This window comes from Balaenoptera musculus, chromosome 2 (assembly GCF_009873245.2).
Source record: "Balaenoptera musculus isolate JJ_BM4_2016_0621 chromosome 2, mBalMus1.pri.v3, whole genome shotgun sequence".
NCBI lineage: Eukaryota > Metazoa > Chordata > Mammalia > Artiodactyla > Balaenopteridae > Balaenoptera > Balaenoptera musculus.
The window spans coordinates 101,196,841-101,305,777 of NC_045786.1; the positions used below are offsets into that span (position 1 = coordinate 101,196,841).

The 108,937-nt window shown below is 47.0% G+C and overlaps 4 protein-coding genes, 1 non-coding gene and 1 pseudogene across 9 annotated transcripts; 5 read left to right on the forward strand and 1 right to left on the reverse strand.

Annotated features, from left to right (window-relative positions):
• Window positions 1-7,614: 7,614 nt before the first annotated feature.
• TRNAA-CGC lies at window positions 7,615-7,687 on the forward strand. The gene has a single exon. It is a non-coding gene; the product is annotated as a tRNA-Ala (tRNA).
• Window positions 7,688-20,342: 12,655 nt separating this feature from the next.
• LOC118889738 lies at window positions 20,343-21,993 on the forward strand (annotated as a pseudogene).
• Window positions 21,994-25,236: 3,243 nt separating this feature from the next.
• On the forward strand, window positions 25,237-42,027 carry OXA1L (OXA1L mitochondrial inner membrane protein). The gene is made up of 10 exons (XM_036841827.1): window positions 25,237-25,353; window positions 25,796-25,957; window positions 37,334-37,547; window positions 39,776-39,919; window positions 40,174-40,259; window positions 40,448-40,612; window positions 40,805-40,909; window positions 41,000-41,162; window positions 41,250-41,330; window positions 41,417-42,027. The coding sequence occupies exons 1-10, from the start codon at window positions 25,291-25,293 to the stop codon at window positions 41,542-41,544; spliced, it is 1,311 nt and encodes a 436-aa protein (XP_036697722.1). The 5' UTR covers window positions 25,237-25,290; the 3' UTR covers window positions 41,545-42,027.
• A 251-nt stretch (window positions 42,028-42,278) lies between these two features.
• Window positions 42,279-76,684, reverse strand: SLC7A7 (solute carrier family 7 member 7). Of its 4 annotated transcripts, XM_036841825.1 has the most exons (11): window positions 75,943-76,023; window positions 75,757-75,830; window positions 70,932-71,477; window positions 47,937-48,062; window positions 46,917-47,061; window positions 45,279-45,402; window positions 44,922-45,025; window positions 44,531-44,627; window positions 43,417-43,566; window positions 43,023-43,206; window positions 42,279-42,797 (listed from the first exon to the last, which is right to left on the reverse strand). In XM_036841825.1, the coding sequence occupies exons 3-11, from the start codon at window positions 71,428-71,430 to the stop codon at window positions 42,694-42,696; spliced, it is 1,533 nt and encodes a 510-aa protein (XP_036697720.1). In that variant the 5' UTR covers window positions 71,431-71,477; window positions 75,757-75,830; window positions 75,943-76,023; the 3' UTR covers window positions 42,279-42,693. The 4 variants fall into 4 exon arrangements, with proteins under 4 accessions (XP_036697720.1, XP_036697718.1, XP_036697719.1 ...); XM_036841823.1 differs by lacking the exon at window positions 75,757-75,830 and having other exon boundaries at window positions 75,943-76,684; XM_036841824.1 differs by lacking the exons at window positions 75,757-75,830; window positions 75,943-76,023 and adding an exon at window positions 72,549-72,684.
• Window positions 76,685-82,637: 5,953 nt separating this feature from the next.
• MRPL52 (mitochondrial ribosomal protein L52) lies at window positions 82,638-85,960 on the forward strand. Of its 2 annotated transcripts, none has more exons than XM_036839733.1 (5): window positions 82,638-82,797; window positions 82,902-82,962; window positions 83,039-83,106; window positions 85,351-85,415; window positions 85,786-85,960. In XM_036839733.1, the coding sequence occupies exons 1-5, from the start codon at window positions 82,659-82,661 to the stop codon at window positions 85,936-85,938; spliced, it is 486 nt and encodes a 161-aa protein (XP_036695628.1). In that variant the 5' UTR covers window positions 82,638-82,658; the 3' UTR covers window positions 85,939-85,960. The 2 variants fall into 2 exon arrangements, with proteins under 2 accessions (XP_036695628.1, XP_036695638.1); XM_036839743.1 differs by having other exon boundaries at window positions 82,905-82,962.
• A 1,946-nt stretch (window positions 85,961-87,906) lies between these two features.
• On the forward strand, window positions 87,907-97,975 carry MMP14 (matrix metallopeptidase 14). The gene is made up of 10 exons (XM_036843332.1): window positions 87,907-88,285; window positions 92,232-92,380; window positions 92,636-92,758; window positions 93,111-93,418; window positions 93,966-94,127; window positions 94,432-94,592; window positions 94,757-94,895; window positions 95,026-95,176; window positions 95,656-95,771; window positions 96,144-97,975. The coding sequence occupies exons 1-10, from the start codon at window positions 88,181-88,183 to the stop codon at window positions 96,476-96,478; spliced, it is 1,749 nt and encodes a 582-aa protein (XP_036699227.1). The 5' UTR covers window positions 87,907-88,180; the 3' UTR covers window positions 96,479-97,975.
• Window positions 97,976-108,937: the final 10,962 nt, after the last annotated feature.

The following is a 108,937-nucleotide window of genomic DNA, read 5'->3' on the forward strand; positions in this document are numbered from 1 at the left end:
CTTTGTTTTCCAGAAAACCTTTCCTCTTACAGTATGACATACAACAAGTTGATAAAGTTTACCTTTGTAAACAAAGATGAAACACGTGTCTTTTTCTCTCTACCTGATCTTTCCAGAATTTGGCCTCTCTAGCTGACACCCTTGTGTACTTGATGACTTCTTGTTATCAGATTACAACTAGTTATACTAATCATGTTTTAATTTGTTCTCTCTTGTTTTCAAATTATACCTTGTGCCTCTCTGTGCACTATGACTATTAATGTTACTAGCTGTATTACTTATACCCTGTCTGTTTTATAAGATTATTGTCTCTTGCATTAACTAATGTATAACCAGGCCTTCAACAAAATTAATGATGGCTAAACGTCTTGAGGCAGTTGGTCATATATAACTCTACATAGAACAGTTATAATAGTGCAACTCTAGATATGGGAAGAGGCAGCAAGGGAAAACATTCCTTGGATCATAATATATTACCAGAGAATTTTAGATCATCAACAGGGCCTAATCAAAAAATTAGCACATCAAGTGGCCTATCAACAGAATCTTCCCCTGATCTAGGAATGAAACTTCCTAGTGTCACGGGACAAAATTAGTCATGAAATGCCTCCCAAACATTGGTCAAATCTATGACCAAGAGGAGGCCCTGTGGACAAAGAATGTTGCCTGCCATTTCAGTAAACAAAGGACGTTGCAGCCATCAGCTACTGCGGCCAGCCCTGATGGTGCACCCTAAGGGAACTCAGGATGGAGATAAACAGGATACTGGCCCTAGATAAGGTGTGTATCAAAGGAATAATTTCAATGAGCCTAGGCTCTTGAATCTTCCCATACACAGAAAAGCCCTAAATTCATAACTTGAGGTCTGGTTTTCTTTGACAGTAATCTTTTGATGTTCCAATTACCTGGGTTGTTTTTTGTTTCTGTTTTGTTTTGTTTTTGCAAAAATTCTTACATATCCTGACTTCTCCTTACTCTTTGGAATAGTTCCTCAGAGCTATCTGAGAGTCTGCCTCCTGGGCTTAAGTCCTCAGTAAGTCAATAAAACATAATTCTCAACTTTCAGATTGTGCATTTTTTTCATTCAACACACTTCTGGGCAGTTATCCTAAGAACATAATTAAAGATATGTGCAGAGACTTAACTGCAAGGACATTCATCTCAATATTGTTGACAAAAGTAAAAAACTGGAGTCAACTAAATGCTAGCAGTAAATGACTGACTAGTTTATACTATAATTTACTTAACCAGACAATGGGATATTATGCAGCCATTAACAATTATGCACAGGGGAATATTTAATGACGTGAAAATATGTTCACAATGCCCTAAGTAAAAAAAAAAGCAAGCGTAAAAACAATTTAAAGGGGGATTTCCCTGGTGGCACAGTGGTTAAGAATCCGGCTGCCAATGCAGGGGACACAGGTTCAAGCCCTGGTCCGGGAAGATCCAACATACCGCGGAGCAACTAAGCCCCTGTGCCACAACTACTGAGCCCGCATGCCACAACTACTGAAGCCCACACGCATAGAGCCCGTGCTCTGCAACAAGAGAAGCCACGGCAATGAGAAGCCTACGCACCGCAACAAAGAGTAGCCCTCACTCACCACAACTAGAGAAAAGCAAGTGCACAGCAAAGAAGACCCAACACAGCCAAAAATAAAATAAATAAATAAATTTATTTTTTTTTAAAGTTAAAGTATATAACATCCCATTTTAAAATTTAGAGATAAATAGGCATCGAAAAGCTCTGAGAGGCCAGCATCAAGATGTTAACAATGGTGGCTTTAAGAGTGATTTCTATTTTTTTCCTTTGGGATCTATATATTTAAATTTTCCACAATAAGCACATTGCTTTTCCAAGCAAACTTATTTGTATTAATAGTATATACTTTGCTCACAGGTTGCAATGAGGATAAAATAGGATAATGCACCTGAAAAACACTTTCAGTAGTGTAAAGCACTATACTAATATTACTGATGCCGAAAGCTCAGCTTCTCTGTACACCAGTGCCAAATTGAATCTCGGAGGCAAGAGTTCTGGGTGAAGCAGAAAAGAATAGCTTTGGGACTTCCCTGGTGACACAGTGGTTAAGAGTCCACCTGCCAATGCAGGGCACACAGGTTCGATCCCTGATCTGGGAGGATCCCACACGCCATGGAGCAACTAAGCCCGCGCGCCACAACTACTGAGCCTATGCTCTAGAGCCTGCAAACCACAGCTACTGAGCCTGTGCGCCACAACTACTGAAGCCTGCGTGCCTAGAGCCCGCTCACCGCAACAAAGACTAGCCCCCACTCACCACAGCTAGAGAAAGCCTGAGCAGCCACAGGACCAAACACAGCCCAAAAAAATTAATTAATTAAAAAATAAAATTTAAACAGACAAATTCTATTTAAAAAAAAAAAAAGAAAGAAAAGAATAGCATTATTGCTTTGCCAGGCAAAGGGGGCCAGAGCAGGCTAATGCCCTCAAAGCTGTGTGTCCCAACTTGGAGAAGTTTTATAGTAATGGTTCAAAGAGGACATGATCAGCTCATAGACGTTCTTCTGATGGGTTAGTGATGAGGTAAGTAGGAGTCAGCATCATCAGCCTTCAGGTTCCAACTGGTCTGGGGTCTACATGCTTGTGGGCAGCATACCATCTTTAATCCTTAACTTCTCTCATCTGGAGGGGGTTTCAGTATCTGCAAAATAGCTGAAAGATATTGTGGTGTGTATCCCTTGATGGGTAACCAGGACCCTGCCCCAAGGCTGCACTATTCTTTCTCTTGACTGTTTGTTTCTCACTTGTCTTGCATCCCCCCCTTTCCCTAATTAACAACTGCTTGAATCTGCCCGTTGGAACTCAGGGAAGGTCATGGAGGCTGAATGAAGGTAATCAAAGAAATGGGGGGATACAGAAAGGCTTTGTGCCCAGGATCCCCACAGGGCCCTGCTTGGTATCACTATGATCTACTCTACCTAAACCTGAGTGTCCTTCCCCATCATTCCTGTATAGAATCTGTCTTCCTATTTGAGATCTCCTTTGTTACATTCTTCTATAGGTCATCTCCACACCAGTTGACCACCAGACAATTCCTTCTTCCTACCCTCAAACTGTAGCAGACCCGTTTCTTCACCCATCTTATCTTTTTTTTTTTTTAAAAACATTACTTTTTAAATTTTATTTAATTAATTAATTTAGTTAGTTAGTTAGTTAGTTATGGCTGTGTTGGATCTTCTTTTCTGTGCGAGGGCTTCCTCTAGTTGTGGCAAGCGGGGGCCACTCTTCATCGCGGTGCACGGGCCTCTCACTATCGCGGCCTCTCACTATCGCGGCCTCTCTTGTTGCGGAGCACAGGCTCCAGACGCGCAGGCTCAGTAATTGTGGCTCACGGGCCCAGTTGCTCCGCGGCATGTGGGATCTTCCCAGACCAGGGCTCAAACCTGTGTCCCCTGCATTGGCAGGCAGATTCTCAACCACTGCGCCACCAGGGAAGCCCACCCATCTTATCTTTATACTTTAACAAATGTTCACATAGTTAGCAAACCATGGGGCTTGTCTTTTTTTCATAAATAGTAGATTATTAAAAACCCAGTGATATTATGCCAGTGAAGAGCCACATTTCCATTTATTCTTTTCCCATTTGCAGCCCCTTCAATTGTTACTCTGCTTTGTCTCTTCATATCCTACCCTCTCCACTGTGTTCACTACCCCCATCCCATTTAGATCTGCCTAAGCCTGTAAACTCTCTTCTTTCTTTCATTCCTTCATCTATTCATCCAAAAAATATTGTTTGGTTGCGTGATATGCAACAGTCACTGACTAGTTGCTGGGCCATAAGGATGAATAAAATACAAAGGAAGTGGAAGGAAGGACAACATAGGTGACAGGGGACAGATGAGTAAAGACTCAGAGGTAAAAAAGAGCATGGCATTACAGAAGACCTAGTTTTATTAGAGAGTGAGTATTGAATGAGACACTGCTGCTTTCAAGCAGTCAGGAGCCTGCTAGAAGCTACTGCTCACACAGACCTCACAGCCCTGAATCAGCTGGGAAGCACCAGGGCCACTGTGAAAACTCACATACAGGAAGCTCATACATCCACTTACCAACACTGCCAGAAGAGAATGGGGCAAATGCCTTGGGCTTCTCTTCTGCTTTCCACACTTGCCAAGAGCGCCTCATTGGCAGAACATAAACTACAGCAAGAATGCTGAAAGCAAAGGAGTCTGGGGAATCCTGTTCCCAGGTTTCCAGACTTTGTGATACAAAGGAGAGCACACAATGGGCGGAAGAGGCACTGACTGCCCAGGGCACCCTTCCTCCAGGCCCTTATTACAGTTTAGTTCTTTCCTCCAGCATACAATGGGATGGATGCTGGATTCTGCATTTTTTCATTGTCTCCTATCACAGCTGCTTTGCTATTCCAACCAGGTTGTAACACTCTGAGAAGAAAGTCCACTTGTTTGAATCCTTTCTTTGAATCCCCTCAATGCCTGGCAAGCATATTGCTTCACACGTAGAAGATACACAATAGATATGTGCAAATAGCTGCAGTGTTGAAACTTGAATTCTGGCCTTCTGGCTCCCAATTCAGAGTTCCACCCAACATCACTCAGTCTTTCTTCATTAACAGGATGTCTTTTTTTTTTAATGGAAGTTAAGTATGTGTTTGAAATTGCTCAGTTCGGTTTTGCTTAGCAGAGAAATTCCTCTAGAGTAAAAAGAACTGAATAGACTACAATGATCGAAAAGTTGTCAACAGACACTGGGTCAGATTAGTGGAACACTGGTATCTATGAAGAGTAGTTTCAACTTCCCAGTGAGGTAATGATGAAAAAATAAATGGGACTGAAGAAAACTGCAGCTGGACCCAACCAGCTATTTTTGCAGAATAGGTCAACTCAATCTCATCTGTTTCAAACTAATGGAGAAGCAAATGGAGATGGTCTCTCTACAGTTTTAGTAGTAAATAATAAGCTCACGATGTCGATAGGAGAACCAAGACAAGAAAGTTGATTAGATTTGTTATGGAATTTTTTTGGTAAGGATGAATCTGCAGCTTAAGATGATAATAACAATCACACAAGTGCAAACTGATGTTTTTTGGTTTTTGCTTTTTTTACTTTTGGCTGTGTTGGGTCTTCGTTGCTGCGCGCTGGCTTTCTCTAGTTGCAGCCAGGGAGGGCTACTCTTCGTTGTGGTGCGCAGGCTTCTCATTGCCATGGCTTCTCTTGTTGCGGAGCACAGGCTCTAGGCACGCGAGCTTCAGTAGTTGTGGCACGTGGGCTCAGTAGTTGTGGCTCCTGGGTTGTGGCACATGGGCTTAGTTGCTCCGCGGCATGTGGGATCTTCCCAGACCAAGGCTCGAACCCATGTCCCCTGCATTGGCAGGCGGATTCTTAACCACTGTGTCACCAGGGAAGCCCCCAAACTGATGTTTATTGGGTGCTTCTCATGTGCCAGGCACCACTCTAAAAATTGTGTATGATCTCACTTAAACCTCATGAGAGCCCCATGTGGTACTTTTACAGATGAGAGAACTACAGCACAGAAAAGGTAACTGACATGCCTAAAGACACACATCTAGGAAGTAGTGTCATCAGGATACAAACCCAGGCAGTCTGAGATGATCCTCGTGCTTAGGCACTGTTCTATACAGCCAGAAATGTGGCATCTGGGCAGTTATCACTCACTGTTAAAAATTCAAACAACTATGTCAGTAGTTGTTTGAGACTGTCAGTAATGACTATATCAAACAAATCATTGTACTTAACATTACTCTGACTCATGAACTCGCTAGTTGCTATTACCTGTTTACATATATGAACCAAAGTGTCTCATATATATAACTTTATAACATTAGATAAATGTCACTTAACTTTTCTGAGTTTTATTCCAGATCATGCAACCCTTATTCTTTCTAGCTTATTAGACGAAATGTGGAAGAGAGTCTGCCAAGGAATTCCAGAAGTTTATTAGCAAATGAACAGGCAACGGAAGTGGTGAGATCAGGATAGAGCTAAGGAGGATCACACGGTGCTCCTCTGCCCTCCAGAGGCCATTTTGACTCCAGCCTGGGTCAGGGGCCTGGGAGTCTGAAGCTGCTTGAGAGGTCTAGCCTGACCACAGGGCATCTGGGAAAGCCAAGTGGATGCCAAAACCATCCTAAAATGTGCATTCCACTTCAGAATAGATCTGGAAACCTATCTTCCATCCCCTCTCCAACCCAACACAGCCTTTCTATGGCAAGCTCACGCTCTGGGGCAGGAGCACTGATGGGAACCATTCTCCCTATAAAACTAAGACTGAAGTTGAGCTCTATCTAAGGCCCAACTGGAGTGGTGATTGTTTATCCTTCCCCACCTGCTCCTGCTGTTTCTCTTTCCCTTATTCTCATTAAATAATGCTTCATCCTGCAAATATTAGTCACTTTTAGTCATTAAATAACCCAGCACCCTGGGATATTTTAAGGGGCCAAACTCTCAGTGGGTATCTCTTCCTGAAGAGAGTTGAATTCTCACTAAGGAGCCAGATCAATAAAACGCTGGCCTAAGAGTCAAAATAGCAGGATGGCTCTTCCTCTCCCCTCTTCCCTGCCCTTCCTTGCCCAATCTTTGAAGGTGGCAGTGTGGCTGCCAAAAAGGCAGCCACAGGGAGAGAACAAACTAAGGCAGATGCTGGCCAAGGAAATGGCATCAGGGCTGAGACTGAGAAGTTGGCAGGACCAAGAAGAAGGCCAGCCAAGTAGGCAGTCTTTGTGGTTGGGAGATTGGTTACATACAGGAAGATTGAGAAATAAGTAAATATATGACAATGAGAGCCAGGTTTATCAGGGCCTGAGGAGGAATTTACACAAATGGAATGGAGGAAGACTAGAGAAAAAATGGAGGTATTGGATTGGAATTAGAGATGTTGGTGTGAACTCATACTTGATGAAATAAATAGATGATAGATAGATAGATAGATAGATAGGATAGATCATCAGTGGATGTCTGTGATACATAGTTATTATAAGCATACTAAACACCCAGATCTTGGTTTCTAAATACCATTCTCCACTAAAAGGAATCGGGGGGGAGGGATAAATTAGGAGATTGGGATTGACATATACATGCTACTAGATATAAAATAAATAACTAATAAGAACCTACTGTGTACTCAATACTCTGTAATGACCTATATGGGAATAGAATCTAAAAAAGAGTGGATATATGTATATGTATAACTGGTTCACTTAGCTGTACAGCTGAAACTAATACAACATTGTAAGTCAACTATACACCAATAAAAATTAATTTTGAAATAAAAATAAACAAATAAAAGGAACCAGGGCTCCTTGAAGAAATGACTGATTCCAGGACTGGGGCATCAAATGAGCTTGGAACATCCTGTTGTAGCAGAAAATAAGGAAGTGCTCAAAGAACACTTTGATATGTCCAAAGGACAGGGGACTCAGCTTGAGAGTGTTCTCACTAGCCAAAACTGGAACAATCTGATCATCATAATAATGTTATAATAATGATAGTACCAGATCTTAATCCACTGACTAACATAGGAATCCATGAGTCTATACTGATGTGAATAAATGAATGAAAGAATGACTGAATAAGAAAGAAGAGGGGATTTCCCTGGTGGTCCAGTGGTTAAGACTCTGTGCTCGCAATGCAGGGGGCCCGGGTTCAATCACTGGTCAGGGAACTGGGATCCCAAATACCAAAGAAAAAGAAAAAAAAAAAGAAGGGAAAGTGCTTTCTGACAATTGAATGTCATCTAGTAATGTAGAAGGAATGATTGACGTTAAAAATCACCATGTGGCAGCCATCATATTGGTGGCTGATTTAGGCAGGAGTCATCAATGGATACTAAGATTGGTGAGTAAAGTTTGATGAGGAACAGGATATTGGGATAGTCTTGGACTATCTCCCTACAAAACACTATTAAATTACAAATGGGAAAATGATAACATCACAGTGGAGAAACTTGGCAGTATCAGCTTAGCCAGGTGATCTTGGTTAACGTCATCAGCAATGGGACAGGTTGATATTGGATATCTCCCAATGTGATTCTCTAAGAAGAGCACATCATCAGTTTGTTTGTTTGTTTGTTTGTTTTGGGGGGGTTGGGTGGTACTCCTGCCAAGAATGTATGGCCTGAGTCTGGATGTGAGGAAGCATCAGACAAACCCCAATCAACGGTACTAACAGAATGAAACGTGTATACTCTTTAAAACTGTCAACGGTCATGAAAGACATTAACATTAAGGAATATTAAGGAACTATTCTAGGTTACAGGAGATTAAAGAGACATGACAACTAAATGCAACATGATACTGGATTGGATTCTAGACCACAGAAAAGAGGAAGAGAATGGAATAGTTGTCAAAATTTTAACAGGGTCTATGGATTGAATAATAGTGTTGTATCAATGTTGATTTTCTGATTCTGGATGGTTGCAGTATGATTATATATCAAAGTGCTCTTATTTGGGGGAAATGCACTGTGGTATTTAAGGGGTGGGTCATTATGTTTGCAACTTGTTCTCAGAGAAAGAATCATCATATACATTAGAGGGAAAGAGAAATATGGTAAAATGTTAAAAATTAGGGAATCTAGGTAAAGAGAATATGGAAGTTTTGTGTACTGTTCTTGCAACTTTTCTCTCAGTTTGAAATTATCTCAAGATAAAATATTTTTAAATGATATGCCATACTGACTAAAATTAAAAAGACGGATAATGCCTAGTGCTACCAAGGGTATGGAAGAATAGGAACTCTGATACATTGTTGTGGGGTTATAAACCGGTACAACTACTTTGGAAAACTGTAAGGCTGTCATAAATGTACCCTATGACTCAGTAATTCTTCTCCCAGGTATACACCCCAAGAGAGATGCTCTCATATGCGCACTACACATATAAGAAGGTTTGGCCAGCACTATTTGTAATGGTCAAAAACTAGAAAAAAAAATCTCTATCAGTTATCAATTACTGCAAAACAAATTATGCCAAAAGTTAGCAGCTGATAACATAGACATTAACATCGCACAGATTCTGTGAGTCAGGAATCCAGTGTGGCTTAGCTCTTAGTCTCTCATGATGTTGCTGTCAAATTGTCAGCCATTGGGCTGCAGTCATTTCAAGGTTTGCCTGGAGCTGGAGAATCTGCTTCCAAGCTCATTCATCTCTCACCACTTGGACCTCTCCAGAGGGTTGACTCATGACATGACATTGATTTCCCCCAGGTAAGCAAACTAAGAGAGAGAACCCACAACGGAAGCCACAGTCTTTTCGCAACCTAATCGCAGAAGTGAAAATCCATCACTTTTGCCGTATTCTATTCATTAGAGACTAGTCACTGGGTCCAGCTCATACTCAGGGAGAGAGGATTACACAATGTGATGAATAACAGGAGACAAGGATCACTAGGGGCTATCTTAGAGACTGCCGACTACACAACCCAAGTGTCCAACAACGTTAGAACAGGTAAATAAATTACGGTCTATTTAAATACAGCGCAAGATTAAAGAATAAAAAAGAAACAAATGAATTACAGCTACTTGCATCAAGAAATGACTCTCACAGACAAAATGTTGGGAAAAAATAAACACAAAAAATAATCATATGGTATGATTCTATTTACACAACATTCAAAAAGAGGCAAAACTAAACCATGATAATAGAAGTCATATAAAGGTTGCCTTTGCAGTGGAAGGATGGAGTAATGACTAGGAAGGATGCTTCCAGAATGTCGGTAATAATTTAGATCCTAACCTGGATCACGATTACATGGGGGGGTTCATTTCATAAAAATGTATCGAGCTGTACACTTTTGGTGTCTGTGCTCTTCTGTATGCTTAGTATACTTCAATTAAAGATTTTACTTAAAAAAATTAATCCCCCAAAATTCAGAATTGGGTTTATTTGGTAACTTTTTATTTTGATATAATTTCAAGTTTATAGAAAAGTTGCAAGAATCATACAAGGCACTCCAATATACTCTTTCCCCAGATTCACCAAGTGTTTACATTTTGCCCCATTTGCTTTATTATTCTTTCTGTGTATGTGTATTCATTTTTTTCTGAACCATTTGAAATTAAGTTGCAAACGTCGTACCTATTTGCCCCTAAATATTTCAATGGGCATTTCCTATGAACAAGGACATTCTCTTATATAATCACAATACAATTATCAAATCAGGAAATTTAACTTTGATACAATACCATTGTCTAATCTACAGTCCCAAGTAAAATTTCATCAATTGTTCCACAATGTCCTTCCTTTGTTTTTTTTTTTTTTTTTTTTTTTTAAATAATTATTTATTTATTTATTATTATTTTGGCTGTGTTGGGTCTTCGTTTCTGTGCGAGGGCTTCCTCCAGTTGCGGCGAGCAGGGGCCACTCTTCATCGCGGTGCGCGGGCCTCTCACTATTGCGGCCTCTCTTGTTGCGGAGCACAGGCTCCAGATGCGCAGGCTCAGCTGTTGTGGCTCACGGGCCCAGTTGCTCCGCGGCATGCGGGATCTTCCCAGACCAGGGATCGAACCCGTGTCCCCTGCATTAGCAGGCAGATTCTCAACCACTGCGCCACCAGGGAAGCCCCTTCCTTTGTTTTTAAGTGCAGTCTCCAATTCCAGGATTATATGTTACATTTAGCTGTCATGTGTCTTTAGTCTCCTTTAATCTGGAACAGTTAATCAGTTTTTCATGTCCTTGACTTTTTTGAAGACTACAGGCCAGTTATTTGTAGACAATCCCTCAGTTTGGATTAGTCTGATGTCTCTTCATGATTAGATTCAGATTATGCATTTTTGGCAGGAATGCCAACTTGTCAATGCATCACATCAGAGGTACATGATGCTACTTGGTCTCCTTATTGGTAATATTAATTTTGATTATTTGATTAAGTGTCTACCAGATTGTGCCACCGTAAAATTACTATTTTTCCCTGTGTAATCACTAGATAATCTTGAGACTATGTAAGTGTCATATTCCTTAGCAAACTCCCCCACAAATTTTAGCTTCCTTTGATGATTCTTGCCTGAAGCAATTATTAATATGGTGGTTGCCAAATGGTGATTTTCTAATTCCATCTTTCCTTCCACATTTATCACATTTATTAGTTGGCGTTCTGCTGGAAGGAGATTTTCCCTTCTTTACCTTTTATATATTTATTCATTCATTTGTGTACATCAGTATGGATTCATGGATTATTTTAGTTAGTGGATTACTATGTTATTATTAATTCTGAGGTTCTAACTGTTCTCAATTTGGCTAATAGGAGATCTAGGATAAATTCTTGACCTGACTTACTTATTACTAGCCAAGTGACCTTATACTCTGAAATTCCCTCATACTGAAATAAAAATAGAATGTGAATTTGGACTTCACAATGTACCCAAGTACAACAAATGTATAGGGGAAAGGCAGTACAACATAAGAGAAGAGGGAAAATTAGAGAAAGGCTATGAACCTTAAGTTGAGAAATCTCCCTAGATTTTATCTTTAAGTTTCAGTAATAAATGGTTAACTCAAAGTAAATGACAACAGCAGGGATGAATGTTGTCTCTATTAAAACCTGCCATGTTTGAAATCAGGAAGAAACAGTAGTTAAAGTTCACAGAGAAATAACTTCAGACTTCGTTTTTCTTTGCCGTAAAGACTCCATTTTCGGGCTTCCCTGGTGGCGCAGTGGTTGAGAGTCTGCCTGCCAATGCAAGGGACACGGGTTTGAGCCCTGGTCTGGGAAGATCCCACATGCCACGGAGCAATGATGTCCGTGAGCCACAATTACTGAGCCTGCGCGTCTGGAGCCTGTGCTCTGCAACAAGAAAGGCCGCGATAGTGAGAGGCCCGCGCATCGCGATGAAGAGCGGTCCCCACTTGCCGTAACTAGAGAAAGCCCACGCACAGAAACGAAGACCCAACACAGCCATAAATAAATAAATAAATAAATAGATCATCACGTTAAAAAAAAAAAAAAAAAAAAAGACTCCATTTTCCATCAACTCACCACGCACGGTTCCCTTTTCATTTGGCTGAAGGCTCCGTGTTAAAGTATCAACTAACAACAGTAAGAACTAGAAGTTCACCTATAACTTAGCACAATACAAAAAGAAATTGTTTATAAGACCAGGTTATTTTTTCTTATTCTTATCCAGTCTCAATAGGATGATGACTTTTTAAGTAATCACTTTTTATTTATGGAGAGAAAATTCTTCTCAGACAAAAAAGAACTCTATTTTCTACATCTTGAGTAACAAACATAAAATCTCCATGAGGCATTCTACTTTTCAAAATCTAGATTATGTTAAATAACTCCTACATTTAAGAAGAGAGAAAAGCCTGTCAAACAAAGCGGGGCTTTTTTCTTACATAGAACACTGAGTTGACAGCAAACACCTCCAGAACTCTGAAAACCTGACAAGTAAAATCAACACATATCATTAGGAAATAAAAAGTAAAAATCTGAAGAGAGAGCTTGACCATTGCTCAACAATGGAATTAATATATCTGAGATATTAGAAACTGAAAGATTGAAATTTAGAGGAATAAAGAGAATTGGAAAGGCAAGCTCTGCTCAGGGAAGACACTACATAGGGAGCATTAGTCTCTTATAAGATTGGTTACTTTAACCAGCCTTGGACACAATCAAATATCTAGACCTTCCAAGTGAGGAAGCTTTTAACATCATTGGACAACATCCTACAAAGCCTATCTGAGCAGCAATCAGCTTTTGGTAACGCCCACTATTCCTTCCTGACCCCTTCAAACGGCAACAGATATGTTGGAAGTTAGGCTCAGTACATTTAGTCATCCAAACTGTTTTGAAAATGTTAGAGCAAAAAGATGAGAAGAAAATCATACGTTGTGCTATGAAAATCAAGAGAAGAGAGTGTTAGAAAAAAGGGGGATCAACAGTGTCAAATACCACAGAGAAGCTAAGACAGGGAGGGCTGAGAAAAACCTACTGTGCCTCGTGACTAGGAAGCCAGGACTGCCTTTCAGTGACCAGTTTGAATGACAGGGACAGAGGCTGAAGGAGCAGCAGGAGTCAAGAGAGCAGAACTAGGAGTGACTGTGCATTGAGAATGGAGTTTCATTCTTAAACCTGTTAGCACAAGTTCCTGTGCCTGACGCACAGTGAGGCCAAACAAACAGAAACATCAAAGCTTGGAGCAGAGAAAGGTTTATTGTAAGGCCATGCAAGGAGAAGGGTGGCTCATGCCCAAAAAAACCCCCAAGCTCCCAGAAGGGTTTCGGCAAAGCATTTTTAAAAGCCAGGTGAGGGAGGGCAGTTGCAGGGTGCAATTTCAGGGTATGTGATCAGCTCACGCACAACTCTCTGATTGGCTGACGGTGAGGGAACAGGGCAGTGTCACAGGGGTTAACATTATTAGTCCTTAGGCTCCAGGATGCCTGGGGCTATGTGCTAAAGGTCATCAAGTAGTTAACATCTTCCATTTGGTGGGGGGGTGGGTTTCACATCTGTAAAACAACTCAGGAAATGTGCATCAAATACTGTTATCTAGGTACTTCAGAGACAAGCTAAACACTGGATATGAGGGAAGGGCCTGTCTGGCGAAGGTCCCATAGGCTCCTGCTCCATTATAAACCTGCAACAATAAAAGGGTTAGAAAAATAGGCTAAGAGTTACATCAAGGTCAAACAATGGTTTTTGGTGTGTGTGTGTGTGTGTGTGTGTGTGTGTGTGTGTGTGTGTGTTCCAGCACAGAGAAAAAAGATTATGTCTACAGGCCAAGGAGAGAAGAGGAAATTAAAGGTGCTTAAGCTAGACAAAAAGAAGATATTTAAGGGAGAAATCTTTGATTCTAGCTGTTATAGCACCCACAAAGACAAAGAGGGAGAAAACAAAGAGGATTGAGAACACAAGGATAGTTCAAACTTAAAAAGAGGAAGTTCAGTTCTTCTAAGATGGGGAGAAAGAAAGAGTTATTTTGGAATGGATTAAAAGGCTCACCTCACATGGTTCTTTTCTTTGTTAGGAAAGTAGAAGGTAAGGGCCCCTGTCAAAAGAGAAGAAGGTATAGGTACTGAGGGGCAACCAGAGGGAACCAAAGGAGAGAAAAGGCTTAGAACAACTGTGAGCAGTAAACTACACACATAACAGACACCTGACACAAAGTAGGCACACAGTGGATGTTTGAATGAGTTGTCAGGAACAAGACAAGGATGTCCACTCTCGCCACTCTTATTCAACATAGTTTTGGAAGTCCTAGCCACAGCAATCAGAGAAGAAAAAGAAATAAAAGGAATACAAATTGGAAAAGAAGAAGTAAAAAGGTCACGGTTTGCCAATGACACGATACTATACGTATAAAATCCTAAAGATGCCACCAGAAAACTACTAGAACTAATCAATGAATTTGGTAAGGTTGCAGGATACAAAATTAAGGCACAGAAATCTCTGGCATTCCTACACACCAACAACGAAAAATCAGAAAGAGAAATTAAGGAAACACTCCCATTTACCATTGCAACAAAAAGAATAAAATACCTAGGAATAAACCACCGAAGGAGCCAAAAGACTTGTACTTAGGAAACTATAAAACACTGATGAAAGAAATCAAAGATGACATAAACAGATGGACAAATATACCATGTTCTTGGATTGGAAGAATCAATATTGTAAAAATGACTATACTACCTAAAGCAATCTACAGATTCATTGCAATACCTATCAAACTACCAATGGCATTCTTCACAGAATTAAAACAAAAAATCTTACAATTCGTATGGAAACAGAAAAGACCCCAAATATCCAAAGCAATCTTGAGAAAGAATAACAGAGTTGGAGGAATCAGGCTCCCTCACTTCAAACTATACTACAAAGCTACAGTAATCAAGACAGTATGGGGGCTTCCCTGGTGGCGCAGTGGTTGAGAATCTGCCTGCCAATGCAGGGGACACGGGTTCGAGCCCTGGTCTGGGAAGATCCCACATGCCGCAGAGCAACTAGGCCCGTGAGCCACAATTACTGAGCCTGCGTGTCTGGAGCCTGTGCTCCGCAACAAGAGAGGCCGTGATAGTGAGAGGCCCGCGCACCGCGATGAAGAGTGGCCCCCGCTCGCCGCAACTGGAGAAAGTCCTCGCACAGAAACGAAGACCCAACACAGACATAAATAAATAAATAAATAAATTTAAAAAAAAAAAAAAAAAAAAAAAAAAAAGACAGTATGGTACTGGCACAAAAACAGAACTATAGATCAATGGTACAGGATAGAATGCCCAGAGATAAACCCACACACATATGGACACTTAATTTACGACAAAGGAGGCAAGAACATACAACGGAGAAAAGACAGCCCCTCCAATAAGTGGTGTTGGGAAAACTGGACAGCTACATGTAAAAGAATGAAATTAGAACACTACCTAACACCATACACAAAAATAAACTCCAAATGGGGACTTCCCTGGTGGCGCAGTGGTTAAGAATCCGCCTGCCAATGCAGGGGACACGGGTTCGATCCCTGGTCCAGGAAGATCCCACATGCTGTGGAGCAACTAAGCCTGTGGGCCACAAATACTGAGCCTGTGCTCTAGAGCCCATGAACCACAACTACTGAGCCTACGTGCTGCAACTACTGAAGCCCGCGCGCCTAGAGCCCATGCTCCACAACAAGAGAAGCCACAGCAATAAGAAGCCCACGCACCACAACGAAGTGTAGCCCCCGCTCACCACAACTAGAGAAAGCCCGCACACAGCAACGAAGACCCAATGCAGCCAAAAATAAATAAATTAATTAATTAAAAAATAATAATAATTAAAAAAATAAACTCCAAATGGATTAAAGACTTAAATGTAAGACCAGACACTATAAAACTTTTAGAGGAAAACATAGGAAAAACCCTCTTTGACATAAACCACAGCAAGATCTTTTTTGACCCACCTCCTAGAGTAACAGAAATAAAAACAAAAATAAACAAATGGGACTTAATTAAATGCTTTTGCACAGCAAAGGACACCAAAAACAAGACAAAAAGACAACCCTCAGGGCTTCCCTGGTGGCGCAGTGGTTGAGAATCTGCCTGCTAATGCAGGGGACACGGGCTCGAGCCCTGGTCTGGGAAGATCCCACATGCCACAGAGCAACTGGGCCCGTGAGCCACAATTACCGAGCCTGTGCGTCTGGAGCCTGTTCTCCGCAACAAGAGAGGCCGCGATAGTGTAAGGCCCGCGCACCATGATGAAGAGTGGCCCCCGCTTGCTGCAACTAGAAAAAGCCCTCGCACAGAAACGAAGACCCAACACAGCCATAAATAAATAAATAAATAAATAACTGATTGAAGGACTTTATTTAAAAAAAAAAAAAAAGGACAACCCTCAGAATGGGAGAAAATATTTGCAAATGAAACAACAGACAAAGGATTAATCTCCAAAATATACAAACAGCTCATGGAGCTCAATATCAAAAAAACAAACAATCCAGTTAAAAAATGGGCGGAAGACCTAAATAGACATTTCACCAAGGAAGACATATAGATGGACAAGAGGTACATGAAAAGATGCTCAACATCACTATTAGAGAAATGCAAATCAAAACTACAATGAGGTATCACCTCATGCTGGTCAGAATGGCCATTATCAAAAAAGCTAAAAACAGGGCTTCCCTGGTGGCGCAGTGGTTGAGAGTCTGCCTGCCAGTGCAGGGGACACGGGTTCGAGCCCTGGTCTGGGAAGATCCCACATGCCGCGGAGCAACTGAGCCCGTGAGCCACAACTACTGAGCCTGCGCGTCTGGAGCCTGTGCTCCTCAGCAAGAGAGGCCGCGACAGTGAGAGGCCCGCGCACCGCGATGAAGAGTGGCCCCCACTCGCCGCAACTGGAGAAAGCCCTCGCACAGAAACGAAGACCCAACACAGCCCCCCAAAAATAAATAAATAAATAAAAATTAAAAAAAAAAAAAGCTAAAAACAATAAATGCTGGAAAGGGTGTGGTGAAAAGGGAACCCTCCTACACTGTTGGTGGGAATGTAAATTGATACAACCACTATGGAAAACAGTATGGAGGTTCCTTAAAAAACTAAAAATAGAACTACCATATGACCCAGCAATCCCACTACTGGGCATATACCCTGAGAAAACCATAATTCAAAAATAGACATGCACCACAGTGTTCATTGCAGCTCTATTTACAATAGCCAGGACATGGAACCAACCTAAATGTCCATCGACAGATGAATGGATAATGAAGATATGGCACATATATACAATGGAATATTACTCAGCCATAAAAAGAAACAAAATTGAGTTATTTGTAGTGAGGTGGATGGACCCAGAGTCTGTCATACAGAGTGAAGTAAGTCAGAAAGAGAAAAACAAATACCGTATGCTAATACATATATATGGAATCGAAAAAAAATTGTACTGATGAACCCAGTTGCAGGGCAGGAATACAGAGGTAGACATAGAGAATGGACTTGATGACATGGGGTGGGAGGTCAAAGCTGCAGTGAAGTGAGAGTAGCATGGACATATATACACTACCAAATGTAAAATAGTTGGCTGGTGGGAAGCAGCAGCATGGGATAGGGAGGATGGTAGGGAGGCTGAAAAGGGAGGGGATATAGGGACATGTGTATGCATATGGCTGATTCGATTTGTTGTGCAACAGAAACTAACACGGTATTGTGAAGCAATTATACTCCACTAAAGACCTATTACCAAAAAAAATTTCTCATAATTTTTATTATGTTCTGCAGTACCACTATAGTATTTTTAGCAGACTGGCAAAACCAAAAGATAAAAGAGGAAAGGTAAGTCACTGCCTTCAATGTGACCTGTGGGCTTTCCCCAAAGGTCCTGGGAAAAAAAGTAAGAGCTCCAGGGTTCCTAGGCTTTGATTTGTCACAATAGCCCCAATATTGGGATAGACTTGGAAACACAGGTTGGGTAAGAAGTTAACTGTACCAAAAAAAAAAAAAAAAAAATCTTGGTATGAGCTTCATTTATCAATGCTTTATCATAAAATCATCATTATATGTTCAAGTTTGTGATTTTTTTTAAAAATTTTGCTACTTTTTCTTTGTGAGTATATGTGAGACCATGGTCAACCATCCGCTCTTGGCTCCCCACACCGCTCACCCAGAGAATTCAAGTAGTCTTACAGTTTCCATCATCACATCAGTGCTGACAATGACAAATGTTTTCAGTTTCCCATCTCTCCCACAAACTCCAGCGTCATTTTTCCATCTAGGTACAAGATATTTCTACATGAATATCCCACTGTCATTGCAAATTCAGATATCCAAAACTAAACCCAACACCTTCCCCAAATCCAGTTCCACTACTGTAAAAATCAGAGTCTAGTCAAGAGACAGAAACTACACCAGTTATTTGAACAGAGAGAACTGAATATAAAAAATTAAGTTAGGTCTTAATTCAAAACAGAAACAGACTCACAAACGTAGAAAACAAACTTATGATTACCAAAGGGGAAAGGAGGGAGAGGGATAAATTAGGAGTTTGAGATTAACACATATGCACAACTATATACAAAATAGATAACCAACAAGGACCTACTGTATAGCACAGGGAACTATATTCAATATCTTGTAATAACTTATAATAGAATGAATCTGAAAAAGAATATATATATATATACACATACATATATATAACTGAATTACTTTGCAGTCTACCTGAAACTAACACAACACTGTAAATCAACTATATTTCAATTTAAAAAAAGAAAATAATAATTTAGGTATCATTGTTATTTCACCTGTTCTCCCGCCATTAGCCACCATATATCTTTCTATTCTACTCACACTTGCCCCATTTTTTGTTTCTCATATTTTCAATAATATACCAATCACATTTTTAAATAGTGCTATAGGTGAATCGTGTCTCCCCAAAATGTATATGTTGAAATTCTAACCCCCAGTATTTCAGAATGTAACTGTATTTGGAGACAAGGTCTTCAAAGAGGCAATTAAGTAAAAATGAGGTCTTTAGGATGGGCCTTAATCCAAAGTGACCATTGTCTTTATAAGTAGAGGAAATTTGGACCCAAAGGGAGACACCAGAAACATGTGCAGACAAAAGGACAACCATGTAAAGACAGAGGGAAGGTTGCCATCTGCAAGCCAAGGAGAAAGGCCTCAGAAGAAACCAAATCTGCTGATACCTTGATCTTGGACTTCTAGCCTCTCAAATTATGAGAAAATTAATTTCTGTTGTTTAAGTGCCTAGTATATTGTTACGGCAGCCCCAGTAAGCTAATACAGATAGTATCTAGGAATATAAACAAAATATATAATCATTGCTAGAAGTGTTAAAACTATAGAAAAATGTAAAGATGGAAATAAAAATCACCCATAATTACATCACCTTGAGATTATCCTCATATAAAATGTTTGGTGTATTTTCTTTCAGGCTTTTTTCCTAAGACATGCATTTTTTTTTTCACAAAATTAACAGCATAATGTACTTATAGTTTTGCATTCTGCTTCTTTTACATAATTATATACATATTTTACTAAATCATAAACATTTTGCCAACTTGTTATCATTAAAAATATGCTTTGAAATGAACACATATTCTATTGAATGAATGTAGCCTGAGCCATTTGTATTTCCCTATTGGTTAAAATGTAGATTGTTTCCAATTTTTGTCATTTTAAATAACACTGTAATGATCATCTTTGAATATTGGTATTTTCTATTATTTTCTTAGGAGAAACTCTTAAACAAAATAGAGATTGTTTCCAGTTTTTACCAACTTATATAGCACTGTAATGAACATCTATGAATATAACTCTGGTTAAGTTCTTAGGATAAAGTCTTTGTAAAGGAATTACAGGGTTAACTCCATTGCAGACCAGTCTTCATACTATCCTCCACAGGCCTGTTGTTTTACTCCCTCTGCCTGGAAGCACCAGCCAAAATCTCATCCACTCTCCTCTTTCATGAATTTTCCGTGACTGTTGTGGCCCCTATTAATTTTGCACTCACAGTTAATATGTATTTTGTTACCTAACACTTCATTATATACTCTCTTTAAAACACTTTAAACGGGAACTTCCCTGGTGGTGCAGTGGTTAAGAATCCACCTGCCAATGCAGGGGACACAGGTTCAAGCCCTGGTCTGGGAAGATCCCACATGCCACAGAGCAACGAAGCCCATGTGCCACAGCTACCGAGCCCACATCCCACAACTACTGAAGCCCGCGCGCCTAGAGCCTGTGCTCTGCAACAAGAGAAGCCACCACAATGAGAAGCCCTTGCACCGCAATGAGGAGTAGCCCCCACTCGCCGCAACTAGAGAAAGCCTGAGTGCAGCAATGAAGACCCAACACAGACAAAAATAATAAATTTTAAAAAACATTGTTGCCATTGGACACGTAGATTCAGGCAAGTCTACCACTACTGGCCATCTCATCTACAAATGTGGTGGAATCGACAAAAGAACCATCAAAAATTTTGAGAGAGAGGCTGCTGAGATGGAAAAGGGCTCCTTCAAGTATGTCCGGGTCTTGGATAAACTGAAAGCTGAACGTGAGCGTAGTATCACCATTGATATCTCCCTGGGGAAATTCAAGACCAACAGTACTATGTGACCATCACTGATGCCCCAGGACACAAAGACTTCATCAAAAACATGATTGCAGACACATCTCAGTCTGACTGTGCTGTCCTGGTCGATGCTGCTGGTATTGGTGAATTTGAAGCAGGCATCTCCAAGCATGGGCAGATCTGTGAGCATGCCCTTCTGGCCTACCTTCTGGGTGTGAAATAACTAATTGTTGGTGTGAACAAAATGGATTCTATGGAACCACCCTACAGCCAGAGGAGATACAAGGAAATCGTTAAGAAAGCCAGCGCCTACGTTAAGAAAATTGGCTACAACCCCGACACAGTAGCATTTGTGCCAATTTCTAGTTGGAATGATGACAACATGCTGGAGCCAAATGCTAACATGCCTTGGTTCAAGGGATGGAAACTCACCTGTAAAGATGGCAACGACAGAGGAACCATGCTGCTTGAAGCTCTGGATTGCATCCTGCTACCAACTCGTCCAACTGACAAGCCCTGCGTCTGCCCCTCCAAGACATCTATATAAAATTGGTGGTATTGGTACTGTCCCTGTAGGTCGAATGAAGACTGGTGTTCTCAAACCTGCCATGGTGGTCACCTTTGCTCCAGTCAATGTTACAACTGAAGTAAAGTCTGTTGAAGTGCATCATGAAGCTTTGAGTGAATCCCTTCCTGGAGACAATGTGAGTTTCAATGTCAAGAACATGTCTGTCAAAGATGTTCATCATGGCAATGCGGCTGGGGACAGCAAAAATGACCCACCAATGGAAGCAGCTGGCTTCACAGCTCAGGTGATTATCTTGAACCAACCAGGCCAAATTAGTGCTGGATACGCACCTGTGCTGGATTGTCACACCATTCACATTGTTTGCAAGTTTGCTGAGCTAAAGGAGAAGACTGATGGTCATTCTGGGAAAGAGCTGGAAGTTGGCCCCAAATTCTTGAAATCAGGTGACGCTGCCATCATTTATATGGTTCCTGGTAAGCCCATGTGTGTTGAGAACTTCTCTGACTATCCTCCTCTGGGCGATTTTGCTGTTCATGACGTGAGACAGACGGTTACTGTGGGTGTCATCAAAGCAGTGGACAAGAAGGCAGCTAGAGCTGGCGAGGTCACCAAGTCTTCCCAGAAAGCTCAGAGGCTAAATGAATATTATCCCCAATACCTGCCACTCCAGTCTTAATCAGTGGTGGAAGAACAGTCTCAGAACTGTTTGTCTCAATTGGCCATTTAAGATTTTTTTTTTTCATTTAAGTTTAATAGTAAAAGACTTGTTAATGGTACAGCAGAAATTAACACAACATTGTAAAGCAATTATACTCCAATAAAAAAAAAAAGACTGCTTAATGAAAACATGCATCATAAAACCTTCAGAAGAAAAGGAGAATGTTTTGTGGACCGTTTGTTTTGTGTAGGGCAGTTTTAAGTTATTAGGTTTTAAAATCAGTACTTTTTTTCCCCTTTTGAACAATTTAAAAAATTTTTTATTTTATTTTAATATTTATTTATTTATTTAGGCTGTGCTGGGATGCGGGATCTTCGTTGCGGCATGTTTAGTTGAAGCATGTGGGATGTTTAGTTGCGGCATGCTAAATTTTTATTTTATATTGGAGTATAGTTGATTAACAATGTTTTGTTAGTTTCAGGTGTACAGCAAAGTGATTCAGTTATACATATACACGTATCTATTCTTTTTCAAATTCTTTTCCCACTTAGGTTATTACAGAACACTGAGCAGTGTTTCCTGTGCTATACAGTAGGTCCTTGTTGGTTATCTATTTTAAATATAGCAGTGTGTATGAAAATCAGTACTTTTTTTTTTTTTTTTTTAATCAGTACTTTTTAATGGAAACAACTTGACCAAAAATCTGTCACAGAATTTTGAGTTCCATTAAAACAAAGCTTATGGGGCTTCCCTAGTGGCACAGTGGTTAAGAATCCACCTGCCAACGCAGGGGACACGGGTTCAAGCCCTGGCCCGGGAAGATCCCACATGCCACGGAGCAACTAAGCCCGTGCACCACAACTACTGAGCCTGCACTCTAGAGCCCGTGTGCCACAACTACTGAGCCCACGTGCCACAACTACTGAAGCCCACGTGCCTAGAGCCCGTGCTCTGCAACAAGAGAAGCCACCGCAATGAGAAGCCCGCCCACCGCAATGAAGAGTAGCCCCCGCGCACAGCAATGAAGACCCAACACAGCCAAAAATAAAAATAAATAATAAAATTTAAAAAAAAAAGCTTAATGAGGGGGAAAAAGTGCAAAAGATAGGAGGCTTGTTCCCTGCCTCTAGAATTGTACAATCTAAAAGGGAAAATAGGACCAATTCCCATGAAAAGGCAATAAAAACATACAGAAATATCAGAAATAAGTGCAAACTAATATAAGCAGACATCGGTTAGCTTTAGTGGTAAGGAGATGCGCTTTTCCCAGGCACAAAAACCTATTCACATAACATTAAAATTTATTTCAGTTATCTACTGCCAGACAACAAAGTACTCCAAAATTCAGTGGCTTAAAACCACAATCATTTTACTTGCTTGTATTTTGCAACTTGGGCAGAGCTGAGCAGAGAAAACAGCCTATCTCTGCTCCACATAGAGTCACCCAAAGTAACTACAGTAGAGGCTGAAGAAACCACTTCCACGATGGCCTTCTTCACATGGCTGGAGAGCTGGTGGTGACTGTTGGCTGGGAGCTCAACAGAAGCTGTTAGCCAAGGCCTCAGTGCTCCTCCGTGTGGTTAGGTTGGGCTTTTCACAGCATGGAAGTCTGAGAAGTCAAACTTCCAACACAGTGGCATCTCCCTGAATGCAAAAGTAGAAGCTATTGTCTTCTTAAGGCATAGGCCTAAAATGAATTCTACGGATTAAAGCAAGTCATAGGCCAGCCCAGATTCAAGAGGAGGTAACTATCAGGGGTGCAAAACTGAGAGGAATGATTCATTTGGGGCCACCAAAGTAACAGTCTACCATATGATAGGTTGTTTGGTTTTTGGTTTTTGGTTTTTTTGCCAAGTGTTCTGTAGCTGTATATTTGTCATTACTTCTAACTGTACTGATTTTTCAAAGTAATCTTTAAAAAGCTTGTTTACAATGGTGTCCAACATATGTGATTAATAGGTCATACCCCTAATTACTACTAAATCTGTATTATATTTCTTTGCCTTCTGTTTTTATCATTCCTGTCAGGTACATGTATAACCAGCCCAAACTAGCAGTGACTGAAATCATTTCAGGCTATTGTATCTTTCCCAAACTATATTTTGCTATTTCAAAAGCATTCTGTAGTTTGAGAGTCTTCGTAGGGGTTCAAATATACTCAACTCCCACCTTTCTTACTTTTTTTCTTTGGAGGAGGGGAACTTCACCTCATGTATCTCTAGAAATGCTATCAGTTTCAAGAACCCAAGCAACAGAGACCTACGAGTCTAGACAAAAAAGACCTTCAATTATCTTACACAACAAAATCTGGAGATAGGTGTTTCCAAGCCTGCTGCAGCAGCTCAGTGACATCATCAAGTATTCAGGGGTTTTCTATCTTTCCATACAACCATCTTCAGCATGTTAGCTTTTTTTTTTTTTTAATTTTTATTTTATATTGGAGTATAGTTGATTAACAATATTGTTAGTTTCAGGTGTACAGCAAAGTGATTCAATTATACATATACATTATACATGTATCTATTCTTTTTCAAATTCTTTTCCTATTTAGGCTGTTACATAATACTGAGAATTCCCTGTGCTATACAAGTAGGTCTTTGTTGGTTATCCTTTTTTTTTTTTTTTTTTTAATTAATTTATTTATTTATTTATTTTTGGGTGTGTTGGGTCTTCGTTTCTGTGCGAGGGCTTTCTCTAGTTGCGGTGAGAAGGGGCCACTCTTCATCGCGGTGCGCGGGCCTCTCACTATCGCGACCTGTCTTGTTGCGGAGCACAGGCTCCAGACGCGCAGGCTCAGTAGTTGTGGCTCACGGGCCTAGTTGCTCCGCGGCATGTGGGACCTTCCCAGACCAGGGCTCGAACCCATGTCCCCTGCACTGGCAGGCAGATTCTGAACCACTGCGCCACCAGGGAAGCCCTGGTTATCCATTTTAAATATAGCAGTGCGTACATGTCAATCTCAAACTCCCTAACGATCCCCCTTTCATCTTTAAAGATTTATCCCCTCAATGTCACAAGATGCTCCTCAACCAATCCCTAAGGAAAGGGAAGGGGAAAGATGGAGCCTCCTCTTGAAGCTTTGTCTTTTTATCTGGAAGGAAAATATTTCCTAGAAGCTACCTTCCCTCAATTTCTGTCAAACTCCAGACCACTCTCAAATTTCACTGGTTCTGCGATTACAGTATCATCTAGCAACAAGAATCGAACATCACTTGCCAGGACAACCCCACACCAAGGACAGCCAAGATCGTCTAGAGGGTACCTTTTAGTTTAACAAATCGCAGGAGAATCGCGGATTTTAAGGACAAAGAAAACTTCCCAGGTTTATGCAGCCACTAACGAAAGCCGGTGGTGATTTGGCTCTGAACTTCAATCTCCCGAAAACACTCTCTGCGCGATCTTGTTAACGTGGCCCTTTGCAGCTTCTTACCCACTTCAAATATGGCCGTCAAGCTCCAGTCTCCTTTACCTCCTGAGCGTGGCGACAGCTCTGGCTTCATGCCCATTTCCAAAAGGGCCTCCTCCCGCGAGGCTGTGGTTCTGAGTGCGCAGACGCGAACGTAAGTCCTCTTCCTGGCAAGATGGCGCTGGGGTTGATGTGCGGACGCCGGGAGTTTCTTCGCCTGCTACGGCCCCAGCGTCAGGTAAGGATGCCCCAGAGCCGAGCGCCAGGATGCCACCCTACCCCTGTGACCCGAGCCAGGAATGACTCGTGCTGTGGGCATGAGCAGACGCTGATCTGCTCACCGGGACCTGCGTCTCGTGACCTCGGGTCACATGAGGACGCGGGAGGGTTCCGTTCCCGACTCCGCGGGTTCAGCAGCCTAGTATCGTGGTCTGTTCCTGGGAACAAGCGTCACCCCTTCTAAGGAAACCTCAGCCTCAACCTCTGGGCCCCGGGGTGGGTCTGCGGTAGCTGAGATGCAGGACTCACAGCTTGCAAGCCTTCAGGCTCGCAGTCTGAGCGCGTGGAGTAGAATGTGCTCACCTGTGGTAGCTGGCGGCTTGTCTGGCGGGGGGCGGGCCGTGAGCATAATGAGCGAGTTCACCCGGTAAAAGGATTCCATCCTCCTTTTACCCACTCAGTTCCACAGCGTCGCAGGGCCCTGCCAATGGCCCCGGAAAGCGCTGACAGCGAGGCTCCGGTTCCCAGCCGGCCGCTGCTGCGGGCACCCGCACTGTGTCCTCCTCGCGGCCCCAGGCCCCCGGGGCCTCAGTACCACTGCCATCTCTTTTGCAGAAGCCCAGGTAAGAGACGTTTCGCCCCTGCAGTGTTAGGAGTGGTGCTTCTTTCTGATTTGTTTTTATTTTGCTTTGACTTGGGGGAGGGGAATGTGGAGCAGAGTTCTTGTTCACACTCCACCCAACTCGCCAAAAGATAGCATCTCTGCTTGGGAGAGATTTTCAAATCAGTGGGGAAATTATTGAGAGCACAGGAGGAAAGATTTACATTATGTACTAGGCGTTGTTTGCCAGAATGGTGGCAAGCCACTGATGGTGATATGAGATGTGATTCTGTGTGTGTATTAGAAAAATTATAACTTGCATATCAAGTGTGGACAAAGAATGTCACCTGCTATATCAGTAAACAAAGGATGTTGCGGCCTTCAGCCACTGCAGCCACCCCCAACCGTGCACCCTGAGGGAATTCAGGATGGAGAAACAAAACTGGCCCTAGATAGTTAAGGTACATATCAAAGGAATGATTTCAATAACCCCAAGTCTTGTGTCTTTCCATACTTAGAAAAGCACTAAATTCATTAACTTGAGACATCTGGTTTTTATTTAATTAGCAGTAATTTTTTGGTGTTTGACTACCTGGTTTTTTTCTTTTGTTTTGTTTGCAAAAACTCCTGTACATCCTGGCTCCTCCCTTACCTCTTTGGAACATCCCTCAGAGCTGAGAGGTTGTATCCTGGGCTTACGTCCTCAGTAATGCCCCAAATAACACACAGTTCTCAACGTTTAGGTCGTGCATTTTTTTTCAGTCATAGCCTGGGCTACCAACGAAGGGACCCAGAGCAGAGTTTTCCCCTTCACCTGAAATCTGAGGAACTGGAGCCTTGGTACCGGCAGAGGCCTCTTGTACCCATCTGCCTCCTCAGAGAGTCCAGACAAATTTTGGTGAGTCTCTCCTGGTTCTTGGATCTCCCACTTATTGCTTGATGATCCTGAGTTATATTTGGCAGTGTCTAATAGGCACCTGGCTGCACAATTGAAAGATACTGGGAGTTACTCAGTTGAGACACTCTGAGTGGTCTGGACTGGGTGATTAGCTGAGAAGCTGGCCTAATGTTTTTTCAGAAAGCCAGCCTCCAATTAACACCCTGCCAGGTTTTTGTACTTACATTTACAAGTATGTACTTAATTGGGAATTAAAGGAAACCTTGCCCTGAAAATGGCCAATAGGGGCTCTTTTTATTTCATACGCAGTTAAGTTAGAGAAAGCCAGCTTGATAAAACATCTTTTCTTTGTTTCTTACAAAGAAACAAAAGCCCTTCTAGGGAACTTGCGTTTTTCTCTGTCTTTGAAATGTAAACGTTCTACCTGATCTTCTTGCGCGTGCGTGTGTGTGTGTGTGCGCGTGTGTGTGAAGTTGGTTCTCTGCCATCCGGAAAGTACATATATGGTGTACGTTTGGCAGCCAGTTGAATAGACTGAGATTCTGAGCAGTCTTTTGTCTGAGTGCGCCAACTCTGAGGGACTTAAGTCATCTTAATCTTCGTTGCGTCAGCCTATAACAAAGACCTTTAATTTCTTAGACTGTTTTTTAGGAGTAAACTTTCTAGATCTTGTGAAGGCTACATCCTTTGCACTCTCTTGTGGGGATGCTTCTTGCATCTTATTGGTTTGAGTTGTAATTAAAATACCACCTATCAATAGCCATTGGATCCTGTAAATTGGAAAATCTTCTAAATTGGTAAATTTTTAGAGAGCTGTCATAAGCAGCTGTTTTATTGGTACCTATAAAAAAACAAATTAGAAAGTGGATACACACACACAAAATAGTTAACCTAAGAACTCCCTTTAGTTTAAAAAAAAAAACGGGTTTGGGAAACCTTATTTGTGGTCTCTGCTTCCCCTCAGAGGGTCTTACAAATGCTAATAAAAACATTGAAGATAATGTTAATGAGGCTGATTAACAGGGAGGTTAAAAAAAAAATGAAGGGAAAGTCTAGAGTCTTCTTCCCAACGAGGGGGAAATTTTAAAGGAACTCATCCCAAGTGGATAAAGAAATCTTTAGATGGCTATTAAGAAATGAGATAAATAAAACGGATGTTAATAGGGTTAAAACAAAAGGTTTTGGTACAACACTACCTGAGGTTGGATGGACCAATGTTATTGGTCCCCAACATTAAAGGGCCCCAAACAAGTCCACTCCATTTACCCCAGTGTAATGTGCGTGTGTGTGTGTGTGTGTGTGTGTGTATACTTTTTCACCCCTTCTAAAGGCTATAAGAAACTTACACTGCGATACCTGACCAGCGATTGCTTGAGGCCACAGGCCAATTGGTCAAGTTAAAAGATTGACAAAAGAGCCTGAGTCCCTTGGCTCAACCTCTTACTAGGGACCCCAGAGCCTTTTATACAAAAATAGATTAAATGATTGGGATAAAAAGGAAGTTTCTGGACTCCTTTTAAGACCAAGGCTTGTTCATGGGATCCTAATGGAAACTAAAGTTAAAGGTATAGAAGTTGATAGACTTGAGATAAAAATTTATCAAAATTGGTATATTTAAATGGACTTTATGTAAGATGGTTACATCTCTTTTGCCTAATTATACTGTAGGATAGATATTATGTCTCACTGGGGAATGCTTCCCCTGCCTGGTATTTATTATAAGACAGGGCATATAAATCTGCTCCTCAGACAATATTAATTAAGCATACTAAAGGAAGCCAGTAGGGTTACCAGAGCCTGAACAATACAAAGTAAAAACTGAGAGCTAATATTCCGGGGTTAATGAAAATAGTAATAGAGATTTGCTCTGGGTCTAACTGGTACACTCAGAAAGAGGGCCTTTGTTGAATGCCTTGTCCAAACTTTTTGTTTTGTTTTGTTTTAATGTCTTGCATTTCTTTTTTTTTTTCTTTTTTAAAAAAAATTATTTATTTATTTATTTATGGCTGTGTTGGGTCTTCGTTTCTGTGCGAGGGCTTTCTCTAGTTGCGGCGAGGGGGGGCCACTCTTCATCGCGGTGCGCGGGCCTCTCACTATCGCGGCCTCTCTTGTTGCGGAGCACAGACTCCAGACGCGCAGGCTCAGTAATTGTGGCTCACGGGCCTAGTTGCTCCGCGGCATGTGGGATCTTCCCAGACCAGGGCTCGAACCCGTGTCCCGTGCATTGGTAGGCAGATTCTCAACCACTGCGCCACCAGGGAAGCCCCAAACTTTTGAAGACATGATAAATTGAACCCTAAGAACTCTTGGTTTTCAGTTTAGTCGGAAATCTCAGTGATATTAAAAAAACAAAGAAAATATAGTTGGGCAAATCAATCTTTTAGTATCATTTAGGCAACTAACCAGTTCTTTGGGGAATTAAAAGCAACTGTCTTTGTCTTGAAAATCTCTACAGATCAGAAATGTAAATTCAGCCCACAAAGACCTGAGCCTGAGCCTAATTAGCTCAATCAGGTAAAACCTGAAACCAAAGAGGAAAGGCCTTTTAAAATTCAAACCAGTGGAAAGGCTCCCTCACCCAAAATCTAGTTCGTACCCTCCTTAGGGTTTATCAAGGAGAAATACAAATCTTAAAAGTCTTTTCCACAAGTAGCAAAGCCTTAGTCGTCTGAGCGAATGAATTTAATTTATTCCAACTGTTATTTATAAACTAGTAAGTTTATATTGTAATACCTGATTCATAGCTAAGTTTTTTAAGTGAAACTATGAGATCTCTAGTTTTGTCTGTTTACGTGTGTGTAGACATTATACATATGAGATGTCACTACCTCTGGATATACTCTCTAAATTTATAAAAGACCTCTATTTAATTGACTTAAAAGTAAGCGCTTACGAATTAAATCTTTCTAAATATAAAGGAAACTGGCCGGAATGAATTTCAGGTTCGTGTGATCTAGGAAATGTTCAATATTAAATTAATATCTGGTGTTAAAGCTAGTTTAAGCTTGCTGGTTTAATCAATATAGACATTTCTTTTATTGTACCTAGGTTTACTGAAGGTCAGTAAGTTCATGTTATTTCTGTTGCAGAGTTGTCAGCAAGAAAAAAAATTAACTTGGTGATATTTTCATAAGTTATAAAATCCACAAGCCACAGGGTGCAGCAAAAAAAAAAGGTAAATGAGGTACGAGTTGTCAACTGAAGAAAACTACACAACTTAAGAGTTGAGAATTGTGTTTTATTTGGGGCATTACTGAGGACTTAACTAGGATACAGCCTCTCAGCTCTGAGGGACTGTTCCAGAGAGGTAAGGGAGGAGCCAGGATATATAGGAGTTTTGCCAAAAAAAAACAAAACAGAAGAAGTAGTCGGAACATCAAAAGATTACTCTTAATTAAAGAAAAACCAGATGTCTCAAGTTAATGAGTTTAGTACTTTTCTATGCAACAAAAGATGCAAGAGTCTGGGCTTTTTTTGGCGGGGGGGGGGGGGGGGGGGGGGGGGGGCGGGGGGGGAGTGCTTATTGAAATCCTTCCTTTGATATGCACCTTAACTATCTAGGGCCAGTATTCTGTTTTTCTCCATCCTGAATCCCCTCAGGGTGCACCCTTGCAGGTGGCTGCAGTGGCTGATGGCCCCAACATCCTTTGTTTACTGATATGAGGGCAACATTCTTTGTCCTCAGTGCCTCCTCTTGGTCATAAATTAGATCAATGTTTTTGGGAGGCATTCCATGACCAATTTTGTCCCACATTGCTAGGAAGACACATTCCTAGATGAGGGAAAGATTCTGTTTATAGGCCAATGTGTTGATTTTTGAACTAGGCCCTGTTCATAATCTAAAATTCTCTGGATCACCTGTCTTACTCGTCTATTAGGATCCAGGAAATGTTTTCCCTTGTTGCTTCTTCCCATATCTAGAGTTGCACTATTACAATTACTCTATGTAGAGTTACATATATGGTCAACTGTCTCAAGACTTTTAGCCATGGTTACACATTGTGTAATACAAGAGACAATCTTATAAAATAGACAGGAGGACTTCCCTGGTAGTCCAGTGGTTAAGACTCCGTGCTTCCAGTGCAGGGGACACGGGTTTGATCCTTGGTCGGGGAACTAAGATCCTGCATGCCACACAACGCGGCCAAAAATAAAAATAAAATAGACAGGATACGTACTATAGCTAGTAACGTTAATCAGATCATAGTACAGCAAAGAGAAACACAAGGCATAAACAATTTGGAAACAAAGAGAACAAATTAAAAAAATGATTAGTATAAATAGTTGTAATCTGGTCACACAATAAACCATCAAGTCAGGACTTCCCTGGTGGCCCAGTGGTTAAGAATCCGCCTGTCAATGCAGGGGACATGGGTGCGAGCCCTGGTCTGGGAAGATCCCACGTGCCGCGGAGCAACTAAGCCCGTGCACCGCAACTACTGAGCCTGCACACTAGAGCCTGTGAGCTACAACTGCTGAGCCCACGTGCCACAACTACTGAAGCCCACGCACCTAGAGCCTCCTCAATGAGAAGCCCACGCACCACAACAAAGAGTAGCCCCCGCTCGCCGCACCTAGAGAAAGCCCATGCACAGCAATAAAGACCCAATGCAGCCAAAAATAAATAAATTTATTTTAAAAAAAAAAACAAACCATCAAGTCCACAGGAGAGCCAGCTGGAGAAGTCAAATTCTGGATGGATCAGGTAGAAAGATAAATGTTTCATCTTTGTTTACAAATGTATACTTTATCAACTTGCTTTAGATCATAGCCTAAGAAGAAAGGTTTCCTGCAAAACAAAGATTAAAAGCCAGTATATTTCAGAAAATTATAAATCATATTTATCAGTTCGTTCAGTCCCATGTAATTAATTGCTGTTGATCTGGATGAAGTCATCAAGTTTTTCATTAGAGTTTTGTAATTTCTTACCCAAGTTAGTGGTATGATCTAAAAGTTATCAGAAACTTACATTTGTCAAAAAGTTCTTTTTATTTATTTATTTATTTTTGGCCACGCCACGTATCATATGGGATCTTAGTTCCCTGACCAGAGATCGAACCTGCGCCCCCTGCAGTGGAAGCACGGAGTCTTAACCACTGGACCGCCGGGGAAGTCCCAGAAAGTTCTTTTTATGAATCTTCTTGAAGATCTTCATTTTATAAAAGCACCAGAGTAAAACAGTGGTTGTCTATATACCACAAAAGACTTAAAATGGCGTGGTTAAAGATCTGGTTACAGTAGATAGCTAGTGGGAAGCAGCCGCCTAGCACAGGGAGATCAGCTCGGTGCTTTGTGACCACCTAGAGGGGTGGGATAGGGAGGGTGGGAGGGAGACGCAAGAGGGAGGAGATATGGGGATATATGTATATGTATAGCTGACTCACTTTGTTATAAAGCAGAAACTAACACACCATTGTAAAGCAATTATACTCCAATAAAGATGTTAAAAAGAAAAAAATCTGATTACAGTGTAATTGACAAGAAACTTGGATATTTCTGTGATGTACAGCATTTTAAGATAATAACTAGAATTATGACTGATAACATTATGCCAGGAATTTTAAGAATTCCATATAAATTTTGGAATAGCTATATTAATGACATTTACCCATACAATATAACCTAAGGTTTGTCTGCAATCAGTTGACAATATTTCTCAAGTAATTTAAACATACCACATAAGCCGCTGTTTAAATTTGTCTCTGAGATGCCTCAGGGTTTCTTTGAAGCATCCCAGAGTTAGCTGGAGGTTAAAATAACAGTTAGAATTTGTTACTTGTAAGCTTGTCAAAAATATCAAAAAGGTTTCAAAACACATGGTCACATAGGATCATAGGTCACTGTGAAACAATACTTATTCACTTAACCAAAGTGACAAAAGATTTCAAAAACAAATACAGATCCTTTAAAGGGTATGAACTAGATTTTGAGTGAGGGAGCCTTTCTAGCAGTTTGACTTTTATAAGGCCTTCTCTTTTTTCCTTGGTTTCAGATTTTACCTGATTGAGCTAATTAGGCTCAGCCTCAAGTCATTGTGAGCTGTGTTTATATTTTTGATTTGTAGAGATTTGCAAGACAAAAACAGTTGCTTTTAATTCTCCAAAGAACTGGTTTGCTGCTTAAATGATATTAAAAGCTTGATTTGCCCAACTGTATTTTCTTTTATTTGCTTTTTTATATCACTGAGAAGATTTCCAACTAAACTGAAATTCATGACTTCTGTGTTCTAGAATTTTAGGGTTTAACTTAACCATGCCTTTAAAAGCTTACATAAGACATTCAACAAAAGTCCTCTTTCTGAGTTCACAAGTTAAATCCAGAGCAAAATCTCTATTATTTTTTTTATTAGCCCTTGAATATTGCTCCCAGTTTTTATTTTATATTGTGCAGGCCCAGGTAACCCTGTTGGTTTCCTTTAGTGTGTTTAATTATATTTCCTGAGGGGCAGATTTATACACCCTGTGTTATATCAGGCAAGGAAGCATTCCCCAGTAAAACATGTCTTTCCCATAATATAATTAGGTAAAAGACATGTAACCATCTTATATAAATCTCATTTAATACCAATGTTTATAAACTTTTGTCTCCATTCTTTCAATTTTTATACCTTTAACTTTAGTTTCTATTAGGACCCCATCAACAAGCCTTGGTCTTATAAGGAGTGCAGAAACGTTTCTTTTTATGCTGACCATATAAAATAGTATTTTTGTATAAAAGGCACTGGGGGACTTCCCTCGTGGTCCAGTGGTTGAGAATCCGCCTTCCAGTGCAGGGGACGCGGGTTCGATCCTTGGTCAGGGAACTAAGATCCTACATGCCATGGGGCAACTAAGCCAGTGTGCCACAACTAGAGAGCCCGCGAGCCACAGCTACTGAGCCAACGCGCCACAGCTAGAGAGAAGCCCGCGCACCGTAACGCAGATTCTGCGTGTTGCAACCAAGACCTGATGCAACCAAATAAATAAATATTTTAAAAAATAGAAGGCACTGGGGTTCCCAGTGAGGGGCTGAGCCAAAGGACTCAGACCCTTTGTAAATTTTTTTTTTTTTTTTTAATATTTATTTATGTTGCCACGCGCGAGATCTTCGTTGCAGCATGTGGGATCTAGTTCCCTGACTAGGGATCAAACCCGGGCCCCCTGCATTGGGAGCGCGGAGTCTTAGCCACTGGACCACCAAGGAAATCCCTGTCAATCTTTTAATTTGATTAATTGGCCTATATGTTGCCCCAAGTAATTGTTGGTCAGATATCTCAATGAAATTTTCTTCCAGCCTTTTAAATATACATTTTTTTTTTAATTGGGATAAATAGAACAGACTTGTTTGGGGCCCCTTAATGTTGAAGATCAATGGGAATCCCTAAAGGGGGCTAAAGCCCATCCAACTTTAGGTAATATTGTACCAAAACCTTTTGTTTTAGTCCCATTAATGTCCATTTTATTTATTCCATTTCTTAAAAACCATCTAGAGACTTTTTATCTTTTGGGACAAGTCCCTTTAAAATTTCCACCTTGTTGGGAAAAAGTCTCTAGACCTTCCCTTCAGTTTTTTCTTATTTCCCTGTTAATGAACCTAATTAACATTTTTATTTTTTTTAGCATCTATAACACCCATTGAGGGGAAGCAGAGACCAGGAATAAGGCTTCCCAAACCAGTTTTTTGTTTGGTTTAAACTAAAGGAGTTCTCAGGTTAACCATTATATATATTTTTCCACCTTCTAATTTGGTTTTTCCATAGGTCCCGATAAAACAGCTGTTTATAATGAGACTCTCTAAAGATTTACCAATTTAGAGTTTTTCCAATTTAAAAGACCTGTCATCTGGCCATTAATGAGATATATCTTAATTGTGATTCAGACCAATGGGACGGACGAAAGAAGCATCCCCACAAGAGAGTGCAAAGGATGCCACCTAACCAAGATACAGAAGGTTTACTCCCAAAAATAGCCTAAGAAAGTAAAGGCCTTTGTTGTACAGGCTGACGCAGCAAAAGTTAAAATGGCAAAAAGCCGCTGAGAGTTCGCACAGTCAGGAAAAAGACTGCTCAGAATCTCAGTCTGTTCAGTTGGCTGCAAAATATATGTACCTTCTGGATGGCAGAGACCAAGTTCTCACAAAACACAACACACATACTCACTCGCACTCGCACACTTAAGAAGATCAAGTAGAACATTTACATCTCAGACACTGGGAGAGACTTGCAAGTTCCCCCAGAAGGGCTTTTATTTCTTTAAGGTCAGAATTCTGAAAAGATGGTTTATCAAGCTGTTTCTCTAACTTAACTGCGTATGCAGTAAAAGAGCCCCAGGGCTTCCCTGGTGGTCCTTCCTCGCTTCTACTGCAGGGGGTGTGGGTTTGATCCCTGGTCGGGAAAGTTCCGCATGCCGTTAGATGCAGCAAAAAAAAAAAGCCCCATATGGGCTATTTTCAGGGCAAGATTTCCTTTAATTCCCAATTAAGTGAGTACTTGTAAGTATAAGTTTTGTATGTACATAGACTTGGCGAGAGTGTTTAACTAGAGGCAAAGATGTTAGGCCAGCCTCTCACCTAATCACCCAGTCCAGACTCCTTATTGTCTCAACTGAGCAACTCCCAGTCTTTCTACCTGGTTTCCCCAGTAGCTTTCAACTGGGCAGTTAGACACTGCCAAATAAAACTCAGGATCATCAGCCAATAATCAGGAGATCCAAGAATCACCCAAATTCGTCTGGACTCTCCAAGGAGGCAGACAGGCCCAAGAGGCCTCTGCTGGTACCAGGCCCTGGATCCTCTTACAGTTCGGGCAAAGGAGAGAGTTCTGCTCTGGGTCCCTTCGTGGTCACCAAAATTGTTGACTGAAAAAAAATGCATAACCTAAAAGTTGAGAATTATGTTTTATTCAGTGGTCTTGCTGAGGACTTAAGCCAGAAGACATCCTCTGAGATAGCTCCGAGGGACTACTCCGAAGAGGTAAGGGAGGAGCCAGGATATGTAGGAATTTTGCAAAAATAAAACCAGGTAGTCAGAACATCGAAAGATTAGTGTTAAAAGCCAGACATCTCAAGTTAATGAGTTTAGCACTTTTCTATGTGTGGAATGATTTAAGAGTCTAGGCTTGTTGAAATCATTCCTTTGATATGCACCTTAACTGTGTAGCACCAGTATTGTTTTTCTCCATCCTGAATCCCCTCAGGGTATATAGTTGAGGGTGGCTGATGGCTTGATGGTTTGCAGCATCCTTTATTTACTGATACGGCAGGCAACATTCTTCATCCACATAAGACAGGCGATCCAGAGAATTTTAGATTATCAACAGGGCCTGATCCAAAAATTAGCAAATTGAGTAGCCTATCAGCAGAATCTTTGCCTGATCTAGAATCAGCCTTCCTAGTGCCATGGGACAAAATTGGTCATGAAATGCCTCCCAATTGTTGGTCCAGTTTATGACCTAGAAGGAGGTGCCGGTTGTCCCCCGCCATATCGCCATATCTCTAAACAAAGTATGTTGGGGCCATCAGCCACTGTAGCCACTCCCAGCACTGCACCCTGAGGGAATTCAGGATGGAGAAACAGAATACTGGCCCTAGATAGTTAAGGTACAAATCAAAGGAATGATTTCGATAAACCCAAATTCTGGTGTCTTTCCATACATAGAAGAGCACTAAATTCATTAACCTGAGACATCTGGGTTTTATTTAATTAGCAGTAATTTTTTGGTGTTTGACTACCTGGCTTTTGGGGTTGCTTTTTTTGTTTGTTTGCAAAAAACTCCTATACATCCTGGCTCCTCCCTTACCTCTTCGGAACAGTCCCTCAGAGCTGAGAGGCTGTGTCCTGCACTTAAGTCCTCAGTAATGCCCCAAATAACACACAGTTCTCAACTTTTAGGTCGTGCATTTTTTTTTCAGTTGACACAATTTATAATTGTATATCTTTGATTATAACTTGTATATCCCTGATTTCATGGACATTAATATTTCTCAGGATGAGACCAAGTAGATATTTTTGATCTTAAAAACTGAGTTGTTTAAAGAAAAATTATAATAGTTTCAGTGTATGCAGAATTGTGCCAGTGATACTCAAATGACTGAAGTTTGGAAAATGCACAGATAACTTCCCAACACGAAGCAGAGTCATGAAGTCTTATTTTGAGTAACTTATCTTTCTGCCTAGAGGGAAAAATAAAATATCCTTTTTTAAAAAATATGAGTGGGAATATTTACTTAGAATAAGAAATCTTTACAAAGTAATGGTTTTTAAAAGCTGACAAATACCACAAGCATTACAAAATCCAGGAAAATAATGTATTTTTTAATTGACTTCCTGGCATAAAATGTTCTTTTTAAGCTTTGAATTCTATGACAGTGTAGGCTACCCTGGGAGAACGAGAAACAGGGAGTCAAGAGAGTACCCCAGTATCGGTTATCATAAGAGGGACCTCGATTTCTGTGTGTGTGTCCCCCCGCTCCCCGAATATAATGCCTGGCTTTTTTTTTTTTTCCCCCTCCTTTTTCCCCACAGGTTCAGACCCCTCCGGTCATTCCTGCAACTCCCCCACCTACAGCAGTACCTGAGGTGGCTTCTGGAGACACTACAGATACCATCCTGGCTGCTGCAGAACAGAGCTTCACTGAGCTTGGGCTGGGGTCATACACCCCAGTGGGACTGATCCAGAACTTACTGGAATTTATGCATGTTAACCTAGGCCTACCTTGGTGGGGGGCCATTGCTGCATGTAAGGGGGATATATCTTTTTTTTTTTTTTTTAATTATTATTTATTTATTTATTTATTTATTTTTGGCTGTGTTGGGTCTTCGTTTCTGTGCGAGGGATTTCTCCAGTTGCGGCAAGCGGGGGCCACTCTTCATCGCGGTGCGCGGGCCTCTCACTATCGTGGCCTCTCTTGTTGCGGAGCACAGGCTCCAGACGCGCAGGCTCAGTAGTTGTGGCTCACGGGCCTAGTTGCTCGGCGGCATGTGGGATTTTCCCAGACCAGGGCTCGAACCCGTGTCCCCTGCATCAGCAGGCAGATTCTCAACCACTGCGCCACCAGGGAAGCCCAGGGGGATATATCTTGTACAACAGTAGAGGAAATGGGGGCTTAGGGTTAGAACTTTATTTATTTATTTATTTTTGGCTGCATTGGGTCTTCGTTGCTGTGCGCGGGCTTTTCTCTAGTTGCGGCGAGCAGGGGCTACTCTTCGTTGAGGTGCGCGGTCTTCTCATTGCAGTGGCTTCTCTTGTTGCAGAGCACGGGCTCTAGGCACACAGGCTTCAGTAGTTGTGGCATGCAGGCTCAGTAGTCGTGGCTCATGGGCTTTGGAGTGCAAGCTCAGTAGTTGGGGCGCACGGGCTTAGTTGCTCCGCGGCATGTGGGATCTTCCCAGACCAGGGCTCGAACCCATGTCCCCTGCATTGGCATGCGGATTCTTTTTTTTTTTTTTTTTTTTTAATATTTATTTATTTATGTATTTATGGCTATGTTGGGTCTTCCTTGCTGCGCGCAGGCTTTAGTTGCAGTGAGTGGGGGGCTACCCTTCCTTGTGGTGCGTGGGCTTCTCATTGCGGTGGCTTCTTGCGAAGCACGGGCTCTAGGCGCGCAGGCTTCAGTAGTTGCGGCACACAGGCTCAGTAGTTGTGGCACGCGGGCTCTAGAGCGCAGGCTCAGTAGTTGTGGCGCACGGGCTTAGTTGCTCCGTGGCATGTGGGATCTTCCCGGACCGGGGCTCGAGCCCATGTCCCCTGCATTGGCAGGTGGATTCTTAACCACTGTGCCACCAGGGAAGCCCTGTCCCTTGGCTTTTTTTTTTTTTTTTTTTAATTTTATTTATTTATTTATTTATTTATTTATTTATTTTTGGCTGTGTTGGGTCTTCGTTTCTGTGCGAGGGCTTCCTCTAGTTGTGGCAAGTGGGGGCCACTCTTCATCGCGGTGCGCGGGCCTCTCACTATCGCGGCCTCTCTTGTTGCAGAGCACAGGCTCCAGACACGCAGGCTCAGTAGTTGTGGCTCACGGGCCCAGTTGCTCCGCGGCATGTGGGATCTTCCCAGACCAGGGCTCGAACCCGTGTCCCCTGCATTGGCAGGCAGACTCTCAACCACTGCGCCACCAGGGAAGCCCATGTCCCTTGGCTTTTGCGACAGTCTTTGTAGATTTTCTTCCTGTCTTTCTGACCACACCCTCCCATCTCCATTGCTCAGTACTCTACCTGCCCCTTTAGTGCTGGGATTCCAGGTTCCATCCTTAGCTCCCTTCTCTGTACACTTCACGCCATTCATCATAATGTTGATAAAGCCTAAACCTGTATCTCCACCTGGTCTCTTCTCAGCCCAGGCCCACTTGCTTACCCACAGATACCATCAACTAAATAAATATTTGTTGAAATGATCAAGAAATGTGAAGTGTAAGAACAATAGGAGGGAGCTAAAGCAGTAGGCCACCAGATTACCTCCTACTGCAGGCATTTCTAGGACAGTGGCTTTCAAACTTCATTCCTGGGAGCCCCAGAGTTCTGTAAAAGTGCTTCTGAGCAAAGCAAAGGCCAGAGCTTGAACAATCCTATAGTCAGACTACCTGCTCACCCAGGGCAGCTTGATTTTATTTGTTACGTATATTGGGGTTACACTTAGAGTTGGGGAAAAAAGGAGTCCATTGAGCATAGAAAAGTTTGGAAACCATTGATCTACAAAAGTGGCTTCTGTCACCTTTTTGTTCAAGGAAACAAGATTCCTGGTCATTTGCCTAGAGAAGTTAATGCCAGACTTTTGACGTCAAAGCAGAAGACTGAGCCTCGAAGGAACTAAGTCATACCCGTACCCTTTGTTTTGGGGCCCTTTGGGCACGAGTCACAGGGTGGAAAAGTCTGGGCTAAGAGCCCCTTTCAGTGAGGACCTAAAAACCTTCAGCCTTCTAGCTGCAGAATGGCTTGAATTTCACTCCAGTCTTAGTTCGTGTTTTCCAGGTACAGTCCTTGCCCGCTGCCTGGTGTTTCCTCTCATCGTGAAGGGCCAGCGAGAGGCCGCTAACATCCACAACCACTTGCCAGAGATTCAGAAGTTTTCCGCTCGAATCAGAGAGGCCAAGTTGACAGGAAACCACACTGAATGTGAGTCCGTTGCAGAATGAGCATGGGTGAGGACCACATTTGCGCTTTCCCTGACATTCAGCTCAGGTGGGGGGAGCAGCCTAAATCAGGAGTTGCTACAGTTGGGCAAGTTCTAAGATTTACCTGCTTCTTAGGCCTAATGCTTCCAGTGACTGGCCAGGGTCAGTTAGAAATCTCATGGGCCAGGTGATGAGGATGGTCACCTCCTCCGACCTAGCTGTTAGCCCAACCGTTAGCTTCTGCTCCCTTCACAGTTTACAGGGCCTCCTCGGAGATGACGTTCTACCAGAAAAAGCATGATATTAAACTCTTTAGACCTCTCATTCTACCTCTGACTCAGGTGAGCAAAAAACATTTCTCTTCTTTAACTTCATCAGAACCAATCAGATTACTCCTCTGTGTTTCCCATGCCCTAGACCCCCAAAAAAGCATGTGGTGGTGATACTATGCTACATGGGTTTCAGTAATGGAGTAATTAAAATGTCCCTTCTACTAAAGGGTCCTGACACTGTTTATCCTATGTCATAGGCCCCGATCTTCATCTCCTTCTTCATTGCCTTGAGAGAAATGGCTAACCTTCCCGTGCCCAGCCTGCAGACAGGTGGCCTCTGGTGGTTCCAGGATCTCACACTATCTGACCCCACTTACATATTACCTCTGGTGGTCACTGCTACAATGTGGGGTGTCCTTGAGGTAAGCCCAGGTTCGCCGAGTGCCAGGCCTGCAGAATGGGGAGTGAGGGGAAAGTAGTTGTATAGAATGGTCATTCTTCACTCCCTGGAGAAATAGAGTTGATGGGTAAGAAATCTGAGCCACATTCAACTAAAGTTGCCATGCATTTACTATTCTTCCCCTGCCTCTTTTTTTTTTTTTTTTTTTTTGCAGCTAGGTGCTGAAACTGGCATGCAAAGTTCTGACCTTCAGTGGATGAGAAATTTTATCAGATTGATGCCCCTGGCAGTCTTGCCCATAACTATCCATTTCCCCTCGGTAGGTAATGGCTTAGGGGCTGGCTCCAAGTCTCCCGGCAAGCTGACCAGGGACGCAGCTTCTGAGTACCTTCTCTTCCTTCTCATCCAGGCAGTGTTCATGTACTGGCTCTCCTCCAACATGTTTTCCCTGGGCCAGGTGGCCTGCCTCCGTATTCCAGCTGTACGCACTGTACTTAAAATCCCCCAGCGCGTTGTGCATGACGCAGACAAATTACCTCCCCGGGAAGGCTTCGTAAAGAGCTTCAAAAGAGGTAAGGGCCTGTCCTCCGTGAATAGGACCCGGGGAGAGTGGCCTAGAAGTGGGTACAGGACCAACTGCCTTACTCCTTTTTACACAGGCTGGAAGAATGCCGAAATGGCACATCAGCTACAGGAGCGTGAACGACGCATGCAGAATCACTTGGAGCTAGCAGCCAGGGGTAAATAACCCTTTGCAGGCTAAATTCTGTCATTTGTTTCTTCCTTTCCTTTGTTCATCGAGATTGGTTTTCTCTTCTTCCCCCAGGTCCCTTACGACAGACCTTTACCCACAACCCTCTGCTGCAGCATGGAAAGGATGGACCTCCCAACACCCCCAATAGCAGCAGCAACAAACCAAAGTCAAAGCATCCCTGGAGTGACACACTTGGCTGAACTCTCTTCCCTGCTCATGCTGGCAGGAACTCTCTCTCTTCAGAGACTCAACCTTAGAACAAGAATTGATGCTGGGTCCTTGCCCCAGACCTAGAAACTGGGGGACATGTTGATGTTCATTTTAAAAGTGGATTCCACTACAGACTCTTCCACCTAAGTGTGAAAGAACACTGGGGAGCCAAGTGATCTTCCCATCCGCTGAGTTAGTAAACCTCTGTACTACATGCTGCTCCCTGACACTTATTAAACAGGGAAATGGATGGAGTGCTTCAGAAAAAAGAATAGGTTGGGTGGTGATTGTTCTTGCTGGCCCACGCTCTTAGGAGGCGTCTCAGTGTTGTAACCTGGCATTAAGGGCTTAGATGTGTTGCCCCGTCCGTACTTGCTTTGTGGTCAGAGGTATGCGTGGTAGGTGGAGACTGTATCTGGAGGAACCACATTCATTTACCCCAAGATTACCTATAAAATATCCTTCAAGAAGTAGATATGCTTAAGTTTTTAGTGATAATTAAGAGGAATGGAAGTTGATAAAGCTTTTATCGAACAACCTAGCATTTTGCTACAGCAGCTTAGGTGTTCTCTTGTGTAGAGACTGGTTGCACCAGCCTTCAGCCACTGGCTCGAGAGGGAAGAGATACTCAGATTCTTTCAAGCATAAGATTGTTTTTAGTCTTCCTGCCAGGCTAATGGGAGCTGTCCTTGAGACACCATACAAAAATGAAGTCATTCAGAGCTCAGGAACATACCCTTTTATTGTCTAGCACCTTTGATAGTTTCACGTCTCTAAAGGAGACGGGAAGTTTGGAGCATTATTGGGTCTTTCAGTGGGAAAGAGGAGTGGGCAGGCACACTGGAGGTGAGTGGACGCCTTAACACGTGGGAACGTGCCACTGGAACCTCCAAGCCCACACCTGGCATGCTCCCCATCGCAGTCTGCTTTATTGTCCCTTTAAAAGAAATACGGAACAACATGTAGCAAAACAAATAAATTACTCTCCATCTCTCAGAAAGCAAGTTCAGAGGTTGTTGAAGCTGCCTAAGAGGCTTCTGGACAGACGCCTCCAAAGAAGTGAGCTTTTCAGCCTCCTTGGCTCCAGCCAGTAGGAGATGAGGCCCCTGCTTCCCACATCTCAGGATTTCTTGTGGTGTTCAGTTAGACTTGGGATCTTGTTGCTTGGGCATCTCTCCATCTTCCAAATCCATCTCTGCAGCAACTGACATACATAGGACCTGGAGATACCACGTGGCAGATGCTACAAAGAGAAGTTTGAGTCAAAACTGAGAAGAGGTCAACTGGGCTGAGTTCAGGTGGCACTGAATGGGGCTGGGCCCAAGGGGACAATTACAGTTAAGCCTCAACAACAGGTAGGAGCTATGGCAACGGTGATTTGGGAGACTAGATTTGCAGAAAAAGCCAAAAAACAAAAAACAAAACAGGCTGTACAATAGCTGAGCCGACTTGAGGATCCAAGGCTTACCCACAATCCTGCGGAGGCAAAGAGGTCGTTTGTGTTCTGGCACTCTGACGATGAAGAAGTAAAAGGGCAAGCCTGAGAGGGCAATGCCAATGCCGATGAGGGAGTTGATGGTATCACTGTAGAGTGGAACAGCCACCAGGAAGATGGTGCAGAAGCAGAAGACAACGGGGAAGAAAAGGCTGAGCTGAGGGCACAGAAGAAACAAGTGGAGGTTAGACAGCTCAGGGTGGACAGCCAAGACGACCCCCACCTCCTGTGACCAGCAGAGCACTGAGTGTTCTTGTCACCCCCTTCCTCAGCTCGGAACCACCCTCGAGTTCCGGGCAAAGGCTTCTGAATAAATGTAGGAACCCCCTGGAGCGGGTGCAGCGGAGGTGGGACGGAGAGGAGCTACCTTGAGAGGACGAGGCCTGTCAGGCTCCTTCCAGCGCAGGTAAAGCTGACCCACAATAGAGAGCCCCACGAAGAACCAGTAGCTGAAGCTGTAGTAGTTAATGAGCTGGAAGATGTCCTCCACACACAAGTAGATCAGCGCCATGAGACCCTGCAGGCGCAAGCCCACATCAGCTGCTCTCAAGGCCTGTCACGCAAGGCACTTGCCAGTCCCCTTTATCTCCCACAAACCCACCCCCTTGTCAAGTCCTCAGTCTCCCCAGCAGTCCTTTTCTGTTCCCACCCCGTTTACCACCTTAGTTTCAACACCTCTCTCCTTTCCTATTAAGTCAGTGGCCTTTTTCAGCCCTTTCTTCAAACCCTTGCCAGGTTAATCCTCTGTACAGCCCAGCTCAAAACAGTTCCTCAAATAGCTTTTGCCCCAGAGCCTCTCCAGAATGGCTCCAACATACAATTCCAGCTTTTACCTTCTGCTACCCAACTCCACACTGCTTAACCTCCGGACTTTCTGATGCTGTTTCTCTCAACCTAAAGCCCATCCATCGCTACCGTTTGCAACCCTAACCTTAAAAATCCACTTCAAATTCACTTTCTCCAGGAAGTCTTTCCTCGTTCACCCTCTACCCCCACAGAGTGACCATTTCTTCCCTTGAACACTACGTCACTGTCTGCCACGGCAGTCATTACAGTGTAGTCCATGAACTGTATGCCTCATCATGGGCCAGAGGAGGTCACCATTCCTTAGAGAATATGGATTCTCTCAAGAACCACTGCAGCAGGGACTTCCCTGGTGGTCCAGTGGGTAAGACTCCACACTCCCAATGCAGGGGGCCTGGGCTCGATCCCTGGTCAGGGAACTAGATCCCACATGCATGCCGCAACCAAGGGTCCGCATGCCGCAACCAAGACCCAGCACAGCCAAAATAAATTAAAAAAAAAAAAAAAAACCACTGCAGCAGTTATAGCACAGTGCCTTGCCCACAGTGGATGGTCCATCAACAGTTTTTCTATTAGAATCTTCTTTAGAGCTTCTGGGGAGCTAAGAACAGTTGTATCTACTGTTACTAAAGTTCCCCCACAATCTGGCTTTCAGCCCCAGTCTTGAGACCACTTACATTGAAGAGCAGAGCCGGCACTGGTGTGAACCGCTCAATGTGAATCATGCAGATGGTGTCAGGGAGATGGCCTTCTCTTGAGCCCACAAAGAAAAGCCTATATTGGGTAAGATAGGAGAGGCTGAGAAACCTGTGGGACGTGGGTGTGGCCTGTCTGTCGTGCCACAAGGCCCTCCCTTGCTGGCATCCCCTCCTTCAAAAGGGTTTGAATAATTTGGAATGGAGTTCAATACTGAGACTTGTAAGAACTGGAGCCTCCTGATGCGAACAAGGCCAAAGGGTTGTGACTGTCACTTCGGGATCACGGTGACTGACGTCTGGGTCCTGTAAGTCCTGCCCTGCCCTGCCATAGCTCTTCACTTCACCCCTCAGTAAAAGGTGACACGCATACCTAGACGCAGCCACGATGGAGGCATTGAGGCCACCAAAGCAGGATAACGCAACCGCCACTGGAATGGTCCAGTTGAACACTCCAAAAATCTGGTCTGCAAATGTCTAAGGGAAAGGAATGGAGAAGAGTCATTAGCAGGACCTAACGGGGATGGAAGGCAAGGACAAGCATGCCCCCTGGTGCCCCCTACTAGCACCCCAACCTTCTTCCACAGCAGGGCTAACAGGACCTCGTAAGCCCAGTACTCTAGGCATACTCTTTTCAAGGACTACCCGCTCTCTGGGACTTTGAAGAGCAGCACCAATACCCAAAGCCCACAGACACACCCTCTCCCTTCTGCTAGTGAAAACCCTTTACCACGGCAACAGCATCGCTGGCCAGGATGTCTCGCATGTCGAGCACCGTGTAATAGGCCACATTGGTTAAGATGTAGATGATGGTGACAATGGGCATGGAAATGCCAATGGAGAGGGGCAGATTCCTACAGCCAAACAGAATAGTGGATATATTAGCCCCACAGCCTCATCCCCACTCTCATTCTCAGACTCTGCCCCACTAATCCGGGGATGGGGCCTCCCGTGGCATTTCCCCAGGGCTTTTGCCTTTGAAGTTGCCTAGGATAGGATAGGATACTGGCTTAAGCGCTGAACTAAGGACAATCAGGGAAAGGAACATCCGAGAAAGGCCTACACAAAAAAAGGAAAAAGGATTAACAGATGACTGTGTCACAGCATGATAATAGCACAGGTAAGTTTTGTTTGTTTTACTCTAGAGGTCTCTTAGTATCAGGATTCCTCCCCTAAGGCTGTCAACACTGAAAAATTTGTATTAAGGTTAAATATGAAAGAAGAAATTATAGAGGGAAACTGAAATCTAACCTCTCCAGAGAATAAGATAGGCCCTCAGTAGAAAGAACAATATGTGTATCTGAACAAGCAATCTGGGAAATATGTTCACCCCAACCCCTTACTCAGTTTGAGAGCTTTGAGTGCCATCCTAACCAGAGGCCAAGAGAAAAACATAAAAGACTTCTCAAGGTCCCTCTGGCCCAATAAAGCCATGATCTTTATAAACGTTCTTCACAGTGAGACTGGGGGAAAAAAAAAAAGGAGAGAGGGGCAAATACTCAAGTCGTTCAGTTTCTGTCCGGTAGGTGGAAGCACCGCCCAGGCCTCGATCTGCTATTATCTGCTCCCAGGGTTGCAGCACTAGATGTGTATCAGGAATACTGTTTCTCAAACCCAAAAGGAGTTTATTATTATTATTTTGACTTAGAAATTTACAGAAACCTCACTCCCTGGCAAATCTTAGTTCCTAGAATCATTGAATTTCAGAGCCAGGAAAGGCTCTAGAGATCATATAATTCAACCCCCTCAATTACAGATAAGGAGCAGGCAGAGATGGCAGGAGATTCCCTCAAGGTCATCCAACAAATCAGTGGAAAGACAGGTCCAGGCCCTTTGACTCCCTGCCCAGTGTTCTTTTTACTCTGCGTGACTACAGGGCAATTCAGAGTAAAAACGGTGTCCTGAAACAAACAATACCACAATTCAAAGTCAGTATGAATTTGAGAAACAAGGAAGGGATCAGAAGGGAAAGGAAGGTTTCTGGTAGTCTGTGACCTAAAGTTATATATATGGGAATAAGGGTGGGTGCAAAATCTATCAAGGAAAATCTGTGTTGTTTTTTTTTTAATTTTAAAATTTTAAAAAAGCATACACGAGCACATGGTACAACTTGCTTTCATTAATGCAGAAATGCATGAACAAATGAGAAAAGGCCTGTAAAGAAAAAAAATTTTTTAACACAAGAAAGTTCACCTCTTAGCTCTGCTGCTGTGATCATGGACAAGTTACTTCTCTGGGCCTCTGGCCTCCAGTCTATTAAAATGACACTGATAAAATCAACCAGTTGTGGTATGCTGTCTGGTACGCAGTAGGAGCTCAATAAATGATGGCTATCATTGCCATGGAAAGTTGATGGTGAGGTACCTACCTCTCAGGATTCTTGATCTCTTCGGTGACATAATTGAGGGTATCCCAGCCCGAGTAGGAGAACAGAGCCGAGTACAGTGCCAGAGCAATGTTGCCCATTGAAAATGATGAACCCTCAAAGGAATTTTCAAAGTGAGTCGAGGCTCCTGGAACCCAGAGAACATGGAAAGGCAGAAGGATTAGTGGCCTACACCCCAACTACAAGCTGATCCAGTAAAGGAGAGGAAGAATGTGACGATAATAGAATGTGTGTGGCTTACAACACCTTGGCAGCAAGGGTACCAGTGAAGGAATGGGGAGCAGAAGAGAGACATCTACAGTAACGGGCCTGAGTGCAGGCAGCAGCACAGGGATCTTCACAGGAAGGACCCCGGTGGCTCTCTAGAGGAAGGAACCACGACAGAGCAGAGGGCTGGAGAACAGGGGTGATGCAGTTCTGTCTGCCCCCTTCCTAACCCAGACAGCTGACACGGAGTGGAAGAAGGGCAGGGCTCAGTATGCCCAGTCAACAGAGTAGTTGCAGGGTAGGTGTTCACACCTGGGAACTGGGAGAGGAGTGGGTACAAGAGGTTCATTTCTGCCCTTGTCCGCTCCCAAGGGGAGAACAGTCAGAGCCACAGCATTGGGCTCGACAATCTGCAAAAACCGGCTCCCGGGAGATGGCTCCTTTTTGCCCAGATCAACCTCCCCTGGGAGGCAGCATGCAGAGACGTGACAGGACAGGCTTTGGGGTCAGTCTGCCTGGGTACAGATTTCAGTTCCACTACTTAAGCTAGGGACTTTAGGGACTTCCCTGGCGGTCCAGTGGTTAGGACTCCGTGCTTGCATGGCAGGGGGCATGGGTTCAACCCCGGTGGGGGAACTAAGATCCTGCAAGCCTCAGGGCATGGCCAAAAAGATAAACAAAATGGGAATAATAATAGTACCCATTAAATGAAATCATGCACAGAGGTCACTTAGAGGAGTATGGCATATAGAAAATGCTTAACAAACATTAGTTGCTGTCACTCTTATTTCTTACCCTGGCCAAGTCTAACAACGCCTGCGATGATGACGGCGATCAGCGCCAATACTTTTGCGTAGGTGAAAACATCTTGTACCAGGGTTCCCCACTTGACATAGGCACAGTTAATGAAGGTTAAGAGACCTGAAAGAAAAATAATACTGATTGGTGACTGACCCTACCATCCAGAGGGCCTTAGACCCCCCAAGCAATTTTTCCAGTACCAGTCACCAAAATAGACCCTTTGGCCAAAGACAGGACTGTTTGGGCTCTGACCTGCTCTTCATTGGAAACCTCTGCCCAGAATGCCCTCACCATTATCATTCAAAGGCACTTGCTGAGCACCTGTGTACACAGCGCTACACACACACACACACACACACACACACATACACACACACGCCCTCAGCACTTTATACAAGAGACAAAACAAAGCAACTGGATTTGCTTACACACAAAAGTGCCCACAGCAATAGGAGGCAACTGGTAGCGGAAGAGGATTAGTGATGCGTTCCAGCTGTTGGCTCTGAAAAGTCATGGTCTCTCCCCCTCTCCAGCCCTGTATCCCCTTATATGGACTCCAGGACCCAGCACTCTGATGCTGTGGGATTACTGTTAACCTTGATGAGTCCTGTTGTGAATTATCCAACGTCTGGGCCAGCAGGTCAGGATGTGTGGCCAGGATTAGGCTGGAGGCCAGACTTCCTGCTACTGCCGGCCAGCTCAGCTGCTTGTTTGCATGCTTGGAAAGACTCCTGGAACTGAGGTTCCTACAGAAGGGGGATGGGGCATGTTTCCTGACTGGACAATGCAAAAGTCAGAGCCACAAACATTCCTCAAGTCCCTCTATCCTGGGGTAGAGGCAATCCCATTACTTGGATGAGCTTCAGCAAAATTCATGGATTGCCCTTAGAGCCAGGGTTCTTAACCTAGGGCTTCCACAGGCCTGAAATTCTTTGTAAAGTGTTATGTACACATGTCCAAAGAATATGCATTGTTCTAAGAAAAGGGTCCATAACTTTCACCAGAATCTCAGAGAAATCCACTACCCCACCCCCCAAAAAAAGCTATAATCTGCTACTTCAGAAGAAGAAATTCAAGAGGGGAAGAAAATCGGGGCTTCCCTGGTGGCGCAGTGGTTGAGAGTCTGCCTGCTAATGCAGGGGACGCAGGTTCGAGCCCTGGTCTGGGAGGATCCCACATGCCGCGGAGCAACTGGGCCCGTGAGCCACAGCTACTGAGCCTGCGCGTCTGGAGCCTGTGCTCCGCAACAAAAGAGGCCGCGATAGTGAGAGGCCCACGCACCGCGATGAAGAGTGGCCCCCGCTTGCCGCAACTAGAGAAAGCCCTCGCACAGAAACGAAGACCCAACACAGCCAAAAATAAATAAATAAATAAGTAAAATTAAAAAAAAAAAAAAAAGAGGGGAAGAAAATCGAAAGAAACAGTTCTGAAATTCAGCAGAATGTTCCTCAATCCCCCACCAACCTCTTAAACAAGCAGGCAGCCACATACCCCGTACCTTCCCCGCTGTGGCAAAGTGGATCGTTTCACTGCTCCCTCCGTCCCAGCTCAGCAACTGGAGCGCTAGAAGGAGGGCTTAACAGCCAGCCCTTCTCCCAAGGGCTGCGAAGACAAGATCAGAGCCAGCCTGCCTTACCAGAGGAGAAAGTGCTGGGCTTGCCTGCTTCAAGCCACCAACTCAGTCCCGAGTACTCCCCGTCTCAGTTCTAGCAGTGGTGTGGCCCTCAGTGTCCCCAGTCCTTCTGTTTTGTTGTGTCCTGGTCTCATCACACTCTGGCCCAGAGGCTACTTCATCCTGAGAGGCAGGAAAGAGCAGCCCCTCAGAACAGCTGTCTCACCTTCTGTCTCCCCCTCCCTTACTGCCCAAGTTCTTTTCCGCTCTTCCAGAAAGGGGGCATTCCTGTCCCAAACAAACACTTGCCTTTCTGCCTAATGAACAAGCCAATGAACAACCAAACCTTATCACAGGGCTGGGCAAAAATGCACCCATAACTCCAGGCCAACGTAGTGTTAAGTTAATAAAGACACAAGCATGTAGTCTCCACAAGCATCCCACAAAACGGGCAAATCTTTCAGATCTGCTGATCCTCCTCAGCCAGTCACCCATCCTTTACTCCCCACCGGACTTCTGCCTCCTGCCTCTTCTCTCCATCCTGTAACCTCCACCCCTCACCCTCAGGCTCTGGCTGCTGACTTACTATTACTAATATAACTCAAGCCAGGTTGGATTAGAAGCATCTGGGACAACTGGAGCTACCATATTCACAAAGGAATGGGGTCATCCTTTTCCTGGATTCAACAGGGATCCAGATCTACTGTTAGCAGAGATCACTCCCATTTTTTTCCACTCTGATCCCAAAAGTACATACTCTACTCCATCAATCAGAAGTGCACAGTTACCCTTGACCTTAGAGAGTCATTTATCGAGATCATCAATATTTATACAAGCATAATTCTTGGTATCTCATCTCCTATCTCAAGTAGCTTATCAGATAAATTTTCACACCGCTTGTTTCTAACAGGCCTGGTAAAGAGAATTGCCTCCACATTGTATCTGTAGTAATGCTTCGACTCTAGTAATGGTTAGGAACCCACTGTAGCTTTACACATTAAGCATCTGTCCCCTGGGCTTATCACTCAGTCATACAGCAGTTTTCATATCAGTCATTTTCCAAAGCTACACACTGTAAACATATATCGTTGTATAAAGAAACCAACCAACCTTTCTACTAAAAAAATAAGTTGAGACTTATTTTTGAGAATTAAAAAAAAACATGGTAAGTATTTATTATGCATTTGAACTGGGTTTGAATTTTCAAGACTGCATATGTCAAAAATAGGCAGAATGACCATTCATTCCAGTTTGCTGTCGCCCCTGGGTAAGACAAACAACCCGAGGCTTATGAATGCACTTCATAAAGAATGATATAAAAAAGCCATTAGACCTATGAAAAGTGATTCAAACCAAGTATTCATTAGGGAGTGGCTGAAATCAAATGTGTCGCATAGCAATACCAAGTAAAAATACTGGTGAGGATGAGGTATAACTGGAACTCTCATCCAAGCCTGGAGAGAGTATGAATTGATGTATGGGTTTTGAAAAACTTTCACTTTCTATTAAAATGAACATACACACATGCAATGACCCAGAAATCCCATTCCATGGAATACACCCAACAGAGATGCGTACAAAAGTGCACCAAAGGATGTAATTGAATTTTTAAGTGATAAATTTATCTTTTGCATTGGCAAAGAAATGAAGATACTGATCGGCAATTTTCTTGTATACTGCAATCAGTAGAAGACAAATCAGAGGTATTATGATTGTCCCCTCTGTCCGTTGTTGTGTTTCTCTTTTTTTTTTTTTTTTTTTTTTAATTTATTTATTTATTTATTTATTTTTGGCTGTGCTGGGTCTTCGTTTCTGTGCGAGGGCTTTCTCTAGTTGCGGCAAGTGGAGGCCACTCTTCATCGCGGTGCGCGGGCCTCTCACTGTCGCGGCCTCTCTTGTTGCGGAGCACAGGCTCCAGACGCGCAGGCTCAGTAGTAGTGGCTCACGGGCCCAGTTGCTCTGCGGCATGTGGGATCTTCCCAGACCAGGGCTCGAACCTGTGTCTCCTGTATTGGCAGGCAGATTCTCAACCACTGCGCCACCAGGGAAGCCCGTGTTTCTCTTTTTCATACTGATGTGAAAAGCAGCTGACTGTTCTTTGACAACATAAGTCTCCTCTTAAGGTCTCATTTTCACTATATAATTGGCTATGATACTTGCATGTATTTCATCAGGTCTCCAGCTATTCAGAATGATGATTTCTAATATATTTTTCTCCTAGTGCAAGAATAAGAATTCAGTAGCCATAATGTTTTCTGTTGCCTGTGAAAAATGGGCTTTTTAACTTAGTTAATATGACAAAGTTCATCTTATTTAGAGGGATTATTTTTAATGTTATTGTAATAAAAATGACACCTTTATTAAAAAAAAAAAAAAATTCATGGGTGGACTTCCCTGGTGGCGCGGTGGTTAAGAATCCGCCTGCCAATGCAGGGAACACGGGTTCGAGCCCTGGTCCGGGAAGATCCCACATGCCGCCGAGCACCTAAGCCCGTGAGCCACAACTACTGAGCCTGCGCTCTAGAGCCCACGAGCCACAACTACTGAGCCCGTGTGCCACAACTACTGAAGCCCGTGCGCCTAGAGCCCGTGCTCTGCAACAAGAGAAGCCACCGCAATGAGAAGCCTGCGCATAGCAACGAAGACCCAATGCAGCCAAAAATAAATAAATTAAAAAAAAAAAATTCATGGGTAGCCCTCAGGGTCACCAGGGGGACAACACTAAACTGGGATAGGCTTGAGAATTAAGAGACTGATTCCGGTTCAGAGTCAGTCTGTAGCCACATGCCACATGCTTCTGTTCTCAGCTCTGTCCAAGGATGTGGACAGGGAAGAGCCAATTCCTTATCCTTTACTGCAACAAATTCTGAGAAGAAAATACATGGATTGTTTACATTTTAATCCCTACAGCTTCTCTAGTCTACTTCCATATCCATCCATCTGTATCCTTGCTCTTACCCACCAGTGTTCCCTCCTCCACCGCTCCTGAGCCTTCGCTCTCAGCCACTGACCCACCATCTTGCCCTGATCCGCTCTCTGTATTGAGCACAGGAGGTTCGGTTTGAACGAAGAAGGGAATCCTCTGGAAAGAGCGCTGGCCCTCATCCTCCCCAGCGCACAGCTTCCTCCAGGGCCTCTTGGCCGTGGGAGCAGGAAATGGGTAAGGCAGGCAGCAGTGCTGACTGGGCTCTCTGTCCCCACCCCCAGCGGATACAGCTGACCGGTGGCCCCAGAGCCCAGCCAAGTGCACTGTTCTTGAAGTGGAGCCTGACCTCCTGCTTCAGAGGCAGGGAAGGGGGTGGGGGTAGGACATGGGGTTAGAATAATACGGAGGCAACTGCAAGTTAACCTCAAGGACAGAGATGCCCTACCCTCCTACCTCTAGGTGCAATTCAATCCCCACCCAACACTGGGCCAAGACCACCGGAAGACGGTCTGAAATTCACCTCGGACCCTTGACTCAGGTGCACCCCATTCCTGCTTTGACCCCTGCTTTGGAGGAAGAAGCAGCTGAGAAGAAGTCACTCCTATAATTATCTAAAGAGCTGCTCCTGAATGGTCATGAAACCCAGCCTCCATGGGCCCCCTGGAGGAGGAGGCTAGTTCCAGCGCTAAGGCCCAGCGTCAGCTCTAGAACTAAAAGCAAGGAGAGCAGATGCCTGGCTTGATCCAGAAGTGAACAAAGCTTGCAGGCCCATTCAGGATCAGACGCCCAGATTTAGTTTAGATGCGCAAACTAAACAGTCCCTGAAAAAGAACATTCAGCCTACAATTCTCCCAGCACCATTAGTTTTAAATACATACGACATAACACACAACTTAGGCTGCTATTTAAGCCATTTTCTGCTTCAAATTCCCAGGGACTGTAAAAACCTCAGTAATTTATTAGGCCACTCATGCCGTTTGTAAAGAGACCACCAATAGCTCTTCCTCCCACCCAGCCAAAAACTTCTTCCTCGCAACTTGTAGCTAATTGTCCTGGACCTGTCCTCTGGAGCCACAGAGCATCAGGCTAAAGCCTCTCGCACATCATGATAAGCCCTTCTTATCATTAAAGACTGACATCCCGTTCCCCTTGAGTCTTCCCTCTTCAGGCCAAAGACCTATTTTCTTCAACATCTTGTGTGATAAATATGGTTTCCCACTCACCAGCCCAGTTCACTCCTCTGTATTAATCGCACTTTGTCAGTGTCTCCCTGGAAACTGAGACCCACACAGAAAACTCCAGATATTGTTGCAGGCTACGGAGTCTCAGTTTGAATTCGTCAACTGTAACTCCTTTTTTTCTCCCAAACTGATGAACTTTTCCCTCTCCCTGTGTCTGGGCCTATTAAAAGTGATTTTTTTTTAATCCCAAATCTGGGGCTTTACGTTTATTCCTAGTAACTTTCCTCTCTGAATTTTTAGGCATCATTCCCATTTACCAGAAATGGATTTCCCCCTTAATTTTAATCAGTTCAAATGCCTTCAATTTTGTGAAATCTGCAAATCTAATTAGCAAACCCTCTGGGTCTTCACTGAAGTCACTTATAAAAATGTTGACTAGGATAGAGCCCTGTAGTCTTATCACTATAGACCCTCCTCTCTGCTGTCATTATTCCACAACGTCAACCAGGAATCCACCAAACTATTTTTTTTATCTAGTCCACCTTTTTCTACCTTGTCAACAAGAATATCACAAGAGTTTGCCAAGAACCTCTCTGAAATCTGTATACACATCTCTCTGCTCTAGAAATCTAATGATGCTATCAAATAATGATTCAAATGAAATTAGTACATATTTATGCTAGAATGTTCATAGCTATACCATTGTATTAGTCAAAAATTTGAAACAACCCAAATGCCAATCAACGATAGAATGGCTAAATGAATACAATGGAATACTAAACAACAATGAGAATGAACCATCTACAGCTACAGAGAAAATTATGGATGAATGTCACAAACGTATTAAGTGAACAAGCCAAACACAAGAGAGTACATACCCTTTATATCCATTTACATAAAAACAGGCTAAATTAATCTATGCTACTAGAAGTCAGAACAGTGATTTCCCTTAGCATGTGCATGGGGGGCACAGGGGAGTGACTGGGAGAAACACAGGAGAGGTTCAGGGGGCTGCTTTTTTGATGTGGATGCTGGTTACACATGTGTGTTCAGTTAGAAAATTCATCAAGCTGTACACTTATGACATGTGCACAGTTCCTTTTGTATATTACACTTGAATAAAAAAATTAAAATTGAACAAAAAATGAGGTTAGCTTGTTTTTAGCAAATCTGTACAGGTTACTAGAGATCCTCCTTTCTTCCCTTCACACTTTGCTAACCAGGTTTCACAGATGAGCCTAGAATTGGGGAGGAATCAACCTCAGATTACCAGTTCAGAATGCTCAGAATCCACCTCCTTCTCTTTCTTTTTTTTTTTTAATTTATTTACTTTATTGATTTTTGGCTGCGTTGGGTCTTCCCTGTTGCTGTGCGCAGGCTTTCTCTAGTTGCGGCAAGCGGGGGCCACTCTTCGTTGCAGTGTGCGGGCTTCTCATTGTGGTGGCTTCTCTTGTTGTGGAGCACGGGCCCTAGACACGTGGGCTTCAGTAGCTGTGGCACTTGGGCTCAGTAGTTGTGGCTCACGGGCTCTAGAGCGCAGGCTCAGTAGTTGTGGCACACGGGCTTAGTTGCTCTGCGGCATGTGGGATCTTCCCGGACCAGGGCTCGAACCCGTGTCCCCTGCATTGGCAGGCGGATTCTTAACCACTGCGCCACCAGGGAAGTCCCTCCTTCTCTTTCTTGGAAAGCCAGGTTATCACTTGTGGTAGGCACAGTGGCCCTGAGAAACAGAAGTGTCAGTGTGAAAGACTTTTGATGTGAGAAAGACTTGACTAGCTACTGCTGGCTTTGAAGATGGAAGGGGGCCATGAGCCCCTAGAAGCTAGAAAAGGCAAGAAAATGGATTCTCCCCTAGAGCCTCCAGAAAGGAACATGGCAATGCTGACACCTTGATGTTAGCCCAGTGAGACCCTTTTCAGACTTCTGACCTACAGAACTGTGAAATCATAAATTTGTGTTGTTTTAAACCACTAAATTGGTTGTAATTTGCTACAGCAGCAATAGGAAACTAATACGTCACTCAACAGTTTCCTTTTTATACCCTTCCTGTTCTCCAAGGCCCTGGAGATGCCTAGTAGTCATTCTGTCATCTCAGCTAATTATCAATTCTTTCCATTTGTTTGCAAGTGTATAGTTAAAAACATTTAAAGCAATGACACGGTTTATTACTATCTCCTCAACTCTCTTGGTCTTGTTTTTTTGTTGGCCTAGATCTATCGGCCTGTTGGGTTTTTATTGAACCCTTTCTTAGGTGAGCAATCCTGCAGGTAAAGTTAGAGGAAAAGTGGGACTGTGGCCTCTCCTTTCCACCGTCTATTATCATAGATCTAACTGCCCCCAGAGCATCCAGCCTTGCCCGTGCTGTTCTCACTCTGAACATTGCTCTCGGAAACTTTTGTTGGCCTTAGTTACGTCTTCAGGTCTTAGTTTATGCTGGGCATTAACCTTCAGGACACTCTCCTTGCAGGGTCACTCCTTTATTTATTTAGTCTTGATTATGTCACCTCTCATTATCTCTTGCGTATCATTTCTAAAAATCTGAGCTCATCAAAAATCGATGTGTTCGGGGCTTCCCTGGTGGCGCAGTAGTTAAGAATCTGCCTGCCAGTGCAGGGGACACGGGTTCAAGCCCTGGTCTGGGAAGATCTCACATGCCATGGAGCAACTAAGCCCGTGTGCCACAACTACTGAAGACCACATGCTTAGAGCCCCTGCTCCGCAGCAAGAAAAGCCACCACAAAGAGAAGCCCGCACACTGCAAAGAAGAGTAGCTCCCACTCACTGCAACTAGAGAAAGCCCGTAGCAATGAAGACCCAACACAGCCAAAATTTTAAAAATAAATAAAATAAATAAATTTTTAAAAATCAATTAGTTTAAAAAAAATCAATGTGTTCAATCACATCACTTTCTTCAGATGATTCTCCTGTTCTTCCTAAATAAGATAATTTAATTATTGTATCAGAATTTCATCTTGAAGGGACTTCCCTGGCGGTCCAGTGGGTAAGACTCCACACTCCCAATGCAGGGGGACCAGGTTCGATCCCTGGTCGGGGAACTACATCCCGCATGCAGGCCGCAACTAAAAAGTCCGCATGCTGCAACTATGAGCCCACATGCCACAACTAAGACCTGGTGCAGCCAAAATAAATAAACAAATATTAAAAAAAGAATTTCATTTTGAAGACACCCCTGGTCTTTTTTCTGTTTTTAAATCCCTGGCTGTAAAATTGTAATTCTTTGCCCTGAACTTTTCTGCAATCTCTTTGCCTAAAATTTAGAGTACATTTTGGAGGAAATCCAGCATTTCTTTTTCTGGGACATACCAACTCTGAGAAGGCATGATCACTTCCTCACAAGGATTCCACATTGCCCCTGGTTATGTCAAATAATAATAATAATAAATCCTTATCCTTTAGAGATACATATTGAAGTCTTTATGGATTAAATGGTTTGATGTCTTGGATTTGATTTAAATAATCTAGTGTGGGTGAGGAAGGGGTGGTTGGAGCATAGATGTTGATAAAACAATGTTGATAATCATTGATGCTGGTGCTTGAACCCTGGGAGTTCACTGTACAATTTGCTCTACTTTTGTATATGTTTGAAATCTTCCATAATATACCATTTTTTTTTAATGTAGAGAGGTACTGCTTCTAATAGAATGCAATTGATTTTAGCAAAAGTGCTCAGGGAATTGAAGCTTCCATTGCTACCATATTTCCCTTTTGTACAAATTTTATGATTTTTATGAGGAAAGCAAAACACTTATTCTTCTGACCTGACAGTGTGCAGTAAATGCCCACAGTTACATCATTCCTACTTCTTTTTGCTTTTATCTTTGTGTTCTCTTCACCATGCTTCTTCCCTTAGGATGGGGGTTTATTTCCATATACTTCACTATGGGAGATCTTCAGGAAAAATCCCTAACTGGTATCTGAGAGCCCTCTGATAGCACTATGTAATAATTCTTCTTCCCAAGGTAAGCAGATGGGATTAACAGAGGCCAGGGCCTTGGTGTCCTTTCTAAGAGATGGGCCACGTATCTATAATGAGGAAGGAAGAGACTTCTCCTGTTTAGTTGTGAAAAGCAGCCCTCCTGCAGGCAAAAAGCTGGAGGCAGTACTGGGTAGTACTGTCCATTACGTTTTTTGGGAAAGAGAGAAAGGGGAGGTAAAATCCTTTGACAGGTCTCTATGTCTTGGTCCTGAAATTTCCCTCTCACTGCAATGAAAAGAATCAAAACATAACCTTGCCCAGAGGGAGCAGGCATCCCTTATTATAGCAGATCCTCATACAAGTACATCTCTCTTTGATATACTATATCAATCTCAGCTTTTCTAGCAAATCCATCACTTTTGAACAAGGTATACTTTTTTTTTTTTTTTTTGGCTGTGTTGGGTCTTCGCTGCTGAGCGCGGGCTTTCTTTAGTTGTGGCGAGCGGAGGCTACTCTTTGTTGCGGTGCACGGGCTTCTTTTGTTGAGGAGCATAGGTGCTAGGTGCACGGGTTTCAGTAGTTGTGGCTCGCGGGCTCTAGAGTGCAGGCTCAGTAGTTGCGGCGCACGGGCTTAGTTGCTCCACGGCATGTGGGATCTTCCCGGACCAAGGCTCGAACCCGTGTCCCCTGCATTGGCAGGCGAATTCTCAACCACTGCACCACCAGAGAAGCCCAAACAAGGTATACTCTGTCACTGTCATATTCTAATCAAATAAATTGTTTCCTCCTTGCAGTAAATGTAAAAAGCAAATGTGTTTATTAGCCTCCTTGAATGTTGATGAGTCCAAAAGCATCACTCCCAATCTTCTAGCTTCTCCAAATGCATTACTGAGCAATTTTTCCAACTTTATTCTTCTTTCTCTATAATACCTCATAGCCTCCAAACTACCCAGATGTATACTTTTATCTGTGTATTTTTCCCCTTCCTCTAAAATTTCAGTTTAAAGCTTTATTAAATGCATCTCTCCCAATCTCTATAACATCTGCTCCATCCCTCACCAGAGTGTATCCTCTGGTATCCTAGCATTTACATTCCAGGACTCAGTTCTGTGTTCTCTTTGTTCTTTCACATACACAGACTTCAAGTGACAAAGAGACGAAGATTCCACCTGCCACTCCATTCGCTATCGTGAACTTCAAAGTCACCAGTGACACATCTCATGGGTCTGCTGACTGGTGACGTCATTCATCCCCCAGCAATCAGCAGAAGGATAGCGGCCTGTGGGCTTAATTGGGGTGAGCAAGCTCTCTGTCACGTGTTACTCAAGAAAAACCACCCGTCTCTGCATTAGGCTAGTCTATGCATAGTCAGAGTCACACTGCTGGGGAGCAGTCCAGCCCCTTAACTGGTACGCTCAGGCCTGTGAATACCCAGATGTCTCCAGAATACTCTACCGAGGCTGTTCCCTCAGAAGGACCAGATTTAAGCTCTCCAAAAAAGCCTCAGCTCTTCTGCCTAAAGCCAGACATTTCAAGTTTTTCCTTGTTTTCTTTACTGCTTGTTTTGTTTTTTGTTGTTGAATGCTGGTTTAGGATACTCTCTACAACTTAAAAATCACTTTTTCTTCTTGATTCCTTGATCGATTATTTCTTCCACACTTCCTAGGTGCTGTTGCATGTCTCAGATAGCAGCTGGTCCTCAAACACTTTCACCTTTTCAGGCTACATAACCATGTCGCTTACTCAGGCTTCATGGGTGAGAGCATCCGGCAAGAAGACACACGGAGCACAAGCCCTGTGGGTCACTGGATCAGGTCTTCCCACCCTGCCTTCTGGAGCCTAGTCAGCACTTCAGTTGCTGTGGGTCTGTACCACAGGAGGGAGCAAGCAAGCACTTTGCACCAGGAGGTTCACTGATTAACGGCTCCATCAGCTCCCGTCTCAAAGCCAGCGAGTCCTTGGTAACAGGATCCTTACTGGTTTGCTCAGCTAGGTCCAGTTCAGGTTCTCAGAAACGGGTCCCCAAGGCTGACTGAGCATCAGGATGGCCTGAGGATCCCCTGAGGAGTGTGAACCTACAGCTCTGGGGCTCCACCCCTGAAGTTCTGGTTCAGGAGGTCTGAGACGGGGCTCGCCAGGGGAGCCTGATGACCTGCCTGCTCTGGGCTACCTTAGGTCATCACAAAACAAAATCATCACTTAGAGAACCACCTTGATCAGAGCAAGCCCAGACCCTCACTTAACTCAGCATTCCTGGTTCCACACGAGCATCACTCAACGAGCTTTAACAAAGTTCAGTGCTCGGGCCCCACCCAGGACAATGAAGTCAAGCTCTGGGGTACAGCCCAGGCATCGGCACGTTTTTAAAGTTCCCTGGGTGATTCTAAAGCATGGTGACAACTGAGAACCTCTCTTCCCACGGCCCCCATCAGTTCTCCTCGGCAGGAACTTTCTGCTTCCTCAAGTCTTGTTCTCCAAGCTAATTTCCATTCTTCTGCCCAGTGGTTCAGAGTTCTTTGGCTGGGGGACAAGAGAGGGAGAGGAAGGGGCCAGAAGTTTTTTTTTTTTTAATATTTATTTATTTATTTATTTGGTTGTGCTGGGTCTTAGTTGCAGCAGGTGGGCTCCTTAGTTGCAGCATGCATGTGGGATCTAGTTTCCTGGTCAGGGATTGAACCCTAACCCCTGCATTGGGAGCACAGCGTCTTATCCACTGCGCCACCAGGGAAGTCCCAAGTGTTTTTTTTAAACCCGCTAGGTGACTCCAATTGTCAGCCGAGGTTGGGACCCACTGTCCCTAGCTCCTTCCCCAGCTTCCTCTAGGCTGTTCCCTTAGCCTCTTCTGAGGCAGAGAGAAAGAGAACAGAAAAAGGAAGAGACCAAGGGTGAACCCCTGAAAAGCTTTGGGGATCAGGCCAGCACAGAGCTCCACCTCCCTCCCTGCTGTTGAAGAGTTTGTTCTGAAGTTCACGTTGACCCCATACCAGAAAGACCTCAGCGCTCTGACTCTAGTCCCCTTGCTGCTGTGAATGTGGAACGTGAAATGTAAGCTTCCTGGGCTTCCCTGGTGGCGCAGTGGTTAAGAATCCGCCTGCCAATGCAGGGGACACGGGTTCAAGCCCTGGTCCGGGAAGATCCCACATGCCGCGGAGCAACTAAGCTCGTGAGCCACAACTACCGAGCCTGCGCTCTAGAACCCACAAGCCACAACTACTGAGCCCGCATGCCACAACTACTGAAGCCCACACACCACAACTACTGAAGCCCATACACCACAACTACTGAAGCCTGTGAGCCTAGAGCCCGAGCTCTGCAACAGGAGAAGCTACCGCACTGAGAAGCCCGCGCACCGCAACTAGAGAAAGCCCGCACACAGCAACGAAGACCCAACGCAGCCAAAAATAAACAATAAATAAAATAAATTTATTAAACAAAAAAAAGGAATGTAAGCTTCCTCACCCCCAGCTTAAAATGGATAATCCCTCTGGAAGAGGCAACTAGCTTCCAAGTAGAAAGTTCAAAGGGCAAAAGGCAGTTGGGGGCCCAGCATCTGGCTGTTCCACCTCGTTAGCCATAAGGACACGAAGTCTTCTGGTACCAGGAAAAGCTGCCCGAGGACAGTGGCCAAAGCTCTCAGAGATCTGAAGTCCTAGAGCGTCCACGAGCGGCTCGAGCAGCCGCCCTCCCCTCTGCCCGGGCCCCACAGTGGCCCTCAGCCCCCAACACCCTGAGAGCCAAGAGATGCAATGCCTTTCTCGGCCAAGCTGAATCTGGAGCTGTACCTTCTGTTCACTCCTCCAGCCGACATTCACTGAAAAGCACCTACTACACGCAAATCACGAGGGTCAAGCGTCAGGGATGCCGAGACCGCCTGATCCCTAAAGAGTAGTCTGTTCACAGGGGGCCCCGCATGTGTGCTGCTGGCCGACTGGTACAGCAGGCAGACCGAATACACAGGAGACAAAACATCCCATTAACAAAAGGCAGAAATCTAGACCAAAAAAACTGGGTCACAGGGTTGCTGACATTCTTACATACATCATCTAATTTAATCTGACAGAGTAGGTTTACTATCTTCATCTTACAACTGAGAAAACTGAGGCCACTCAGCCAGTGGCCAGCTCAAAAGCTTGTACACATTCCGCTACACAATTTGCCCCCCATTTGCATGCAAGGATGTGGGCCGGGGAGTGGGACTATCTCCCCCTGGGGTAACAGGGCTTCCTGGCTGCAGAGAACTGGAGCAATCCTCAAAGAGCTCTAAGAAGCCAGAGTAATCAGCTTCAGGAGGGGCTGAATGCACACCCCTCTGGTTGGGAAAAGTAACCATTTATAGAGCCCTGAACGGGACAGCAAGATTCCTTCAGAACTCAGAATTCATCCATTCATCCATTCATTCTTCCATGCATCCATCCACCCACTAAGCATGTATTGAGCTTGAACCCACTGTGTTCCAGACCCTGTGCAGACTCTTTGATTAAGACCCAGTCCCCAGCCTTCCCAGAAAAGTAAACTTGGATGATTACAAGAATCAGGTGTTATGAAAGTCACTGAGAGGCAACCCATCCAGCCTGGGGCAGTGAAGTGGGTGCAGGTGGGCACCAGGACCACTGTTACCTGCACTGAGTGTACAGAGGCTAATGCTGGGATGGGGGGAAGGGAGGTGGAATTCCTGGTAGAGAGGGCAGCATGTGATTACCCTGACCATGCAATGAGTGAAGTCACCCATGCATACAAAAAACTTACCTAAGCAATAATCCGTAAATGATTTCAAGGTCTATTAACAATACTAGCCTATCTAGGGCTGTAGTTAGTTCATCAGCAGTTCCAAAGGAGGACTACACCCGTAAAGGAAACGTAAGCCACCCGGACAGAAATAGAAACCGTATTTGCTCCCCAGAAATTGTCACTGATGAATAGGAAAGGGTGAAAGTATGGTAGAAATATAGATCACACCTCTGTGAGGTAGAGTCCTATTCTACAGATGAGGAAACTGAGACTAATGAATTTAACCTGCCTGATGCCATGCTCCTCACCACCATGCACCGCTGCCTCTCAAAGGGATGAGGATGCGCCCTGGACTGTTCAAGGGACAGAAACGCTGACTCCAGGATCCCAAGCATTCCAACCATGGGGAAGACTTCATGTAGGGTATGAATATTTCATCCAAGTTTTCCAGAAACACACCGCCAAACCAACCTAAGGCGGGCTTAAGTCTTTCCCATAAACTCCCCCCTCGGCTTTGGTCCCTTCCACTAACAACCGCCTTCCTTGCCTCCAGAGTCCATCTTCTAGAAAGCACATCTATATTCCCTTCTCTGCCCTTTCTCCACAATGCAGTCTGACATCTGCTCCACTACTCCAGTGAAAAGCCTGCCAAAGTTCCCCTTGACCTCCTTCTTGTCAATTCCAACGATGTTCCATTCCATATTTTATTTAACAGTTCTTCCGAGAAAGGCTACTTTTGAGTGTAAACCCACCTCCCTTGGGTGCACTGCCTTTCCTCGGAACACTTTACATATCTGTCTCTCCCATCAACTGTGAGCTATGTGAGGGTAGAGATTGGGTAACAGTTATCCTTGTATCCCCAGGGCCTAACCCAGAACTAGGCAGAGTTGATACTCAATAAATCATGCTGGATAAATAAACGATCTCTCTGAAATGACTCCGTCCTCACTTCCCTGAAGTTTCCCTCTCCAAAGTCACCAGTGATCTTCATGTTGATAAATCCAAACAACTCCACTCAGTCCTATCTAGCTTGACCTCTTAGCAGACTGGACACTGTTGGCCACGGACTCCTCAAACTGCTCTCTTCCACTCACCCTCTCCACGTTTCCCTATTTCTCTGGATGCTGCTTCTCCATCTTTTTTGCAGAATACCTCTCCCTCAACGTTGGTACTCTAAGGATTCTTATAATTCTAAGAATTCCAAGAATGCTATCCAAAGCCCTTTTCTCTTCCCTTTCTATATCCTGTCCCAGGATCATCTCATCTGCTACTGTGATTTCAACTACTATACACTGATGATTCCCAAAAGTATATCACCAGCCCAACTGTCATGATTCCACATACATAGGAATATCTAACCACCTACTCAACATCACCAGGCACAAACTGATCCCATCAATTTCTTGCAAACCTACTACTGCTCCTCAAGTGTTCCCCCTATAAGTAAACGGCATCACCATTCACCCAGTTGCCCAAGCCAGATGCCAAAGCTCAGTATCTTATCATCATTGACAATCTCTACCCATATCTAACTGGTGTCCAAGTCTTAACCAGGCTCTTCATCCCCAAAACATGACTCTGGTCCAAGCCACCAGCATCTCTCACCAGGATCATGGCAACAGCTTCCTAACTGGTCCCACTGCTTTTGGTCCTGCAAAGTCAGAATAATCTTCCTAAAAATCACAAATTATTTAAAATCTAAATCACAAATATCACTCCTCTACTTTGAAAGCCCAAAGAGGTTCTTCATTGCCTTAGAAGAAGCCCACCAAACTCCTTAATATAGCATGTGCTGTAGGTTATATTTTCCAAAGATATCTCAACAGTATCTCCCATCCCACATGCTTTTCATACAATGTGACTTTAACACTCTGCCCATCAAGAGGTAGGGTCTGTGCCTCTTCTCTTAAAACTGGATGGTCTTCTGTGAATGTTCCTACCTATATAGTACTGCAGGAGTGATACCATGTGACTTCAGAGGCTAGGTCATAAGAGGCAATGCAGCTTCCACTTTGCTTGCTCGGATACTCATTCTTGAAGCCTTCAGCCGCCAAGTAAAACAGTCTGATGTGCTGAGGCTGCCATTATGTGAGAAAGCTCAATGTAATCCATATGGAGAGACCACATGGAAAAGCCCTGATGCGACTTGAGAAAAAGATGCCCATCTAGCCTGCGTCTGCTTCAGCTTTCGCCTGTTTCAGCTCCTGCCACCATCTGACTACAACCACATAAGACCCTGAGCCAGAACTGCCCCACTTAGCCCTTCCCAAATTCCTAAGCCATAGAAACCACGAAAGAATAAAATGACTGTTTGAAAACACTTAGTTTTGTGTGATTTGTTACACAGCAATAATAACTAGAACAGTTTATATAAAGCCCTGAACAACCTATCCTATGACCTCCATCTACCTCTGCAGGCCAACTCTCAACATTTCCTACCTTAAACGCAATACCTAAGCTCCTTTCGGTGTCTCAAAGATGTCCTTTCTTGTCTTCAAGTTTTCATACATACGTTCTTGCTGCCTGAGATGCTCCTCTTCCCTCTCTACTCAGTTAATTCTTCTTCATTCAGGTGTCAACTTCCTTATGGAGAGCTTCCAAACCCCTAGGCTATTCAGGTTTCCTCCTGGGCTCCCTGTGCCTCGCTAGTCACAACACTCATCATGATCCATTGTAATCTTGGACTGGGTTGCCCATCCTGTACACACACACACACACACACACACACACACACACACACACACACACGAGAGCTCCATAACGACAATGACCAGTGCTGGGAAAACAGCAGTTCAGGCTTTTGTCGTTTCTTACCTAGATCGGTAAGAAAGCTATCTAACCCGTGTCTCTGCCTCCAGACTTGCTCTTAGGTCCCCCCCCAGCTGCCCTGCTCCCTCCTTCCAATCCTGCAATGGCTCCTTATAGGCTTCAGGAGAAAATCTAAACCCTCTAGGAAGGTTTGGCCTCGTGCGCTAACCCCTTGCCTCCCCTTGTCCCCTCACATCCCATAATCCCCCATGCACAGCCCACGCCCCACACTTCTTCTCACCTTTGTGCCTTTACATTGCCTTTCCCTGTGCCTAGAATTCCTTACGCCTTCTTCATTCAACAGATATTTACTGAGTACCTAGCGGACACCAGGCACTGTTCTAGGTGCCAGAGGCTCAGCAGTGAGCAAAACAAAGTCCTTACTTTCATGATGTTGATACTCTAGAGGCAAAGATAGATAATAAACAAGTAAAGAATTAATGTCAGGTGGTGAGAAGTCTATAGAGAAAAACAAAACCGGCTGGGAGACTGCGAGTGACCATTTTAGATGGGATGCCTTCTCCGGTAAGGCAATATTTGTGCAAAGACTTGAATGGAGTAAAGGAATAAGCTCTGAAGGCATCTGGGGAAAGAGCCTTCCCGGCAGAAAGAACAATACGTACAAAGCCCCTGCAGCGGGAGTGTGCCAGGCAAATTGGAAGAAAAGCATGAAGGAGAGGCCCGGAGCTGCAGGGGAGAGAGTGAGGGTGAGAGGGATGAGATGTGTCAGAGCGTCAGATGGCGTCGGCTCTGTAGGCTGTGGTGAGTGGGTTCTTCACACCCCCCCCACTGACTCCTCTCCATCCTTCGGTGTTGGGTATTGACTGCGGACCTCACCTCCTGAATTAGCCGCACTCAAGCCCCTCCCAGCACTCACGATATACAGTGTTTCACTGACTATTTTTGCCCTTCTTCTCCACTAACCATGAGTTCCCTGCAAGAAGGGCTCTACCTTTCAGCCTTATACTTTAGAGAACCCACCACATTCAGTAAATTTTCCTCAAATAGTCAAAACTTTCTTCCTTTGTTCTGGTTCCATGCCCTGCAAGGAATTCCCTGATTACTAGATGGGTTCCCCAGTGACTATGGTACTAGGAAGGGGGTGTCTTGAGAGCGAACACATGCCTTCTGCCCATTAGAAATCATACATGTGGGACTTCTCCGGCGGTCCAGTGGTTAAGACTCCACGCTTCCAACGCAGCGGGCACAGGATTGATCCCTGGTTGGGGAACTAAGATCCCACATGCAGCATGGCACGGCCAAAAAACAAAAATAATTAAAAATAATTTTAAAAAAGAAATCATACATGTATGCTCACCATGTACATTAATAGACTGACATCAACATGTACCTCTTTTTTAGGTAAGTGTGACTCAGTTGGTGGGAAAATGACCGACTCTGGGTCATGATGACCCTAGGAAGGCACAGCTCTTGGAAGGGCACATGAGCATCCCAGCAGAAGCCCCAGGTGGCCCCTCTACCTCATCACTCAGCCCACCTTCCCTATTTCAGAAGGCAACCCCATCACCTCCCATCTGCCCAAGCCTGAATCCTTAGCATTATCTCTGAGAGCTCCCATGCCCTCCACACCCAGAAGTCCTAGAAATCCTACCTTATGACTATTTCTTTATCCATCCCTTCATCTCCCTTCCAAAGGCACCACCCACAGTGCAGGCCACCACTACCCTTCAGGTTGCAGCTCCCTAACCGGGTACCCCTACCTTCTGTCTCTCACTTTTTTCCAAAAACACTCTCCACAAAGCCAGAGTTCTTCTTCAAAGCAAATGTGATTTCATGTCTCCACTTAAAGTCAACAACTTCTGCCTGCTCTCAGGATAAAGTCTAACCTGTTTTGGCACCATATAAACCCCTGCGGAGCTGGCCCTGGGGCTACATTTCCAGCCTCTCCCTTCTCATTCCTCTCCTACCCACATTCCAGCCATACCAACTACTTGGAATTCTTGGACCGGTTCTGCACCTTTTTGTACCCTGCACCTTCACACGCAGTTCCCTCTGTGAGAAGTGTCTGAGGAGATGGCTGTGTTTCTATTCAAAATTCAGTTCAGACATCAGAGTCCCTGTACTGTCGTCCTAAGCGCTCCTCCCCACAAGAGGAAAGTCATCTCCCTTGCTCCTAGGGTGCCTCTTTCCTGGCTGCTTGTAAGCCTCTTCCTCTCCCTACTTCTTGGTTTTCTCCTGAAGGGTTACGGTTAGATAAATGAGCTATTACTGCCTAGATCCTATCTGGACAGAATATCTTAGCATCTGACTTGTACTGGTTGCTCATTAAACAAGAGCTGAAGGAAGAAACTCATGAATCATATGCCCCTGAACTCTTACTTACAATCTCGGTTGCCCTTCTGAACCTTCTTCCAGATCTCTATGTCCCTCTGAAGATTATTAGAGATAGAACAAAGTCCTATAAGCAACCGAGAGAGAGCAATTTTAATCATAATCATCAATACATTACACTTGAGTCATGATTTATGGTTTTCACTGAATCTCATGTCATGCTCACAGGAATCTGGAAGTAACAGTCACTACACACAGTTATTGAGCCCAGCCTCAAACACAAGTCTGAAATGCTTTTCATTCTATCAGGCTTGTCTCAAATATATGCCGTAAATCCAGCACAAAACTCTGTCTTTTATTAACTGGGGAGCTCTCCAGACTAATCGTAACTGTGGCTACTTTGCACGTATTCTTAGGAGGGTGCACATGTGTGTGTATGTGTACTTGGGTGCCCAAGAGTTTGAGTACGTCTCTATTCCCAAATTAGAAGCAGCAAATTAAAAAGACTGATGAAGGCAGGCCCAATGCCAGAATCAAGGAACAATAGCTGTCAGAGACAACACACATCAAAATCATGAAAGAATAAAACCTGAGGCCCTGAAGTCAGGCCAGCTGTCTGAGGCCACTGAGGAAGCAAACATTCATCCCCAGACCAGGGGCCTCAGTCATACAAGCTTTGACGGGTGCAGTGGTGACCCTGAGTCACCAAAAAAAAAAAAAAAAAAAGAAAGTCAAGTTATGAGGGCAAGCAGACATATCACTGGTTTTAAAGAGATTTCAACCAAGATGGCTAAAATAGAATTCTGGTGCTTAAAGGGATGCAGACCCCTTGGAAATTTTACTTAAGTGGAATAATCCTTACTCTACACAAGATATGTAAGTATATGCCCACGTTTGAGGGGACTCCGAGACCAACAGATCCTAAAATTAGTTTCATCAGAAAGTCAGCCCACCAGCTCATCTGTAAATGATGCCAGAGAAACTACAGATCGCATTTAAGACCTCAAGGGAAAACCCCCTTCCCGCAACCCAGGGCAGTGCCTTTGTACCTCCCTGACCGTTGCCAGCATGACAAACAGCCCCACACACAGACATGAGTCTGAGCCCACACACAGGCACACGAAACACGGGAGGAGCCTACAGAGGACAGCCAGCTCTCTGCACAACAGTCAAAAGAGGGAGGCTGGAGAGGAAGCTGAGAGTAAAATGAGGCAGTGGAGAAACTGAAAGGAAGGAGCACATGAGGCTGATTGAGAGGGTTGATCCAGCAAGCAATTGTACCTGGTGCAAAATGCCTGTCCCCCACAGCTGCCCCTGAAACTGACAGGACCACTCAGCTTCTCCACAGCCGGGGGTGGGCGGGGTCTCCAAGGTCCCAGGGTCTCTCACGCTGGGAGGGCACTTTTCTAGAACAGAGGCAGCTGAGGGAAAGGGCTGCAGAGGATCAGCCTCTCAGCACCTCCAAAGTGGCTTTGCTGAACGTACAAATTTAAATAATATTTTATTTATGAGATGGAAAGAAGGTAAATCGGTGCAGCTACTATGGAAAACAGTATGGAGGTCCCTCAAAAAAACTAAAAACAGAGTTGCCATATCATCCAGCAATCCCACTCCTGGGCAGATATCTGGACAAAGCTATAATTCAAAGAGATACATGAACCCCTGTGTTCACAGCAGCACTATTTACAAGAGCCAAGACATGAAAACAACCTAAATGTCCATTGACAGATGAATGGATAAAGAAGACGTGGTACGTATATACGGTGGAATATTACTCAGCCATAAAAAAGAACAAAATCATGCGTTTTGCAGCAACATGTGGACCAAGAGATTATCAAACTAAGTGAAGTCAGACAGAGAAAGACAAATACGATATGATATCACTTATATGTGGAATCTAAAATATGACACAGGGACTTCCCTGGTGGTCCAGTGGTAAAGAACCCACCTTACAATGCAGGGGACGTGGGTTCGATCCCTGGTCAGGGAACTAAGATCCCACATGCCGTGGGGCAACTAAGCCCGTGCACCACAACTACTGAGCTCGTGCACCTCAACTGGAGCCCATGTGCCGCAAGCTACAGAGCCCACACACTCTGGACCCCGCGCACCACAACTACAGAGCTCACGCGCCCTGGAGCCTGCACGCCACAACTAGAGAGAAGCCAACACGCTGCAACGAAGAGCCCACACACCGCGACAAAAGATCCCACGTGCCTCAACGAAGATCCCACGTGCTGCAACTAAGACCCAATGCAGCCAAAAATTTTTAAAAATTGAAAATAAATAAATAAATAAATAAAATATGACACAAATGACTTATCTATGAAACAGAAACAGACTCACAGACATAGAGAACAGACTTGTGGTTGCCAAGGGGGAGTGGGGAGGGGAGGGATGGACTGGGAGTTTGGGATTAGCAGACGCAAACTATTACATTTACAATGGCTAAACAGCAAGGTCCTACTGTATAGCACAGGGAACTATATTCAATATCCTGTGATAAATCATAATGGAAAAGAATATGAAAAAGAATGTATATATAAGTATAACTGAATCACTTTGTTGTACCACAGAACTTAACACAACATTGTAAATCAACTAAACTTCAATGAAATAAATTTTTTTAAAAAAGAATCTAGCCCACAGAAAAACTCATGCAAACGCAATAGGATATTCACTGGCGTGTTATCTGTAAGACTGAGAAACTGGAACCAACTGAAATGGCCATTAACAGAGGCCTAATTAGTTAAACATACAATACATCCTTAAAATTAACATGGAATAACATGAAGCATTGTTTTAAAGTAGATCTGTAGGGCTTCCCCGGTGGCGCAGTGGTTGACAATCTGCCTGCTAATGCAGGGGACACGGGTTCGAGCCCTGGTCTGGGAAGATCCCACATGCCGCAGAGCAGCTGGGCCCGTGAGCCACAATTACTGAGCCTGCGCGTCTGGAGCCTGTGCTCCACAACAAGAGAGGCCGCGATAGTGAGAGGGCCGCGCACCGCGATGAAGAGTGGCCCCCGCTCGCCGCAACTAGAGAAAGCCCTCGCACAGAAACGAAGACCCAACACAGCCATAAATAAATAAATAAATAAATAAATTTTAAAAAAAATAAAATAAAATAAAGTAGATCTGTAAATCGAAAAGAACATCACTGATAAATTCTGGGAAAAAAAACCAAACTGTAGAATTATATGTGTACTATGATCCCATAAAACAGAACAAAACTCCATCCCTTGAAAGAAGAAGAAAAAAGTCAGCAAAGGTGGAGACTGCTAATGATGTTTACCAAGGGAAGTTGGGAGAAAGGATTTTTTTTTTTTTTTTTGGACACTCTGATGCTGTTTGAATTTTCACACTCAGCGTACATTAATTGAACAACAACAAAAAAGCGTCTTGCAGGGGCATTCCTTTCCACCTCCTTCTTACTGACTAAGCAGACTCACGGGCCGGCCTCCGCCCCACGCGCCACCCCACCCCTCCTGCCCAGCCCCACTTACAGATGCAGGCAGCAGCCAGCAGGCGGCCAGCAGCATAGGGGGCTAAGCAGTTCGGGAAGACGGGCTGCACCATGTAGTTGGCAAAGGTGATGGCAATGATGGCCTGGCTGGTGGGCTCGATGAGGAGGAGGGAGGTCCAGAGTCGGATGAAGGCAAGAAATCCCCCGAAGGCCTCGAGGATGTAGGCGTAGCTGGCCCCAGATTTCTTAATGGTGGTGCCCAATTCCGCATAACAAAGGGCCCCAAAGACGGAGAAGAGGCCCCCGACAGCCCAGATGACCAGGGAGAGGCCAAAGGAGGCGCTGTATATGAGCACGCCTTTGGGGGAGACAAAGATGCCTGAGCCAATCATGTTCCCCACAATCAGGCACACGCCGCTCAGCAGCGAGATCTCCTTCTTCAGTTTTACCTGCTCCGACCTGGGGCTGGCTTCGTCGGCCAAAGGGGAGGCGTCCCTCTCATGCTGGGAGGCCACTTCATACTTAACGCCGTTGACCATGGTGGAGGAGGAGAAGAAAGCCTTCACCGGCTTCCTGGCATTGCCCTCTAAGGAAGAAAGGTGAAGACATAGAGCAGGTTGGCAATTACAGAGAACTCTCCCCCACCGGGGCCAGAGTGGGCAAGCCACCCACGCCCAGCATTTCAGAGACCTCTCTCTCACCTCCCACCTCCCATGAACCTCTTCTCCATCTGGCTTGCCAACTCGAGTCTTTAAAGGACGGCATTCATTCCCCAGAGAGAAAGCATGTTTCTCATCATTAGGCTGGCACTGCCCACCTGATTTACAAGATAGAAAACTAAATCCCAGTTCTATCTGAGCTCACTGGAGACGGGAAGACGAACAATTTGGCTGTTCCCACGTGTAACCATAATGATTTGAGCCTGTGCTTTTCAGCCTTACCCAAAAAAAGTCTGTCTTCCCTCCAATTTCAGTCTCACCTGTCACCTGTGATGAGATGCAACCTTGGGAACCAACCTTGCAAGCAGCTAGTCTGTGGGTTCTCCTCACAACACTGCCCTTTTCCCCCAAGGACCCTGGCTCTGGCAAACCTAAAGGCTTCAGAGAGCTCTTGCTGGAAACTCACAACCATCCCCCTGTTCAGGGAGTATACCTTAACAACCCTCAGCTGAACTCTTCAGCCCCAGCTAAAGCCCAAGCAGCCCAGCCCCACCCAGAAAGAAGACAGGCCTTCTCTTTTCCATGCTTTTCCTTTCCCAGATACCATTCCCAGCCCCTAGTGTTGTAGGTCTCCGGCCATCAAATCCCTGCATAGTTGCATCACCCAAAAAAAAGTATGGATGAGAGATCAGTGATCCAAATGTGCAGCCCAACCTAGAGATGACTGGAGGCAGCTGATGACCACTCCCCACCCAGGAGTTGCTGCTGGAGAGACAGCACCAAAGCAGAGGCAAGGAAACAGCTGAAGCGGGGTAGCAAATGCTGGGCATCATGGAGCAGGAGGTGCTGAGAGGAGGACAGGCCAGGCTGGCCAAGCAAGTGGACGGATCCTAGGGCTAGAGGCACTCAGGAAAGGAAGCGATTGGACACTGCAGAGCAGCAAAGGGAGAGTGGGCAAGATGAGCGGGGCTGAGGGAGAGGGTGGGAAGCACACTCACTCCCTGGCCCTGGGTGGAAGCAGGTCCCCGATGCAGCGGACATTCAGAGACACAGCCTCTGGGAGCTGTGATCTGACCACTCCTGCCTTTCAGCCAGCAGTAAAAGGAAAGGCCAGGCAAATGCTTATGGATTTAAGTCATATCAAGAAGTCAAGAAGGGCAGAGGGACAGAGGGAGGGGGAGAGGGGTGTTAAGCAACTGTCTGGGTCCAAGGTTCACTGGTCCTTCACGTCTGCAAGGGGAAGGCTAGGAGCTCTTGGCTCAGCACTTTCTGTGATAAGAGCACCCTCTCTCAGGAATCTCCTTTGTCAGCTCTGCTCCAGGACTGGGGACCCAGAAGAAAGGATTGCCGGTCAGCTGGGTGGGTACAGTTTCTGCAGCCCTGGGGAAGCTGTCCCCAAGCAAATTAGCTGAGGACAGGGCTGCGGCTGAGAAAGAATGCACAGCCCTCTCTCTCTCTCCAGGCCCCAGCTTAGCCCCACTTCTCTCTCACCCTGAACAAGAAAGGCAGGAAGGTTGCACATTGTGCCACAGAGGCTTGTTCATATGTGATTAGAGGAAGTGTAAGTACAGTCCAACTCGTGATCGGGTGTCCTAAGAGAACTCTGCACACTTCCCCACACAGAGTGAGAGGTGGCCGCCCGAAACTTGCGCCATGACCCCAAGGCTGATTCTCAAGCTGCTTCCGAGGAAACAAGGTCAAGAAATGAGATTGAAACCTCTGGCTGCATCCATGCCCAACTCACAGGCCCTTTCATCCTTAAGAAAACATACCAGGATCTATGGACTAAGCATAAATTCCTATAAACACCTTCCCCAAATACAAGTTTCCTCCAATTTCCTAAAACTATGGGGAAATAAGATTTCACTGAGCTATACTGGAAAGGCCCAGAACAGACAGAGGAAGTTGAGCAATTTGGGGAAAGCATATATTCTGTTTTTAGAGTCCTCTTAACTCCGGTATTCTGGGTCTCCTTTACCAACAGAAATACACCCTACTCATTCTGAAATCCAACTGTCTTTCTGTTCCTTCTCGTGCCCTTTCAAACCCCCTTTGGTTATTCAACTACCAGAGAACAAAGATCTAAAAAGCCCTGGGGTAAGGGGGGTGCTTATCTTTACCCTACAACCTCCCCTTCTAGTCCCTTAAACTTTTTTTTTTTTTCACCCAGGAGGGGGACCCTGGTGTTAGCCTTCCCAGAGATCATGTCTCCCAAGCCACTCTCACAAAAACGTCTGAAATCCATCCAGAAGACTGTCCTTTTCTCCCAGCTCCCCCTTAAACGTTCCTATAATAATAGTAACTGTCATTTATTGAGCACTTAACCAAGCCAGACATATTGCTAAACACCTATATGTCTTATCTCATTTAATCCCCCCAGCAGCCCCTTAAAGCAGACACTAAGTAAGTAACCTGCCAGGATGCCATAGCAAGGGAGGCGGGTAGGTAAGCCAACAAAGCCCAAGCTCTGTACTTTCTCTCCAACCTCTCCACCCCCTCTGACCTGCCCAGTCTCTAGCCCTCCTCTTAGGCAAGAAAGCCCTTTAGATGGCTCTCTAATGAACTACCTGGGGGAGGATGTGATTAGATTAAAAGAAAGTCTCTGCTGTCCTTCACTCTGAAGTCTAGGCTAGGGGACTTCCCTGGTGGCGCAGTGGTTAAGAATCCGCCTGCCAATGCAGGGGACACAGGTTCGAGCACTGGTCCGGGAAGAGCCCACATGCCGCGGAGCAACTAAGCCCGTGCGCCACAGCTACTGAGCCTGCGCGTCTGGAGCCTGCGAGCCACAACTACTGAAGCCTGTGTGCCACAACTACTGAAGCCCACGCACCGCAACGAAGAGTAGCCCCCGCTCACCGCAACTAGAGAAAGCCCGCGCACAGCAGTGAAGACCCAACGCAGCCAAAAATAAATAATAAATAAAATAAATAAATTTAAAATAAAATAAAATAAAGTCTAGGCTAAAGGCTCCAACAAAGCCCACCCATCTCCTTCCTGGTTGCTCCTCCCCTTTCTCATCCCTTTGCAGGAATGAGAAACGATTACAAGTCCTCTTGGCAGTGCTGCTATTGCTAGGGTGCCCACTTCTAAAGCAAACAAAAACATACGGAAACACATCATCACGCCAGGCCTTTTTAGATCAAATTCCCTGGCACCAAGGGTGGGCATGTGTCCTAATGGGGCATAGGGAAAAGGAGTGAAGGGGGGACAAACGAAGGGGAAACTGTAAGGTTAAGTGGGGAGAGACGCGTGCAGGGCTTATTTCCTGGCTGGTGGTATCTGAAAGGTGAAATCCTCATCGTGGAATCTTGAGACAAAAACCCACTGGGGTGAAACCCACACTCCAGCAAACAGCACACCCTAGTGGTCTCACCAGGAAGTGCTTATCTATATGAATGGAATCCCTTTCCTAGCCTACTCTTCAGTAGACCCACTCAAACGGGACGGAGGAGGCTGACTTCAGAGAAAAGATGCCCCCTCTTTTCTCAACCACTGCCCAGCACCAGCTCCGTGGGCAGGAAGGCACCATCCTTGGCAGCTCGCATTCCTTCCTGAGACCCCAGCTCTCAGGGTCATGCCTCCACCATTCAGGCAGCCTGGAACCAGCAGAACCTGTCCTGAAGTGCTCTCCCACCCCAGGCTTTACAAGAGAAACTTGCAGAGCCTGGAATCCTAGGAGATAACAGCGTTCCAGATACGCAGCACCCCGTCTCCTTCCTGTCTGAGGTGCGTACCTCTCTGAGGACCTAGAGGAGATTACGGACAGCACATTCATCCTACAGGAGAAGTTTCAGATACAGGGGTTCAGGGAACACAGGGAGCAGGGCCCCAGCAGGCAGGGGAGCCCCGCACCCTGACCCCACCTGTGAATATGGCAAAACCAAAACACGCTTCCTCCAGGGACCAGCGTACAGTTCAGCTTCTTGGTTCCTCAGTCAAGCTCAGGGAGCTAAGGTGAAAAGACACTTTCTCCCCCAGACACCCACGTCCTGCCTTCCTAGCTCCCACTGGGCTGTGCTGCCTCCCCGAATAACAGGAACAGAAAACAGACACACTCTGCTACAGATGGATTCCCCCATCTCTCCGAGCTGGGAGCTCAGTTACTCCCTCCCCCATTCTCCATTTGTTTTTCTATATTCCACTGTAGCTATGACAGTCCCTTAAAAAAAAAAAAAAAAAAAGTGCAGCAAGAAAGAAAGTGTTTACTTCTGTGGCCAGGGCCTCCACGAATGTAGCACTGAAGTCTCTGGGCAGAGGGCTTTGCATGGGGAGGGCTGGGGCTGGGAAAATAAGAGGCTCTTGGATCTCCGGTTCAGCCAATTCTCAGGACTCACTCCATCCTCCTCTGGCACTTCCCCTCTCGCCCATTGTCCCTCCTCTCCCATCTCTTACCTGTCCTGAGATCTTTGGGCAGGTGCGAGGAGGAGGGGCTACCAGTGCTCGGGAGGAGGGGCAGGTGCTGGGAAAGGGAACCTGGGGTAAGGCTCGAGCTCCAGCAGCTGTTGGCTCTGAGGAGCAGAAAAGGCAGAGTGTGACTCCGGGGACCGATATGGAAAACAGGAAAACACATGTGTGACTCTGGCCGGCAGCAGGGAGGGGCCAGGGAACGGGTTGCAGCTGGGACAGCCTGTTCAGACCCAGAGGACCTCAACGCCTGCCCGCCTCCAGGCACCTTCTCCACTCAGCTCCTCCTCCCCTCTACCTCAGCCCCTGAACTTCCTGGTTGTCCTGCATTTACCGTGCTCTTGAGTTCTTCCAGCGACCTAGGACCTACGGTGCTCTCCTAATGCCCTTTACAACTCCCCTTCCCCGCTCATTCCATTCCCTACTCATCTCCCACTCACATACTATCCTTGGCCCTGTGGAGGGCACAGGATCCATGGTTAGGGCGTTGGAACTCTGTGGTCCCATCTCAAGAGCCTCAGTGCCATTTCAGCCCCTATGTAAGCCAATGCATGCCAAGGAAGGCCAGTTGTGGGGTTATAGCCACGCACACACCCAAACACTAAGCAAGCCCGCTCACATCTCAGGTCCCCAGGTGGTTCACGTGATGTGTGCGTTGCCAGGTAAGAGCCGGCCAAGTGGACCAGAGCAAGCCCTGGCACCCTGGGCAAGCCAATGAGTTGGCACCCCCTCAAACCAGCATTATTTAAATATTTGTTGAATGTTTATGTAGCAGAAGTGGGGGAATACCGATTTTCTCGGAATAAAAACTGGAAGCCTCATTCTTTCTCTTCAAAATTAGAGCTTAATGCATGAATTCATTACATGCAGTTTTCTGAAGCAGACAGTTTCTTGGTAGGCATATCAAACCATTCTGAATGTAGACAATGGCATAAATCTCAGGGAGTGGCACTTCACATCGTGTAGCACATTTTCAGAATTCCAGCTGTGACCACTGCCTTTAGGCAACTATCAGCTGGCTGGTCTAACCCTGCAACTTGTACCTGTACCTGCGTGTTGCAGAATTATTCTAGAGATAGGTGGTCTAGGTGAGCAGTCGTCAAGGATTCTGTCAGTGGAGGGGAGCCAACTTACAGTTCACCAAGAGACAGAAGTCCGAGTTCATTGGCTCCAAACTGAATTACCCTAAGGATAACTTAGCGCCCTTTTAGACCCAGGCTGCTTGCCCAGCTGGCCTGCCCCTTAATCCCACTCTGGGCTCAAATCCAAGTTGTAAATGAGGGAAGTTCCTAGGAAGACAGCCCTAAAGCTGCCCCTGTTGGCACTGGCCCCTGCTCCCTCTCTCTCCACTCCAGCCGCACTGGCCTCCTTGCTGTTGCCGCACAAGCATGCTCCCTGCCACCTCAGGGCTTCTGCGATGGCTGTTCCTTCTGCCTGGAACATTCTCCCCCATGTTACTGTTCATTCCCTCACTCACTCCATTCAGGTCTGTACTTAAAACACCACTCTATCAGAGACCTTCCCTGAGGAGTCTCGGAAGGAGTAACTTCTTCCCTCTGCCAATCTCCATCCCCGTCACGGGCCGGACTTTTCTTCAAAGGCACCCACTATCACCTGGAGTTTGTTTGTTTGCTGTCATCTCCCCCACTAGCATGCAGCACCACCAGAGCTTTACTCACTAGTATCCCCAGCGCAGGGCCCGTGCAGACAAACAAATGTTTGCTGGAAGCATAAATGAATGAACAATGCCCTTCCTCCTAGACTGATTTCCCAGTTGGGCTCCGGGAATGTCCTGAACTTGCCCTTCAGGCCCACCTATGCTGCAGCTGCTCTGGCTCCTAATCAACGAGTATTGAGGGGGGAGGGTATTTATTCTTTTTGATAGTAATGGGTTGAAGGGAAGGAAAAGAGTATAGTTTTCAGTTTTACTTGGCGGTCTAGAATGATTTGAAAGGGACTTTCTGCTTCCTCAATGGGAAAACAAAAACAAAATGCCCCTCATCTAACGCGCCTTCCCCGGCTTGGAAGCTCCCGGCTGCTCTGCCCCACACCCAGGCTCAGGTGGCCGCTCTGGGTGCGGCGAGCGCAAGGTGCGCTAAGTAGGGGTGAAAGGGCAGAGGGAGGCGAGCGCTCAGGTTCACGCAAATGCATGCGGGTTTGAGGAAGGCGGAACCGCACGCCCTTCAGCGGGAACTCTTCCCAGACCCGCCCCCACTGCGCTCCTCGCCCCGCCCCATCCCCCTTCCGCCCCCGCCCCGTCCGCGCGCAGCGCTCACCTTTGCCCGTTTCTCCCGCCCTGCCCCCCTCCCAGCCTAGCTCTCCCGGCCCGGCCCCCTGACGTCGTCCCCGCCGTTTCCCATTACTTCCCTCTTTCTCTCGGCCCCCGGTTCCGTGTCTGCGGCTCGAAGATCTCTCCTTCGTACCCCGACCCAGCCACCGCCCGCCCCCAAAGCCCCTCTGGGAGGCTCGGTCGCCTCCGAAGTCCAGGTCTGGCTGCGGCGGCCGAGGCGGGCTCTGCCCTGGGGCACCACGACCCCGCCTCACCCGGACCCCTTCGTTCCCTCCACCTGGCCAAGCAGTCCCCGCCCCCGCCCCGCCCCCGCCCCCCGGGCTCCAGGAAGCGCTAGAAGAGAGGGCTTGTGGTGGGTGTAGGCGAAGATCGCAAAGATCCGAGAACCGAGAGGCCCCGCAAGCCGCTCCCCTGCCCTGTCCTGGCTCAGGCACAGCTGCGCTGCCCCTGGGAAATGAAAATGACCGCGGATACCCTTAGACGCGTCCTCCGCCCCAGGAACGCTGAGCTTCCTCTTCCCTCCCTCCCAATCCAGCTCGAGCTGGCGGGCCCGACGGGGGTCTGGGCAAGGGCCCCGAACCCAGGCAACCCCGCCTCCAGCCCCGAGACGCTCTCGGCTGAAACTCGGCAGGGACTGTGGATCGCAAAGCCCCGTGGGGGAGGGGAGGGAGCGGCGCCCGCTTGGAGCCAGGGGAGGGGTCTCCCGGAAGGGCGACTCAACTCTCCGCCCCCTCGGGGAAGCTGTTGCATCAGCTTCGAGATCCCAAATTAAAGAAAGTGGTCTCCACCGGGCCAGGAAGGTGTCGGGCCGTAGGGCCGCCGCCAGGAGGCAGCACTTAACCAAAAATGTCCGGGCTGAGAGTGTCCGGGAGGCTGGAGTCCCCACCGCACCTTTCATCTGAAGAGTCTTAGTGGCAGAGTGGACCAATAAAAGAGGAAGTTGCTGGGGAAAGGGATGTGAAAATGTTTCACCACGTATTAAACCTAAAAGATGACTTGTAAATAATACAATTTCCTTTAGTATACTTTATGGACAGTCCAGCTTTGGCATCTTTTAAAGCCACTCTGCAGAGATTCATAGAGAACCACCCCACCCCCGTTCAAGACCAGTCTGGTGGAAAGGCACACAGCTTAAGAGACTTCCCAGCTACCAGGCAAGAAAAAAAGAGTGTAGCCCGAGGTCATAATTTACTCATCCTGAAGCTGGGTCATTTAACACAGAATTTAGCCTGTACTGATTGAGCAGGGATTTGACAGCCATGGGAAAAGAAAAGGAATATGTTACAATAAATTATGTAAGTAATAAGGAAATAATATGCAAAGCAATGTATTGTGTGAGTGGGTGGTTTATAGCTGTCAGTTCCCACAGTTCTTTCATGGAGTGACAGTGATTTGGGGTGACAGTGATTTTGATCTTTTTTGAGCCGTCCTAAGGAGGAAGCCAATGAAGGAACATGAAGTAAGACACTTCCCAAATAGTTCGCTCTTCTTCAACCTTCAATTTAGTCACGGTATGCAAAAAGGGGAAGAGGTTGCGAAATGAGGTGGAATTAGCTACCCAGAGTCAACTTCACTTAATGTTCTTTCTCCAACATCATCATTATTCATCACAACAGTTCAAAAAGCACCAACTTTCCCAGTGCACTTGTACAAAAATTACTGTATACAGACCTGACAGAAGGCTATTTGAATAAACATGTTGGACGAAAACATGAATGGACAACAATGTGTTAAAGCCAAATGCAGGCTGTGATGCCCTGGAGAGGCAAAGGAGTTTAAGTAACAGAGGAAAGACATGAAGCTCAGATTCCGGATGCTTCCCACCGTTGTTAACTCTAGCCTTTGCCAGATGACGTCCAGAGGTTGAAAGACATTCAGTTAGGGGATGATGAAACCGCTTTCCTGTGGCTTAGAGTCTGATGAAGTCATTGAGGAGTGCTGTCCTAGTGCCAGACCCAATCCCCTGCAACAGTGTTCCATGAGGTCCCTGAGAATGCTGATGATGTTAGCTGTCAGCACTACAGTTCTCTTTCTCTCTCCCTCTCAAAAACCTAACCCATATTTCCAACCCATGGATTTCCAACCCATGGATTGTCCCCCCTGCCACATCACTCTAACCACATCAAAGGCTGAACTCATCTTCCTTCCAAAGACCTTTCCCCTCCCAGTTTTCCAGATCAAGATTCCCATCTGCCCCAAAGTCCTCCAGCTCTGGCTCCTTGACTCCCACGACTATTAAATTAGTGCATGTGTTCAGTTCTGCGTGTGGAGTTCATATTGTCCACATTATTTCTTCCCCTTAATGCATGTGGCCTTTTTTATGATTTTGCACCCATAGTGTGTGAGCTACTAAAAGAGGAGTGTTGCTGGTTCAACTCCTTTATATAGTGTTGATGGTAGTGCCAGCCTGTCATCTTTCCTACGAATCTTGAATGTTGACACCGACGTTATTTTTCCAGCCCTTGGCTCCTACTACATGATTCTCCAACTGTAAATTATGTAATGGGATTGCAGTGCTGTCTGCCTCAGCCGTCTACCTCAGAACCAGCCAAAGGCACGTGGAGCCTAGCCTGGGAAAGGTGTTACTCAGTCATTATTGCAACTGTAAAACAATAAATCCACAGCCACATTTTGGTTCAATTTCCTGATCTTTGAAAATTACAAGCTATCTCTACAGTGATTGCTTCCTGGTCTGTCTTATCTACTTTACGGGTTTATTATGAAAATTTATAAAGAAGTGTTTTGTATCATTTATACAGAAGTGTTTTGATAACTGAAAATTAAGTGTACAAATGTAAAATGGTAATGGTACTCTATTGTCTTACTTCCCTTGCTTAGTTTTTTGGGTCCATCCGTTGGCTTATAGCCAAGGTTCTTTTATTCCCATCCCTTCTAGTTCAGCCCTCCCCTATACCATTCTTATTGTTATCGAAACAGCTGCTTTTACTTCTTAAACCAGGACCCACCCTTCCCCTCTTTCAAAGCACAGTTCAGAGCCACCTCCTGTGGAAAAACTTCCCAGTCTTGCAGAAGGAAACGATAAACTTCCAGATAGGCCATTACACCACTCCCTCAGTTTCCCCCAGTCAGCATATGTTTAAGTGTCTAGCCTAGCACAAGAGTAATGGCCACTTTTGTAGGCGCTTCACCATTTATAAAGCACTTTCACTTACCTTATTGTTCTTAAAATGTTTTCATAAATGTGATGTATTTTAAGCTTTTTCTTCAATGAAGAAATTAGGGATAAATGACTTCCCCAAGGCAAGTACAGGCATACCTCGGAGCTAACCATCACAATAAAGCAAATATCACAATAAAGTGAGTCACAGGAATTTTTTAGTTTCCCAGTACATGTAAAATTATGTTTACACTATATTAAAGTCTATTAAGTGTGCAATAGTATTATGTCTAAAAAAAAAAGTACATACCTTATTCGAAAAATATCTTATTGCTAAAAAATGCCAAAACAATTACAATAGTAACATCGAAGATCACTGATCACAGATCACCATAACAAATAATAATGCCAAAGCTTGAAATATTTCAAGCATTACCAAAATGTGACAGAAAGGCACAAAGAGAACAAATGCTGTTTGAAAATCTGGCATTGATAGACTTGATCTGTGCAAGGTTGCTACAAACCTTCAATTTGTAAAAAATGCAATACCTGCAAAGCACAATAAAAGTATGTCTGTGAGTGATAAAAAAAGAGGGAAGGAGCCACGGATCTGGGTTTGCCACTTACTACTACCTACCTCACAAAGTTTTTGCGAGGATTATATTACACAATCTGTGGTGGTAGCTCTTATAAAAATGGAATCAGATCTTAGCTCCAATACCTCTTCCTCAAGAAAGCCTTATTAGACAGCCTACTCCAGATCAAGTTCCCATCATATGCTCACAAGCAGCACCTACTTCCCTTCCCAGCACTCATCTCAGCTGTAATATTACAGTAATGTGTATGATTATTTGATTATCATCATCTCTCTCTAGACTAGGAGCTCTATCTGAATAGGGACGTCTGCTCTGCTCTCCACACCGAATACAGTGCTTATCACATACAAGTTCTTCAATTTCGTTTGATAAATGAGAACTGAAACCCAAATTTTCTGATTCACTCTCAATTTGACTCTTAGGCTGGGGGAAATACGTTACAGTGATGCCAGAAGACAGAATGCGGTCACGTGGATGTTACTCAACTGATATAAAAGAATAAATTTCAAAGGACTAGAGACCGCTGCGGGGCAATGGAGGGGGTGGGGGTGGGGGGAAACAGTTCAGAACGGTTAAGTCTGGGCGCACGCGACTTCCGCACGGTTGTAACCACCACTGAGAATGCATACGCTGAACGACCGTTCTCGCCCAAAAATCCCTGGAAGCAGTTTTGTCCCTCTTTTCCGTACGATGAACCAAGATGGCGTGGCCCTTGATTGAAAACCAGATTCAAGATGGCGACTTCCGGCTTCCCGCGCAGCGTCGCGCGTGGCCACGAGGCCACGCCCACTTCCGGCTCCTGCGCCTCAGCATGGCTGCTTTACGTTTAGTGCTCTCTGGTAAGCGGGTGTAGGGTATGGGGGCTCGGGGGTTCGTGGAGGCGGGCCCGGGACGCCTGGGCTGGCTGCACGGCCTCTCTCCCAACTCTGCCCTGTTTTCCCAGCAGGTGTCCGGAGGCTGCACTGCGGCGCCGTGGCTCGGGCGGGCAGTCAGTGGCGACTCCAGTGAGTGCCGGTCTGGGGGGAACTGAGGGGCCAGAAGCTGGGCTGAGTCCTCACGGAACTGTTTTTCTCCACCCAGGCAGGGCCTTGCTGCCAACCCCTCCGACTACGGGCCCCTTACGGAGCTCCCAGACTGGTCTTATGCGGGTGAGCGCTGATCTGACAGTTAACTCTACTTCGGAGATTTTCACCCAGAGGGAACGCCCCTGGACGGAGGGGGGTGGGGGGGCGTGTCAAGGTGCGGGTTGTGTCTGAGTGGACAAAGTATTGAACTTTGTATTTGGAGTTGGGGGGAAGAAATCCTATTGTTTATTTTATAAATTAAACTACGCCTATGGAAAGTAAAGCTAGACAGGATCTTCTTGGCTTGTGGGGATAAGCAGAAGCTAACTCTGATGTGGGGCATCCCGCGGGAGGGACAAGACTTCATGTGTCTAAGAGGGACGTGGTGTTTTTAAAGTTACGAAGAACCGCCCTTCTGTGTGGTGAGTACATTGTTGAGAATTTGTTACCAAGTGCAGGTAGAGCTCTTTGAAAGGCTGCCTAAATGAGCGTCTCAGAGAGAGGCTTAGAAGAGTGAAGACAGAGGATGACGGGGCTCTCTGCAGAAAAGTTTCTTCCTTTACCTTAAAACAAGACAAAACAAAACGCCCTAGAAAGGAAGGACCTTAGAAAAGTTGAAGCCACTCCCCACTGCATTGGGACTCCAGTTCACAGGTGGTAAAATTGAGGCCTACAGAAGTAAATCGCTCAGGAGCACACAGCTAGATAATAGCAAAGCCAGGACTAGAACTGGGCAGAGGCCAGGCCCCCTTCAACAGCACAGAAACCTGAGTACCGGATTCTATAGGAGTATGAACCTTCTTAATCAGATACTTGGTGGCTGAGGAGGATGGTGAAGATTCTTTTCCTACTTGTTATTTACTGTAGGAAGCCTAGGAGCTCCTTGAAGTCGTATGGAATATTGGGAAGACTCTGGAATTGAATTTTTTTTTACTTTATTTTATTTTTACTTATTTATTTTTGGCTGCGTTGGGTCTTTCTTTAGTTGCCGCGAGCAGGGGCTACTCTTCGTTGCGGTGCACGGGCTTCTCATTGTGGTGGCTTCTCCTGTTGGGAGCACGGGCTCTAGGCGCCTGGGCTTCAGTAGTTGTGGCACACGTGCTCAGTAGTTGTGGCTCACGGGCTCTAGAGCGCAGGCTCAGTAGCTGTGGCGCACGGGCTTAGTCGCTCCGTGGCATGTGGGATCTTCCCGGACCAGGGATTGAACCCACGTCCCCTGCATTGGCAGGCGGATTCTTAACCACTGTGCCGCCAGGGAAGCCCATGGAATTGATTCTTAATCCAGGCTTCTCTACTTGCTAACTTTGTGGTTAGCAAGTTACTTAATGGTATCTCTCAGTTTCCACATCTGTAAAAGAAGAATACCTATCTCCGATGGTTCTTGGAAGGATAAAATGAAACAACCAGTGTAAAGCACCTGATATACACAGTATTGGTTCCCTTTCCTGATGAATATTATCTCTTATTTGTCTTGCCTTCAAACTTTTGGACAGAGTTTTCACTGTTTCTTTCTTTGTAGAAAGTAAGTATCCTTTTAATCTCTGTTATAAACTACTTGAGATCAGATACTGCATTTTTTCAGCAAGTCAGCAGACATTTATAAGATTTTTATTATGGGCCTACACTATACTACAGTGAAAGTAAGGGATACAGTCCCTAATCCCAAGGAACTTAAAGTCTAGCTGGAAAAACAAAGCAGGGACATTTTAAAAATTAAGTAATAATATTTCAATGCTCTGCCTCTTTCCAGAAGGATTTGAGGTGGCTAAATAAGGCTAAAAACAATCAGTATCACAATAAATGTCCCCAGACAGAGAGATGAATATTAAATGATGGAGATGCATTTCTTTCAGAAGAGAGCGCTGACAGAGTTGAAGAGGTAAGAGAAGGATTTCTGGGACAAGTAGAGTTTGAGGTGGGCCTAAGAATGAGAATTGGCTGGAAGGAAAGGAAAAGAGGGTGTTTCATTATAGAGTGAGACGGAACTCAGCAAGGACTCACTGGTAAGTAGAACAGTAATCAGATTGCTTGAGTGGAGGGTTTCTGAAGATAAAACAGGAGATTCAGCATTGCAAAGGACCTTGAATTCTAGGCTAATGAGGGAGGGGTAAGTAAAATAGAGTAGGAACATGCCTAGGAGCTTATTCTTGGTGGTTCTGGCATACCTCGCCATTGAGGGAAGTGTTCTAGGGGAATTAAGGTACAGTGGGTGTGAAATGGAAAAGAGGAGCTCAAGATTTGTTCTTCCCTCTTTCCTATCACAGCCGCTTTCCCAGGGTCCTGCAGGCCATCTCTAACACTTGCCTTTTCTCTCACTTCTATCTGCAGATGGCCGCCCTGCTCCTCCAATGAAAGGCCAGCTTCGGAGAAAAGCCCAAAGGGAAAAGTTTGCAGTGAGTGGCCAGAGCCCACACAGAGCAAACTGTGTGTAATCAGGGGGAGAAAATTTAAATTGTAATTTGTCTTTAGTTGGCACCTAAGCTAACACGTACCCCTCACTCCGAGGTTTTATCTGCCAAAGGTTTTAACGGTACCGGGAGAAGCGAGGACAGAGTGGGGCACTCCTAGGGCAGGAACCAATAGTAGACACCCATTTTGCTGCCTTCCTCCTGCTTCCCAGCCCAGGACCTGGTTCCACCCCTTCCCCAGTCAGTGGTGTCACTTTCCAGCTGAAACCTCTGACTTTGATCTGTGAATGAAAGGATATATGGTGCAGAGCTCAAGCCCCAGATGTTATCCACACTGTTTTCCTGTCTGTTTCAGAGACGAGTTGTACTGCTGTCACAGGAAATGGATGCTGGATTACAGGCATGGCAGCTCAGGCAGCAAGAGAAGTTGCAGGAAGAAGAAAGGAAGCAGCAGAATGCTCTTAAACCCAAAGGGGCTCTACTGCAGAACCCACGACCAAGTCAATAAAAAGCAACTCCTGTCTCCCCCAGCCTGGCTCTGGCTTTCTTTTCTATCACCCAGATGTGTCATCCCAGCCAGAAGAAAGCCTTTATGTTCCCTATCTGTCTTCAGGGCAAAAGAGGATGGACACCAGGAAGAACAGGCTGTAAGATCACTGCCTGGAAGTGCTGGCACAGTGCCCTCACCCCAGCTCCATTACGGTTCAGCAGAATCTTGCTCAGGGGTATTGACCCCCTCTTTTGCAGGCCATAGGACTGGCCCAACTTTCCTCCTCTGCAGACATGAAAAAGGGGGCAACAGTTTTCCTGGCTTTAGCCACACACTCAAGCCTTTAACAGCCCATACACAGTTCAGGCCTCATGCAGTTACGCATTAATAAATGTTTTGATGGAAAAGGCTTTCCAGCTGAGATCCACTTTTTGGCAAGCAACTGGTATCCGTTTTTGTAAACTTCAGATACATGGCCCTAGAGGATACTCCCACTGGGAAGGCTGACACGGGAACAGCAGACTTGGGTGTTGCATGTTCTGCTAAAGAGTGGGATCCTGAGGTTTCTGTGGTTCTGACTGAATTCCAGAGGTTGGTTGGAGAGAGGCCTGTACTTCCCAACCCCCACTTGTGTAGGGGAGCCCTGATGTGCTCAGCCCCCAAACAGTGACCGTGGTGGAATAGGTACCTAATAGCCACCATATACTTCCCACAGATCTGTTAGCTGCACAGGCCCCAGGGAAACCTTTCATTTTATTGATCATGGCTCCTCCCATGGATACTGAGGGAAAAAGGACCTTTGCTCCCATTACAATACCGAGCACTGGGCTTTTCTTCCATTCTCCTGCCACAAATATGTGACAGTTCTTTTATCTCTAGGATTTCTGGAACTTCCTACCTGACATAATTTCTGTCCAGCCTCCTTTATTCCTTCCCTTGCTTTCTTTCCCTCCCTTCTTCTCCGCCACCCCCACCAACCTCCTTCCTCTCTTCGCTGACCAATGCAGTTCTTGGATCTTAGATTTCGCTGATGGTCGGGTTTTCTGTGTCCCACACTTTTCCTGCCTCTGTTGTGTTGCTTTTCCAGATCTAGCCCTCAGCCTCTTATCTGTCTCCCTTTCCCACCATCAGGTCTAGCCTGCCCTCCCCCTTCCCTTCATACCTCCACCTTTTGTTCTCAGAGTCTAGTCAGCCCCTGAAGGAGGAGATTATACTCTTTAAGGGATTATCTCCTTTTCCGGTATAGAGCGGGAACTAAACCCCGTAGTCCTGACTCCCATTCTCTCTTTTCCGCAGTTTCACCAAACTTGATTTGCCTTTCCCGGGACTTCATGGCCTTGCACTCCTTTTCTCCCCAGCCAGTTCTAGTTCAAGGGGCAGCAGATTGCAAAGGACAGTAATAAAGGGGGCGCATTCGTCTTTCTCTGGGGACAGGACCCCCAGATCCAGTGTGGTGGTGGGATTTGTCAGTGGGTAGTTGGGTTTTGGTATTGTTGCTTTTTTTAATATTATTATTTCTTGTTAGGGGAGGGACGGAGGTGGCTGACAAGAATAAGGGACACAATTTTCAATACGGCTGAGCCACAGACCCCAGCAGACAACCCCGCACACCAGGTCTCGTGGACACGGAAGATGCCCCCACCATCCCAGGCTCTGAGCTCCGTGTTTGCCCCAGGCGCTGAGCTTCCCAGTGCTTCCCACGGAGGTGAGATGAACGGTGGAAGCAGAGGAATCAAGCCACCCAAAATATGCTTAGAAGGAGAAAGTCTCCCACATCCCGTCCCTTGAGTCCCCCCAAGCCCCCCGCTCTCGGCTGTGGCCTCAACCCCTGCAGATGGCAGCCTCCACCACAGAAAGGCAACTTAGGGTTTTTTTTTGTTTTTTTTTTTTTTTTACCCTGCTCTTGGCTGTAATTGGATTCAGACTGAAACAACCACGTCCGCACCGGGAAAGGAGGGCATTGGGGCGGGGGCGGAGGGAGCCTGTGGGAGAAGGGAGGGACCAGAGGAGAGAGCGAGAGAGGGCTCGCCATCCAGTTCGCAGACTAAGCAGAAGAAAGATCAAAAAACGGGAAAGCGGGGACGAGCAAACAGGCGCTTTCAAGAACAATCCCCTCATCTCCAAGCGGACAGCGCTCTAGGAATCCAAATTCAGTGCCTACGGAAGACAAAAGGCGCCCCGAGGGAGTGGCGGTGCGACCCCAGGGCTTGGGCCCCGCCGCGGAGCCCGCACGGCCCGGCTGCCCGGACGGTCGCGGACCATGTCTCTCGCCCCACGACCCGCCCGCAGTCTGCTGCTCCCCCTGCTCGCGCTCGCCTCCGCGCTCGCCTCCCTCAGCTCTGCCCAAAGCAGCTTCAGCCCCGAAGTAAGTGAGCTCCTCCGGCCCTGCCCGGAGTCGCGCCCGCCGGGGAGGCGAGCCCGGGGGTCTCCGAGGGGACAGCCCCCATTCGGAGAGGAGGGCTCTCGGCGTCTCGGCTGCTCCGGCCTGCAGGGTCCCCCTTCCTTTCCTCTCCCTCATCTCCAAACTTCAAAGTCGATCCACCTTTTGCCTCCTCCAACTACCACCCCCCACGCGCGCGCGCGCGCGCCGCCGACTTTCTTTCCCATTCCTTTCCTTGGAAGAACTTTCCAGCCGGGGCCCACTCCCCACCCCTCCCCAGTTCCCCTGGGCTCTGAGCTCAGCTCTGGAACCGGTCGGGAGCCTGATAAATATTTGGACTCCGCTCAGACCCCGCGCTGTCCTGGTTTCTTGTCATGTGCGAGAGTTTGTTGTTTCTTCGACTTTCCAGTTCGCAGGCGCTCTCCCGCCCGCGCTCGCCGGCGCTCTGCCGGCCGGGAGGGCTCCGGGGACGGCGCCCCTTGGCCCGGGCCCCCCACGCTGTGGCCGCCGCCTCGCTGGCGCTCCCGGCCCTCCTCGGACGCGTCGGCTGCCAGGTGCGGTCGGGGGTGGCCGGCCGAGCGGGCCCGGCCCCCACCCCACCCCCCGCCTCCCCGAGAGGACCCTCTGTGTCCCGGCTCGGAGCCCTGGCGTCGAGGGTCGCGGCGCTGGCGCCCTGGCCCGCGTTTCCGGACACACAAAGGTCTCCTTGTGAGCCGGGGCCTCGGCCGGGCTGCCGCCTCCGCTCCCTGCTCCCCCTTCGGCGCCTTTAGGCTCTTTTTGTTAATTGCTTTTCTGTGTTAATTGCAGGGAGACTGGGGGCGTCGCACGGGGAGCGGGGTGAGGGCCTGGCCCTGGGCTCCCGCGCAGGTCTTTACTGACTCGGTTGCCCCCCACCCATTCCCCGACGCTGGCCCACCGGGCCTGGGAGGAAGCCGCGTGGGAGTTGTCTGAGGAAGTTTTTCCTCTCTCTCTCTTTTATTTTGGGGTGAAGGTGGGAGACGGATTTGATCAGCTTCTTATTTTGGGCCATCCCAACCCACTCAGCTCGGCCAGGGCCTGGGTGCGGTCGGGAGGGGCCAGGAAGGGCCCCTGAGCAGGGGGAAGGGATCAGGACTTGGCTTCCTCCCTCCTGGTCCCGGCCCTGGTCCCACCCCGGGAGAAAACATCTCCAGAAAGAACACACTCTCTCTGTCCTGAGGCTGACAGGAAAAGTGTGGCCCTAGGAATGGAGGTGACCACGGAGAGTGAAAATCTGCCCAGAGGCTAAGCCTGACAAGGTCCAGGAGGAGGAGGAGGCATCCTCTTTCCAGGCCTGGAGTCTTCATCAGAGGCCTGAAGGGGAGAGCGCCTAACAAAAGGAGCCCGGGCATCTGGGGGCTTCCCGCTGCCAACTTCGCCTGCCCTGCCTTCCTTCCCTCCCCTGCCCCACTAGGTCCCCTTGGGGAGGGGCGGCAGCCCTGGCTCTGTTTTAAGCGGGTCATGGGCAGTCCCAGTGCCAGAACCATCATTTGCTTCTGGGCCATGGAGGGGTGGGAGGCAGAGGGAGGGAGGAGCAGGCCCAGAGGCTGGGATCCAGGGCCTGCAGCAGAGCCAGAGATTCCCCCCAACCCCCTCCAGGACTCCTAGGCCGGTGAAGTGGGCCTACGAGTGGGAGGGGTTCCTTGTCCTTGACTTTCCCCTAGAGGAGTACCTTGCACCACTCAGTTTTCAGACAAAGCCAGCCGACTCAGTTCTCTGACCCTGCAGAGTTGCTCCCTCTCCAGGCAAATCTGGAGGGAGAGCTGGGGTGGCCCAGGCCTCAAACAGCCGGCCTCCTCCCACCACCTCCAGGGTCCTGCACCAGCTCCGGGACAGCCCTCTCCTCTCCTTGGCCAGTCTGGCACTTGGCCCTTCTCCCACTCAGCCGCAGACACAAGAGTCCTCTCTTCTGTGGTTCCGACTTCATAGTCTCCTCTGTGGTTCTTGCTTTGCTCGGAGCCTAGGCCTGGGAGGAGGAGAGGAATGGGGGCACTTCCTTTCCAGGACTTGTGGCTCTCTTGACTCCAGAGAAGTCCCTTTCTTGACTAAGTCTCCACCTTTCTCTACTGCATATGGGGTGGAGGTTGTGGGCGTAAATATTTAGACCTATCCACCTTCTTGAAAGACTCATCAGGAAGAGGGATGTATCCCAGAGCTCCCAGATGTGGATTCTCCCCATCTCTCTGCCACCCTCCCTCCTGTCATCCTGCCCTAGGAGCTTTGCTCCCTGAGGGTTGAGGGGGCCTGACCTCAGTCTTCCAGCTCCAGCAGTGGGCTGCTCCCATCCTTTCCCAAAGCTGAAGCAGCTGCTCCCCCACGAGAGGTCATAAGCCCAGGATGTGACTACCCTACAGGTGAGGCCAGGTGCAAAGGGAGCTTCCTGCATACTTGGGCACAGGCCACAGCAGGCCTCCTGCAGGCACTAGCTGTGGCATCAGTTAGCGCAGGTCAGGGCAAGTTTAGAGCTCCCAGGAGAGCAGCCCAAGACCGGAGCCTCCTGCCCTGCTCTGGTATAACAGAGGTTAAACTTTGCTCCCCGCCTTCTTCCCCTGAGGAGGGGCTCTCAGAGCGGGTGGTGCTAGGGTTGTTCTGGCTGGGCCTGTTGGCTGGGGAAAGGCTGTGTTGTTTACATCTCGGGCCCTAACTCCCATCATCAGCCGTAGGGGATCACTTCCCAGAACCATGTTGCAATTCTTGCCCCTGCGGGCTCAGGTCCCCAGTCAGCTGCTCCTGAATCACCCCCAGCCCCAGTGCAAGAGCACTGCACCACCGTCAAGGCCTGGGCCTCGAGGTGAAGGGCCACATGGAGAGCCAACCTAATGACCTGGAGTAAGGGATGCAGCACCACTCTGCACTCCAAGCTCCCGCCCTAGGCAACCTGCAGCATCCTCTGGACTCCTTAAGAAGGCAAAGCTGGAGCAGGGACCAGAGCCATCCGGGTAGCATCTCCCCGTAGGAGGATCTGAGCATGTTCATGTTCCATATAAAACTTGGCTCATTTTACTTTTCAGGCTTTAGGAAAAGACTCCATTTTTCTTACAATAAAGGCTGACTTTTTCCTCAACAGGGCTTTGCAATGTGGGTACCTTTCAATCAAACAAACACCAAAAACCTAACTTTAAGGCAATATGCCAGCCTTTATATTATGGACAATTCACATCATACCTAAAATAAACTACAGTCACCAAAATACTAAGTAAAATACTAACCCTAATCCTAACCACCATCCCAATCTCCCACTCCCTCTACTGAGAACCTTAAATGGGTCTTTAGGTCCCAAGCCCTAGGTCAGATGCTGCTTGGATGGCGACAGTGGCAGGATCCCGACTCTGTGACTGGATCCCATCCGCACCACCTCCAAACGCCCCAGCTTCCCCTATCAGCAGCCAGCCGGAGCCCTAGCTCCTTTTCTGCTCTCCTTTCTGAAAAGATCTCAGCTGTGTATACCCCGGAGGCACAGCATGCCTGTCCCAGGAGAGCCTCACGCCAGGCCCCAAAGTGGAGCCCTCTCAGCCTCTCCCCTCTCCATCCACCATGGGCACACCCCAGCCTCAGGTGGGACATGCTGTACTTACAAGAACACTTGACACAGAGGAGAAAAGCGCTAGAAGGAATCCCAGCTCTGAGAAGACATCCTAGAACTCAATTAAACCACCAGGGCTCCCATCAAAAGAGTTACAGCCAAAGCCCGGCACTGTGGCTCCCCACCCCTCCAAGAGGATCAGCCATAGTAGGACCCGGGCCAGAGTCTGGGTCCAGCCTGGGAGTTCCTCCAGACCCACTGCCAGAGCCAGGCTGGGAGCTCACTGCCCTTTCCACACCAAGCCAAGGGTGCATTCCAGGTGCCGTGAGGAAACAGAGGCTCCCCTCGGGCCAGGTGGGGATGCTCCAAGCCACATCCCTTTCCCTACAGGCCTGGCTGCAGCAGTATGGCTACCTGCCCCCTGGGGACCTGCGTACCCACACACAGCGCTCGCCTCAGTCACTCTCAGCTGCCATCGCTGCCATGCAGAGGTTCTACGGTCTGCGAGTGACAGGCAAGGCTGATGCAGACACCATGAAGTAAGTGCTAGACCCTGGCAGGAATTCTGCCCAGCACCCACCGACACAACACTGAGTACCAGAGAGGCTGCCACCTGAATGCCTGATTCCACCCCCATACCTCATCCCCACAAGCTGATCCCGACCCTCTCCTGTTCATCCAGACCTCATGACCTTGTCTCTTCCCCACACTCACCCTGGGGCCGGACAGTCCCCCTCTCCTCTGAAGATCTTTCTCTTTCATACGCTCTCCTGACCACAATCCTCACACCCCAGGGCCATGAGGCGCCCCCGCTGTGGTGTTCCAGACAAGTTTGGGGCTGAGATCAAGGCCAATGTTCGAAGGAAGCGCTATGCCATCCAGGGCCTCAAATGGCAGCATAACGAGATCACTTTCTGGTGAGTCCAACAGGCAAATGGCCTTTCTCACATCAGGTCACCCTTCCCTATCAGTGGTGCTTAGAGACCCTGAGGCTCCCTTCGCTACTCACCCCTGTTCCTGAGAAGCATCCTCGGGGGTAGGGAGGAAAATGGCTCTCATCCTGGAGAGGGGTGCAGCCGGTGGAGGGTATATCCCAGGCCCAGAAAGCCCTCAGTTCTTGGGACAGAGGCATCGTGAGGCGGCAGGAAGAGCTGGGTCAGACAAAGGTGGCTGGACAGCTCAGTCAGACCTGGGAGAGTACAGGGAAGGAGTTCTGCCCCTCGTTGTCCTAACACACTCCCATCCTCTCCCCACGTGGCTGGACCTCAGCATCCAGAACTACACCCCCAAGGTGGGGGAGTATGCCACATTCGAGGCCATCCGCAAGGCATTCCGTGTGTGGGAGAGTGCCACGCCGCTGCGCTTCCGAGAGGTACCCTATGCCTACATCCGTGAGGGCCACGAGAAGCAGGCCGACATCATGATCTTCTTTGCTGAGGGTTTCCACGGTGACAGCACGCCTTTCGATGGCGAGGGCGGCTTCCTGGCCCATGCCTACTTCCCAGGCCCCAACATTGGAGGGGACACCCACTTTGACTCTGCCGAGCCCTGGACTGTCCGGAACGAGGATCTGAATGGTGAGCGAGGTAGCCTGGGGACTCTTATCCCTGGAAGAATCAAGAGTCATTTGTATGGGGGTTCTCCAGCTTCCTCCCCAAGCCTCAGACCCCCAAATCTCAGGGCTTTGGGGGACCACAAACATCTCCTGGTCTGACTTCCAGTGAAAGCAGGAATCCCGTTTTGAGCTATTTACATCTGGTCCCTTCTCTCGCCCAATATTGACTTCCCAGTCAAAGGCTTCAAAGCATCTGCATCACTCACTTTTCCAGGCAAATGTCATGTCTGGCTCCTGGGAGAAACTGAGGCCCAGATAGGACTTCAGCTTCCCAATCCTTGCTGGGATTTGGATCCAGCCCCAGAACAGTCTCTCGCCTCTACCCAGAAGAGTTGCTGGCCGGCTTTTGCCTCCTCTGCCAAATATGAGGCTGGAACTCAGGATCTGGTCACTTTGGGTGGAAAATATGGCAGGCGGGCTTCGTTGTGAACCTGAAGCTTCTGATGGGGAAGCAGGGAGTCTGAGGGAAGGGACCCAGGCTGCCATCATAATCATCCCCATCCCTCCAGGGAACGACATCTTTCTGGTGGCTGTGCACGAGCTGGGCCATGCCCTGGGCCTTGAGCATTCCAATGATCCCTCGGCCATCATGGCACCCTTTTACCAGTGGATGGACACAGAGAACTTTGTGCTGCCCGATGATGACCGCCGGGGCATCCAGCAACTTTATGGCAAGTAATCTATGCCCACATCTGCTCCTTCCTCTCTGCTCCTTATCCTCTCCTGTTCTCCCTGGCCTGTGCATTTTCCCCTCCCTCATGCCCTACAGTCTCCCCCCGGCCCCCCACCTGACCCCGCCTCCATCCGCTCCCACTTTTAAAAGACCCCACCTTTTCTGTCCTTCGCCAGCTGATTGCTTCAGCCTCCCGCAAAGGCCCAGCCACACCTCTCCAAAGGTGTTATCTGCCCATATGTCTGTCCTTTCCTCCTACTCTGCCACCAAGTCTGAAGTGCCCCTCGTGTTCTCTGCCCCAGGGAGCGAGTCAGGGTCCCCCACCAAGATGCCCCCTCAACCCAGGACCACCTCCAGGCCCTCTGTCCCTGATAAGCCCAAAAACCCCACCTACGGGCCCAACATCTGTGATGGGAACTTTGACACCGTGGCCATGCTCCGAGGGGAGATGTTTGTCTTCAAGGTGAGAGGAAGAAGTGGGCTGGTGTGGGGGACAAAAGGGCTCCATGACCGGGAGGCTGGGTGGAAACAGCAGCAGGAGGACTAAATACTGAAACTGAGGCAGTGCGGGAGCTTTGGGGACTGAGCTGGAGGACAAAGCTAAGGATGTAATGAACTGCCTCCCAGGAGCGCTGGTTCTGGCGGGTGAGGAAAAACCAGGTGATGGATGGATACCCCATGCCCATCGGCCAATTCTGGCGGGGCCTGCCCGCATCCATCAACACTGCCTATGAGAGGAAGGATGGCAAGTTTGTCTTCTTCAAAGGTAACCGGACATTCTGCCATAGTCTTTGGGTGTGGGGAGGGTCTCCCTGGAGGAGCAAATTCCACCTGACTCCTCCAAAGACCGCAGAGCCCAGGTGGAATCAGATCCTGCCCTTCCCTCTCCTCCCCAGGAGACAAGCACTGGGTGTTTGACGAAGCTTCCCTGGAGCCTGGCTACCCCAAGCACATTAAGGAGCTGGGTCGAGGGCTGCCTACCGACAAGATTGATGCTGCTCTCTTCTGGATGCCCAATGGAAAGACCTATTTCTTTCGGGGAAACAAGTAAGGCCTCAATCCCTGGGGCCCAGGCCTTCCTCCTCAGACACCACCACCAGGTTTCCTCAATTCTGGAGGAAGACCTACTTTCCCCCTGAAATGTTCCCCTGGAGAAGAAGCTGGCTGAGCCTGTGCTGTTGCCTAGCAACGGGCAGCCTCCATGGGGTGCTGAGTGAGTGGGGTTTGACCGGGTCACCATTTCAGACCTGCTCATTTGACGCCTCCTGCCCCAAGCCCTGTGCCACCGCCCCAGCTGCCAGGCACTGTCATTAAGGACCGCTGGTGGCTCCTTGCAGCCTGGGCCCTCCCTCCCACCCCCACCTTCCACCGCTTTCAGCTGCAGGCCCTCATTACTCAAAACCCCTGTCCCCCCGCCCCCCGTCCACAGACACCCTTTGCTCACCGGCAAATTCAGTCCCGGGTCCCACCGCCCTCGGAGGACATGCCCAGTGTCCAACCACTTCCCTTCCCTGCCTCTCCCCCAGGTACTACCGTTTCAACGAGGAGCTCAGAGCAGTGGACAGCGAGTACCCCAAAAACATCAAGGTCTGGGAAGGAATCCCTGAGTCTCCCAGAGGGTCATTCATGGGCAGCGATGAAGGTGAGAGGCGCACAGGAGGCGTCTGTGAGGGGAGGACCGGAACAGGGAGTTGAGAGAGAGCAGGAGGAAAGACGGAGAGGATCGGGGTTGAAAATAATGATGAGGAGGACAGGGGAGCCCTTGCCCTGTGCCAGGCACTGAGTAAGTGCTTTCCACGCTTCAGACCCGTTAATCCCCACCACTGTCTCAACCTGGCGCTAGAGTTCCCTGGTTTCACAGCTGGGGAAACCGATGCTCAGGAAAGCGAAGCGATTCCCTCAGCTGGCGCGCACACTGACGGATTCTCTCCCGCTCTCCTTCTCTCTTTGGCTCATCTCCGGACGCTGCCCGCACCTCTCATCTGCCGTGCCGCCTTCTTGCTGACCCTTGCAGTCTTCACTTACTTCTACAAGGGGAACAAATACTGGAAATTCAACAACCAGAAGCTGAAGGTCGAGCCGGGCTACCCCAAGTCAGCCCTGCGGGACTGGATGGGCTGCCCGTCGTCGGGGGGCCGGCCGGATGAGGGGACTGAGGAGGAGACGGAGGTGATCATCATCGAGGTGGACGAGGAAGGCAGCGGAGCAGTGAGCGCGGCCGCCGTGGTGCTGCCTGTGCTGCTGCTGCTGCTGGTGCTGGCGGTGGGCCTCGCCGTCTTCTTCTTCCGACGCCACGGGACCCCCAAGCGACTGCTCTATTGCCAGCGCTCCCTGCTGGACAAGGTCTGACCCCCACTGCCGCCCGCCCACTCCTCCCACGAGGACTTTGCCTCTGAAGGCCAGTGGCAGCAGGTGGTGGTGGGTGGGCTGCTCCCGCCGGTCCCGAGCCCCCTCCCCAGCCCCCCCACGTCCCTTCTTCTCTGTCCCATGACTGGCCTCTCCCCCCCTCCGCGCTGGCATTGCTTCTTCCCTAGATGGGTTCCCCCGGAGGCTGAGCAGGGGCCGGCCTCCCAGCCCCTGCCCCTCAGGGGCCCCCGTGGCTTGGTGTGTGTTCAGCCCCATCTGAATGTCCGGGCTCTGCACTTGAAGGCAGGACCCTCAGACCTCGCTGGTAAAGGTCAAATGGGGTCATCTGCTCCTTTTCCATTCCCTGACATACCTTTAACCTCTGAACTCTGACCTCAGGGGTCTCTGGGCACGCTAGCCCCGCGAGCCCCCGGGGGTACCCAATTGGCAGCCTCCCACCGCTCTTTCTGGCTGAAAGAAATCTAATCTTGTTGTGAGGGGGAGACCCTGAGAGAGTGAGGGGGTGAGGGCCGCTCAGCTTCCCTAAGACCTTGGGAGGAAAGCTCAGAGAGGGTCAGTCCTCTCCACCGAGATCCGCCTCTGCCCCACCTGCCCCCGAGAACTTCCACGGAAGGAGCCTGAGCCATTAAGGACTAACCTGGGGCTGCAGAAACCCTTGACAGCCCTACCCTCCCAGACGTTAGCCTCGGATGGGGATGTCAAGGTTGGAAGAGCTGAGACCAGGGGGTGCAGCTACCGGGGTGGGCCCCAGGAGTCCTGGGGGTGAGCCTGGGGGCCACAGAGAAAGAACCTCACTCAAATGCAGGCAGCTGGGGTAGGGACCCAGGGGCAGAGCAGTCAGAGAGGACAGGACAGGACCAAAAGGCAAACCAGGGAGGTGCAGCAGGAGTGGACGGCCGGGGGCCGGGCAGGCCAGGCCGGCAGGGACGCCACAGGGTGGGCTGTGGTACCCGGGGGAGGGCACATTTTATTGGAGCTCTCAGGAAGGGCCCGAGAAAGGCACACCTGCTCCCGTTTGGTGCCCTGGCTTCAATCAGACCGCACGGAGGGGAAGGCAGGGAGCCAGAGAAAGGAGCAGAGCGGGCAGGCCTGGGGGACTGGCGACCCGGGACCTTGATGAGAGCAGCCACCTAGCTGGGAGCCGAGGAGGGTCAGCCTGCCTCCGGGAACGGGCGGGCGCCTGGGCCTGTTGTCAGGTTAGCCCCTCGCTTCCCGACGCCCCCCCACGCCCTTTCTACAGGTGTCCTGCCCTCCCCTCCCCACCCGGCCCACCCATTTGAGGTCTCCTTGGGCCGCCGAAGGTGGTCCTGGTACCCGGAGACCTGGGAGAGTGAGAGACCACGTGGGGGCAGTGAGCGGAGAGGGATGTCAGGGGTGGGAGGAGTGTGGTGAACGGTGCTGGCAGTTCGGCTAAAGTTGTCTCGTTTGGGTTTTTTGTTTTGTTTAATGTATATTTTTATTATAATTATTATATATGAATTCCCTTCAAATCGTTCCTTTTTGTTAACAAGGGGCATGGGGAGGGGTGGGGGTGGGGCAGAGGCGTCGGACCCCAGGACCTGCAGGGCGGGGCTGGGTCAGTGCCCTCTAAGGACATTTTCGACCTTGTTCAACCTTTCCACAAAGAATAAACAGTGTTTCACGTTCTTGGTGTGGCTGCAGTTTGTGTGCCTGGGACGTGGCTGTGAGGGGCATAGGAAGCAGGAGGGCCGTGCGGTGTTTTCCGTGAGGTGGGGTTTGGGTATTTTTCATAACGGAATATGTTTATTCTCGGTGGACGAAAGGGATCCGGGGCCCAGAGATGGGGAGGAGGGCATACTCCACGGGGGCGGGGTTGTCCGCAGAGCCCAGCCAGCTCCCCTCTCCCAACCTGGCCTAAGAGGCTACCTTTGAGGCCCAGGACTGCAAAAGCAAGAGGAAGTGGCCAAGCTGAAGCCACTCGGAAAATCTTCCTAAATTGCGTTACCCTGTCGTGTGATCCAGCCGCAGACCCTCTGTTTGCTCAGGCCTCGCGCGGCTGCTGGGGGATTCCCCCATCACAGTCAGCCTCAGGCTTGGGGGGGGGGAAGCGGGGGACAGGCCCTTCTCCCCAGCCCTCAGGATCTCAGCCTCTCCCAGGCCTGGGGCCTCCCCTGAAGGGGCAGAAGGAACAGAGGGGAGAGAGGTTGCCCCCGTGGCCAGTTAGGAGCAGCCCATCTCTGGCAACAGGGTCTCACCCCAATTGCCCAGGAGAGGCAGGGGATGGTCGGGTTGGAAGGGCAGAATGACAGGGCTTTGTTTCCTCTTTTCCTTAGAAACTGCTGCCCCAGACAGGGTTCCCAGGCTGTCGACCCACCCTTCCTCCAAACCAGCCTGGAGGGAGCAATCGCTCAGTTGCTGAGTCAGCTCAGCTGAAGGGAGCAGCCCTCTTTCTCCCCTCCTTCCCTTCCTGCCTCAGCCCGGCCCTCGCTCCCTCCCGGGCTCCAGCCCAGGCCCCCTCCACGGCCTGCCTCCAAGAGCCCTGGCCCCGCCTAGGCCAGGCGTTTGATGCAGCTGCTAGTCAGGGCTGGCTGGTGTGATTGCTTTGGCAGAAGGGGTACCCCCCTTCCTGCCAGCCAGGAACCCTGACCTTATGCCTGGCCTCCTGCGCCTCTCCTGCCCAACAGCTGTTTGGCAGGGCCTGTGTGTCTCAGTGGAGTTGGACACCACCTCCCCGCCACCCTCACCGGAGGGGATGGGGACCCTGAGAAGTCAGGGGCGTCTGGGGGTGGTAGGGCCCGAGTGTGTGGCAAGGAGCTCAGAGATGAGCTCATGGCCCTTTTGTGTTTTTGTGGCCCACATCTGGAGGCAATTACAGATGTTATCCAGTGGGAGTTCTGCAAAACACAGCTGGAGCCAGTGGAGGAGCATGGGGAGGGGGGACTGCCAGAGGGAAGAGGAGGGGGAGCCTAGGGCTCTGGCGTCTGGAGTGTGGTTTCCCCATCACGAGGAAATTGTTTGGCCCTGATTCTGGAATCACAAGATTCTCTCTGAAGCCAAGGGGGAGAGATGGGAATGGAGGACCAGAGACAAAGGGGGAAGAGGTGGAAGAGGCTTCACAAGCTGGGAGAATTGCAGGGTGAAGGCTGCAAGGTCCCGTGCTTCTGACGTGCCTTGGGTCTGAGGGATCCAGCCCAGTGAGGCTGCTCCGGGGACCCCACCGGGCCCCAGCTGAGTGAACCACCAGGTCAGGCTGGGTGAGGGGAGAGCAGAAGGCCCCGGGAGACCTGCAAATATTGCTTTCACTGGCCCTACCCTGCTTTGTCCATTGGGCCTGACCCAGTTTCTATGGTTCCAAGTTCCTTTATTCGAAAGCAGCAAATGTGAGTTAGAGTAGCCAGGAGGGAGCCAAGGGGAATCTGCAAGGAGGTTTGGGCAGAACCCAGGGAAGCGGGCTCTCAGGAGATAGGACTGTACTCTGCCCATCACTGCACCCCACACGTTTGGGGGGAGCCATGGACGCCCTTGACATCGACTCCCTTCTCGGGGCTCCTGCCACCAGCTGGGCCCATGCCTGCAAGGCTGCCAGCCAGGTGCTGGGTCCACGGGATAGGAAGGGAGGGGAAGATCTAAGAGGAGCTGGACTCTCTACAGGAGAGGGGACTGAGCGGAGTGACCCCCACGTACAATCTGGCCAGCTCTGCTGGTCCTTCCCTGTCCTTCTCCCAGGCCCCATCTCCCCACAGTCTGACAGCCTTCCCAGTCCTTTGTTTACCCTCTGTATTCCCACTTCCCTTTCCAGCTAATGGGAGGTGGTGGGAAACCACAAACATTGCCCCATTTTACAGATGCAGAAACTGAGGCCCAGATAAGACTTGCTCAAGCTCACAGCTCGGTAGTCCAAAATTAAAACCCAGGTCTGTCTGACTTTTTTTCCTGTACAGGCAGATTCTGACCATGTCTCTCGGGTGTCTCTTCCATTGTGGACTCCATGTAGCTGGGTGTCTGCATGGCAGTGTGTGTTCTGTGGAATCTGTCAGCATGTGTGTGCTTGCCTGCTGTGCTGTGTCGCAGGAGCAGGAGCACAGGGGAGAAGGGCTCTTCCTCAGGAGTCCACTTCGCCAGGAGTCACCTTCCTTTTGGGGGCAGGAACAGGTATTCTGAGGGGATGGAGGAGGCATAGGACTCAGAAGCCAGAGGAAGTGAATGGGACAAAGGCAGCAGCGGGGGGGAGGGTGGGGGTGGGGAACGTCTGAGGCAGGGGCCTGTTGGGAGGGGGAGGCTTTCAGGGCAGTTCCCTTTCCTTAAGGCCCCGGGGAACCCCAGGTGAGGTTGCTCTATTGTTCTGCAGTCCCTGTACCCCCATCCAACCCACCGCCCAAATCTGAATTCACCTCCTTTAGGAGAGCAACTCCCATCAGTCACCTAGCCTGTGGGTCTCTGCCTTCCTCACTCAGACAGTCTTGGGAGACTGGGGAGACCCAGAGGCAGCCTTCTTCGAGGGGGCTGGGCAGCCAAGGCCTGGAAAGGAGGCAGGCCTGACTGGCCAGAAGCCACCTTCCAAATGAGCTCACACACATACTTTCCACCCTGGCCCTGGGCCGCGGCTGGGTGCCTTCCAGGCCAGCCTTCCCCAGCCAGGCCCAGCCCCCTCTGTCCTCCCCTGTCCCTCAGCAGGCCTGGACCCCGGGGTTCCACGACAGGATCAATTGGGCACCCCAGGCCAGGGCTGTCACCACACCCCAAGGGAGCAGCTTTCCCTGCCTCCAGGCTGAGACCAGGTCTCCGCAGGGTCCCTTATTCCTACAATGGGCCTTCGTGGCTTAGAGGAGGAGGAGACCAGTTTCCTGCACCCAAAGACCCACACCTGGATAGGGAGGGGCAGTAGAGGGGAAAGCAGAGGTGTCCACATTGTAGTGACTTGGAGGAAGCACTTCCTCAGAGAGCCTGAAGTAGCTCATTGACTCAGGGACTGGGCCAGGTCTGGGGGCTGCCTCACCATGGGTCACATCCTGCCCACTCACTTGATTTCCCGCTAGGGGCACTTCCCCGATTTGGGGCAGGATGGGGTCTGGGTGGGGCAAGGCCAGGCTGACCACAAAGCGGGGGAAAGACGGGTGCCTCCGAAGGGCCCAGCGGATTCACACACACGTGACTGGCTCCAGCTCATTTTGATCCAGCCTGTGGTCAAAGACTTCACCCTTCGCCCAGCTTCCAGAGACATGTAGCACCAGGCCAGAGAGCAAGATCAATTCCCCAAAACGCTCTCCTTGGCCACTCTGTGCCTGGCTCTGTGCTAGCAGCGAGGCTGCCCTGACCCAACATCCTGGATCCAATGATATCTTCCTGAGGTTCCATGAGTTTGTATATTCAGACACAGCAGACAATTGCTCCCATTTTGGATTCCAAAAATATGGGCACTGCAGGTAGATCACACAGGCAGCTGTTGCCCTCCAAGGCACGGGTGGTATAGTTCTGTCGAAGAATGACTATGATTCATAATACCACTGACCCCATCACAGCCACCAGCCGAACGTTCTGTCCTCACTTCCTTACAAAAGAGTAGGATGGCTGGCGCTAGGCACACAGGAGCCCCTTAATAAATGTTTACTGACTTGAATTGCCAGTGAGAGCTGTGATATACATACGTTAACAGCTGTAGTTGTGAATACAGAAGTATTCTATACACGTGTAATAAGTATGTGTATACATAGTAAATTTATAGGTTAAAAAAATCACTGAGCTGTATACACTTAAGTTTAGTACATTTTTTGAATTTTACTTTATATTTCACCTCAATCTTTAAAAGGTTCAAAGAAGAAAGAAAATATGTCGAGGGAAGAGGTTCACAACTCCAGAACAATGGCTTTGTCCCTACAGACCTCCTCCTTATGCGCCAGCCCTATCCCAGAGCCTGCCCTTAATCAGGGAATGGTTGGTATTGGGTTGTGTTCGCCTACCTCTTCTGGAAATACCAATCCTCCAGGCTGCACTCCCAGGACAGCGTGCACCTGGACCCTGGAGCACTCAGCAGGAAGGTCTCTCTCCCTTCACTCCTCTAAGCTCCATGCCAGGTGTCCCCAGAGTCTCTCCTCCACTCTACTGGTCTGTGCTCCAGAGGTGCCCCCCACCCCACCCCATGCCTGCACAAAATTGCACATAAGTTCTGGGTGGAGGAAAGCTGGAGAAGGGGCCCAGAGCAACGCCCACCCCATCCTCTCTGTCTGAGCGCAGCCCCTTCTGCAGCAGAGACCGCTGGGGAGGGTTTGCAGGGCGGTAGCGCCCCCTCGTGCTCGGTGTTGGCACTGCAAGCCAAGTCCGGAGAACCAAGAGGTAGGGGCAAAGCCAGCAACGCTCAGGGCCAAGCACACCACCGGCCTGTCCCTTCCCCCTTTCCACTTTCCACGCTTCCACCCAGGACACCTGTACTTAAAGGGGTGGGACTATGGGCGCGACAGGATGACAAGCCTTAGTCTTCCAGCTGCAGAGAGGGAAAAGTCAGTTTCCGTCGTCTGTGCCTGTGCTGGGGGTTGGTGAACAGTCCTCGAATCACTCCAGGAAGGAAGTGGGAGTGGAAGGGGTGCAGGACAGAGGGTCTGCGGGAGGAAGTAAAGGGGGAACTGGAGTCCTGTCCTCTGAGTTGCCACACTGCCCTCCGGTGGACGCCTCAGACACTGATCGCTCCAGGATGCCTGTCCCCTGGGCTTGTCCAGGTGGGTCTGCACTCCTGGACCTCAGAATGCTAGAACAGAGCTCCCTCTGGCCAAGGCAAGCGGGCCTCTGCGACTCCTGTATCTAAGAATGGGACATTTCTGTGCCACTTCTCTGAGGCCTTTGTAGGTCATGCCCAAGCCTCCTGGGGGCACTCTCACTTGCACCCATCCTCCTAAAGTCATCTGCACCCTGGGGCCGGGAGCCTCCTTTAATCCCAGTCTTACATTTATAAAATTCTTAAATTTTGTAGTTCATAAAAATGCCTGTAGGTGTTTTGTGAATATCACTATATTATTGCCTATTTATGCTAAAAGTTTTCATTTGTTAAATATAAACACTTAAAATACACCAAGTTGGGGGACTTCCCTCGTGGCGCAGTGGTTAAGAATCTGCCTGCCAATGCAGGGGACACGGGTTCGAGCCCTGGTCCAGGAAGATCCCACATGCCGCGGAACAACTAAGCCCGTGCACCATAACTACTGAGCTTGTGCTCTAAGAGAGCCTGTGCTCCGCAACAAAAGAAGCCACCGCAATGAGAAGCCCACGCACCGCAACAAGAAAAGTAGCCCCCGCTCTCCACAACTAGAGAAAGCCCAGTGCGCAGCAACAAAGACCCAACGCAGCCAAAATAAAAAGATAAACAAATAAGTTAATTAATTTTTTTTTAAATACACCAAATTGGGACTTCCCTGGTGGTCCAGTGGGTAAGACTCTGCACTCCCAATGCAGGGGGCCCAGGTTGGATCCCTGGTCGGGGAATCCCGCGTGCATGCCGCAGTACCGCAACCATGAGCCTGCGTACCACAGCTAAGACCTGGTGCAGCCAAAATAAACAAATATTTTTTAAAATAAATAATAAATAAAATACACCAAATATTTTCAAAACAGTCTTAGTATTTAATTTTTTAATACGCGAGAGGCCCCCAAAATGGACATGATTGAGGTGGCTCTCAAACCTCCAAGGGGTGTCCCTGACCCGGCATCTCATTCTTTCCAAAGCACAAGGAAACTTACTCCCGTCAACATATGGTAGAGTCTTCAATCCCCATTCCCTTCAAACACAGAGGTTTCCCCATCTTGAAAAGCTCTCCTGGATTCTGCTGCAATCTTGAATGATTTTTCTCATTTTCCCCTTTTCTCTCAAGCCAAGGTTTTCCAAAAGCTGTCTGTATTCCTTCCGCAGTCATTTCTTTTTAACCCAACCTCTATGTCTGCATCCCAACCAGGCATTTACTGAAACTTCTCCCTAAAAGGCCCTCGTGACCCCTTTCTTCCCACCCCAGGCCTCCTCTCTGCTTTCACTTTCTTTGGCCTTGTATTAGCATCTAACACAACTTGCTTTGAGAAGCTCCTTTGCCCTTGTCTTCCCAGAAGTTCTGCCATCCGACAATCCACAAGTCAAAGTTTTCAAGGAGCCCTGAAAGCCCAGGACTGGTACCCCTCTGCATCAACCCTACCTGTGCCTTCAGCTCCTGTACCCTGAGCAGAGACTATCTTTATTTGTTCTGTTAATTCCAGTTTCTGCCCTTCAGACTGTACAGAATAAACAAATTCTTGTTCCACGCTACAGCTCTTCAAATATTTGGATCTAGTTTTCATATATACAAACGCTCACTACAGTTAAGCTTTTTTTAGGTGAAAAGCCTTTCTTGTTCCATAAACAGCTTTCATACGGAGCAGCTTAGAGACCCCTCACTATTCCCATCACCCTCCTCTGGATTAAATCATTTTGTCAGTCTTTTAAAATGTAGCTTCCCAGAGAAGCAGTACCACACAGTGGTTAGGACAAGGACTCTGGAGTTACACAATCTGGGTTTGGATCCAGCCTTTATGACTTATTGGTAGGGTGACCTTCAGCAAGCTGTGTATCCTCCCAGAGCTTCAATTTCCTCGTCTTTAAAATGGGTTAGGGCTTCCCTGGTGGCGCAGTGGTTGAGAATCTGCCTGCCAATGCAGGGGATACGGGTTCGAGCCCTGGTCTGGGAAGATCCCACATGCCGCGGAGCAACTAGGCCCGTGAGCCACAACTACTGAGCCTGCGCGTCTGGAGCCTGTGCTCCACAACAAGAGAGGCCGCGACAGTGAGAGGCCCGCGCACCGCGATGAAGAGCGGCCCCGGCCCCAACACAGCCAAAAATAAATAAGTAAATAAATCAATCCTTCCCTCTACTTAAAAAAAAAAAATGCATATTAAATTTTTTTTTTTTTAATTTTATTTATTTATTTATTTATTTATGGCTGTGTTGGGTCTTCGTTTCTGTGCGAGGGCTTTCTCTAGTTGTGGCAAGCGGGGGCCACTCTTCATGGCGGTGCGCGGGCCTCTCACTATCGCGGCCTCTCTTGTTGCGGAGCACAGGCTCCAGACGCGCAGGCTCAGTAATTGTGGCTCACGGGCCTAGTCGCTCCGCGGCATGTGGGATCCTCCCAGACCAGGGCTCGAACCCGTGTCCCCTGCATTGGCAGGCAGATTCTCAACCACTGCGCCACCAGGGAAGCCCAGATTTTTTTTTTTTTAAATGGGCTAATAATTCAAAGGGTAGTTGAGTGGATTAAAAGACATAATCCACGTGATGCCTATGATTGGCAGTCACTGATTCATTCATTCATTCAACAAATATTTATTTATTGTCTACTTTATGCCAGACATTGCTTTTGGCACTGGTGATTCACCAGTGAAAGAAAAGATCCTTGCCCCTATGGAACTTATATTCCTGTGTGTGGTGCAGGGAATAAACATGATAAATGAGTAAAATATAGAGTGTTAGATAGTGGTAAGAATTTTCCAAATTTTTAAGTTGTGCATCCTTTTTGATGAACAATTCCACCTTGAATCATTTTTATCTTTTACTACAAGCATCCGAGAGAAACCAGGCTGCTACTTTTAACACTTTGCTTAGAAATAGCTTCAGTCAAATATCCAAATTTTTTCACCGCTCACAAGTTCTGCCTTCCACGAAACACTAGGTCATGACAAAATTCAGGCAAGTTCTTTGACACTTTATAATAAAGATTGCCTCTTTCCTCCAGTTCCAGCAATGTCTTCCTCATCTCCGTCTAAGACCTCATCAGAATAACCTTTACCATCCATATTTCCACCAACATCCTGTTCACTTAGGTATTCTCTGAGAGATTGAGTCTCTCTCTGTAGCTATCTTCTTCTGAGCCCTCATAAGAACCACCCTTAACAGTCCATTCACAGCAATGCAGGCTTTCTCTAGCATGCACCTCCAGTCTTCCAGCCTCTGCCCATTACCCGGTTCTAAAGCTGCTTTCACATTCTTATGTACTTGTTACAACAGCACCCCAACTTCTCAGTACCAAGTTTCCATCTTAGTCCATTCAGACCACATAATAAATATAACCAATTGGGTAGCTTATAAACAAGGGAAATTTATTGCTCACAGTTCTGGAGGATGGGAAGCCCAAGATCAAGGTGCCAGCATAGTCACTTTCTGGTGAGGGCCCTCTTCCTGGTTCACAGCCAGTGTTTTCTATGTCCTCACATGGTGGAAAGGGCTAGGGATCTCTCTAGAGCCTTTTTTACTAGTCCCATTCTGAGGGCTCCACCTCATGACCGAAGCATCTCCCAAAGGCCCACTTCCTAGTACTATCATCTTTGGAGGTTAGGAAATCAAGAGATGAATTGGGGGTGGGGGGAGGGACACAAACATTCAGACCAGAGCACCTTGGCTGCTGCACATGCTAGTAGTTTGATCTTGAGCAAGTTATCTAACTTATCTGTGACTCAGTTTCCTCAATTATAAAATGAGGACAAAAATAACACCTACTTCCTGGAGGTGTGGTGAGGATTAAATGAGATGATATACGTGCAGTGCTGAGAAGAGTGCCAAACATATGGTGAGTACTCTATGAAAGTTAGATATTGGCATTTTGAAAACCAAATATCTGCCCATTTTCCAGTACTTCCACTATTTTTCACAATTTCTCAGAGTTCCAAGAACATCTCCACAGACCCATTTCTAAATGTACTTGGTCTACAGTGTGATTTATATGGGCTTGGACACTTAAAATCACTAAACGAATTAAAGCTTAAACTAATTATAGGTTCTCTTTCATTTCTTCCTATTTTCTTTTGGCTCAAATTCACTCTTTTTTTTGCCTGCATTGGGTCTTTATTGCTGTGCACGGGCTTTCTCTAGTTGCGGCGAGCGGGAGCTATTCTTCGTTGCGGTGCACGGGCTTCTCATTGTGGTGGCTTCTCTTGTTGCAGAGCACAGACTCTAGGCTCGTGGGCTTCAGTAGTTGTGGCACGTGGGCTCAGTAGTTGTGGCTCGAGGGTTCTAGAGCGCAGGCTCAGTAGTTGTGGCACATGGGCTTAGTTGCTCCGCGGCATGTGGGATCTTCCCGGACCAGGGCTCGAACCCGTGTCCCCTGCATTGGGAGACGGATTCTTAACCACTGCGCCACCAGGGAAGCCCCCAGCCTAGATCTTGATTTTTTTTTTTTTTTTTTCAAATCTTAGTTTATTCAGCATTCCAGACCATGGGCTCTCTTCCTCCTCCTCCTGCCCCTTACGACTCTTCCCATCTCACCACCACTTTTCCTGTTTTATTTCTAAATTCATTTCTAAACTCCCCACAAGCCACTCCCAAGTACTCCCCATGGCTGTCTGACTTTTTAAATTTATATATCTGACCTCTCTTCCCAACTATTCTGTAAGCTCCTTGAAGTTAAAGTGAAATCTTACAAGTTCCAGGCATCTGCTAAGTACCCAGCATAGAGAACACAGCCTGCACTCAACTAAAACTTCCGTGATCGCTTTCAGGACTTAAGTATTTTTAATTTCCCCAACCTCTTTGCCCTGCTTCCCTTTATTCAACATCCTCCTCCCACATTTAGGGTTCTATTTCACCCCTCATTAATCCCAAGGGCTATAGTAGGGAACATAGAGAGACCAGGAACCAAGTTCCCTTGCATGGGACCAAGATCCAAGTGGCAGAAGGACTTCTTATGGCCAAGTCTATGCTTCAGGCCCTGCTGAGGTCTCAGTTTGAACACATCAAAACTGATGTCTGGCTTCCCTGGTGGCGCAGTGGTTGAGAATCTGCCTGCCAATGCAGGGACACGGGTTTCGAGCCCTGGTCTGGGAAGATCCCACATGCCGCGGAGTACTAGGCCTGTGAGCCACAATTACTGAGCCTGCGTGTCTGGAGCCTGTGCTCCGCAACAAGAGAGGCCACGATAGTGAGAGGCCCGCGCACCGCGATGAAGAGTAGCCCCCACTTGCCACAACTAGAGAAAGCCCTCGCAAAGAAACGAAGACCCACCCAACACAGCCATAAATAAATAAATAAATACTTTAAAAAAAAAAAATTAAAAACTGATGTCAACAACAAATGTCATGAACAGAAAACTGTTTGTACCATTTGTAGAGAGGAGAGAGTAGTAAGATTCTGAATGTACACTCTGTCCAAAGCCAGATAGCCTAGGTTCAAACCCTTGTTTCAGCATTTACTAGATCCATGATCTTGGGCAATACTAAACCTCTCTGTACCAGAGTTTCCTTACCTGTAACGTGGGAGTAACAATAATAACTACCTCAACAAGATTGTGGAGAGGATATGAGGATTAAACGAGCAAATACTTGAAAAGTGCTTAGATCTGTGCCTGAATGTGAAAAAAGCTCAAAAACTATTTTTTTTTCAAAAACTATTTGCTATTGTTATTGTTTACTATTATTACCTATAAGCGCCACAAGAAATCTGCAACCCCAAGCCCACACAAATTAGAAATATCTCTTGTGACTAA

What these genes read in the sequence shown, in the direction of transcription:
- OXA1L (XM_036841827.1), top strand. Translation starts at nt 25,291, where the DNA reads ATGGCGCTGGGGTTGATGTGCGGACGCCGGGAGTTTCTTCGCCTGCTA. An exon ending in TGCTACGGCCCCAGCGTCAG is followed by an intron (nt 25,354 to 25,795) that starts GTAAGGATGCCC and finishes TTACCCACTCAG; the next exon opens with TTCCACAGCGTCGCAGGGCC. An exon ending in CAATGTGGGGTGTCCTTGAG is followed by an intron (nt 40,613 to 40,804) that starts GTAAGCCCAGGT and finishes TTTTTTTTGCAG; the next exon opens with CTAGGTGCTGAAACTGGCAT.
- SLC7A7 (XM_036841823.1), bottom strand. Translation starts at nt 76,120, where the DNA reads ATGTGTTTTCCTGTTTTCCATATCGGTCCCCGGAGTCACACTCTGCCT. An exon ending in GCTGGCTGCTGCCTGCATCT is followed by an intron (nt 48,063 to 70,931) that starts GTAAGTGGGGCT and finishes TTTTTCTTTCAG; the next exon opens with GTCTCTTAACCTTCATTAAC. An exon ending in TGCCGGCTCTGCTCTTCAAT is followed by an intron (nt 43,567 to 44,530) that starts GTAAGTGGTCTC and finishes TTGCGCCTGCAG; the next exon opens with GGTCTCATGGCGCTGATCTA.
- MRPL52 (XM_036839733.1), top strand. Translation starts at nt 82,659, where the DNA reads ATGGCGTGGCCCTTGATTGAAAACCAGATTCAAGATGGCGACTTCCGG. An exon ending in TTTACGTTTAGTGCTCTCTG is followed by an intron (nt 82,798 to 82,901) that starts GTAAGCGGGTGT and finishes CTGTTTTCCCAG; the next exon opens with CAGGTGTCCGGAGGCTGCAC. An exon ending in CCCAGACTGGTCTTATGCGG is followed by an intron (nt 83,107 to 85,350) that starts GTGAGCGCTGAT and finishes TTCTATCTGCAG; the next exon opens with ATGGCCGCCCTGCTCCTCCA.
- MMP14 (XM_036843332.1), top strand. Translation starts at nt 88,181, where the DNA reads ATGTCTCTCGCCCCACGACCCGCCCGCAGTCTGCTGCTCCCCCTGCTC. An exon ending in GCTGATGCAGACACCATGAA is followed by an intron (nt 92,381 to 92,635) that starts GTAAGTGCTAGA and finishes CTCACACCCCAG; the next exon opens with GGCCATGAGGCGCCCCCGCT. An exon ending in GGGAGATGTTTGTCTTCAAG is followed by an intron (nt 94,593 to 94,756) that starts GTGAGAGGAAGA and finishes ACTGCCTCCCAG; the next exon opens with GAGCGCTGGTTCTGGCGGGT.